The sequence below is a fragment of the Erinaceus europaeus genome, chromosome 8 (genome assembly GCF_950295315.1).
Source record: "Erinaceus europaeus chromosome 8, mEriEur2.1, whole genome shotgun sequence".
Taxonomy (NCBI): domain Eukaryota; kingdom Metazoa; phylum Chordata; class Mammalia; order Eulipotyphla; family Erinaceidae; genus Erinaceus; species Erinaceus europaeus.
Window position 1 is genome coordinate 121,354,591 of NC_080169.1, and position 114,464 is coordinate 121,469,054.

Below are 114,464 nucleotides of genomic sequence, written 5' to 3' on the forward strand. Positions count from 1 at the left end.
GTATACCTGTATATAGGTATACCTTCCCATATACCTGTATATAGGTCTTCCCATATACCTCTCTGTACCTGTCTGTCTCTTTCCTCCCCTTTTTAACAAAGAAGCGGGAGACACCACAGCACCGCCCCACCACCCCTGGAGCGCCACCTGCTGTCCATGTTCCTGCCATGTGGCTCTTGGTTTCAAACCCAGGGCCTCATGCACAGCAGTGCTTGTGCTCTACCAGGGGCGCTGTCTCCTGGTCTTGAATCAGTGCTCGTAAGAAAGACCACGTGTATGTGCTTCGGGAGGTGGTGCAATGGCTAAGGAACTAGACTCTCAACCGTGAGGTCCTGAGTTCAATCCCTGGCAGCACATATACCAGAGTGATGTCTGGCTCCTTCTCTCTTTCCTCCTATCTTTCTCATTAATAAATAAATAAAATCTTTAAAAAAAAAAAAAAGAAAGACCACGTGTGGTGGTAGCGCAGTGGATTAAGCGCAGGTGGCGCAAAGCATAAGGACCGGCTTAAGGATCCCGGTTCGAGCCCCCGGCTCCCCACCTGCAGGGGAGTTCTTTCACAGGTGGTGAAGCAGGTCTGCAGGTGTCTGTCTTTCTCTCCCCCTCTCTGTCTTCCCCTCCTCTCTCCATTTCTCTCTGTCCTATCCAACAACAACATCAACAACAACAATAATAACTACAACAACAATAAAAAACAACAAGGACTACAAAAGGGAAAATAAATAAATACAAAAAACATGAATGAATGAATGAATGAATGAAAGAAAGAAAGAAAGAAAGAAAGAAAGAAAGAGAGAGAGAGACCGTGTGTGTCCCACTCTGGGCAGAGACTGGGGCTTCAGCAGGGTTCCTTTCCCACACAAGCTCACCAGTGGAGCATTTTCTTTTTCTTTTTTTGCCCCCTCTTTTTTTTAATTTTTATTATTTACTTATAAAAAGGAAACACTGACAAAACCATAGGATAAGAGGGGTACAACTCCACACAAGTCTCACCACCAGAACTCCGTATCCCATCCCCTCCCCTGGTAGCTTTCCTATTCTTTTTTTTTTCCTCCTCCTCCAGGGTGATTGCTGGGCTGGGTGCCTGCACCATGAATCCACCGCTCCTGGAGGCCATTTTTCCCCCCTTTTGTTGCCCTTGTTGTAGCTTCGTTGTGGTTATTATTATTGCCCTTGTTGACGCAATTCATTGTTGGATAGGACAGAGAGAAATGGAGAGAGGAGGGGAAGACAGAGAAGGGGAGAGAAAGACAGACACCTGCAGACCTGCTTCACCGCCTGTGAAGCGACTCCCCTGCAGGTGGACAGCCGGGGGCTCGAACCGGGATTCTTACGCCGGTTCCTGCGCTTTGCGCCACATGCGCTTAACCCACTGCCCCACCGCCCGACCCCCAGCTTTCCTATTCTTTATCCCTCTGGGAGCATGGACCCAGGGTCATTGTGGGTTGCAGAAAGTGGAAGGTCTGGCTTCTGTAATTGCTTCCCCGCTCAACATGGGTGTTGACAGGTCAATCCATACTCCCAGCCTGCCTCTAGTGGGGTGGGGTTCTGGGGAATTGGAGCTCCAGGACACATTGATGGCATTGCAGTGGACCATTTTCATTAAGCGTGGCTCTCACACACGAGTCAGCCTGACCCAAACTTGGCTTGGCCGTGCCAGAAGCAGATGCCATCCAGTGCCCACTGGAGGTGACCTGAGGAAGGGGGCCCTAACAGCTGTGCCTACATGAGTGCTGACCGGGGTCACTGATGAGGGGAGAGGGACACACCCCTTCCTGATGAGAACACCTGCCCTGGATGCAGAGGTGACAGAGGACAGACATGCTCTGGTGCACTGGGCAGAGAGCAAAGGAGCCGTGAGACGTGTCACCAAACATGGACTTTGGAGACTGGGACGTGGCTCAGTGGTTGAACTCCAGATTCACAGGCATGAGGTTCTGAGTTTGATTCCCAGTAGTGCATGTACCAGAGTTGAGTTCTGGTATTCTCTCTATCCCTCTTTTATGACTTTATTAGTGATTTAATATTGAGTACAAGATTATAAGACAGTAGAGGTATAATTCCACACCATTGCCACCACCAGAGTTCTGTGTCTGCCTCTCCCTCCTCCACCGGAAACTGCAGAAGTTCTCCCAAGGTGACAGATATGGGTTGATTTTATATATATAAAATATCTTTTGCTATATATATGGTTTGTTGTTGGTTTTGGGGGGGCTCGTTTTTTCCCCTCCGGTCTTGCCTTCACTTCCTTTCTAAGTCACCCCTACACCTATTACTACTTCCAAGTGGCCTTCCTGCTCTCCTATTCTCTCTCTCAGGTAAGAGAAACAGTGCCTGGCTGCTGTTTCCCAGATTGACCTCCCTTTCATTGATTCCTGGTGACAAATGCTTTGTGTCTTGGTGGAATTGGGGTTCATCTTCCCCTATCAGTTACTCCTCTGGGAGTGTGGACCCAAATTCTTTATGGGTCGCAGAAGGTGAGAGTTCCGGCTTCTGTCATTGCTTCTCCACTGGACATGGGTGTTGGCAGGTGGATCCACACCCCCAGCCTGTTTCTGTCTTTCCCTGGTGGGGCAGGGCTCTGGAGTCAGTTTCTCTCTCTCTCTTTCTCTCATAATAAACAGAACTTTTAAAAAAAAAAAAAACTATATGGCGTGGTGGCAAGTGGTGCAGCAGGTAATGCTTTGAGCTGTCAAGCCTGAGGTTCTGAGTTCGAGCCCCAGTGTCATATGTGGCAGTAGGATGCTCTGGTTCCCTCTCCCCTCTCCTTTCTCTCACAAATAAATAAATTTCAAGTATGTAGATAACTGGGTTTGAGTGGGGCAGATTGAAGGGAGAGTAGGGCTTGGGACCCCTCTGAGCAGCCCCCAGCATGGGCCTTAACTGCTTCCCACTCTGACTCCCCTCCCTATGCCTCCAGCGACTTCACCGGCTTAGCTGTGGAAAATGGTTTTATTTGAATAAGGGATTCTGGGGCTGGAAACAAGCTTGTAAACACTGACTGCTGAAGCGCAGAGAAATTGGCAGATCCTTCCACATCTGACGATCGTGCTGTGGTCTGCATCTAAAAGAGGCTCTAAGAGATATTATTGTAGGGCCGGCCCAATAGCTGGCCGGGGTAGCGTGCTGTGTGGCCATGTGCATAGCCCAGGTTTGAGCCTGGGCCCCGCCACACTGGAGGGAGCTTTGGCGCTGTGGTCTCTCTTATTCTCTCTGTCTCTGCCTCTGACTTTATCTGGGAAAAAAACCAAAAACAGTGGCAAACACAGTTGAGTGCACATTGTACCATGTAGAAGGACTTAAGTTCAAGCCCCGGTACTTACTTGCAAGGGGGAAACTTAATAAGCGGTAAAGCGCTATGGCAGGAGTCTGTCTCTCTCTGTCTGTCTCCAGAGTTATCGCTGGGGCTCAGTGTCAGCACTACAAATCCACTGCTCCTGGTGGACATTGTTTTTCATTTTATTGTTCTATTGGATAAGACAGAAATTGAAAGGGAATATATATATGGAGAAAGAGAGAGAGACACCTGCAGACCTGCTTCACTACTTATGAAGTGACCCCCCACCCTCACAAGTAGGGTGCCGGGGGTCTGAATTGGGGTCTTTGCGTGGGTTCTTGCGCTGATCCTTACGCTTAGTACTATGTGTGCTTAACCAGGTATGACACCGCTCGACCTCTCTCTCTTCCTCTCAATTTCTCTCTGACTCTATCCAAAAATACATAATAAATTAAATGTTTAAAAAAGGCTATCCTGGAATAGTGAAGCCTCAGTGCTGACACAAAATAAATGTATGAGATATATTATAGTCGAGTTTGTTTCTACAGAGAGGGAATGAGCTCTCCCGAGAGATCACCCACGGACCCAGGGATGGTTGAGTGTGTTCCTACTGGGTTGTGAGCCAGGTGGGTCGTTTACGTGGTTGACTGCTTTATAACTGGAGCTCTGTTCAGCTCTGGCTTCTGGCAGTGCCGGGGGATTGAACCTGGGACCTTTGAAGTCTCAGGCACGAGAGTCTTTTTGCAGAACCATGATGCTGTCTCCCCCGACTCAGTTCTGTGACATTTACAGAAGTGTCCAGGCATCTTCTCTTTGCAAGAACCAAGGGGTCATTCAAGGCTCAGAAACCGTCATTACTGCAGGGAACTTGAAAATTCCTTTGGCCACCAGAAAGGGGTGGTGGTGGGGGCACAAAAAAGTCAGAAACAAACAAGCAAAACTGGTGTGTGCATCTTCAGGGAGGGGCCTGGAAGGAAGTCTGGAAATTCCGATGTACATTCTTTTGTCCCAGCAGGAGGGGACAGACACCCAGCTTTGGGTGCAGAAGCTTTATTCCAGGGAGTGGAAGAGCTGCCACTGAGCCAGCCAAGGAAACTGTGTGTTTCTTCTCCAGGCTTGGAGTAAACCAGAGTGGAGCACATTTGGGTCTGGGGTTAGGCAGGTCCTCTGAACAGTCTTCTGAAGCGTTTGGGGTTTACTTTTTTTTTTTTTCCTTCTCCCCTCAGGCTTATTGTGAAACATATCACAAAATTCAGCCTGCGAGGCACTAAGGAGACCAGCGGGTCCGAGTCGGGAAGGAATCGCGATAATAGTGGTAGCTGGGTGCTTTGTCATATGAGCCGAGAGGGTAAGGATGCAAACAAAGCCAGTGCCGGCCTTTACTTCTGGATGGAATCGAGGTGGTGATTTACACCGGTCACGGTCTGTGTGAGGGAGAGGATCCACACATCAGCACTATCTCTGAGACTTGGGAAGCTGCATGAAGGATCTTGCTGCAGAAAACTGGACTGTGGGGCCCTGTGGTCGGTCGGCCATACCTTCCATAAGACAAGGACAACTTTTTCCTGACTGGTTTAATGTTCACCACAGAGTTTAATTCAAAATCTTTTTTAAAAAAAATTTACGGGAGTCGGGCTGTAGCGCAGCGGGTTAAGCACAGATGTCGCAAAGCACAAGGACCGGCATAAGGATCCCAGTTCGAACCCCGGCTCCCCACCTGCAGGGGAGTCGCTTCACAGGCGGTGAAGCAGGTCTGCAGGTGTCTGTCTTTCTCTCCTCCTCTCTGTCTTCCCCTCCTCTCTCCATTTCTCTCTGTCCTATCCAACAACGACAACAACAATAATAACTACAACAATAAAACAACAAGGGCAACAAAAGGGAATAAACAAAATAAATATTTAAAAAAATATTACTGGATAGAGACCGAGAGAAGTTGAGAGGGGATAGGGGGATATAGAGGGAGAGAGAGAGAGAGAGAGAGAGAGAGAGAGAGAGAGACACCTGCATCCCTGCCTCACCACTCGTGAAGCTTCCCCGCTGCAGGTGGGGACCGGGGGTTGAACCTGGGTCCTTGTGCACTGCAGTGTGTGCTTAACCAGGTGAGCTGTCGCAGGGTTTAATCCAATCTCTTCCACTTCTTGGAGGACATGGCTTTAGTATGTCTGTGTCTTGTTAACAAATGACTAGATTTAGTTCTTTTGAAAGGTCTCCTGCCTCCTGGGTGGTGGTGCAATGGATAAAGCACTGGACTCTCAAGCATGAGGTCTGGAGTTCGGTCTCTGGCATTGCAAGTGTCAGAGCGATGCTCTGGAAGAGTGATGTTCTCCTCAATAAATAAGTGAAATATTTAAAAATGTTTTCTGACTCTGGGCTGGGGAGATGGTACATTGGAAGTGAATTAGATTGACATGCCTGAGATGCCAGAGGTCCCTAGGACCAGCACTTGTCAGAGGTGAGCTGTGATCTGGTTCTCTTTCTCTCTCTCATAAATAGTACAAAACCCAGAAAACCAGTGGTCTGGGAAGTGGTGGTGCAGTGGATAAGGCACTGGACTCTCCAGCATGAGGTCCCAGCAGTACATATGCCAGAGTGATGTCTGGTTCTTTCTCTTCTCTTCCTATCTTTTTCATTAACAATAGAATCTTGAAAAAAAAACAAAAACAATTATCCCAATATCCCAATTCTAAAAGAAAATTGTTGTCCAGGGGCCGGGTGGTGGCGCACCTGGTTGAGCACACAAGTTATAGAGCTCAAGGACCCAGGTTTGAGCCCCCGTCCCTACCTGCAGGGAGAAAGTTTTGCAAGTGGTGAAGCAGGGCTGCAGGTGTCTCTCTGTCTCTCTCCCTCTCTCACCCCCTTCCCTCTCAATTTCTGTCTCCTTCCAGTAAATGAATAAAGATAATGCAAAAAAAATAAATAAATAAAATTGTTGTCCTAATAACTTGGGTCCACCTGCATAGCAGAGGTCAGGCTCAGGAAAAAACTAGTGTAGTTATGGGCCCTTTGGAATATAACTAAAATAGGCCTACTAGCTATCTGCAAAACAGAGATCTCCAACTCTTCATCTGAACTGTTCCAGCCTTTAGGTTCATGATTAGTCAACAGTTTGTTTGGCTTTATATGTTAACTCTTTTTTCAGCCACCAGGCTCCAGATGCTACCATGATGCCAACTGGACTTCCTTGGACAGACAACCCCACCCTTGTGTCCTGGAGCTCTGCTTCCCCAGAGCCCTGCCCCACTAGGGAAAGAGAGAGACAGGCTGGGAGTATGGATCTACCTGTCAACGCCCATGTTCAGTGGGGAAGCAATAACAGAAGCCAGACCTTCCACCTTCTGTACCCCATAGTGACTCTGGGTCCATACTCCCAGAGGGATAAAGAATAGGAAAGCTATCAGGGGAGGGGAGGGGATACAGAGTTCTGGTGGTGGGAATTGTGTAGAGTTGTGCCCCTCTTATCCTATGGTTTTGTCAGTGTTTCCTTTTTATAAATAAAAATTTTTTTAAAAGAAAGAAAATTGTTATCCTGAGACCTGTTACTTAAACGAAACTAATAGTGAGGATAAACATCTTCATTGGTATTATTTTGGCATTAAAATTCAATTTCCCAAGGGGCCAGGTGATAGTGCGCCTGGCTAGCTCACACATCACAGTGCTCAAGGACCCAGGTTCAAGCCCACTCAAGCCTGGGTTCTAGCTTTCCCCTACCTACAGGGGTGGTGGGGGGGAATGCTTCACAAGCAGTGAGTTTGTGTTGCAAGTCTCTATGTGTCTCTGTCTCTCCCCCTTTCTTTTCCTCTCTATCTCCCCATCCCCTCTCAATTTCTCTCTGTCTCAAAATAAATAATTAAATAAATCACCTAAAAGCACAACAACTCAGTTTTCCAGTGGACTGAGGAAAGTGTCCAGCAATACAGAGAAGGGGACTGACACTTTGGAGATCCTGGGTTCTATTCCCGGCATTGCTTATGCTGGAGTGGAATTGTGCTCGAGTCTTTCTCATCTTTTTTTTTTTCTTTTAATAATTTTTTATTAGTGCTTTAACATCTCTTATCTTTAAAAAAAAAACTTGGCCTCACTCACCGTTACCAGAGTTTGCAGATGGCAGGGAAGCCGTTTTCGCAAACTGGGGTGGCTTGGACAATGCAGATATTACCTGAGCGGAGAAACAGTGCATTCTGGAGTCAGAGAGAGAGCCGAGAGGTAGCTCACTGACCAGAGTGAGTCTACTACTCTGCCTTGTGCATGGCCCACATTTGAGCCCACCTGGGAAGACTAGGTCGTTGGGGTGTCTCTCCCTTCTCTCTGTCTTTCCATCTGAATGAAAACCGTGACCCAGAACGGTGAATTCATGCATGCCTCAGGTCCAGGCTCCATCGCTAATAAACAAACAAGTAGGAAAAGAAACTGTGTGATTCCTTTGTGCAAGAGATGGAAGGGATGACAGGAACCCCAAGAGGCAGTGCAAGCTTGGAAGATTGGAGACAGACAGGGCTCTGTGTCTTCCTATCATGTCTGACTTTACCTCCCAAATCTCTTTCTGAAAGGGAGCTCCAAGTCCTGGCACAAAACCTCTTGTCCAAGCCCTTCAGGAAGGACTGGGGTTCAGTTCACACCTGGGCTGGCTTGAGGCTAAGGAGGTGACACCAGACTTGCACGCACACTGTCCTGAGCCCACCCCCCAGCATGCCTGTGCTGTGCTGTGCTCTGCTTCTCTCGTTTCTTGTTAAGAAATAAATCTCTAGGGAGTCGGGCGGTAGCGCAGCGGGTTAAGCGCATGTGGCGCAAAGCACGAGGACCGGCATAAGGATCCCGGTTCAGGGGGAGTCGGGCTGTAGCGCCGCGGGTTAAGCGCAGGTGGCGCAAAGCACAAGGACCGGCATAAGGATCCCGGTTCGAACCCCGGCTGCCCACCTGCAGGGGAGTCGCTTCACAGGCGGTGAAGCAGGTCTGCAGGTGTCTGTCTTTCTCTCCTCCTCTCTGTCTTCCCCTCCTCTCTCCATTTCTCTCTGTCCTATCCAACAACGACGACAACAACAATAATAACTACAACAATAAAACAACAAGGGCAACAAAAGGGAATAAATAAATAAAATAAAATATTTAAAAAAAAAGGATCCCGGTTCAAGCCCCTGGCTCCCCACCTGCAGGGGAGTCGCTTCACAGGCGGTGAAGCAGGTCTGCAGGTGTCTGTCTTTCTCTCTCCCTCTCTGTCTTCCCCTCCTCTCTCCATTTCTCTCTGTCCTATCCAACAATGATGACATCAATAGCAACAATAATAACTACAACAGTAAAACAACAGGGGCAACAAAAGGGAATAAATAAATAAAAATTTTTTTAAAAAAAGAAAGAAATCTCTTAAAAACAACAACAGGGGGCCAGGCAGTGGTGTACCTGGTTGAATGCACATAGTACAGTGCACAAGGATCTGGGTTCAAGCCCCAGCTCCCCACCTCTAGGAGGAGGGTTCATAAAAAGTGAAGCAGGCGGGAGTCAGGCAGCAGCGCAGCGGGTTAAGCGCAGGTGGCGCAAAGCGCAAGGACTGACGTAAGGATCCTGGTTCAAGCCCCCGGCTCCCCACCTGCAGGGGAGTCGCTTCACAGGCGGTGAAGCAGGTCTGCAGGTGTCTGTCTTTCTCTCCCCCCTGTCTTCCCCATCTCTATTTCTCTCTGTCCTATCCAACAACAATGGCATCAGTAATAACTACAACAATAAAACAACAAGGGCAACAAAAGGGAATAAATAAATATTAAAATAAAAAAATAAAAGAAGTGAAGCAGGGGGCGGGGGTAGATAGCATAATGGTTATGCAAAGAGATTCTCATGCCTGAGGCTCCGAAGTCCCAGGTTCAATCCCCCGCACCACCATATAAACCAGAGCTGAACAGTGCTCTGGTGTTTCCTCTGCGTCTGTGACTGTCTCTCTCTTCATCTCACTCAAAAATAAAATAAATAAATAAATAAAAAGTGAAGCAGGGCTTCAGATGTCTCTCGTCTCTATCTCCCCATCTCTCTCAATTTCTCTCTGTTCCTATTCCAAATAAGTAAGTAACTAAATAAATAAAATGTTAATATACCAACAAACATAATAAGGGGTCGGGGGCTAGGTTAGCACGCAGCCACCCAGAGACCTGGCAACATGTATTCTACCCAGGTCAGAAGAGCGGTGTGACTGTCCCAGTGTTCCAGGGGGCCGGACCACCCTGGTCAGCCAGCTGTCCATTTGGAGGCAGGTCTAGAATATCCATCCATCGTGCTCACAGGACCGTCAGGGCTGCCCACCAGAGTGAAGTCGTCCCATCCTTTCCTGCCTTCCCTTCAAGAAACACAGCAGAGGTCTGGATACATGAGCTCCAGCTAATGGCTCAACCTCCTTGGAGCTTCACCTGTGGAAGAGGAAGGTGGAGAGAGCCGTGTAGGTCGGCGTGTGACAAAATGACAAAGCACTTGTTCAGCACAGTGCCTGCTGGGGACGCCAGGAGGCCTGGTGATCACAGCGGCGACTTTATTCTTTTTTATTTATTTTTTTTATTCCTAATCAAGTCATATCATGGCCAAGGCCAGGCCTGATTTCTGAGCCGAAGCTTCCAGGTCAGAACCCAGTGCTTGGCCGATGCTTGGCTTCATCTGCCCCCTTTCTTTCTTCTTCCTTCCCTCCTTTCTTGGGAAACCATTTTGAGCCCTTTGTGGACGGTGAGAGGGCAAGAATGTACTATGTTTTCACTAAAAACACTCATTGGAAGAGCAGCGGAAGGGAATGCAGAATCGATTCCCAAACAATCCCACCATTTTGCTCTGCAAGACGGCTGGGGGAGAGGCCCGGCCAGCCTGCGTTGCCCTGGCAACAGGAGGGCCTGGAGGCCATGTCCCTGATCCCTTAATCTGAGGAGCCGCCACAACAGAGTCTCCAGAAAGGTCCCCACAGACACCTGCTGGCAGCTGGCCACCTCGGAGGGAGCAGGACTGGGAGGCAGGGAGCCTTAGGGGGGCTCTGAGAGGGGCCCCCGAGTTCAGTGTGGAGGATGGGGTGGACACTGGGCACTGCTGGGGCTTGATCCGGCTTCTCCAGGGAGTCCCTCGGGGAAGGGACACTGGGATCCTGCCCAGTCTGCTGCCCCATACATTATGAGGGAGCAGCTCAGACGGTCACAGGCGCTCCCCGCCTCCCGACACCCCATAACACATGGTCCTCTTTCTCTGTCCTAGAAACATAGGCCGGGCGGTGGTGCACCTATGTTACCAGGCGCAAGGACCCAGGTTCAAGTCCCTGGCCCCTACCTGCAGGGGGGAAAGCTCCACAAGCAGTGAAGAAGGGTTCTTCCTTCTCAGATTCTCTGTCCTGTCAACATAACAAATAATCATTAAAAAAAAAAAAAAACAGGGAGCTGGGCAGTGGCACATCTGGTTAAGCACAGATGTTACCATGACCAAGGACCTGGATTCCAGTCCTCGCTCCCCACCTGCAGGGGAGATGCTTCATGGGCGGTGAAACAAATAAAGCAGGTGACTCTCGCCTCCCAAACTACTCTCTCTCTCTCTCTTTCTTTCCGTGTTGCCACTGGGGCTCGGTGCCAACACTATAAATCCACTGCTCCTGGTATTTTTTCCATTTTTTGAATAGGACGGAGAGAAATGGAGAGAGGAGAGAAAGATAGAGAGGGAGAGAGAAAGACAGACACCTGAAGACCTGCTTCATTGCTCGTAAAGCTTCCTCCCTGCAGATGGGGAGTGGGGGGCTTGAACCTGGATCCTTGCACAGGTCCGTGAGCTTCATACTATGTGTACTGCACCTGGTGTGGCACTGCCTGACCCTCTTAAATTCTCTCTGTCCTATCAAAAAAAGTAAAGTAAATTAAAAGAGAAAAAATGGCCATCAGGAGCAGTAGAGCCCCAAGTGGAGCTCTGGAGCTCAGGGAGCCTGGCGGTAGCGCAGCGGGGTTAAGCGCAGGTGGCGCAAAGTGCAAGGACTGGTGTAAGGATCCCGGTTCGAGACCCCGGCTCCCCACCTGCAGGGGAGTCGTTTCACAGGCAGTGAAGCAGGGCTGCAGGTGTCTGTCTTTCTCTCCCCCTCTCTGTCTTCCCCTCTTCTCTCCATTTCTCTCTGTCCTACCCAACAATGACGACATCAGTAACAACAACATAATAACTACAACAATAAAACAACAAGGGCAACAAAAGAGAATAAAATAAAAAGATAAGCAAATAAACCAACCATAGGCTCCATTTATACTGAAGCCTTTTCTGGTGTGTGTGTGCATGTATGTGTGCGTGTGTGTGTGTGTGCGTGCATGTGTGTGCATGTGTGTGTGCGTGTGTGTGCATGTGTGTGCGTGTGTGTGCATGTGTGTGTGCATGTGTGTGTGCGTGCATGTGTGTGCGTGCATGTGTGTGTGTGAGTGTGTGTGCGTGCATGTGTGTGTGTGCATGTGTGTGTGTGTGAGTGTGTGTGTGACCAGCCTTGCACACATACTTCTTTTCTCCCCCATTCTTCTTCCACTCATTAATTTATTTGATAAGACAGAGAGAAATTGAGAGCGAGAGGAAGGCAGAGAAGGAGAAGGAAAGATAAGACACCTACAGGCCTGCTTCACTGCCTGCGAAGCTTCCCCTCTGCAGTTGGGGAGTGGGGCCTTGAACCTAGGTCCCTGTGCATGGTAATGTGTACAATTAACCAGGTGCACTACCACTGGGTCCCCCCTTATTTGTTTATTATTATTATTATCATTATTATTATTTGTGACCAAAGTTATCACTGGAGCCAGGTGCCAGCAGTAGGAATCCACTGCTCTTGGCAGACATTTTATTGGACAGGACAGAGAGAAATTGAGAGAGGAGGGGAGATAGAGAGGGAAAGACAAAGGTAGATACTTGCAGACTTGCTTCACCACTTGTGAAGCGGAAACCTTGCAGGTGGCAAATGGGGGCTTGAACCCGGGTCCTTGCACTTAACTAGGTGTGCCATTGCATGGCCCTTTTGTTGGTCTGCTTCTAAATTCTGCTTCTAAGACCTTCTGTTTTGATCATCACATTAGGTTTGCTTGTATTACTTAAGATGTGGTCTATTTACATAATCATTGTTTTGCCTGAGACCTGCCCTGCCTGCAGGGTATTGGTTTAATCCCCACTGGTTAAATGGAAGCTTTCTATGTTCTGTTTATGCTCTTTTTTTTGCTCTGCCCCCTCTCCTAGTCATTTTCTTTCCCTTGCCACTTCTGATGAAGAGATGCATAAAAGGCAATGTATCTGATTAATAAACGAGATACTGCTTCCCAGCTCAGCCATGAGTCCCTGGTCATCTCTCTACTGCCTGCAAAGCTAGACTGGCAACTGGCACCCGAACAGGGACTGGCACCCCTTATTTGTTGTTGTTGTTGTTGTTTTTTACTAATATGGGGAGGAGAGGGAAAGAGGGAGAGAGAGAGAGAAGCAGAGCGTCATTCAGGCACATGCAATGCCAGGGTTCAAACTCAGACCCTCATGCTTGAGAGTCCAATGCTTTGCCCACTGTGCCACCTCCCAGGTTCTAGGGGTCAGTTCTCCTCATTAAGACAGAGAGACTCCAGAGGAGACAGATGCCGCAGCACCACAGCCACCATGATCACAGAAGCTTCTCTGAGGTTCCGAGGCTCAGACCTGGGCCGTGAGCCCTGGCCCCCACGTCATCCCTGCAGACCTCAAACTATGCTTTTAATTTTCTCTCGCTGGGTCCACCATTTTGGAAAGCACACAGTGCAGATCACAGTCAGCTCCGTATAGCATTTCCCACAACTCTGCCTGAAATTTTAGACTGAGGACACAGTGGACTCATGTGAAGATAGTGCTAGCCTTCTTCCTTTGGAGAGAGAGAAAAAAATCAGGGCCTTTGCGGAAGTACACTGGCTTCAGCCACATAGTACAGAACACAAGAATCTCGGCTTGAGCCCCCAGCTCCCCACCTGCAGGAGGGAAGCTTCACAGGTGGTGAAGCAGGTCTGCAGGTGTCTTTTTCTCTTCCTCTGTATCTCCCCCTCCTCTATCAATTTCTCTCTGTCCTAGCTTATAAAGAAAAAAAAAGAAGGAAAAAAATGGCTGCCAGGAGCAGTGGATTCATAGTGTGACACCAAGTCCCAGCAATAACCATGGAGGAAAAGAAAGAAAGAAAGAAAGAAAGAAAGAAAGAAAGAAAGAAAGAAAGAAAGAAGAAAAAATCAGGTCTCAGGGCTAGGAGGTCACTCACTTGGTAGGTGAGAGTCTTTTTATGTGTGAAGTCCCAGGTTCATGCCTGGTACCACATGGGAACACCACAGTGCTAGGGGAAGCCCCATGAATGGTGAGGCTGTACTGTGATGTCTCTCTCTCTCTCTATATATATATATGTGTGTGTGTGTGTGTGTGTGTGTGTGTGTATATATATATATATATATATATATATATCTGAACTTAAAAAATTATTAAAAAAAACATGATGTAAGCCATTCATCACCCCCCCCCCAAAAAAAAAAAAAAGGGAAAAAAACAACCCTTGGAGTGAGTGGCGAAATTTCACATGTATAACACACACACACACACAGAAAAAGAGAGAGAGAGAAGGAAAAAATAAATCAGGGGCCCAGGTGGTGACACACCTGATTAAGCACACACATTACAGGGCACAAAGACACAGGTTCAAGCCCTTGGGCCCCAACTGCAGGGGGAAAGCTTCACGAGTGGTGAAGCAGGGCTGCAGGTGTCTCTCTGTCTCTCTCCTGCTCCTATCTGTCTCTCTGTCTCTCTCCTGCTCCTATCTCCTGCTCCCCTCTCAATTTCTCTCTGTCTCTATCCAATAATAAATAGATAAAAATAAGAAAAAATAAGTCATATCCCCAAAAAATAACTTTGGGGGCTGGGGAGACAGCATCATAGTTCTGCAAAACACTCTCCTGCCTGAGGCTCTGAGGTCCCAGGTTCAGTTCCCAGCACCACCATCAGCCAGAGCTGAGCAGGGGTCTCTCTCTGTATCTCTTTCTCTCATTAAAATAAAGTAAATAAAATATAGAAACAAACAAAAAAAGAACTTTGAAAGGCCAACCACATGGGCTTTGAAGTCAGAAAGACTCCAGTTCAAACCCCAGCCCCACCAGTGGACAGCTGTGTGATCTTGGCTTACTCCATGATCCACCAGTTCTGTCCTGTGAAACGGGTCTGAGGTGAGGGCGCCAGGGAGCCCTCTGCACACCAGGTCTCATGTCTTCTGAAACCAGAAGGCTCAGCTCACGGCAAGAATTCTTTCTGGTCCACGACTCCGCGAGGCCCATGGCAGGTGGCAGTTAATGAGTTTGCGAGTTTAGCTTTCTGAACACATTAACTGGATTGAATAAATTAATTGATTTTACAGTTGATCAGATTAATCCTGAGAGCGCTGTGAGAGCACAGGACCCCCAGTAATTGCTGGGGGTGGGGGAGGTGCTGCAAAGCCCCGGGAAGAGCCCCCTGCCAGCTCAGAGTTCAAGCCTGCCCCTGTTCCTGCCCCCCCCCACCTGCCCCCTAAGACTAAGGAGCAGGTTCCCGTGAGACCAGAGTTGGACTCTGGACCCAAGGGAAGCATTTGGCTTCTGCCTGTTGGGAGAAGCATTGTGGGGTACACTAGTCCGCCAGCCTCCCCAGCTGCAGCCCGGCTGGAAGCTGACAAGGCTGGGGGGCTGGGTCAGTGGGAGAGAGCTCAGGAGGTGAGTGCCTGAGGTCCTGGGTTTGATCCCCAGCACTTAGGCCAGAGCTGAGCTGTACTTAAAAATGAATACATCTGGGAGTCTGGCGGTAGCGCGGCGGGTTAAGCGCAGGTGGCGCAAAGCATAAGGACCGGCATAAGGATCCGAGTTCCAGCCCCCGGCTCCCCACCTGCAGGGGAGTCACTTCACAGGCGGTGAAGCAGGTCTGCAGGTGTCTGTCTTTCTCTCCCCCTCTCTGTCTTCCCCTCCTCTCTCCATTTCTCTCTGTCCTGTCCAACAACGATGACATCAATGACAACAACAATAATAACTACAGCATAAAAAACAACAAGGACAACAAAAGGGAAAATAAATAAATAAATAATTATAAAAAATGAATACAGGGGGCCAGGCGGTGGGGCACCTGGTTAAGCGCACACATTACAGTGCGCAAGGATCTGGGTTCAAGCTCCCTACCTGCAGGGGGAAAGCTTCATGACTGGTGAAGCAGGTCTGCAGGTGTCTCTCTGTTTCTTTCCCGCACTATTTCCTCTCCCCTCACAATTTCTCTCTGTCTCTATTCAAAATAAATAAATAAAGATAAAAAATGAATACATCTTCCAAAAGCATTTCCAAGTGCTCACAGTGAAATGAGAAAGGTTGAGTGAAAGCACATTTATTTATTCATTTATTTATTTATTCATTACTAGAACACTGTCCAGCTCTGTGCACAAGGATGCTGGGGTTTGAACCTGAGATTTCAGAGCCTCAGGCAGGAGGGCCTCTTTACATCATCAAGATGCTGTCTCCGCAGCCTGTGTTTATTATGTTGTGAGCCTGGCACTGTCATGCCCCCCCCCCACACACACACACCCGGCTGTAGGACTTCCACCCTTGTCTGGTCAGCCTAGGCTGTTGACACTTCGGGACCAGCCCTGTTTGGTGTGGACCTTGGATGGAAAGGGAGGTGCTGGAAGGGACATGAGGGGTACAAGATCTGGGTCCCTGGAGGGAAGAGGGGGTCAGGGACACAGAGGCCCCCTGGCAGCCCCGCTCCACTTCACAAGTACTGAGTTTGGATTCCGTTCAGACACCAGCCTTCAGGGCCAAGATGTGGTGTAGCAAGTCAAAAGCCAGATGCACAGGCATGAGGGCCAGAGTTCAAGACCTAGCACTTGCCCGAGCCATCTCTTTCTTGTCAATAAATAATTTTTAAAATTTATTTATTTTCCCTTTTGTTGCCCTTGTTATTTTCTATTGATATTGTAGTTATCATTATTGTTATTGATGCTGTCATTGTTAGATAGGACAGAGAGAAATGGAGAGAGGAGGGGAAGACAGAGAGGGGGAGAGAAAGACAGACACCTGCAGACCTGCTTCACCGCCTGTGAAGCGACTTCCCTGCAGGTGGAGAGCCGGGTGCTCGAACCGGGATCCTTAGGCCGGTCCTTGAGCTTTGCACCACGTGCGCTTAACCTTCTGTACTACCGCCTGACTCCCAAATAAATATTTTAAAAGTATTTTATTTATTTATTTATTTGCCACCAGAGTTATCTCTGGAGCTTGGTGCCTGCACCATGAATCCTCTGCTTCTGGTAGCCATTCCCCCCCCTTTTTTTATTTGATAGGACAGAGAGGAATTGAGAGGAGAGGGGGAGATAGAGAGGGAAAGAGAGAGGACCAGGGCTAGGGATAGATAGCATAATGGTTATGCAAAGAGACTCTCATGCCTGAGACTCCAAAGTCCCAGGTTCAATTCCCTGCACCACCATAAGCCAGAGCTGAGCAGTGCTCTGTTGTTTCTCTCTCTGCATCTCTCTCAAAAATAAAATATTAAAGAAAGAGAGGGGGGCAGGTGGTGGTGCACCTGGCTGAGCGCACATGTTTCAGTGCACAAGGACCTGGGTTTGAGCCCCTAGTCCCCACCTGCAGGGAGAAAGCTTCGCAAGTGGTGAAGCAGGGCTGCAGGTGTCTCTCTGTCTCTCTCCTCTATTACCTACTTCCCTCTCAATTTCTGGTTGTCTCTATCCAATTAATAAAGAAAGATAAGATAATTGAGAGAAACAGAGAGAGAGCTCTGCACTCAAACACTGAAATGAAAAGCTTCCACCTGCAGGAGGGAACCTGGGGCCTTGTTCATGGTAACGTGAACTTTACGGGACAGGTGCATTCCCATCACCCTTCCCCACCCCAAGTCTTTTTCTTTCTTCTTCTCCTTCTTCCCCTTCCCCTCCTCCTCCTCCTTCTTTTTAATGTCTCCAGTCGCTGAAGCTCGGTGTCAGCAGTACCAATCCCCTGCTTCTAGTGGCCCCCTTTCCCCCTTTTCATTTGGCAGGACAGAGAGAAATTGAGGAGAGAAGGGGAAGGGAAGATAGAGAGAAGGAGAGATAGATAGACACCTGCAGACCTGCTGCAGTACTCATAAGGCGTCTCCGTTTCAGGTGGGGAGCTGGGGCTCGAACTGGGGTCCTTGTGTGTATCCTTGCGCACAGTACTACGTGTACTTAACCGGGTACGCCGCCGGCCGCCCCAGCCCCACCTCTAGTCTTTATCAAACAGATGTCACAGGAATAAAGCTCACCCCCATCACTCCTGGAGCTCTCTGAGGAGGACTTGGTGGCACCAGCCCTTAAGGCCATTCTGAGTCTCTTCCCTGAGCTCCACCCCAACCACCACGGTCTTAGGTCTGAGCATCTCTGCCACACTGGGCACCGCCCCACCCCCCAGACGCCAGGGCCAACTACAGGCCCCCCTGTACCCAGTACCTCCCCCCTGCCTAAGTTTCTTTCAACGCCTCCCAGCAGGGGTGGCATGGGGCGAGCCTAGCCAGACCAAGGTGACGCGGAGATTCAGCACTTCTGAATATGGGCACTTTGGGAAGCAGGTGACTGTGGTTTCCCCCAAGCTGGAGGTGGGGGAAGGGTGGGAGGGAGTCCGTGCCTCCCTTCGCCATGGACCCCCCTACCCAGCCTGTCTGCCCTTCCCAACCAAGGACTGCCCCAGCACAGGGCACTCATGGGGTCTGTGGCAAGGAGCTGGGACCCCCTTCAGGTGGGTCAGTGTCTCTACCTCTTCCGTCCTTCCTTTCCTTCCCCAGGGCCTGTGGCCCCTGTACCTGGCCGCACAGAATCTGAAAGGCCTCCAGTGAGCTGGCCTGCTGACCACTGCTGTGGGCTGTCATCCCCAAGCCACTCTGTTGCTTGATTTTTGTTTTTCTCTCAGGAGTATAGCTTCTTCTTCTTCTTCTTCTTCTTCTTTTTGCCTCCAGGGTTATAGCTGGGGCTCAGTGCCAGAATGACAAATTCACTGTTCCTGGTGGCCATTTTTCTTTTTCTTTTTAATTGGACAGGACAGAGAGAAATTGAGAGGGGGAGAGGGAGACAGAGAGGGAGAGAGACACCTGCAGCCCTGCTTCACTGCTTGTGAAGCTTTCATCCTGCAGATGGGGAGCTGGGGGTTCGAACTGGGGTCCTTGCACTTTTGTTCCCATCCCCGTGTGCTGACCCCCCCCCCCCCAGTATAGCTTCTCAGCACTCCTGTCACCAAAGGTCTGTGTCCCCCCCCCCCCCCCCCAGATAACCACGAATTTCCCCAGCCTTAGATACAGGTCGGCATTTTGTGTTTTCACATTCGTGCGTTGTGCCCTGCATTCCCCATCTGAGTGAACCATCCGGCAGTGGTCCTTGCCCTCCTGGCTTGCTTCACTGGGCACAGCCTTCTCCAGTTCCATCCACTTTACCCCCAAAGGTCACAATATCATCTTTTTTTTTTTTTTAGTGCTGGGCAATACTCCATTGAGCAGATGTCCTATTATTGTTGAGAAAAGCCACTGTGAAAACATGGGGCTGCGTCTTATCCCTTTGAATTGGTGTGACGTCTTTTGGGTAAAAGCCCGGGATGGGAACCTCTAGGTCACAAGGTGTTTCCACAGGTATCCGCTTGGCTATTGTTTTCCCCACCGGAGCGCTGCTCAGCTCTGGATCAAACCTGGGGGCTTTTGGTACCCTTGGCATGAAAGGCTTTTTGCATCACCGTTATGCTGTCTCCCCCCACTCAACCACTCCACTGCATCTCTTTAATTCATTTCTTTATTTAGCAGGACGGAGAGATGTTGTGAGGGGCAGGAAAAACAGAGAGCTACTACAGCACTGCTTCATCTCTAGTGAAGCTGCTTCCCGGCACATGGGAAGGGGGCGGGGGCTCGAACCCGGGTCCTCGTGCACTGTAACACCTGCGCTCCGCCACCTGGCCCCATCAACCGCTGTCCTTATCCGCGCCTGACCGCGGCCTCCCAAGCGTCACCCTGCGGCCAGCCAGGCTCAGCGGCCCTGCACCCGCTACCTACCTACCCTCCACGCCCCAGCCGCCGCCGCCGCCGCCGCCGCGTGGCCCAATCACTGCCGCGGGGCCTGGCGACTGGTTTCATCCATTTTATTGTCACGAAAAAAAAAAACAAAAAAAAAAACCCAAAAAAACGAACAGCGCGCCAAGGGGGGCCCGGGCTCTCCCCACCCCGGGGCTGGGCCACAGGTGAACACGACAGCAAGCGGCCGGGGAGCGCCCCCCCTTCCCCAGGTCGGAGTCTGCGGGTGGAGGGGCCAGCAGAGCAGGGGAGCCGACGGCAGGGGGCTGGGGGGGGGAGGTGTGAGGCGCGGGTGGGGGCGCGGTGCGCGTGCTGGGGGCGCGGGCGCGCGGGCAGGGCAGGGCGGGGCAGGGCGGGGGCCGAGTCCCGGGCCTCACTCGCCCGTGTGGGTCCGCAGATGGTACTTGAGCGACTGCTTGTAGCGGAAGCACTTGGCGCAGTGCGTGCAGGGGTAGGGCCGCTCGCCCGTGTGCGCGCGCTGGTGCTCCAGCAGGTGGTGCTTCTGCGTGAAGCGCTTGCCGCACTCGGCGCAGTGGTAGGGCCGCTCGCCCGTGTGGATGCGCCGGTGCTCCAGCAGGTGGTGCTTGCGGATGAAGCTCTTGCCGCACTCGGGGCAGGCGTGCGGGCGCTCGCGGGAGTGCACGCGGCAGTGGTTGGTGAGCTTGGACTTCTCGCTGAAGCTCTTCTCGCACTCGGGGCACTTGAAGGGCCGCTCGCCCGTGTGAGTCCGCTGGTGGCGCAGCAGGTGCGACGGGCGGCTGAAGCTCTTGCCGCACAGGCTGCAGATGAACGACACCTCGTGCTTGCCGGCGTGCACGCGCTGGTGGATCACCAGGCTGATGTGCAGGCGGAAGCTCTTCTTGCACTCGGGGCAGGTGTAGGGCCGCTCGCCCGTGTGCGTGATCTGGTGCTTGGTCAGGCTGGACTTGTGGCTGAAGCTGCTGTCGCACTCGGGGCACTTGTAGGGCTTGGGGCCCCCGCCGCCGCTGCTGCCGCCGCCGCCCCCGCTGCCCCCCGCGCCGCCGCCCCCGCCGCCACCCCCGCTGCTGCCCGCACTGCCGCTCGGCGACTTGGGGCGCGGCTTGAGCCCCCCGTGCTTGGAGCCGCAGGGCGACGCGTGCTCCGGGGACGCGCAGGCCGAGCGCGTGCGGTGGCCGCGCTGGTGCAGGGACAGCTGCTGCTTGTGGCGGAAGGTGGCGTCGCAGTCGCCGCACTCGTACGGCCCCTCCTTGACGTGGTTGCGCTGGTGGATGATGAGGTTGATCTTGAGGCGGAAGCTCTTGCCGCACTCCACGCACGTGAAGGGCCGCTCCCCGCGCCGCTGGCGCTGCTGCTGGGCCGCCGCGTGGCGCTCGCCCGAGTGGTGCCCGTGCGGGTGTCCGTGCGGGGCGGGCGCCAGGCGCTTCGACGACGACGGGCCCCGCGCCAGGGGCAGCGGCAGGGGCGGGGGGCTGTCGTCGCCGCAGTCGGGGGACAGCTCGCCGGGCAGCGGGGCCGGGTACAGGCCCGCCTCGTAGCGCCCCAGGGCCTGCAGGTGCGGGGGCAGCTCGTCGTCGTCGTCCTCCTCCTCGTCGTCGTCGTCCTGCTCCTCGGTCTTGATCACGATCCCTTCTGCAGGGGGGCCGGGAGAGACGGACAGACAGACAGGCAGCCTGAGTGTCACACCTGCCCGGTCCCTCAATGTCGCCAGGGAGAAGCCCGGGAAAGCACCCTCCCCGCCCCGCCTGCCACCCTCTGGCTTGGGGACTCGGAGGAGGTGCTTGGCGATGGAGCTTCACCCCGAGGATGGGCCCAGACACTCAGGCCCCCAAGTGTCCCCAGGGAGGCGGCTTCTCGGGACCCACTTGCCCAGCAGCAAAGAGGGGCCCCAGACCAGGCCCCCACCCCGCTGAGGCCCCAGACCCAAGGAGGGGCCCCAGACCAAGCCCCCACCCCACTGAGGCCCCAGACCCAAGGAGGGGCCCCAGACCAGGCCTCCACCCCACTGAGGCCCCAGACCCAAGGAGGGGCCCCAGACCAGGCCTCCACCCCGCTGAGGCCCCAGACCCAAGGAGGGGCCCCAGACCAAGCCCCCAACGCACTGAGGCCCCAGACCCAAGAAGTCCAAAGCTAGCATCCCCAGCGCCTACCTACCAAGGATACAGTTCCCAACCCCCACCCCAAGCCACCCCCCCTTTCATGACTTCTGTCCTGGAGCCCCCCCCTGGGTGTCACCATGCTGTGCCACCCCCAGCTCCACCTCCCCCCCCCAAACCTCCCCTGAGGAGCCCACTGCCCCATCGGCAGTCTCAGGACGCCCGGCCTTGACCTTCCCAGCCTCTCTCCCACCTGGGGACCCACCCACCTGCCGGTCAGGCCCCTGCCACCAGCCCCAAGTTGGACTCTGGGGTCTCCATGCGGCTCCCACAAGTTCTAGTGCACACTCTGAGACAGGGCAGGGCCCACCCTCCCGCTCTCTCTGCCCGGCCTCCTTGGTCACAGCTTTAGTTCCTGGTGGCTGCTGAACGCTGTGAACGGGGAGCTGTTTCTCTCCCCGCCTGTGTGACAGAGAAGCTGCTCTCTCCTGAGCCCGCCTGGGAGTGGGGAGCTGCGTCTGCACGACACTTACGAGCAAACAAACCCGGGCTTGTGCACAGCACTTCACATCCGTTCTCTCTGCTCACTCACGACATCCCATTACAGGGGGACGTCAATCAAGAACCAGCCCCTTCCACAGGTGTGGTGGGGCGGCCGTGCCCACGGGTCTCAGGTGCTGGATCCGGACCTTGTCAGAACCTGGGGATCACCTAGCACTGTCCCTGAGCTGACGGAGTTCAGGGCTGGCCCGAGGTCTCGTCAGGTTGGCAGAGACCAGCTACTACTCCAAACCCAGTCAACCCCTCCTTTAGAACGTGGCTGCATGGGCTGGGGAGATGGCAAGGCGGTCCTGCAAAAAGACTTACTGCCTGAGGCTCTGGCGTGCCAGGTTCAATCCCCAGCACCACCATCAGCCAGAGCTGAGCAGAGCTCTGGTGGCTTCCCTCCCCCCTCCTTAATAAATAAGACAGTAATAATAATAACTTGGCTGTAGGAGGAGGGTGCGGATAGATAGTAGAATGGTTCTGCAAAAAGACTTTCATGCCTGAGGCCCCAAAGTCCCAGGTTCAATTCCAGGCACCACCGCAAGCCAGAGCTAAAGGGCTCTGGTCTTTCTCTCATTAAAAAAAAAAAAAAAAAGATTTTGCCTGTGCTGTGGCCCTCTGTACAGGCCTCAGGACTCAAGAAGAAGGTGACCCCAGCACAGACTCAACAAAGGGCTTCAGACCAGAAAGGAGGAAGTACCTCCAGTGGGGGGGGGGGGGGGGCAGTCCGAGTCAGCTGCCTTAGATCTTACCCTGAAGAGAAGCATTGCCCATGCAAGACAGACAGAAATGGGAGTGATGTCACGTCTCCGCGGGCATAAAAAAACTATATATATGTATATATATATTTGTCTCCAGAGTTATCGCTGGGGCTCATTGTCTGCACTATGAATCCACTGCTCTTGGAGGCCATTTTTTCCATTTTGTTGTTGTTGGTGTTGTTGGATAGGACAAAGAGAAATTGAGAGAGGAGGGAAGATAGAGGGGGAGAGAAAGACACCTGCAGACCTGCTTCACGGCCTGTGAAGCGACCATCCCACCCCCGCCCCCCCGCAGGTGGGGAGCCGGGGGCTCGAACCAGGATCCTTGCACTTCATATTATGTGTGCCCAGCCGGGTGTGCTACCCACCCTGCCCTTAAAAAAGTATTTTAAGTGGTCTGGGAGGTGGTGCAGTGGATAAAATGTTGGTCTCTCAGGCATGAGGTTCTGAGTTCAATCCCTGGCAGCACATGTACCAGAGTGATGTCTGGTTCTTTCTCTCTCTCTCCTATCCTTCTCATAAATAAATAAATAAAATATTTTTTAAAAAAGTATTTTAAAAATAAGAATGAGGTGACTGACTGCCCTAAACTTCACACAACAACCTCTAGACAATGACACTCAGCCCTTTTCTCAGCTTTGACTACAGCCAACAGGAAGACAGGGCAACAAGGTCTCTATTATCATGATTATTATTTAACCAGCGCACTGCTCAGTCCTGGTTTATGGTGGTGCTGGGGAATGAACCTGAAATTTTGGAGCCTCAGGCATGAGAGTCTCTTTACATAACCATCATGCTGTCTACCCGGGCCCCAGGTCTCTATTACGAAGCCCAACTTAGCCGACTCTCCCAGGGCGCCCTGGACGTGCCCTCTTCTGTGCAGTCCATGGCAGAGAGATTTCTGGGATAACGTGCAGTGATCTGAACACAAGGACTTGGGTCACTAAGAAGGCTGCCACGGATATCTCATTCTTAAATGCGAACAGGCAAATTGCTGGGGATTTTTTTTTTTAAAGCTACAGATAAAAATGAAAGGTAATCATTCTGTGTCGTGTCGAACTCCTGGCCAGAACTGCAGAAGCAGCAGGACACAGCGTTTCCAGAAACCCTCCACACCTGAGGCTCTCCTCAGGAAAGCAAGGGAGGCTCAGTGCCAGTGGGACCTACCGCAGTAGCTGTCCTGGGAGCCCACTTCCTTCCTGTCCTCGTAGTCACATGGAGTCACTGTGCAGATCGGAGACCCTGGGGTTTAACAAGGAGACGAAAACAGCGCTGAAATCCTCCCAGAAAAAGATAGCGTGTGTGGTGTTTATCACGAAAAGCAACACACACACACACACACACACTCTCTCTGACAACGACAAGGCCCACTTCGGGAAGGCATCTGCTTAGCCAAGTGTATTACCCAGGTTCGAGCCCCTGGGATACACCACATGGGAGCACAGGGTGGGGCCGGGGAAGCTTTGGTGCTGTGGTGTGTCTCCCGGTCTGTCTGTCTCTGCCTCAGAACGTTGACCCGGGGCAGTGAAGGCCCGACGACAATAGCATCCGATCCAGATCCCGCTCGGATGGTCTGAATCACCGGAGACCATGGAGGCGTCCTGTGTGATGTCAGAGCACCAGAGGTGGCAGATCAGGAGGCGTGACTTCTGGCTCTGCCACTGTCACGTGACCTCGGGCCATTAGTGGAGCTTTCTCTGTCTGGGGGCAGGGGGGGAGGGGAGGGGGGGCTGAAGAGAGGGTTGCTAAGATCCCTCTGTAATGCTTTCTCCCCTGGCCAGGAAAGAGTCCCCCCACCCCCAACTGTTTATTTGTGATTTAATAGTGGCTTACAAGATTATAAGGTAAAAGGGGTGTAATTCCACACTACTCCCACTGTGAGAGTTCTGTGCCCCCCTCCTCCAATGATAAAGCCCAGGCTGTAGATACCGGTAGACTCTATCAATCAATCTATCTATCTAATTATTTTAAATGAAGCTGTAAAAAATGACATATTTTAGGCAGGGGTTATGCAAAGAGACTCTTATGCCTGAGGCTCTAAAGTCCCAAGTTCAATCCCCCACACTTTAATCATAAACCAGAGCTGAGCAGTGCTCTGGTTTAAAAAAAAATTAAATTAAAAAAAAATATATATATATAACTTGTAAGAGACAGAGGAATTGAGAAAGAAGGAGGGGGATAGAGAGGAAGAGAGAAAGAGAGACATCCGCAGCCCTGCTTCACTGCTTGTGAAGCGACCCCACTTCAGGTGGGGACGAGGGGCTTGAACCCGGGTCCTTGTGCACTGTAGTATTTGTGCTACCACTCAGCCCCTTCTATGCTATTTTTATCCAACCCTAGGGCCCTGCTTCCTTCCTTCCTTCCTTCCTTCCTTTCCCACCAGGGTTATCACTGGGGCTTGGTGTCTGCACTGCAGATTCACTGCTCCAGGTGACCATTTTGTCTATCTTGTTGCTGCTGCTGCTGTCGTTGGATAGGACAGAGAGAAATTGAGAGAGGAGGGGAGAGAAAGACAGACACCTGCAGACCTACTTCACCGCTTGTGAAGCGACTCCCCTGCAGGTGGGGAGCCGGGGTCCTTGCGCCCGGGCCCCCCTGCTCTTCCTTCCTAAACCACACCCACACCTACACCTATTACAGCTCCCAGGTGTCCTTCCTTTTCCCCTTCCCTCTCAGATAGGAGAAGCAGCGCCCGGCTACCTCCGGTGTTCTCCGCATTCTCTTCCCTGTCAGTGAGGGGGCAAAGACAAAGGTGGGGAGAACCTGCCCGCACAGGCACCCACCCCCCTCAGCCGCCCTCGCCCGGGGCCCCGGCTGACCTGCGCAGTTCCGCTGCTGCACCAGCATCTGCTTGAGCTCCCCGAACTCGCTGGAGCCCTCGGTGGACTCCTCCAGCGTGGCCTCCTGCTCCTGCATGTCCAGGTCGGGCTGCTCCCCGCACGGGTCCCCCAGCTCCGAGTCCTGGAAGCCGTGCTCCTCCACCTGCCCCATCAGGGGCTCCGGCGCCTCCAGGCTCTCCGAGCCCTCGTCATTGGTCTGCACCTCGATCTTAATCACGATCCCGTCGTGGGCTGGTGAGGGGGCGGGGAGGGGAGGGAAACAAGGGGACCCAGACGCTGTGCTCAGTGCGCCTGCACAAGGACCGGTGGAAGGATTCCGGTTCGAGCCCCCAGCTCCCCACCTGCAGGGAGGTCGCTTCACAGGTGGTGATGCAGGTCTGCAGGTGTCTGTCTTTCTCTCCCCCTCTCTGTCTTCCCCTCCTCTCTCCATTTCTCTCTGTGCTATCCAACAACAACGACATCAATAACAACAAATAATAACTACAACAATAAAACAACAAGGGCAAAAAAAAAAAGGGAATCAATAAATTAAAAAGCAGCAGCCAGGCTTGCTTTGTATGACCCCTGACTTTTAAAAAAATTACTTAGTTTTATTTTTAAAGCTTGATTTATTTTATAGGACAGAGAGAAATTGGGGGGGAGGCAGAGAGGAGGAGAGACAGAGACACCTGCAACATGGCTTCACGGCTTGTGACACTTTTCCCCTGCAGGTGGGGACCAGGGGCTTGAACCTGGGACCTCAAGCACTGCGATGTGTGCGCTCAACCAGGGGTGCCGCCGCCCAGCCCCACCTTATTTACTTATATGAGAAAGACAGAGAGCCCAGGCCACCACTCAGCTCTGGCTCATCAGGGTGGTGCCAGGGATCGAACCTCGGGCCTCTGGGGTGTCAACTATGCCTATCTTGTGCTGTCACACACTGAATGTTTCCAGCCTGAGCTGCCTGACTGGTAAAATTGTATCATCTGGGCTTATTTTAACAGGAGACTCCAGGGGCAGGTGAGACCAAAGGCAACAACAGGCAGCCCCCACTCCCCCCCACCCAAGTTAGAGAAAAGCTGGTCATTGCCTCACCCACACGCCCGTTCTGCCCACCCGCACCGAGTCTCACACCAACAGACCGGAGGCACCCCGGGCCCCTCCGGCAAACGCTCACAGTAGAGGTGTGTGTGTGTGTGTGGCGGGGGGCTGACTGGACTGTCCTGCTGAGTTTCCACTTGTCGACACGTCCAGTGAGAGCGTACACAGGCAGCCTTGCGTTCCAGTGTGGTGCTTCATTTCATAACTTCCCTCCTACTTCCAGTTGCCACAGATGAGTGTGGCTGGGCTGCCCCCCACCCCTGCTCGCCCGCCCGCGGCCCCCAGCCCTCCCATAAGTTAACTACTGTTTCCTTCTATGCCCCGGGGAGGAATTCGTTACAACAGGCTATCTGCTTTTCTTTATTTATTTGGCCAGCAGCACATGTACCACAGTGATGTGATGTTTGGTTCTTTCTCTCCCCCTCTCTCTTTCACTCCTCCGGTCTTTCTCATGAATAAGTAAATAAAATCTAAAAAAAAAAAAGGTTTTAAGAGAAAGACAGGGAGAGAGACGCCTGCAGCACTACTCCTCTGTTCATGAAGCCTTCCCACCAAGGCGGTGGGAACTAGGGGCTTGAACTAGGGTCCTCTGGCATGGGAACACGCGCACTCGGCAGACTGAGCTGCTGTCCTGCCCCCAGTAATCAGGTTCCCACCAGCACTGCAAATACTCCACCCCCCTCCAATCTGTGATTTCTCGGTTGATTTTGCGAACTTTTATCAGATGACCTTACAAAGTTCTCATTTCAGGGGACACTTGGTGGCATGCCTGATTGAGTGCACATGCTACAGTGTGCAAGGACCTGGGTTCAAGCCCATGGAGGGTGGGCAGGGCTGTGGGGTCTCTCCTCTCTCAGCACCAGGCACAGCACCCAGGGAGCCCATGGAGGGTGGGCAGGGCTGTGGGGTCTCTCCTCTCTCAGCACCAGGCACAGCACCCAGGGAGCCCATGGAGGGTGGGCAGGGCTGTGGGGTCTCTCCTCTCTGTCTCCCTATCCTCTCGCAATCTCTTCCTAGCCCATCTAATAAAGTTAGAAAGAAAATAATTAAGAACGTATCTCTAAAATAATTAATAATGTATCAGAAAAGAATCGTGGGGGGCCTGGAGCTGGCCGACCGGTAGGGTGCATGTCTGGCCTGCCATGAAGACCCAGTTTCCAAGCCCCCTCACCACACGGCAGTGCCATGCACCAGTGGGTGCTCCGTGAGCGTCGGGACGGGGTCTCTCCTCTCCCTCTCTCCGAGACTAAAAGAGAACAAGCCAGTGTCTGCCTGTAATGCCGGAGTTATGCGGGCATAAAGTCCTGGTGGCAACAGAGAGAATTTCTGGTGTCACTCATGGAAGTCTGAGAACGTCGGCAGCTGAAACCTGCCACTGTGCCCTTAAAAACTCCCAAGTTCTTCTTTGATAGTCGGGGTTCATATGATTCCTTCTCCTCTTCAACTGCTATCTCCACTCTTACCAGGCCCACTGAACAGTGCCCTCACAGGGCATGTTTTTATGCTCAGAAGCCTTTCCCTGAACACCTCGCCCACTACCCTGCCGCCAGACTCTACGTGCCAATCGCAGATGACTGTCGCTTTCATTTCTGATAAGCGCAGGTGTTTATGCTCTAAGTGTTCCTTTTAACCAACCGTCAGCTGACACAGTACAGCTGTGGACGGATACACAGTCACTCAAGACAGTAAACCATGTCCAGGGCTCGGGGTCTGAGCCCACAGTCCTCCGTGTTTCTGCCTGGACAGCATTCAGCAGTAAGAAGCAATCTGTGGCAGTTGATTATTTCTGGGATCGCATTTCTTTGTGAGGAATCCTGTGAGTTGGGAGGAGACGGTCCTACGAAATGTTTTCAAATGTGTTCAGTGTGTGTGAACGCTCAATGTGAGGATTAATGAAGCGGACGGTATGTTATACTTGCAGAGACGTCAACGTTTAATTATTTACATTCTGTAGTTTTCTTTTTGTTGTCTGGAGCGAGGATCATTTCATTTCAGGTTCTGGATTATTTGCATAGGTTTTTGAAAGGGTAAGAAGCCCAAGGCCTGTGATTGTGATGTTTACTGGATAAGATGAGGCTGAGGAAATACTTCTACACTTGACAGAAAACCCAGACGTCATAAATAAAATCACTGGAAATATGAGTGCACAAAAATAAATTTTTCAAAAAAATTGTGAAATGGTTAAGATTTCAATAGTGTATGTGTGTGTGTGTGTGTGTGTGTGTGTGTGTGTTTAAGCAGCATCTCACACTGTGATTTCACTGCTCTGGGCCATTTTTTTTCCATTCACATAGATAGAGAGAGAGAGAGACACCTCAGGTAGGAGCTTCCTCCATTGCTAAGGTACTTCCCATGTGGAGCCAGGACTCAAACTCAATCACAGACATGGCAAAATAGGTACCCTAGTCAGTGAGCTATCTCTCTGGTCCCTGAACACAAACTTAAGAGTGACGCATCTGAGATAGGAACATTTGAAACGATCACATATACAAACGCAGAGGCAAAAACCACATGTCGGGAAATACGCTCACACAGATGAGAGCCAGTATATCCTGCCTACTTAAAAAGCTTTTCCTGATCAATATTGAAATAAAGCAGCCGGAAGAAAGATGCGGTACAGATGACCCGTCAAGACCAGGCCTGCTCGAGACCAGTGCAGGTGAGAAGAAAATGCTCTGCATCACCGTTAGGTGAGTTGAGCAGGGACGGAAGGATGTTCTTTCCTTAGCTGTGGCTTTGGCAAATGATGGAAGCATGAACAGCACCTCCTGCCAGCTGAGTGTGGGGAGATCATCTTAAGCAAACAGAAACTGGTAGAGCTGTTTTGAGGGACATTACTTGATAAATAAATTTATTCAATTTTTTTTTAAAGCAAGTAGACACTTTAAACCCCCAAAGATGTACTTCTGGGTAAGTTTCACAGAAGTACACACAGATATTTTTCTCTCTTTCTTTTCTTTCTCTCTTTCTTTTTGCCACCAGGGTTATCGCTGGGGCTTAGTTTTGGCACCATGAACCCCCCTGCTCTTGGTGGTCATCATTATTATTGCTTTGACAATTTTTTAATTATCTGTTTATTTATTGGATAGAGACAGTCAGAAATTGAGAGGGTAGGAGAGACGGAGAGACACCCGCAGCACTGCTTAAACACTTGCGAAGTTTTCCCCTTGCCAGTAGGGACGGGGGCTCCAAGCTGGGTTCTTGTGCATTGTCCATGTGCACTCAACCAGGTGTGCCACCACTTGGCCCCTTGGTGACCATTTTATTCTCCTTTTTTCTTTTCTCCTATTTTTCATTTGATAGGACAGAGAGAAAGTGAGAGGGGAGGGGGAGATAGAGAGGGAGACAGACAAGACACCTGCAGCCCTGCTTCACCACTCATGAAGCTTTCCCCATGGAGACAGAGGTTGGGGCTTGAACCTTGGTCTTTGAACATAATAATGTGTGTGCTAACCAGGGCTTCACAGAGACTGGCACACACATATCCCCCCGCCCCCGCCCCCCGCTCTGTGCTGGGGAATGACCTGGACCCTATGGGAGTTTGTTTAAACACGTTACGGTATCAGTGCACAGATGACCACAGGCTGCTATTATAAACGGAGGGGGCGGCTTTGTGTGTTCCGACACGTAAAGACATCAGAGATCTAATATTGACGACGGCCACTTGTCAAAGCACTTCTTTATGGCTTAGATATTTTTATGGTGAAAACGGATTACTTACAGGATTGTCTCGGTGGGACTATCTGTGCATAAACTGGAAGGAATCTGAGGCTGGCTCTAGAGAGAGGATCACAGAGGACTCTTCCTTCTCTTGGCATTTTTGCTTTTTGAGTTATGCTGATGAAATGCTAGTTTTCTTAGAGGGTGGAGCCTCCTCTCTCTCTCCTTCTCCCTCTCTCTCTCCCTCTCGCCTCCAGGGTTATCCCCGGGGCTTGGTGCCGGCACTATGAATCCACTGCACCTGGTGGCAACTTTTTCTATTGGACAGAATGGAGAGAAATTGAGAGGAGGGGGAGATAGAGAGGGAGAGAAACTTGCAGCCCTGTTTCACCACTTGTGAAGTGTCCCCCCTACAGGTTGGGAATGGGGGGACTCGAACCCAGGTCCTTGCGTGGGTTCTTATTTATTTATTTATCTTGTGTGGGTTCTTGAGCTTTGTCCTATGTGTGCTTAACTGGGTGTGCTACCGCCCGGGCCCGGGCATGGAGCTTCCTCTACCACCCCGAAGCAAAGAAATGACTGACTTCCCATTTTAATAAGCCTCATGGTCTCATGTTCTTCTCTCTCTCTCTCTCTCTCTCTAGAATGTGGATACTCTCTATCTTTATGCCTTTCTGTCCCTAAGTAATCTCTGAGTCCTCAAAAAAAATTTTTATTTTTTATTTTATTTATTCTCTTTCAATGCCCTTGTTCTTTATTGCTGTAGTAGTTGTTGTTATTGATGTCATCATTGTTGGATAGGACAGAGAGAAATGGAGGCAGGAGGGGAAGACAGAGAGGGGGAGAGAAAGACAGACACCTGCAGACCTGCTTCACCGCCTGTGAAGCGACCCCCCTGCAGGTGGGGAGCCGGGGGCTTGAACCGGGGTCCTTGCGCTTTGCACCACCTGCACTTAACCCGCTGCACTACCGTCTGACTTCCTAAATTTTTTTTTTTTTGTCTGCTTTGGCTGCCTTCAGCCTCTGTAACATCAGAAGCTGTTTCTGGGGCTCTCGACTCTCCATTTACATTTATAGGCAGGACACCCAGAAAGCAGAGAGCTAAGGGTGGTGGGCGTCATTCAGCCGGGTCTCCCTGGATGGCTGTCAGAGGAGGGGGACCCAGTGGCCCGCAAGGCTCCTGGGCGGTTCCCCCAATCTCCACACAAGCTCCTTCTATCATCCTGCCCTGAGGGCTGAAATGTGGGAGGTCTGGGAGGCGGCTCAGGGAGGAAGGTTCAAGAGTTCGTGCTGGGATGTGGGCTGTGCCCTGTCACCAGGGTCCCTCACCAGCCTCACACCCCAGGCCACTGACCAGGTGGTGCAAGGACCTGGGTTCAACACCACCCCCAACCTTCATGAGTGGTGAAGCAGTGCTGCAGGTGTCTTTCTCCCTATCTTCTCTCAATATCTCTCTATCCAATAAAACAAACAAACAAAAACAAAAATATATATATATATAAGTTTGAAATGACTTTTAAAATCCCTTCTGTTGGGAGTCGGGCGGTAGCGCAGTGGGTTAAGCACACGTGGCGCAAAGCGCAAGGACCGGCGTAAGGACCCCGGTTCGAGCCCCTGGCTCCCCACCTGCAGGGGAGTCGCATCACAGGTGGTGAAGCAGGTCTGCAAGTGTCTGTCTTTTTCTCCCCCTCTCTGTCTTGCCCTCCTCTCTCCACTTCTCTCTGTCCTATCCAACAATGATGACATCAATAACAACAACAATAACTACGACAATAAAACAAGGGCAACAAAAGGGAATAATAAATAAATAAAATATTTTTTAAAAATCCCTTCTGCTAAATGTATGCTCGTATCTAAAAATCCTACAACGCCTGGAGACACGTGAGATTCTCGTGTGGTTCCACCGTTTTTTCCCATGTCTTCTGGTTACGTAGTCAACTTTACAATGTCACCCCTCAAGGCTGGCTTTGCCACTCAGACAGACAGAGAGATACCTCAGCACCAGAGATCCCCCCCCTCGGTGAGCTCTGCGCTCTCACACCCACACTTCAGGTTTCAGCAGCCCCCTTAGAGCCCACGGCAAACTGTCCCTCCCCCATCTGCCTCTCCCGGCTCTGTGGTGCAGCCTCCCCTCTGCCAGCCACCACTACGATTGCCAAGGCCACCAACGGGCAAACCCGATGCTCCTGTGTCACCAGGCCACACTGCAGAGTCCAGCACCCTGGCCTCGGGGCCCCCTGCTACCCAGCCAGGCGTCACCTGGCTTCCGGGGACCTTTCTGGACACTCCTGTCCCCCGAGTCCTGGGCTCCTCCTCCTCTTTGCCAAGTCCTATGGCGGTGGCAGGACCGCAACCTCGTCTACACACAGAAATCCCCTCAGGAGCCTGAGGGGGGCCCAGGCAGGGGCACACCTGGTTGAGCACACACATTACCAAGCACAAGAACCTGGGTTTGAGCCCCGGCTCCCCACCTGCAAGAAGAAAGCTTCACGAGCAGGTCTGCAGGTGTTTCTCTCTCTCTCTGTCCCCTGCCCCTCTCAATTTCTCTGGCCCATCAAATTAAATACTTAGAAAAAAAAGAGAAAAAAGCCAGAGTCGGGCGGTAGCACAGCAAGTTAAGCGCACATGGCTCCAAGCACAAGGACCGGCATTAAGGATCCCGGTTCAAAACCCCGGCTCCCCACCTGCAGGGGAGTCGCTTCACAGGCGATGAAGCAGGTCTGCAGGTGTCTATCTTTCTCTCCCCTTCTCTGTCTTCCCCTCCTCTCTCCATTTCTCTCTGTCCTATCCAACGACGACGACATCAATAATAATAACCACAACAATGATAAAAAACAACAAGGGCAACAAATGGGGAAAAAATGGCCTCCAGGAGCAGTGGATTCGTGGTGCAGGCACCAAACCCCGGCAATAACCCTGGAGGCAAAAAAAAAAAAAAAAAAAAGCAGCAGCAGCCTAAGGCCCAGCCCCCCAAGGCCTGCCTGTGCATTCTGGCTCTCCTGAAGTTGGGGCTCCCTCCCTGAGGCCCCTGTCTGGCCCAGGCCGGTCGCTGGGAGTCCGCCCCAGGCTCGAGTCTCTCTGAGCCCCTGCTGCTTGTCGTCACCTCCACCCCCAGACTCGGGGCTCTCAGGCCCGGCAAGGTCTTGGGGGGACGCTCCCCAGGCCTGAGCATCCTGTGGACCCTTGACACCTCCTCCTTCCTATCACACAGTGTCCAGCAGGCCGCAATGTCCCTCCCAGCTGGCCTCCTGCTGGCCGCCAGTTCTCACACACGTGAGTAGCCCAGCCGCGGTCACCTGGCACCGAGACAAAACACGGTTCAGCGAGCCAGAGAAGGCGACGAGACGCACGGCATGCCCTTGGCTCACGATCTCAGTGGCAAGAAACTTAGCTATCTTCCTCTCTTACTCCAGACGGAGAGAAAGGGACCACGGCCCTGAAACTCCCTTTAATGCGCTGGGGCCAGGGCTCGAACCTGGGTCGCGCGCATGGCAAAGCCCAGGGGAGCTATTTCACCCGCTCAGTATCTTCACATCTGAATTATTATTATTATTATTATTTTTTTTTTTTTTTTTCAAGCTCAGATGACCTTTTTAACTGGCTCTCAAAAGGGAACTTATCAGTTCAAGTACAGAAATGTTTTAAAGGTTTAAGACACATTCTGAGGCTGGAAGATGTCGTGCTATTCTGTTGAGACGGAAAACAAACCGGGGAGATGGCTCAGCATGTTGAGAGAGAGGGAGAGAGAGAGGGGGAGAGGGAGAAGGAAAGCACATGGACACAGGACTTGTAGGCCCACGACCCCAGCTCTGCATATGCCGGAGCTGAGCAGTGCTCTGGTCCCCCTCACAAAACTAAGTAAATCTTAAAAGAAAGATTGTGGGAATTGGGCGGTAGTGCAGTGGGATAAGTGCACGTAGCGCAAAGCGCAAGGACTGGCGTAAGGATCCCGGTTCGAGCCCCCAGCTCCCCACCTGCAGGGGAGTTGCTTCACAGGTGGTGAAGCAGGTCTGCAGGTGTCTGTCTTTCTCTCCCCCTCCTCTCTCCATTTCTCTCTGTCCTATCCAACGACAGCAATAACATCAGCAGCAGCAACAATAACCACAACAAACAATAAAACAATAAGGGCAACAAAAGGGAATAAATAAATAAATAAGGCTGAACCTAGTGACAACGCCTACTAGCCTGTTTGGGGACTGGCCGTGGCCCCCCGCCCACCCCCACTATGAGGACAGAAGCAGGAGCAGGGGCGGGCGGGGTGAAGAAAAGCACTATCCTGGGGACCTTTTTGGTGGGGTCGGTTTCTGACACTGACTCCCAGGACCGACGGCAAACAGCCCGTTGTAACTCGGCGAGATGCTTGTATAGCTCTCTCATTTCTCAGGGAGACAGATAACTAGATGAGGAAAGAGACCACGACCCCAGAGCTTCCTTCAACTTGGTAGGGGCCGGGCTCGAACCTGGGTCGACCCCAACCAGTATGGCTAGGTCACGCCCTCTTCTCCAGCAGATCCGAGCACTGGGCATGTCCTGCTCCGGACGGGGACCCACGTCTGCTGAAGACCCGCCTGGCCAGTGAGGCGAGTCCACGGGCTACACCCACCACGCACCGCAGAGGACCACGCAGAGGGAGGGACGAGGCCTGGGCTGTGGCCACAGACCAGTCACCACGCCGGGGCTGGGGACCGAGGCCAGTGCCCCGGAGAGGGGGGCACGAGCAGGCCCCCCCTACAGGGCCCAGGAGCACACTGCCAGCAGGCAGCCCGGTGCTGGCACCCACCGTGGGCCCCACACCCGTCCGAGGCCTGTCCTCCAGCCTGGCTGCGACGCCATCCTGTACGCCCATCACGCGGTGTCTCGGGGAGGACGGATGGACAGGTCTGTCCATTCTCCCACTGGCCAGGCTGGGGCCCTTCTCTGGCCCCCCCTCCAGCACCCCGGCAAGGGACTGTCTTTCTCTGGCTGTTTTGTTTCCTCTGGAGAGTGACCCTCAGGCACCCGCACTCCATCCCAAGACTGTGCCCCCCGGGGGGGGGGGGGGGCTGCGGCCAGTGTGAGACTTCTGGGATGGCTACCAGTCTCCCGGTTAGCAGTGAGGGAAATAGTCCACATGGCAGAGCACAGGACACGCGGTCCTGAGATTCTTCTGGTTCCCGGCATTGTGTGAATCAGAGTGGTGCTCTTGTCTCCCTCGCCGTGTGTCATAAATAAAATCAAGAGACTTACTTAGGAGAGAGACACACATACAGACCAGAGCCCTGCTCAGCTCTGGCATATGGCCGTGCTGGGAACTGAACCTGGGGCCCTTGCTGCTCTCACGAGTGAGCACCCTGTGCTCTAAGGATGAGTGGCCTCCCAGGCCCAGCCGGTGTAGCCTCTTGGGCAGAATTCTGGTGAGCGAGGGGGCTCCAGCAGGTCCCTGTCACCCCGCGGGGCATGCTGGGCCGCGATGCCCAGGACCGGGAGCACCTTGGGGGGCCCAGGGGGGGTGGGGGGGATGACACTCACTGGCGCTGGGGTCCGTGGGTGCCTCGCCCTCCTCCAAGTCCTCCTGCTCCTGCGTGGCCGGCCGCTCACTGCGCTCCATCTGCGACATCAGGTCTGGCTTGGAGATGGCGTAGTCTGCGTGGGAAGAAAGGGGGAGACCGTCCGTGGGCTGAGGGTGCTCCAAACATCCACGTGTGAGAGGCCAGGACACACGTAAAGCCCAAGCACGTGTCCCCAGGTCTTCAGGCACAAACACTCTCAGTAAAGAAACGGGGGGTGGGGGCAGTGCATCTGGCTGAGTGCCCCTGTTGGCCCACACAAAGACCTGGTTCAAATCCCCAGCCCCCACCTGCAGGGGGAGATGGTCCATGACGGGTGAAGTGTGGCTGCAGGTCTCTTTCTCTCCCTGTTTCTCCCTCCCCTCGCATTTTCTCTCTGTCTCTATCCAATAAATAAATAAAAGTATATTAAAGAAATAGGTAGGAGGAAGTCGGGTAGTAGCGCAATGGTTTAAGCACCGGTGGCGCAAAACACAAAGACCAGCGTAAGGATCCCGGTTCGAGCCCCCGGCTCCCCACCTGCAGGGGAGTCGCTTCACAGGCGGTGAAGCAGGTCTGCAGGTGTCTGTCTTTCTCTCCCCCTCTCTGTCTTCCCCTCCTCTCTCCATTTCTCTCTGTCCTATCCAACAACGACGACATCAACAGCAATTATAATTACAACAACAATAAAAACAAGGGCAACAAAAAGAAAATAAATAAATATTTTAAAAAATCATAAAAAAAAAAAAAAAAACAGCCTGGGTCAGGGAGGCTGCCTAGTGGTGCTGTGATGCAGGTGGGGGTCCTGGGTTCACACCTGGCGGCACATTAAACAACAGAAACGGTGACTCTGGGCCGGACAGACTCATTCAGACACGCATAGACGAGGGCCGGCTAGATGACGGCCCGGACACCGAGCCTGCTCTGTGGCTGTCAGCCTGGGCCTGAAACCACCTACCACGTTGGAGGGGGCTACGGTGCTATGGCCTCTCTCCCACCCGTAGCCTGGAAAAGTCAGCCCAGAGTGGGGAAGCCCTGGCCACACACACACACACACACACACACACACACACACACACAGACACACACACACAGACACACACAGACACAGATACACAAACACACACAGACACACACACACACATCAGACACACACACAGACACACACACACACACAGACACAGATACACAGACACACACACAGATACACAGACACACACACACACAGAGACACACACAGACACAGATACACAGACACACACACAGATACACAGACACACACACACAGAGACACACACACGCCACTGAGGCCCTGCTGGCTTCTCCGTCGTGGGGTCTCGCTCTCCAGCTGCCTGACTCACGGGGCAGAGCTCTAGCTTGCTGACCCTCTGCTCTCCCTCTGCCTTCCCCCAACAGTCTCAGCCCTGTGCCCACGGACAGGCGACTGGGTAAAGACGCCGTGCGAAGCTGCTCCACGGAACAGACCCACAGTCGAGAGCCGTGACCAAACGGGCACGTGGACGGGAGGGGTGGGGAGAGGAAGTGGGGAGCTGGGGTGGGGGTGGAGGGTGGCGTGCTCACCTTGCCCGTGGGGTGATGGTTCCCGACTCTGTGGTGTGGGCGTGGCAGGCCTCACACACTTACAGGCATCCCATGCACGCACGGATATTCACTCAGTGAGAAAGGACGTGAGGCCAGGGAATGCCACTCACTCAGCTGTCCCCAATCAGAGGGAGAGCTCCATGGACGGGGTGTGTGTGTGTGTGTGTGTGTGTGTGTGTGTGTGTGTGTGTGTGTGTTCTGTGTGCTGCCCAGGTTCGAGCCCCGGGAACACCCACATGCTGGTGGTCCACGTCTCAATAACCAACGGTGGCCTGGGAGGGGTCCCAGCTCTGCCAATTAAGGTAATAATAACCCAGGGCGGGTGGTAGTGTGGCCCATACAGCAAACACTTTCCCACGTGCCAGGACCCGGGTTCAAGTCCCAGGTCCTCAGCTGCAGGCAGGAAGCTTCAGGATGGGTGAAGCAGGGCCACAGGTGTCTCTCTCCCTCTCTATCTCCCCCTCCCCCTTTCATCTCTTGCTGCCTCTATCCAAAGTAAGCCAATAATGAAACATTTAATAACAAGCAGAGAGAGAGCTAACAGCTATGCATTGCCTTCAGCGCGCCTGCGCACTGGAGCAGGAGTTCACCGGGGGCATTGCCTGCCCTTCCCAGAGCCCCAAGGGGCCCTCTCCTCACCCCTGGACCCCAGGGACTCTAGCTTGGGGTGGCGCCTGCCCCTCCCAGCACCGGGGCGGGGGCCCTCTCCTCACCCATGGACACCAGAGACTCATAGTTGCCTCGGATCACATTCTTGTACAGTTCCTTCTGCCACTCGGACAGGTTGCTCCACTCCTGCTCCGAGAAGTGGACAGCCACGTCGTCAAAGGTGACAGGGACCTGTGACCAACCACGCGACAGGATCAGTTCTGGCAGACAGATGGGGAGGCCGCCGGGGACCCGGGCTGCCCACCTCCCCTCGGGACCAGACAGGACGGCCCGACCCTCCAGCCTGGCGGTCAGACCCAAAAGTGTGTCCCCAGGAAGAGCCAGGCCTCGGCCACTGTCCCGGCCCCAGGAAGGACAGTGACTCTACCACTCTGGTCTCTAGACTGGAATGGCATCCCCCCCACCCCCAGACCCCCAGACGACACTCGGGCTGCCCTCTCCTCCCCAGACCCAGAAAATCAGACTCTGCATTTAGCAAGACTTCCGGGCTGACCGCACACACAAGAACATCTGCGCGGGGCTGGCCTGGGGACACAGTCCGGCTTTCCTCCCCACCCAGGCGGTGAAAGGAAATTGTTCACCAGGCAGGGGGCACGCCTTGGGCCCTGGCACCGCATGGGAAGTGCCAAGGTGCTGGGAGGAAGCTCCAGTGATGCGACATCTCTCCCTCCTTTCTTGGTCTCTCTACATAAACGAGAAAGCAGACTGGGAGAGAGAGGTGAGGCTGTGCACGCCTGAGACTTCAGCTCCGTGACAGAATACTGGGAGGAGGAGGGGGAGGAGGGGAAAGGAGAGGAGGAAGAGGGGGAAGAGGGAGAGAGCCGGCCCACTTTCAAATCTGACCCACTGCTCCCAGGAAACAGTGTACTAAAGCCCAAGTGTCAGGAGGCCAGCCGGTGGCGCACCTGGCTGAGCGCTCACATCACAGTGCGCAAGGACCCGGGCTCGAGCCTCTGGTCCCCACCTACAGGGGGGAAGCTTCACCAGTGGTGGAGCAGGGCTGCAGGTGTCTGTCTCTCCCTGTCCTCTTGGTTTCTGTGTCTGAAGTAAATAAATATTTAAAAAAAAAAAAAAAAAGACCTGTGAATCAAACGCGAGAAGCCCGGAGCTTCCCCTGGTTCTGTGCTGTCTAAGAGTCCGCCCTCTACCCCATGCCAACCTCTCAACCTCTCTACCTCTCTCTCTCTTTCTCTCTCTCTCGGCCCTCTCTACCTTCCCACCCCCACAGGCACCAGAGTGGATGCCCTTCCAGAAGGACCATGCCTGCCCCTGTGGTCATTTCTGGCACTGGCAGGAGGCGGGTGGACCGCGGGCCGACACCGTGGCTCCGTCCTGCCCTGCCCTACGCCGCCCATCGTCCCGCCTGCCTGTCTCTCTGGCCCTCGCGGCCTTGCCAGCCTCACCTTGGGCACTTCCCCGTTGCTGCCGGGAGGCAGCCGCAGGATCCAGAAGTTTCTGTTCTTGAGCAGGTTCTCCATGTTCTCCAGGCGCCGCTGCAGCAGCCCGTACTCCTGCAGCAGGGTGCCCAGCACCACCCACTTGCTCTCCAGGTGGTTGGCGAACTCCACGGCCGTCTTCTCGCAGTCGGCCAGCTTCTTCTCCGCCGTGCCCGTGCGGCCCTCCAGGCTGAGCAGCCGCAGCGCCTGGGCCTCCAGCTTCCGCTCCACGGCCTGCACGGCGGCCCACACGGCCAGGCGGGTGATCTCGGCCGTGGGCAGCGGTGGTGGAGGCGCGTCCTTCGGGGGGGCCGGGCTCTGGAGCAGGGGGTCCATGTCCGTCTCGGGGACCGTGGGGGAGAGGGTCAGGGGGTCTTTGTCGGGGACCTCGGGGGAGTGGAGCGGGGCCTCGTGGTGGGAGAGGAGTGGGAGCTCTGGCTCAGGAGCGGCAGCGGCGGGGGGAGGGCAGCGGCTCTCTCCCTGGGGTGTCAGCGGGCGCTGCAGAGGGGGCTGGAGAGGGGGGGCGTCGTGCTCCAGGGGGGCGGCAGCGGCGGGGTGCAGGAGGGAGGGTGCCTTGGGCAGCAGGCGGGGCATCCGGCTCAGAGTGTCTCTCCGGGGGGCACTGGGGATCTGGGGCAGGGAGCTGTGGCGGGCCGTGGTGGGGCACAGAGGGGGGGTTTCCTTGGGGGGGTGGGCGCGGGGCTGGAAGGCAGCTTCCCGGGAGAGTCCAGCGGGGGCTTGGCGTGGGCCCTCCTCCTGCAGGATGCCGGGCAGCGAGAGAGGCGAGGAGCGTTGGGGCTCCATGTCTGGCTGCTGGACCTGTGATCCCGGGAGACAGGGGTGGGGGACGGGGGTCAGGGCCTGGCAGGGTCCCCCAGACCACACACCCACCGGCCAGAGCCAAGAGACTCTGGCCCGGCTTCATGAGTCCAGTGTTCCTGAGCAGAGGTGTGGGTAGCAGAGCTGCGAATGGCCTGGAGCTAGTTTTCTTAATAACAATCAAAAAAAAAATTTTTTTTTAATTTGATTTAATGAGAGAGATACAAAGAGAAAGAGATATAGAGACCAGAGCCCTGCTCAGCTCTGGCTTCTGGTGGTGCTGGGGATTGAACCTGGTGCCTCAGGCATGAAGTCATTTGCATAACCACTGTGCTATCTCAGGCCAGCAGCAGTCTCACACTTTTGCTCTGGGGGGGGGGGGGCAGCCTGGTCTGTAAGTTAGGGGCCCCCTCTTGTTTCCAAGTCCTCACTGGACACTGCTTCTGCTTGAGGTTCCCAGACTGTGGTGAAAGCTGACTTGTCAAGAACCTTTTCTCCAGGGATTCTGAGAGGACCTTGGGATCTTGGCGCGTGCTGGTGGCATGGGAAAGGGCCTGGGCTGGGGGGGTGAGTGCTTGGCACCCCATGTCAGCAACCGTAAACCGGTATCCCCCCCTTTCCAAAAAAAAAAAAAGATTTAAACAGAGAGGAGGGAGAGAGATAGAGAGAGATATGGAGCGGGCCTTTCTGTGATGGAGGCTGGGGTAGGGTGAGCAGTGGTAGAGCGCTGGGCTTGCCCCATGAGCCCAAGACTTGAGCCCTCTTACTTGGGGAACAGCAGTGCTTCTGCAGAACTCTCCTACCTGTGGCTGGAGCTCCCAGATTCAATCTCCACTACCATCAGAATCCAGAGCTCAGCAGTGCTCAGGTGTCTGTCTGTCTGTCTCTCTCTCTCTCAGAAAAGTAAATAAAAACAGAGGGTGGTAGAGATAGCGTAATGCTTATGCAAATGACTTCCATACACGAGGCTCTAAATTCCCAGGTTCAATCCCTCTACACCACCAGAAACCAGAGAGGTGCTCTGGGGGGGGGGGGGGGATGAATTAAATAGATTAAATAAAATAAAGAATTGGGAACTGAGGGAGACAGCATGATGGTTCTGCAAGGAGACTTTCATGCTTGAGGCACCAAAGGACCCAGGTTCAATCCCTAGCACCACCACAAGCCAGAGCTGAGCAGTGATTTTAAAAAAGCAGTCCTTGGGCGGTGGGGTAGATAGCATAATGGTTATGCAAACAGACTCCCATGCCTGAGGCTTCAGAGTCCCAGGTTCAATCCCCCCGTACCACCATAAGCCGGAACTGAACAGTGCTCCGGTTTACAAAAAATATATATATATATATTTTTTAAAAAGCAGTCCTTAAAAAATAAATAATTTGGTATTCAGCATCACATGACAGGTCCCATCTATTTTATTAAACAAATCAAGACTTGAAAACCAAATCCGACAGGTTTGACTTCGATGTGCTATGTGGAGAGAGAGAAGAGGGTGGCACACCCGGCAGAGCACTCCAGCTACAGTGCACAAGGACCCGGGTTCAAGACCCCAGTCCCCACCTGCAAGGGGGAAGCTTGGCAAGCGGTGAAGCAGGGATGCAGGTGTCTCTCTCCCTCGATATTTCCCCCTTCCCTCTCTGCTTCTCTCTCTTATTTTTTAAAAGGAGGAGAGACACGGAGGCAAGAGGAGCCTCCGCCCCCTTCCCCCACAACAGGGCCAAGGTGGGGGGGTGTGGCTTGCTGCAGGGGGTCTGGGGTCTCCTCTCCATCAGGAGGAAAATGGGGAGCAGAGGGGGGCTGGAGGCAGAGGCAGAGGGAGCAGGTTCTGTGTCAAGACTGAGCTAGAACCCAGATAAAGAGCCTGACAGCTGTGGGGGCTTCTTTCTTCATCCCCCCACTCCCCTGCCTTCCACCACGTCCAGATTCAAGGAATTTGGGGGTGGGTGGGGAGGTCACCAGGGAGGTCAAGCCAAGGTCCCGAGTGACCCGCTCATACTTAGCCCTCCACGTCTTAGGGCACTGAAGCCTTTCTGTCTCCACAAAATCTCCCCTCTTCGAGTCTGCCACCCGGCCAGCTGCTACGTGCGACACAGGGGCTGCTTCTCAGAGGGCAGAACCCCCAGTGTCTGCCCGGTATCCGCAGCACACCCCAGCTGTCCCCTGGCGCAGGGCAGGCAAGCTCGGGGCACATTTGTGTGCGCTTTCTCCAGGTAACAGGGATGAGACCGAGGAGGGCTTCCCAGGCCGAGCATGACATATATATATATATCTGGGTGACAAAAGTCATTACAGGGCCGGGGAGACAGCATAATGGTTCTGCAAAAGACCTCCGTGCCTGAAGCTCAGAGGCCTCAGGTTCAGTCCCCAGCACCACCCTCAGCCAGAGCTGAGCAGTGCTCTGGGAAAATAGATAAATAAAATGTTTGTTTGTTTATTTATTTAAAAAATCATTACAGTCTACAGCGAAGTTCTTGCAGTTGCCAGAGACCGCCTCAACTTATTCTTGTCTCTTTGCTGCTCAGCTGGTTTAAGGGGTGGTGCCATGCTTTGAAGACCAGGCCTGGGGACTGGAGGGGTGTGGGCAGGACCCTAACCAGGTGTGATGGCCAGGCCGCAGTTCTGCGTGGGAGGGCCACCTCTCCACACTTGGTTGGGGAAGGCCAGGTAACTCCCCGCCTGGGGGGGGGGGGGGGGTCCTCTGTGGCTGGGGCTGCTTGTGCCCTGGACCGATTTCACCCCTGAGATTCAGAGGCTTGGTGATGACAGGACCCGGGAAGGAGGGAGGTTCTGACCTGGGGAAGGCTTCCAGGGGTAAAAAGACACGGCCACCCCCAAACTGGGGCCTGTGGCTGAGAGGGAGCCCTGGGCTCCCAAGCATGGGGTCCCAGAGTTCCATCCCCCTGGCATCACATGTGCCAGAGTCCGCTCTGCGCCTCTGCAAGAGTCATAGATAAATATCAGAACAGAAACTGGCGCCGGAGGGCCCCCCCACCTGCAAGCCTGCAATGACAGTTATGAATCCTCCTCTCCCCAAAATCATTTCCAAGGGGCCACAGACTCCCCCCCCCAACAATAACAACAACAGCCAAGTCCCCGCCCCCGCCCCCCCTCCCACTCACCTCTCCGCAGGAGCGGGCAGGCTGGACAGCCCCCACTCCGCCCTCCCTCCCTCCGCCTCCCCGCCCCCCACCTCCAGCCCTGACGCAGAGAAAGTGGTGTAGACAGCAGGCACTGAGGGCCCCAGTCCTGGAAGGGGATTAAGGTATTCTTAAGGTCTACAACTAGCAGGAAGAGGTGGGAAAAAAAAAAATCCCACTCGCCCCCCATCCACGGAGGGGGGCAAGTCATCCTCCCCCCCCCAGTAATGCGGGGAGGTGGGAGGGGCTCACCCACGCAGTGTAGACAGCTCCAGCCCTGGATAAATAAAGCCAGGCACCCCCCCCCCAACCCCCAGTCTAACCCGAGCGGGCCAGCCAGCCAGCGCAGGAGAAAAATGCCCCCTCCCGGCTGTCAGTAGTCTGTCTCTCTCCATTTCCGGATCGGGGGGTCTAGAAGGATGCAGGGGGGCACCCACAAGGCAACCCCCCCTCAATTTAATCCACCCCAGCCGACCTGTGGCTCGGTGTCCCCCCTGAGCCGAAGGACCTGGTCCCTCACGTCACCTCCAAACTGTGGGCGCAACTGCTCACAGCCGCATCGCACAGGGCTGAGCCCCCCACACCCCGCCGCACCCCCGGACCCTCCGAGGAGGAGAAGGAGGGGGGGTCCCCGAGAGTCTTACCGTGCGGACCACCAAGCCCAGCGCGCGGTCACACGCCGCTCACTGCCCGGCAGAGAGCCCAGCCCCTGCGGGGTGCGTGCGGGGTCCCCCGGCTCGCCCCCCAATGACACCCCATCCCGGAGCGGGCACGGCGAGCCCGTCTCTCCCTGGGTTGAGTTCCGAGAGCGCAGGGGGAAAAGAAGATCTCTGCGTGACTTACAGAACAGAGAGGAGGAGAGAGAGAGCCTGCTGCCCCGACGATCCCCTACGTGTCAGCGGCAGGAGAGCGAGGCTCCCGCAGGCAGACACCCCGCCCCCGCAGCCCGCACCCCGCCCCCCGCAGCAGCCTCCTGACCCCACGTCTGCGGCACCGCCGCCGGCCGGGCTGCGGGGGCCTTTGCAGGCCGCCCGGAGAGAGGCGGGTCCGCGGCGGCCGGAGGGACGCCCCCCCCTTCCGTCTGGAGAGCCGAGGTTGGCCCGCGGGGGACTCCGGCCGCGCAGGCCCCGGGCCCCCGCGCCCCCCGCCGCCACCCACCCCCGACGGGCCCGGGCCCCTCCCCGTCCAGGCCCGCGGCCCCCGGCCCCGCCCGCCCGCCCGCCCGCCGCGTGACCTTGGGGGGCGCCGATCGCCGGCCCCGGGGAGCGCCGCGTCGGCGCCGCGCAACGGCCGCGGGAGGGAGGCCCGGCGGGACCCGGCTCCGCGCACCCGGCCGCCGCCGCCGCGGGCCACCCCGACGCACCGACGGCCGCCGCGCCGCAGCCGCCGCGTGCGCGCCCGCCCCGCCCCCGCGCCGCCCCCGCCCGGACGGCGCCCCCGCCCGCGCCCGCGCCCGCCGCCCCTTACCGAGCCCCCGCGCCGGGCCGCCGCGGCCGCGAACGCGCCGCGCAGGCCGTCCCCGGGGCCCCGAGGCCGCGCGTCCGGGCGCGCGCGGGCCGCTTCAGCCATGCCCCGCGCCGGCCGCCGGGCCCCGGAGCCTCCGCCGCCGCCGCCGCGCGGCCCCGCGCAGGCCCGGCCCCGGCCTCCCCCTCCCGGCGGGCGGCGCCCGGCCCGGCCTTCCCCTCCCGGCGGTGGCGGCGGCGGCGCGGCCGTCGGGCCCGGCCTGCTCGCGGCGCGCGGGCGGCGGCGGGCGGGCGGCGGCGGCGGCCGAGGCGGCGGAGGCGGCGGCGTCGGAGCGGGCCGCGCGGCCCCGGCCCTCGGCGGCGTCCCGGGAGGCGAGCTGCGCGGCCGTCCCGCCGCCCCTTCAGCAGGGGAGCCGCGCCGCCGCTGCCATGTTGCTCCAAACTGCATCCTGGGAGGCATGTCCCTCGCAGGCCGCTTCAAGAGCAGCGCCGCGAGGCTCGTCGGAGGCGCCCGGAACCCAGACAGCTCCATCTACAGCCGGCTGCGCGAACAGTGGCGCGGCGGGGCGGACACGCCCTGGGCCCGCCCGCCGCCCGCCCGCCCGCCCGCCCGTCGTGCCGCCCGCCCGGCCCGGCCCGGCCCGGCCCGGCCTCACCTGCTCCGGCCCGGCGGCGGCGGCGGCGGCCCCGCGCCCGAGGCGGCGGGCGAGCGGCGGGAGGCGGGAGGCGGGAGGCGGGCGGTGGCGGGCGGCGGGCGGGCGCGGGCGGCGGGGGCGCGCGGCCCGGCGACGTGCCGGCGGCTCGGGCGGCTTGATTGGCTCCGACAGCCCGTCCCCCGCCGGCCGCCCTCGCGCCCCGGGCCCCGGCCCCCGCGCGCACAAAGGGCTCGGCGCGGCGGCCGCACACCGGGACGGCCCCGAGCGAGCGCCTGGGGCCCGCCGCGCCGCCGGGGACGCGGGGGACGCGGGCGGGCGGCGGCGGCGGCGGGGGGGCGCCGGCCTTTGTGCGCGCCCGCGGGGAGCGGCGCCCCGGGACCCGAGGGCCGCGGCGGGCGGGGGCGGGCGGCCGGCTTACCCTGCGGCGGCACCGTGGGGTCCCCCGGTGGTCGAGCGCTCCGTCCCCGGCGCCGATCTGCCCCAAGGGGCCGCGCGAGCCCCCCTTTTCCTGGACGGGGTCCCCAAGACGCGCGGCCGGGTCACCTGCCACAATACCCACGGGCTGGCCGGAGCCGGGCAGGGAAGGGAAGGGAAAAATAAAGAGAGGGTGGCGGTGAAGGTGGGGGGGGGGGGAGAGACGTAGGCCGCCCCCCCTTTCCTCGCCGGCCAGGGATGAAACCCAACCAGAGCCAAGGGCGGGGGTGGGGGGCGACCACAGAGCAGACTCGCCGCCTTCCCCTTGCGGGGGGGACCCCAGGGAGGCCCGGGGTGCAGCTGTCCACGAAAAGGCGGCGGGCCAGTAGGCTGCCAGCTCGGATCAGCCTTGAAACACGCAGACTCCGGTCGGTCGGCAGGCAAGGCCACCACCCTCCCGTCCCCCCCCCCCCCAGCTCCCGGGGGGCAGGATGCCCACGGGGTCTTGGAGCATTTCCGGGCCTGGCTCTCAGCGGCCAAGGCAGAGCCCCCCACCCCCCACCCCTCTGCTGTGTGCAGTATTGCCGGGTGACACCCGGAGGGGGGCATCCCCCCTCCCCCCAGCTTGCCACCGATTGCCTGCGGCAGTTCAGTCCACCCTGCACCTTCCTGTCCTGGAGATCTGGACCCGCACCTGCAAGCCTGCGGGTCCTTCCTTTTAGCCCCTGTATAGTATTTTAGCGAAGACACTCTCTCCAAGTCCCCTCTCACCCCTCAAGGGAAGGAGAAAGCACAGCACAGCTGTTCCCAGGAAGACCTGCCCCTGCTGCTGCTGCTGCTGCTGCTGCTGCTGGTGCTGGTGGTGTGTGTGTGGGGGTTTCCCTGGGCTCTGGGCTGCTCAGCTGTCACCAGAGAGAAGGCACAGGTGACATTCCCCCCCAAAAAAACAAAAAAAAAACAGCAGTGCTCATGTACCCCCACGGCAGTCCCAGATTTCAGGACTCAGAGCCTCTAAGTGCAAAGTACCCCCTCCTTACTGTGCGCTCGTGTGCGCGCGTGTATTTGCCTGCCGAGCGTGCCCCACTCACCAGACACGTGATTTCTTCCTCTATTATCATTCTGTAAAAGATTTTATTTATCTATTAATGAGGAAGCTAGAAGGAGAGAGAATGAACCAGACATCACTCTGGCACCTGTGCTGCTGGGGATTGAACTCAGGACCTCAAGCTTGAGAGTCCAAAGCTTTCATCACTGTGCCACTTCCCGGACCACTCTGTTATCATTTCTACTCATTGGCTTAGAGTTGTGCTTTTTATTTTATTTTATTTTATTTTATTTTATTTTATTTTATTTTTGAGAGGGGGTGGGTAGAGAGAGAAAGAGACAGAGCTTGAGAGGGGGTGGAGGTGGGAGTAGAGAGAGCGAGAGAGACATCTACAGCGCAGTGAAAACGTGCCCCCTGCATGTGGGGACCGCGGTCCTCTCGAATGGTAACCTGTGCCTTCTACCGGGTGTACCATCGCCCAGGCCCTGCTCTGCTTTTTCAAAGTTCAGTTTAGTTTTGTTTTTAACTTTCTGGACATGAAGCTGTTCGTCAAGCAACGTGATTACTGATAAGATCGCACTTTTTAAACTAATGCATTCATCTTGGATAGAGACGGAAATCAAGAAGGAAGGAAAGGAGATAGAGGGCTGGGGAGACACGCTTCCAGCACTGTTTCCATGTTCATGAAGCTTCCCCAGTGCATGTGGGGACCTGGGGGCTTGAAACCAGATCCTTGTTTGCCAGAATATGTGCACTCTACCAGGTGTGCCACCACCTGGCCCTATTGCATTTCATTTAATTTTTTTAAAATTAATGATTTCCTAGTGGTTCACATGGTTATCAGATTACAGGGATGCAGCCCAGGGATGCATGCACCACCAATGTTCTGTACCCCGTCCACATCCGAGACCACCATCATAGTTCTTACAAAGACTTAACCATCATAGTTCTTACAAAGACTTAACAGGCCTATTGGCCTGCTTCTGCTACTTTTTACAAAATACATTTATTCCTTATTTATGCCTTTTTTTTTTATTGTTGTAGTTATCGATGTCGTCATTGTTGGATAGGACAGAGAGAAATGGAGAGAGGAGGGGAAGACGGAGAGGGGGAGAGAAAGACAGACACCTGCAGACCTGCTTCACCGCCTGTGAAGCGACTCGCCTGCAGGTGGGGAGTCGGGGGCTGGAACCGGGATCCTTATGCTGGTCCTTCTGCTTTGCGTCACGTGCGCTTAACCCGCTGCGCTACCACCCGACTCCCTACTTTTTTTTTCTTCTTCTTCTTCCAAGTTCACATGTTTCAGTTCAGTTCTCTGTGTTCCACATCTGGGCAAGACCAGCCAGTAGTTGGCCTTCACCTTCTCTCTTACTTCCCCAAGCCTATCCTCCAGTTCCATCCATTTTGTCCTGAAGAACACGATATATGATTGCATTTAATTCTGATGTCTTACGAGTCCTTTCCTATGTCTTCCAGGTGTGTGATATTATCTTGTTCTCCTTTTATTGATTTATACAGATTTTTTAGTAGTATCTTCTTTCTATTCTGCTTTTTCACTCTTCACTTACTAGATATGCTTTTTTTTTTTTGCTTGCCTAATGTATTTTTATTTTTAAGTTGTTAATGATGGTTTATGGATTTAGAAGGGTCTAGTTTTACCCTGCACTCACCATTCAAGTTCTGTGCCCCCCAATACCTCCCATACTTCCACTGTTTTCAGATTTCACAAAGTATGAGAGAGAGTTTGGTTACTTTGTTTTTATTTTCTTTTTCTTTCAAGTTCATGTGTTTCAAATTTTTTTTAAACATTTAAAAAATGTTTTATTATCTTTATTTATTGGATGGAGATAGCCAGAAATTGAAAGGGGGGGGGCACAGAGAGGCAAAGAGACAGACAGACCCCTGCAGCCCTGCTTCACCACTTGTGAAGCTTTCCCCCTGCAGGTGGGGACCGGGGCCTCAAACCCGGGTTTGGGTCCTTGCACATTGTAATGTGTATGCTCAACCAGGTGCGCCACCATCACCCGCCCCCTTGTGTTTCAATTCTCTGTATTCTTTTTTCTTTTTCTAGATTTTATTTATTTATTCATGAAAATAGAAGGAGAGAAGAAGAACCAGACATCACTCAGGTACATGTGCTGCCAGGAATTGAACTCTGGACCTCATGCTTGAGAGTCCAACGCCTTATCCACTGCGCCACCTCCCGGACCACCCAGTTCTCTATATTCCACATATGAACAAAACCACTGGGCATTCTTTTTCGCCTCCTTTCTTACTTCACTCCGCGTCATCACCTCCAGTTCCATCTGTCTCGTCCCACAGGACACAGTATCATCGGGTCCAATTCAGAATAGTTTCACACTGAATATATATACCTTCTGGCTTCTCTATCCAGTGATCCAGTGGCTGCCCTTAGATTCTACAGTCCTTTTCTTTAATCTTTCCCTACCAGCCTAGTTGACATAAATTGTAGCACTTCAAGGAGGAAGCAACCCTGGAACAGGCTACCGGCCACTCTTGGTGCTCTGGTTTGTATACATTTTATGTTTGTAAATGTTATAATCTGTGTCTTAACACATGGTAACTATCTTCTCCCAGCCCGTCTCCTAACATTTCCTTCCTTGCTTGCTAGGGATCCCACTCTGCCTTTGTCCCCAGGATATCCCTTAGAGAACTATCCTCAAGTGTTGGTAGTTCAGCCTTTTCACAGTTCAGTCTGGAGTGATTCTTTTCTTTCAGCTTTTAATATAATTTCATCTTTACTGATCAAATTCACAGAGCAGAAAAGCCGTCCACTGGGAAAGTACGACTCAGCATTTGGACTGTGTCCCTGGAGTTGTGTAACCACCACCCTGACCTGGCCTAACGCAGTCTCACTGCCCCCCAGAAGAGACCCTGTACTAGCCAGCGGCCTCTGCCTCACCACCCCACTCAGTCCCAGGCAGTGATGTCGCTCCTGTCTGTAGAAACGTGCCTGCTCTGGGCCCTGCTAGTCTGTCGGCTCCGTGGCTCTGGAGATGGTGCAATGGTCAGAGGAAAGAACCTGGAACCACGAGGCCCCAGGTTTAGTCCCTGGTATAGCATGTGCCGGCGTCATGCAAGTCCTGCGCTCTGCTACTGTGGATCTCCCTGGCCTCAAAAAGACCAGGCTCGCTTCACTGAGTTGTCTGGCAGCCTGGTCAAAAATCCTGATATCATGAGTGTGAGACTTAGTTTTAACCCCATCCCACTATTCCCAAAGCCATGCTGCTCTAAGTGATTTGCCTTGTCGTGATTTTTGAAATTAAGAAGTCTTCCAACTTTGCTTTCCCCGCATTAACTAACCTGTGATGGGGGCCAGGCGATGGTGCGACTGGCTAAGGCTCACATTACGGTGCTTAAGGACCCAGGTCCAAGCTCCTGGTCCGCACTAGCAGGGGAAAGCTTCACGAGTGGTGAAGTGGGGCTGCAGGTGTCTCTCTGTCTCCCCTTCCCCTCTCAATTTCTCTCTGTTTCTACCCAGTAATAAATGAACATTTCAAAAATGCTTGAAAAAAAAACTAACCTGTGATGATATTTTAGATGAATGTGTTATGAGAAATTAAGTATTCATTTGAAAGCTTCTCTTAACTTTTTTTTTTTTTAGGTCAGAGGCAGAGGCCACAGCACTGAAGTGGGATGGGGGCCAGAATTGAACCTGGGTTATGCACCTGACAAAGCAGCCCAAGTGAACAATTTTTTTCTGGGTCTTGAGTTTTCTTATTACCAGAATAAAATAAAAGACGTCAACCGGAGGTTGGGCAGTAGCTCAGCAGGTTAAGTGCATATGGTGTGAAGCGCAAGGACCTGGGTAAGGATCCTGGTTAGAGCCCCTGACTCCCCCCACCTGCAGGGGAGTCGCTTCACAGGCGGTGAAGCAGGTCAGCAGGTGTCTGTCTTTCTCTCCCCCTCTCTGTCTTCCCCTCCTCTCTCCATTTCTCTCTGTCCTATCCAACAACGACGACATCAATAACAACAACAATAATAACTACAACAATAAAACAACAAGGAAAACAAAAGGGAAAATAAATATTAAAAAATATTACAAAAAAGAGAAAGCTTTAAAAGACCTCAACCATTGGGATAAGTAACAGGTGGTCTGGGAGGTGGCGCAGTGGATTAGGCATTGGATGCTCAAGCATGAGGTCCTGAGTTCAATCCCTGGCAGCACATGTACCAGAGTGATGTCTGGTTCTTTCTGTTTCTCCTCCTATCTTTCTCATGAATAAATAAATAAAACCTTAAATAAAAAAAAATAAGTAACTGATCTGAATCTTTGCCTTGTATTACAGATGACGTCAAAAGTGGAAAATAAATGTACCTCCGACTTGATATCTGTACTATGAATTCACATTGACAATGATATATTTCCCTGGCATAGTGACTGCCTCACAATTACTAGCTGTATGTGTGACACGTCAGGGTAAAACAGACAGGCTGCTATCAGCTGAAAAGTTCTGGTGGGAGTTGATTGTAATGGGAATTATCCCTGGGGACGGAGACTGAGGAAATCATTTCTGGAGCATAGCATCACGTTTCCTTAAGAAGCCACAGATAGGGGCCAGTCGGTGGCGCACCTGGTTAAACACACACATTACAGTGCACAAGGACCTGGGTTCAAACCCCTGGTCTGCTTCCTCAGGAGGAAACTTCATGAGTGATGAAGCAAGGCTGCAGGGTCTCTCTTGTCTCTCGATCCCCCTTCCATTTCAGTTCCTCTCTCACTACCAAATAAAAAATACTACCAAAAACTTTTTTGGAAGAAGCCAAAGATGGAGGGATTGGGCGGTAGCGGAGCGGGTTAAGCGCACATGGCGCAAAAGGGTAAGGACCGGTGTAAGGATCCCGGTTCCCGGTTCAAGCCCCTGGCTCCCCACATGCAAAGGAGTCACTTCACAAGCAGTGAAGCAGGTCTGCAGGTGTCTATTTTTCTCTCCCCCTCTCTGTCTTCCCCTCCTCTCTCCATTTCTGTCTGTCCTCTCCAACAACAACAACCGCAACAAAATGGGAAAAATAGCTCCCTCCCAGGAGCAGTGGATTTGTAGTGCTGGCCTGGAGGCAAAAAAGAAAGAAAGAAAGAAAGAAAGAAAGAAAGAAAGGAAGGGAGAGAAAGAAGCAGGTAAAGATAGAGCTCCTTGCTGTGCTCCAGACCCGAGGTTCAAGTCTACAGACAGCACCAGAGATGCTCCATGAAGAGTAGGCTAGTGTGCTGTGATATCTCTCCTATCTCTCTCTCTCTCTCTCCCCATCTTCCTTACCTCAAAAAAGAGAAAAAAATAGCCTGAAGAGGCCATTCAGCGGTATCAGGCACCGCAGAGGCCACGGGTTCACTCCCTGGCAACACATGTAAAAGGAAAGGAAGGGATGAAAACTAGCAAAGGACCGAGCGGCCATCTGGCCCGGCCACCCCGCTCAGGGGCAGTGATCTGGAGAACACTAACGAGTTAACTCCACAAAGCTCGCCTGGAAGGGCAGGGCACCTGCTTTCCCATCCGTGCCCTCGACCCGCGTTCCAGTTCCCGGTACACCATGTAGGAATCTGAGGACATGGGGTGAGAGAGAGACCGCTCAGTAGCTGGGGAGTGCGCGTTCCCCTTCAGTCACACAGCCCAGGGCCAAGCCCCGGCTCTAACAGGAGGTGCTACGGCCCTGGGTGAGGCTCCTGTGCTCTGATGCTTCTCCCTCTCTCGTCTCTCTGAAGGAAAACGTGGTCCCAGCTGGTGAAATCACGTGTGTGCCAAGTCCTAGCTCCCCCAAAGAATATTTTATTATTTATAATTAATAAATAGAATACTAAGCAGTAGTATTTCCCTTAAGTAAGTTGGGGAGTGGCTTGGGAGATGGCGCTAGTGATTAAAGGATTGCACGCTCAAGCGTGGGTTCCTGAGTTCGATCCCCAGTCATGCATGCTTTGCCAAAATGATGCTTTTTTTTTTGGTCTGTTTTTCCTCATCAACAAAGAAATTTTTAAACAAAAATAAAATGGCTGGGGGCAAGCAGCTGTGCTGGTCAGGCCCCAGACCCCGCCCCTTAGCAAATCAAGATCCACCCAGATTCTCAACTGAAGCCAGGAGAGTCCACCAATCACCGCTCGAGGATTGTCCACCAATCAGAGCCACACTGACCAATGCCTCATTTGCATACAGCAGACATGAAAGGGGCCTGGTCCTGCCTGGTGCCCCTGCAGAGGTTTCTGTCCACTGCCAAGCATCTTCCAGGTGGTAAGTTCCCACTACAACAAACAAACAAACAAACCCCACATTTATTTATTTAAATGTAGTGCCTAGGCCTCATGTATAGATGATAACGCTGGGGGGTGATCTTCCTGGAGTCAGTCTTCTCATTCTTTGAGAGAGAGAGAGAGAGAGAGGAAGAGAGAGAGAGGGAGAGAGACAGACACCACATCACCGCTCCACCATCCAAGGAGCTTCCCCCAGTGTTGTCCATGGCTCTTCTTCCTAGGGCTGGGGTTTGAACCCACAGCCGCCTCCTCACTCGGTAGCACACACACTCTACTCTCCTACTGCCCCCACATAGTTCTTTTTAATTTTATTTTGACAGTGATGAGAGAGACACCACGGAGCTGCCTGTACTGTCTGTCCCTGGGCCTCCCGTGCGTGGTGCTGGGCTCAACTCCTGGGGATCACCCACAGCTAAATGAGCTGTCTCCCAGTCCCCCCACTGCAGGTCTGAGCCCTTAGAAATCGCTGTGAAATGTGAACCGTAGTAACACGTAAGGGTTCTAACGTGGTGCTTGGAACTGAGCCACAGGGCAGAGCTCTGTCCACACCTGCCCCCCTCCCCACTTCTGTGGCATAGTGGGTGGCAGAAGACCCAGGGCTTAAAAGCATCACAAGGAAAAAGTGGGGAACAAACTTGCTGTCACTCCTTCCAGCCCCTCCGCAAACTCATGGTGTGACACCACCTCAGGGGCTCACAGAGCAGTGCAGCCTAAGAGAATGGTGTGGGGGCTCAGGCCACTGATGGTGCCTACCCCCTGCCCGCCCCGCCCCCAGGGAAGACTTGGGGAACAGCATTTCCCTCGCTCCCTGCCTTCTCTCTCTCCCCCTCCCTCCCTTCTCTCCCCCTTTGTCTCTCCATTCCTTCCCCCTCCCCACTCTCTCTCCCTTCTGTCCTTCCTCCCTCCCTCCCTTCCTTTCTTTCTCACCAGAAAACTGTTCAGCTCTGGCTTATGGGGGGGCTGGGGATTGAACCTAAGTTCCTCAGGCATGAAAGTCTTTTGAGAAGCATTATGCTATCTCCCCAGCCTTCAAGTTTTCTTTCTTCTTAAACATATATTGCTCTTTTCTCTTTTTATTTATTATTGGATAGAACAGATAAATTGAGAGGGAAGGGGGAAATAAAGGGAAAGAGACAGACACCTGTAGCCCTACTTGCTTCACCACTTGTGAAGCTTTCCTCCTGCAGGTAGGGACCAGGGGTTTGAACCCAGGTCCTTGGGCACGGTACTGTGAGTGCTTAATCAGGTGCGCCACTGCCTGGCCCTTCAAGTTTTCTTTATTGACCTTTTCTCCTTCTGCTAGGTGACTCTGATTTTTTTAAAAAAATATTTTTTATATTTATTTATTCCCTTTTGTTGACCTTGTTTTATTGTTGTAGTTATTATTGATGTCGTCGTTGGATAGGACAGAGAGAAATGGAGAGAGGAGGGGAAGACACAGAGGGGGAGAGGACAGACACCTGCAGACCTGCTTCACCGGCTGTGAAGCGACTCCCCTGCAGGTGGGGAACCAGGGGGCTGGAACTGGGATCCTTACGCTGGTCCTTGCGCTTTTGCGCCATGTGCACTTAACCTGCTGCGCTACTGCCTGATTCCCAACTCTTTGATCTTTTGGTGGTTAGGATGAACATTTAAAACTTGACTGAGATAAGAGAATGTGACTGATGACCCTGCCTCTCTGCTTTGAATATATTTGTCCTTTGACTAGAATCACTAGGACCAGGGGATCCTTTCTGTGCAGTTACACTCTGTCCTTCTGGCCTGTTATGCTACCTAGTGTTTTATTTTATTTATTTATTTATTTTGCCTTCCAGTTTTTTTTCCCTTTATTGGGGATTAATGGTTTAAAGTCAACAGTAAAATACAGTAATTTGTACATGTGTAATGTTTCACAGTTTTATTTTAAAAATATTTATATTTACTTATTTGCTAGAGAAAGAGATAAATTGAGAGAGGAGGCAAGATAGAAAGGGAAAGAGACAGAGAGACACCTGCAGCCCTGCTTCACCACTTGTGAGGCTTTCCCCCTGCAGGTGGGGGCCAGGGACTTGAACCTGGGTCCTTGTGCACTGTGATGTGTGTGCTTAACCCAGTGTGTCACCATCTGGCACCTCCCCTCAGTTTTCCACATAACAATTCAACCCTCTATAGGTCCTCCTCTGCCATCATGTTCCATCCAGGACCTGAACTCTCCCCCGCCACCACCCCAGAGTCTTTTACTTTGGTGCAATACGCCAAACCCAGTCCAAGTTCTGCTTTGTGTTTTCTTATTTTTCAACTTCTTTTATTATTATTAATGATACAATAATGATTGACAAGGTTGTAGTACAATTCATACAATTCCCACCACCAGAGTGCCATGTCCCATCCCCTCCATTGGAAGCTTCCCTATTCTCTATCCCTCTGGGAGTCTGGACCAAAATTCTTTATGGGGAGCAGAAGGTGAGAGGTCTGACTTCTGTAATTGCCTTTCCGCTGGACATGGGCATTGACAGGTTAACAAATTATGATTAGATGATTGTAGACTAAGAATTGGCAAAGGAAAGAAAAACGATAGGGGCCAGGTGGTAGCGCACCTGGTTAAGCACACACGTTACAATGTTACAGGTTCCAGTCCCTGGTCCCCACCTGCAGGGGGAAAGCTTCACAAGTGGTGAAGCAGGGCTGCAGGTGTTTATCTCTTTCCCTCTCCTCTCTCAATTTCTGTCTCTATCCAATAATAAGTAAATTAAAAGATTTTTAAAAGTTATTTTTTAAAAGAAAAAGGTCAAACTAAATATAAAAATACAAATTCATTTGAAAATATATTTTGTGGGCAGGGCTAGATAGCATAATGGTTCTGCAAAGAGGCTCTCATGCCTGAGGCTCTAAAGTCCCAGGTTTAATCCCCTGCATCACCATAAGCCAGAACTGAGCTGAGCAGTGCTCTGGTTCAAAAAAAAAAAAAAAAAAATATATATATGGTTTTATTTTATATGAGAGAGACACCTCCAAACTACAGCACTGCTCAGTTCTAGCTGATGGTGGTGCTGGGGATTGAACCCGGGACTTGGGAGCCTCAGGCATGAAAGTCTTCTTGCAGAACCATTATGCTGTCTCCCCCATCACTCTGCCTAGTATTTTGGTTCCATTCTGTTTCCTAACCTCCCAAATTGTCCTTGTTCTATTGAGTCAACATGTGTTCAGATTCCCCCATATTTCCTAAATTTGCTTTGCACAATCTTTTTCCTGCCTCTTCTTTCAGGGTTCCAGTTTCTTTCTCCCAGGGTTATTGCTCAGTAGTTTTTCAGGAAGAGGCTGTAAATGGTACATTCTAAGTTTTTATTTTATGGAAATGTCTTTCTTTGGGGGTGGGCGTCGTCGTCTGTGTGTGGAGTGGGTCACTGTATCAAATGGAGCCTCGACTCTACCTCCAGTCACCGTGTCCTGGGTGTTAGTTAATTCACTGCCTTTCAACGTCTATTTTTATCCCAGAAGAGCTTTTATCTGTTTTCAGTCGAACAGTCCTTCCTTTCATGTCAATCTGCCTTTTCCTCTGATGGCCTTAGGATTTCTTTTTTTTTTTTTTTTTGATGTTGTTGTTGCCGTTACACATCTCCCGCATTATTATTTTTACTTAAGGGTTTCCCTCTGTGCCTCTTGAAGATCTTTGTCTTTTGTCAATTATTATTATTTTTTTTTCATCCTTGGTCTATTGTCTTTCTTCTAATGCTAACTTGAGTGTTTCATCAAGCCTTAAACATTGCCAGCTATTCTCAAGAGAGAGAACAGTTATTCCTAGCGACCTTCTAGAGGACAAACTTGAAGTAGGTGACTGTGTAGCAGGTGTACCTAGTCTGTGCTCACAGCAGAGTGTACGTTTCAGTCCATCATGTTCTCTTGGCTTCATTCTGCTGACTTTCCTCAACTGTCACTTAATTTATTCTTTTCAGCTGTGCCCGAGATCTGTTGATTAATATTCATTCATGTTTTAGGTTTCTCACTGCGTGTGTGAGCAACTATCACTTCCTCTTTCACGTACCACTTACTTTTCAGGAGTGTCTTGATTTTCCTGAAAACTTGGTGATTTGCTTCCTAAACCTCTTCCACGTTCTGCCCTCGGACAGTATCTTACATTGTAATAACGATTCATGTTCTGATCTCGTTTATTTACTTTTATTTATTTTTTTTAAAGCAGAGCCCTGCTCAGCTCTGGCTTCTGGTGGTGCTGGAGATTGAACCTGGGACCTTTGTGTGCCTCACGCAGGAGAATCCATCCTTTGGCATAACCACCATGATATCTCCCCAGCCCTAATTTGGATTATCTTTAAGTGAATTCAAGCCCTTGAGTTTCTACTTTCTTTTCTGAGATGGAGAAAGAAGAGACACCCGCAGCACTGCTCTGCTGCTCAGGAAGCCTCCCCCCACCCCATGCAGGTGGGGGCTGGGGGCTTGAACCAGGGTCCTTGCACAGGACAACGTGTGCCCTCCACAGGGCTCCCAAGCCTCTGACCCTGTTCTACCAATGAACTATCTCCCTGTGGGCATTGCAGTCTGTGAGTGTGAGCTCAGAGGAAATCAGCTGATGGGCCTGGCGTGGGCATAGGTTCTCCTGTTTTTGAGACCAGAAAAGGGGGGGCGGTCCCCATTTCAGCTGCAGAGACTGGGGAAGGCTGGGGGGAGGTACTGAGCCCACACCTGCGGGGTAAGAAGCAGCAGGCCAGGTGGACACTGTGTGAAGTGGGACAGCACCGTGCTCGGGGAGAGGCAGATTCCTCTCAGGGGTCAGAATCGGGAGGGCAGGGGGCGAGGACTGCAGCTGAGCCGCCCCACTTGGGGTCAGGTGCCCTCCAGTTTGGATCCAGCCAGTGGGTGATGGGGGGGGGGGGCGACACCAGCCGGGGCTCTACATCAAGGAGCTGGCAGTCAGCCTTGTGCTGGGCAGGTCACCTGAGGCCGGTGGGCAGTGCAGAAGCTCGGGCTGGGCACAGGCCCAGGTCTTCTGGCCTTCAGTCACATGGCGGGATGATTGACAAGCCACGGCAGCAGGTGGCAGGGACCGCAGAGGAGGGCGTTTCTTCCAGCAAGGACACGTGTCTCGGGGAGTCGCTGAGACGGCCAGTGTGATCCTGTTGGCTTCAGTGTAGGGATGACCCGTCCTGCCATCAGTCGGCCTGAGGGTGACCTTTGGGTGGCCCTGCCCTGCAGCACTGACTGGGCAGGGTCGGCAGGCACAGGGACTCTTGAATGAGAAGAGGAGGAGGAGAGAAGAGAGATGGAGAAGGAGAAGAAAGGAAAAGCAGGAGGAGGAGGGAAAGAAGAGAAGAAGGCAGAGGAGGGTGAGGAGGAGGATCGTAGGTGAGATGCAGGGGAAAGAGAAGATGGCTGGGCAGTGGTGCACATGTGATTATACACAAGGACCAGGGTTCAAGCCCCCGGGGCCCACCTGCAGAAGGAGACCTTCATGAGTGGTGAAGGTCTGCGGGTGTCTCTTCCTCTACCTCCCCACGCCCTCTGGATCTCTGACTGCCTCTAGGAAATAAACCAAGAGGAGGAAGAGGAGAAGGTGGAGGGGAGGTATCCAGAGATCTTACTGGGTGAGAGGCTTGAGTTCCGGTCCTGGCACCACATGAGGGCACCCTGATGGCACTGAGGGAGCTCCATGGATCAGTGCTTTGGTGTCTGTCTCTCTCTCGCTCTCAACAAAAATGACAAAAAAAAAAAAAAAAAAAAAAGAAAAAATGAATGAAAGAAAAAAAACACCAAATCAAACCGAACCAAAACCAAAAACCCAAAACTGTACTAGGGCAGCTCCCTCAGTGATACTGTGCAGGCCTGAGGTCTGGGGTCTCCCTGGTTTGCATAAAGAAGGCACCCAGGAGGTGGTGACGGGTGCAGGGCGTGGCCAGATAAAGGGTGGCTGGGCAGGATGCAGGCTGAGGGTTCATTCTGGCATGAGCCACCTGGATGCAGGTGAGGCTGCAGGGTCGGTGAACAGTGAGTGCCCCCCCTTCCCCCATATGTGACAAAGTGACTGTAGCACAGTCACCAAGGGCCTTCTGAGGGGCTTGTTCTGAAGCAGCCAACATCTCTGTTACGGGAAACCCAGGGGCCGTGCTCTGTCTCAGAGCCCCACTCCCCCCCAATAACACACACCCTGCGGACGCCTGGGCTTCTCAGCTCCGGATCATTTGGGATGCTCCAGGGTCCTTGACCTGTGCTTCTTGACATGAGCCACAGGGCTGCCGGGGACCTTTCACACACCCAGGAGGAGAAACACGCCAGGAGGGACGGCCACACTCTTTCAGGGTGGCAGAGAAAGCGTTCCCTGGACGTTGGGTGTAGGGTAGGGGAACCCTCATACCACAACTGCTTGTCTGTTCTGAGTTTGGGGGTGGGTGTTGGAAGCCTCACGTGCAGGCCATTTCACTGCGCCTAGGCCACATTGCTATTGGGATAGAGAGACACTGAGACACAAAGGGAGAGACAGTACAACACTGGGACCTCCTCTGCTACCACTGAGCATCCCATGTAGTATCAGGGCTCAATTCCGGGGGGACACATTGGGCTGGGACACACACTAGCTGGCAAGCTCTTTCTCCAGCCCTCCCTGACTTAGACACATAGCCTCTTAGGTTCTGTGTTGGAGCGTGAGCCTGAACCAGGTCCTTAGCGGTCACATACGTGCGTGTGTCTGTCTGGGGTGTGGGCTGAGACGTGTGCAAAATGCTGATTCCGGGGGAGAGTGTCCCTACATAGATCTGCTCTCTTCCAGAACCAGGTCCCACTCCCATACTCTCAAGGCCAACTCAACTGGACTTTTTTTTTTCCCCCGTCTCCAGGGTTATCACTGGGGTTCCGTGTCTGTACTACATATCCACCACTCCAAACAGCCATTTTTTTCGTTTCTTAAAGTTTTTTTTTTTTTTAATTTTGATAGGATAGAGAAATTGAGAAGGGAGGGGAAGATAGAGAGGGAAAGACAGACACCTGCAGACCTGCTTCACCCATTGTAAAGTGTCCTCTCTGCAGGTGGGCAGCAGGGGCTTGAACCCAGGTCCTTGCGCACGGTAATGTGTCTGCTCAACTGGGTGCACCACTACTTGGCCCCCAAGGATTTTATTTCACAAGTCCATTCATTTTCTTGATGACAAAGAGGGCTGGAGAGACAGCATAGTAGTTCTGCAAACAACTTTCAAACCTGAGGCTCTGGGGTCCCAGGTTCGATCCCCAGCACCACTGTCAGCCAGAGCTGAGCAGGGCTATGGTCTCTCTCATTAAGATAATGATCAAGATAAGAGAACTGAAATCATGACTCACACATTCATAGTCGCCATCTCTGGTGGGTGGGGAGGTGGGGGCTGGCCTGGTTCAGACACCACTGTGGGACATGGGGCTCCTCCTTGGCCTGACTGAACCAGGAGCCTCACACACGACAGGCAGACCTTCACAAGGGAGGCCCCTGCCCGCCCCCAACAGCCACACGTGGAGTCTGCATTTCCTCCTGGACCCCCAGCTCCATATAAAAGCATGACCACGGGGACTGGGCGGTAGCTTTTTCTCTCCCTATCTCCCCCTCTTATCCATTTCTCTCTGTCCTATCAAGAAACACAACAAAATAAAGGAACACAACAACAACAGACAGCCATGGGAAGTGGTGGATTCATAGGACTGGTACAGAGCCCCAGCGATAACCCTGGTGGCAAAACAAAACTAGGACTGTACGGCCAGGCGGTGGCGCACCTGGTTAAGCACTCACATTATAGTGTGCAAGGACCCAGGTTTGAGGCCCTAGTCTGTACCTGCAGGGGGAGAGCTTCATGAGCAGTGAAGCAGGTGTCTGTCTCTCTTTCTCTCTCTCTTGATCTCCCCCACCCCTCTCAGTCTCTAGCTAACTCTATTTAATAAAGATAACTAAAAAAAAAAATTTAAAATAAAGTTAAAAAAAAAAAAAGACTGTGGAGACAGCATAACGGTGATGCAAAAAGACTCTCCTGCCTGAGACTCTGAGGTCCCAGGTTCAATCCCCAGCACCACCGTCAGCCAGAGCTGAGCAGGGCTCTGGTCTCTCTCTCAAAATAAAATAAAATAAAATAAAAATAAACCAGAATCACAGAAACCATGTGTTGTAAATGTCTAACAAACTGTTTCCATCGGCAGTGAAGTGTCCAGACACGTTCTGATTGTCTTCCTGGATACTGGCTTCCCTCCTAAACCCCCCCCCTCCCCACTCAGTGCTCAGGGACAGTGCCTGACACCAGCGCTCTCTGGTGCCCAGGTGTCCGGGCCCAGAAGTGAGTGCCAGTATCCTGTGGGGGAGGGTGGCGGCCTGGTTTGAAGTCTCAGCGCCAAAGCTGTGGCGGCTCTAAGAATGGAATCCACCAACCGCCTTTGGTGCTGGTTAGATTTTATTTTAACAGGATATCTCCTCTTCTGTTTTTTTTTTCTCTCTTTTTTTTTTTTTCCAAAATATCAGTTATATCAATATTAGAAGTGTAAACAGGTACAAAATATACAGTACATAGAAACAATCTTCTTAACTAGTCTATTGCCTAAGAAAAGTACACGGGGGGGGGGGGGGGTGGGTGGGTGGGTGGTGATGGTGGTGGTGGTGGGGTGGGCAGGAAGGGTGGGGCCAGGGCCATCCTCTCAGCAGGGGACACCAGCCACCAATCTGGGGGACACAACTCTGGCTGAACCAACAGAATGAGATCCAGGGGTCTGTGTGGAATCAGGGGCCTCTCCCCGCTCCACTGCACCCCAATGTCCACCAGGGCACGAGGCCACTCACCCAGCCTCTCAGACCTGACCCCTAAGGGAGGGGGCCACCACTCCAGGGAGGCTGGATAATCCTAAGAGGACAGGAAAGGAAAAGCTGTCCTCTGCCCAAACTGATTTTTTGGGGGGGCAGGGCTGGCTGCATCTTGCCGCCAGGTAGCTCCCCACACCTCTTCCAGCTGCTCCTGGAGGCTGGGGTGTAGGCCCCATGAGTCATTTCTTTCTAACCAGAAACAAAGTTGGGCCTGAACACTGCACAGGGGCATAGAACACGGCACAGTGAGAAGGACCCCCAGCAGCTGGCTGGGGGTGGGGGGCTCCTAGGCCAGGTGGGGCTCCCTGCTCTGTGGCCTGCCATGCAGCAGGGGCCACCGTCCAGTCAGCCCTGTGCACCCCGACACTGTTCTCAGGGGCTCTCTTTTTACCAGAGTCAGAAGGACGCCCTGACAGGAGCTGCGGATGGGGGGTGGGGAGGCTGGCGCAGCACTGTGGGGGTGGGGTGGTGACCTCAGTAATGGAACCAGTTGCCTTTGGACAGTCTGTCCCTGCTGAGGTGAGGCTGGGGCCCCCAGCTCTCCCCCTCCCACTCCTGGGGGGCCTCTTTTGAGGGAAGGGGGCACACAGGGCATAGTTGGGGGGAGGGGTGTCACAGCCAAGAAACATGCTGAGAAACCAAACCTCCCCCCACCACCAAAAAACAAAAACAAAACTCTGCTCTAAAGTTTCAACTGCTACTTATTCTTTTCCAGCTCCCCCCCCAGGCTAAAAACAAACAAAAACCAAAAAAAAAAAAAAACAAACAAAAAACCCCAAAACAAAAACCAAAAAAACCCCATCATTAAATTACTTAAAAGTCTAGGTGCTCAGTTTCACAATCAGCCAAGCCACCACCTGTGTGCCTGGTTGCTGGGAGGGTGGCCGTCCTTCCACTGGCCACTGCCGGCCACAGGGTCCCCGACTTTTGCCCTCACCTGGGTAGGGACCAACGGCAGCCCTCCCAGCCATGCAGGGGTTTGGGTGGCCGGCTCACAGCTCCCCGCCGCTGTCGGTGGGTGCCAGCACTCCCAGGCCGCAAGTCCAGTCGGTGACCAGGTCCGTGGCGGCCAAGGGTGCCTTGGCGGCGGCCGGGGCCTTGAAAGGGTCGGGGGGCGCAGGGGGCAGCGGCGGCGGGGGTGGCGGGGCGCGGGGCCCGCCCTTGGCGCCCGCTGCGTGGTTGCGCTGGTGCTTGCGCAGGTGGTCTTTGCGGATGAAGCTCTTGCCGCAGACGGTGCAGGTGAAGGGCCGCACGCCCGTGTGCGTCCGGTAGTGGTCGATGAGCTTGGAGCGCTCGGTGAAGCGCTTCTCGCATTCGGTGCAGGGGAAGGGCCGCTCACCGGTGTGCAGCATGCGGTGACGGATCAGGTGCGCGGGCCTGGTGAAGCAGCGCCCGCATTCTCCGCAGCGCAGGGCGCTGCCATCCCGGGCAGCTCCGCCGCCCCCGGGGGCCGCCCCTGCCGCCGCCCCCGCCGCACCTGCCGCCCCCGCCGCCCCGTCGGCGCCCGCGCTGCCGCCTCCCCCGCAGGTGCGCTGGTGCGCGCTCAGGCTCACCTGCAGCTGGAAGCTCTTCCCGCAGGTGGGGCAGCCGAACGGTCGGCCCCCGGGGGGCGCGGCCTGGTGCTTCTTCAGGCCCGGCTTGTGGCCGAAGCCCTTGGTCCTTCCTGGGTACTTGCAGGGGTCGTGGAAGGGCCTGGCCCCCGCGGCCTGGCTGGGGTCCAGCACCGCCTCTCCGCTGTCAGCCGCGGGGTAGGGCAGCCCTTCCGGCCCAGTCCTGGGGTTCAGGCCCACCGGGGGTTTGCAGCGGAAGTTCCAGCCCCAGCGGACCCCCCCAAAGAGCCAGTCTCCCGGCGGGGTCTCCTCCTGGGCCACGGCGGGGCTCAGCTCCCCCATGTCCCTCTCGGGCCGGGCCGGCTCCCGGAGCCCCAGCACAGGGTCCTGGGCGGGGAACGAGCCGGCCGCGCTGTCCCAGGCGCCCTCCTGGACCGGGCTGGGAAAGAACCTCGCGGGCTGGCCGGGCCCGAACAGGGTCCCGTGGGCTTCCAGGTCTGTGGGGTGTACCGGCGTGGCCACCACCTCCTCCTCCTGCACTTCGGTTTTGATCACGATTTTTACATCTGCTGAGAAAGACAGAGGGGTTAGACATCATTATTTGACCTAGTTATTTTTTCCTTCTCTTTTGGTGCCCCTGTTGTTTTATTGTTGTAGTTATTGGTGTTGTCGTTGTTGGATAGGACAGAGAGAGATGGAGAGAGGAGGGGAAGACAGAGAGGGAGAGAGAAAGACAGACACCTGCAGACCTGCTTCCCCGCCTGTGAAGGTCCTTGTGCTTTGTGCCACCTGCGCTTAACCCACCGTGCTACCGCCCACCGCCCAACTCCCTTCTTTGAATTAAAAAAAAAACCTTTATTTATTTATTGGAAAGAGACAGCCAGAAAATCGAGAGGGAAGGGGGAGATAGGGAGGAAGAAAGAGACACCTGCAGCCCTGCTTCACCACTGGCAAAGCTTTACCCCTGCAGGTGGGGATGGGGACCTGGACCCAGGTCCTTGGGCATGATGACGTGACTCATTCCTCCTCCTCATCATAATTATACCAAGGGCCTCCTGCACATGTGATGACCTGTGAGTGAACTTCCTGGTCTGATTAAAAAAGAAATACTTTATTTATTGGGGCCAGGCGGTGGCCCACCTAGTTGAGCGCACACATTACGCTGTGCAAGGTCCCACGTTCAAGCCCCCAGTCTCCACCTGCAGGGGCGAAGCTTCATAAATGGTGCAACAGTGCTGCAGGTGTCTCTCTCCCTATCTCCCCCTTTCCCCGCAACAACCACATCAATCTGACTCAAGGCACGTAGATATTTCTCTTTCCCACGGGAGCCTGTGGAACCTCAGAGTTCCTGTCAGGCTCGAGTCCCTCGAGTGGCACAGTAGGCTCACCCAGCCTCCCTGCAGAGACTGGGGCCGCCCCTCCCACTGCTAGCTCGCGGTCAGGGCACGGTCCTGGAAAGGTCCTCAAAAAGGCCTACGACAACGACGTTCCTGATGTGCTTTGTAAAAGCCGTCCTGAGGGAGCCTGGCGGTAGCACAGTGGGTTAAGCGCACATGGCGCAAAGCGCAAGGACCGGCACAAGGATCCTGGTTCGAGCCGCTGGCTCCCCACCTGCAGGGGAGTCGCTTCACAGGCGGTGAAGCAGGTCTGCAGGTGTCTATCTTTCTCTCCCCCTCTTTGTCTTCCCCTCCTCTCTCCATTTCTCTCTGTCCTATCCAGCGACAACAATAATAAAATAACTACAACAATAAAAACAAGGGCAACAAAATGGAATATATATATGACAAAGCTGTCCTGAATTGAGCCTAACGGACCACTGGTCAGGACCCAACACCCGAAAGCACAAGGGTGGCGCCGAGGTGACACAAACACTCCACACAGCCCCCCCCCACCACCACCTCCTTCTCCCCACTCAATTTCTGTCTCTATCCACTAATCAGCCTCCCCAGGGGCTGTAGGCCAGTGTCCTAAGCAACATGTTTTTTCTCAGGGTGGGGTGAGGATTCTAGCAGAGAACAGCTCGGGCCCGCAGCCTCTCCGGAGGGAGTTTCTCAGAACCACCCAGGGAATGTCACCTGCAAAGGACAGGGAGGGGCCCCAGAGCCTGAGAATCTGGGAGGCCCCACAGACACATAAAATCTGTGGCTGACAGGCCAGTGAAGCTCCCCCTAGAAACTGGGGTGGGGAGCAGGGCTGCTTGCAACCCCCCGCCTCTGTGCCCCCACCCTGCCTGTACCTTCTGTTGAAGTAGCAGCTGTGCTGAGCTTCAATGCCCCGTCAGAGCACGCTGAGGACGGGTGGTGGGGGGGCAGGTCGGCCTGCCAGGAGGTGGGCGGGATGGTGGTCGAGAAGCTGGAGTGGACGCCTGCAAGGAGAGAGAAAGAGAGGGAGAGAAAGGGAGAGAGAGAGAAAGGGAGAGAGAGAAAGCAAGAAAGGGAGAGAGAGAGAGAGCGAAAAAGGGAGAGAATGGAGAGAAAAAGAGAAAGGGAGAGAGACAGAGAGAGAGAGAAAGGGAGAGAAAGAGAAAGGGAGAGACAGAGAGAAAGAAAGGGAGAGAAAGAGAGAGAAAGGGAGAGAGAGACAGAAAGAAAGGGAGAGAAGGAGAGAGAAAGGGAGAGACAGGGAGAGAAAGAAAGGGAGAGAGAAAGCGAGAGAGAGAAAAAGACAGAGAAAGAGAGAAAGGGAGAGAGAGAAAGAGAGAGAGACAGAACGGGAGAGAGAGAGAGAAAGAGAGAGGGAGAGAGAAAGGGAGAGAGACAGAACGGGAGAGAGAGAGAGAGAGAAAGAGAGGGGGGGGGAGGTAGGTCAGGGTGGGGGACAGGGAGGCTGGGGGAAGCCTGGTAGGAGAAGATGAACAGCAAACCACCCCCGGGAGACCCCAGTTGGGGCTGCTCAGAGCAGGTGTGCCAGAAAGTATCCCGTGGTCAAACTGGTTTCAAAAGTGTATAGTTATGAGGGGCGGGCGGGGGCGCACCTGGTTGAGTTCACACATTACAGTGCACAGGGACCCGAGTTCAAGTCCCCAGTCCCCACCCTGCAGGAAAAGGGAAGCTTCACACGTGGTTAAACTAATCTGCAGGCGTTATTTCTCAATCTTCCCCTTCCTTCTCAATTTCTCTGACTCTATCCAAAATAAATACATTAATAGGTGGCTGGGTGATGGCACACCCGGTTAGGCACACACATTACCATGTGCAAGGACCTGGTTCAAGCCCCTGGTCCCCACCTGAGTGGTGAAGCAAGTCTGTAGGTGTCTCTCTCCTTCTCTAGCTCCCCCTTCCACCTCAATTTCTTTGTCTCTATCCAATAAATGAGTGAATAAATAAAAAAATAATAAAAATGCTTCTTAAAAAAAATAAAATTACGTGGTGGTCTGGGAGGTGGCACAGTGGATAAGGTTTTGGACTCTCAAGCATGAGGTCCCAAGTTCAATGCCCGGCAGCACATGTACCAGAGTGATGTGATGTCTGGTTCTCTCTCTCTCTCTCCTATTATTTATCATGAATAAATAAACAAAATCTTTAAAAAATAATAAAACTACATAGATTTAGAAGAAGAATGACAGGGCCAGGTGACAGCACATCTGGTTGAGAACCCATGCTATCATGTGCAAAGACTTGGGTTCAAGTCCCTGACTCCCACTTGCAGGGGAGAAGCTTCATAAGTGGTGTGGCAGTGATGCAGGTCCCTCTCTCTCTCTCCTCTCTCAATTTCTGTCTCTATCCAATAAAGGTATATAAATAAATTTAAGAGTATGGCTGGGGAGACAGTATAATGGTTCTGCAAAAAGACTTTTCATGCTTGGAGCACCAAAGGTCCATAGCGTTACCATCACCCAGAGCTGAGCAGTGCTCTAGTCTCTTTCCCTCTTTCTCTCTCACTAAAAATGAATAAAAATGTTTAAAAAAGGGAGTCGGGCAGTTAAGTGCAGGTGGCACAAAGCCCAAGGACCAGCGTAAAGGACCCCGGTTCGAGCCCCCGGCTCCCCACCTGCAGGGGAGTCACTTCACAGGCGGTGAAGCAGGTCTGCAGGTGTCTGTCTTTCTCTCCCCTCTCTGTCTTCCCCTCCTCTCTCCATTTCTTTCTGTCCTATCCAACAATGACGACATCAATAACAACAGCAAGGGCAACAAAAAGGAATAAATAAATGAATATTAAAAAAAAAAAAAGAAAAAAAATCCAAAAAAAGAGGGCAGAATGATTTGAGGGACAAAAGCCTCCATTTTCATGCTATACAGTATTTTAAAATAAAGCTTTAAAAAATGTTTTTCTTTAAATATTTATTTATTCCCTTTTTGTTGTCCTTGTTTTTTGTTGTTGTTGTTGTTGTAGTTATTATTGTTGTCATTGTTGGATAGGACAGAGAGCAATGGAGAGAGGAGGGGAAGACAGAGAGGGGGAGAGACAGACAGACACCTGCAGACCTGCTTCACCGCCTGGGAAGCGACTCCCTGCAGGTGGAGAGCCGGGGCTCGAACCGGGATCCTTACGCCGGTCCCTGCGCTTTGCACCACCTGCACTTAACCGGCTGCGCTACAGCCCGACTCCCTTTGTTTTTGTTTTGTTTTTTTAAAGAAAAACAACAGGGGAGCTGGGCAGTAGTGCACCTGGTTAAGTGCACATGTCATCGTGTGCAAGAACCCTGGCTCGAGCCGCTGCTCCCACCTGCAGGGAGGACGGGGAAGCAGGCCTGCAGGTGTACGACAATAATAAATATGAGACTGAAAAAGAACGAGGCCAATGTCCTCTCCTTCTCACCCCAGCCTGCTCCAGCCCCCTAGTCCTCCCCCAGGGGCCCCGGAAGCTCTAATGTCACCCACTTATTTTACTTATTTTACCTGGACAGTTGGGTCAGTGCCCGAGAGCAGCAGGGAGGCCACCAGGATGGGGACAGAGGAGCCCCGAGGGCCCACTATGGTCTGGAAGCGTCCAGGCAGATGTTGGGGAGCCCAGGGCTGTCCGCAGAGCACCCCCTGCCCACCCGAGGTCCCCCATCTCCGCTGCAGGTCACTCACCAGGGGCGGCGTCGGTGGAGACGTCGGCCGCCCCCGCGTCCAGCTGGCCGAGGCCCCAAGGCTCCTCCCCGACGTCGGGCTGCCCAGCCGCGGCCCAGGCCTCCACGCCCAGGGCCTGCTGCTCCTGCAGCTGTAACTCGCCCTCCTGCTTGATCTGCATCAGGAGGTCGGGGGCGGGCACGGGGGGCCCCGAGCCTGGGGTTGGAGTGGGGAGACAGTGTGTGAGCCCGGGACAGGCAGCAGAAGGGCCTGGAGGGGAGGGCAGGGGAGGTCAGATGCACAGGGGTCATGAGTGAGGGGTCAGGACTGAGCTGCAAACAGAATTGACTAAAGTCCTGGAACACATCTAAAATAGACTTGCTCACTGCTCTCCACCTTAAGACTCCTCATCTGCTCTGTGCCTATTCTCTGCTTGCCGTTTATTAGACACTTTGTCCTGCTTTATATTTCTTACCACCTTTCAGCCACCAAGTGGTAGCCGCTACTGTGACGCCATCCTGACTTCCCTGGGCAGACGACCTCACCCATGTGTCCTGGAAACCCACCTCCCTCCCCAGAGCCCTGCCCCACTAGGAAAAGATAGAAATAGGCTGGGGGGTGTGGATCCACCTGCCAACACCCATGTCCATCGGAGAAGCAATGACAGAAGCCACAACTCCCACCTTCTGCACTCCAAAAAGAATTTTGTTTCATTCTCCCAGAGGGGGAGAAATGATAGGGGAAGATGACCAGAGGGCTCTGAACTCCAATTCCAACAGGACCTGGAGAGAGGAGAGGAAAAAAGCAAGGACATTTGGAAGTAGTAATAGGTGTAGATGTGACTTAGAAAGGGAGGCAGAACCATGAGGAACAAAAGAGAAAATGTATATAAATATAGGTAGATAGATAGATACAGAAATAATATTCAACCTTATCAGTGACCTTGGGAGAACCGCTGCAGTTTCCAGCAGAGGAGATGGGGACACAGAACTCTGGTGGTGGGAATGGTGTGGAGTTATACTCCTGTAATCTCATAATTTTTCTAAATCAATATTAAGTTACTAACAATATAACATTTAAAAAAAGGATAGAGGGTGGTGGTGTACCCGATTGAGCGCACACATTATAGCGCACAAGGGCTCAGGTTCAAGCCCCTGGTCCCCACCTGCAGGGGGGAAAGCTTTGCGAGTGGTGAAGTAGTGTTGCAGGTGTCTTTCTCCCTCTCTCACTATCACCCTATTCCCTCTTGATTTCTGGCTGCCTCTATCCAATAAATAAATAAATAATGATAATTAAAAAAAAAAAGGAACCAAGAGACCCCTCACAGAATGGGAGAAGATCTTTACATGCCATACATCAGATAAGAGTTTAATAACCAACATTTAATAACCAAAGAGCTTGCCAGACTCAACAACAAGACAACAAATAACCCCATCCAAAAATGGGGGGAAGACTTGGACAGAATATTCACCACAGAAGAGATCCAAAAGGCCGAGAAACACATGAAAAAATGCTCTAAGTCTCTTATTGTCAGAGAAATGCAAATCAAGACAACAATGAGATATCACTTCACTCCTGTGAGAATGTCATACATCAGAAAAGGGAACAGCAGCAAATGCTGGAGAGGGTGTGGGGTCAAAGGAACCCTCCTGCACTGCTGGTGGGAACGTAAATTGGTCCAACCTCTGTGGAGAACAGTCTGGAGAACTCTCAGAAGGCTAGAAATGGACCTACCCTATGACCCTGCAATTCCTCTCCTGGGGATATATCCTAAGGAACCCAACACATCCATCCAAAATGATCTGTGTACACATATGTTCTTGGCAGCACAATTTGTAATAGCCAAAACCTGGAAGCAACCCAGGTGTCCAACAACAGATGAGTGGCTGAGCAAGTTGTGGTCTATATACACAACGGAATACTACTCAGCTGTAAAAAATGGTGACTTCACCGTTTTCAGCCGATCTTGGATGGACCTTGAAAAAATCATGTTGAGTGAAATAAGTCAGAAACAGAAGGATGAATATGGGATGATTTCACTCTCAGGCCGAAGTTGAAAAACAAGATCAGAAGAGAAAACACAAGTAGAACCTGAAATGGAATTGGCATATGGCACCCAAGTAAAAGACCCTGGGGTGGGTGGGTGGGTGGGGAGAATCCAGGTCCATGAAAGATGATGAATGACATAGTGGGGGTTGTATTGTTAAATGGGAATCTGGGGAATGTTATGCATGTACAAACTATTGTATTTACTGTTGAATGTAAAGCATTAATTCCCCAATAAAGAAATAAATTATTAAAAAAAAAAAAAGGAAGGAAGGGAGGGAAGAAGGAAAAAAAAGGAAGCCATGTGACATAGTCTCAATGGAGTACTACTCAGCAATTAAAAAGACTTTTTTGTGTCCTTTGGAGCAAAAAAAAAAGGATGGAGCTGGGGTGGGGGGGTAAGCACCGCTGATGCACTGGACAACTGGTGTCCAGGAGACCGGGGGGGAGGCTGCTCTCTTTGATTCATTAGAATTCTTTGTAAAGACTGACTTATTATATGTATTATTCCTTAAAAAATATTTATCTAGGGGAGTCCAGCGGTAGCACAGCAGGTTAAGCGCACATGGTGTGAAGCGCAAGGACCGGCATAAGGATCGTGGTTTGAGCCCCGGGCTCCCCACCTGTAGGGGAGTCGCTTCACAGGCGGTGAAGCAGGTCTGCAGGTGTCTGTCTTTCTTTCCCCCTCTCTGTCTTCCCCTCCTCTCTCCATTTCTCTCTGTCTTATCCAACAACGACATCATCAATAACAACAATAACTACAACAATAAAAAAACAAGGGCAACAAAAGGGAAAGTAAATAAATAAATATATAAAAAAAAACTTTAGAAAAAATATTTATTTGTGGGGGCCAAGTGGTGGCATAGCGGTTGAGCACACATGTTACCATGGGCAAGGAGCTGAGTTTAAGCCCCGATTCCCACCTGCAAGGAGAGGGGGTAAACTTCCCCAGTGAGTGCCAAAGCAGGTCTGCAGGTGTCTATCTATCTCTCTCTCCTTCTCTGCCTCTCCCTCTCCCTCTTGATTTCTCTCTGTCCCAAAATAGGAAGAAAAAAGTTGATAGGACAGAGAGAAACAGAAGGAGAAAGGGGAGATAGAGAGGGAGAGAGACACCTGCAGATATGCTTTGCTGCCTGTGAAGCTTCCCCCCTGCAGGTGGTGGGTGAGGGGCTCGAACCTGGGTCCTTGCTCATGGCAACCAGGTGTGCTGCCACCCAGCACCCTATCATCACTTAAAAAAACCCAAAGATTTATCAATGAGAGAGAAAGACATAAACAAGACAGAAAGAGCATCACTGTGGCACATACGATGCCAGAGACTAAACTCAGGACCTCAGGCTCCAACTCTTTTTTTTTTAAAGTCTTCTTTTTTTTTTTTTTTTTATTGTTGTTGTAGTTACTATTGTTGTTATTGTTGCTTCACCGCCTGGGAAGCGACTCCCCTGCAGGTGGGGAGCCGGGGGCTCGAACTGGGATCCTTAAGCCGGTCCTTGCACTTTGTGTCACGTGTGCTTAACCCGCTGCGCTACCACCTGACTCCCCAATGCCCCGATTCTTAACACTGCATTCATTGCTCCTGCTCCTGCGTCTTTATTTCTTGGCTGTTTATTGGGCGAGAAGATAATCAGAGCATCGCTTTGACAAAGGAGATGCCAGGGATAAAACCCGGGACCTCCAGCTTGAGAGCCTAATGCCTTACCCACTGTGCCACCTCATGGGCTACCATCATTAATTGATTAATTATGTTTACCAGAGTCCTGCGGGGGATTGAACCTGAGACTTTGGAGTCTCAGTCATGAGAGTCTGTTTGCATAGCCACTATGCTGTCTTCCCCCACATCGTCATCGTCACCACTTGCACACAACTCCTGTGAGCTACTGCTACTCTATCATGCCAGCATCTCCTTCCTTCTCTTTCTCTTTCTAGAAAAAGATTTATTTATTTATTATTATTTATTTATAAAAAGGAAACATTGACAAAACCATAGGATAAGAGGGGTACAACTCCATACAATTCCCATCACCAGAACTCCCTATCCCATCCCCTCCCCTGATAGCTTTCCTATTCTTTATCCCTCTGGGAGGATGGAGCCAAGATTTATCAGTACAAGGGGGCCTATGGAATAGAACTAAAATAGGCCTGCTAGCTCTCTATAACGGAGACCCCCAAACTCTTCATCTGCACTATTCCATCCTTAAGGTTCATCATTAGTCAACAACTTGTTTGGCTTTGTATGTTAACTCTCTCTCTCTCTCTCTTTTTATAAAAAAGATTTTATTTACTTATGAGAAAGATAGGAGAGAGAGAACCAGACACCACTCTGGCACATGTGCTGCCGGGGATCGAACTCGGGATCTCATGCTTGAGAGCCCAAAGCTTAATCACTGTGCCACCTCCTGGACCACGTATGTTAACTCTCTTTTCAGCCAAGTTCCAGATGCTACCATGATGCCAACCAGACTTCCCAGGACAGACAACCCCACCAATGTGTCCTGGAGCTCCGATTCCCCAGACCCTACCCCACTAGGGAAAGAGAGAGACAGGCTGGGAGTATGGATCGACCTGTCAACACCCATGTTCAGCGGGGCAGCAATTACAGAAGCCAGACCTTCCACCTTCTGCCTCCCACAATGACCCTGGGTCCATACTCCCAGAGGGATAAAGAATAGGAAAGCTATCAGGGGAGGGGATGGGATATGGAGTTCTGGTGGTGGGAATTGTGTGGAGTTGTACCCCTCTTATCCTATGGTTTTGTCAGTGTTTCCTCTTTATAAAAAAATAAATAATAAAAAACATACAGAGGAGGCCAGCGATCGATCTGGCATGTGAGGTACCAGGGATTGAACTTGAACTCGCGACCTCACACTTATAAGCCCTCCACAATCACTGCGCTGTCTCCTCAGCTGCCCTGGGCCCCCTTTAAACACAGATGAACTTGACAAATAAGATAAAACCTCTCTCCCAGCTCTTATGTCCACATTCACATTTTAATGAGAGCAAAACACACCTCTGGGTTCAATACCCAGCACCAGCAGAAGCCAGGACTGAGCAGTGCCTTGGGCCCAGAACAATCCACCCCTTCACATCCAGGCGAGAACACTAAGGAGGTTGGGTGGGGGAGAAGCTTCAGTGAGCAAGCGAAGATGGAATCGAAAAGGGCAGGGGAGATAGCAGAGTGGTTATGCAAAGAGACTCTCAAGCCTGGGACACCAGTATCCTAGGTTCAATCCCCACACCCCTTCACCCTCACGGCAGAGCGGAGCAGTGTTCTGGTAAAAAAGAAAACGTCGTGGGGGAGAGAGCATCATGGTTCTGCAAAAAACGACTTCCATTCTCAAGGCTCTGAGGTCCCAGGTTCAATTCCCAGAAGAACCACAAGCCAGTGCTCTGGTTAAAAAAAATAAAAGCAAAGGGAACTGGGCAGTGGTACACCAGGTTAAACATATGTTACCAAGCTTGAAGGACTCTGGTTTGGGCTCCTGTTCCCCACCTGCAGGGGGGAAGCTTCACGAGCGGTGAAGCAGGTCTGTAGGTGCCTCTCTTTCTCTCTCCCTTTCTGTTTCCTTTTCCCCTCTCAATTTCTCTCTGTCTCTATATCAGATAAGTAAATAAATAAAATATTTTTTAAATGTTAGAGTTGGGCCAAGGAACTGCAGGAAGAGGGTTCAGGCTAGATGGCTAGGATCTGACATCTGAGTGAGGCTCAGGGCTGAGGCGGAAACCAGGACGGTGAGCTTCTGCCCCACCCCAAACATGGGGGGTGAGGAGTTAGAAAACCCTCAGCAGTCCTGGGGAACTGTCAGGAAACTGCTTACTTACCCGTAAGCATGTGTGTGTGTGTGTGTGTGTGTGTGTGTGTGCACGTGTGTGCTGTCACCTGAACTGAAAACCCCCATGACATATGTGGCTGGGAGCAGGTGTTCTGGATGTTTACAAGGTAAAGTGCTCAGATTACGAGAGAAGAAACCCAGCTACATGGTGTCTAAATAAACACCCAGGGCTGGGCTGTGGCGCACCTGGTTGAATACACATTACAATGCGCAAGGATCTGGGTTCAAGGCCCCAGTCCCCACTTACAGGGGAGAAGCTTCACAAGTGGTGAATGCAGGATCTGCAGACGTCTTAAAGAATGGGAGCAGTGGGAGCCGGGTGGTGGCACACCTGGTTGAGCACACAGGTTATAGTGCGCTAGGACCTGGGTTTGAGCCCCCAGTCCCCACCTACAGGGGGAAAGCTTCACAAGTGGTGAAGCAGTGTTGCAGGTGTCTGTCTGTCTCCTTTCTCTATCTCCCCCTTCTTCTCAATTTCTGGCTGTCTCTATCCAATAAATAAAGATAAAAAAAAAAAAGAATGGGAGCAGTGGATGGTAAGATGGCCATTACATACAACGGTGGGAGTCTCCTCTCTGGGCCGGGTTCATCTCTGCCCACAGCTGTCCCTTGCCGCCTTTTTTGTGCTAAATTATGTGTTGTCAGAGAAGTCACGATGCATTTTTGCAAAGAAAAATAAATACGCTGTGACTTTCCTAACAACCCCGTGCACAGGCTTGCTTGTCGAGGGGGAGGGGAGCAACAGACACAGTGAGCAGAGTGGCGGCTTCTGAGAACCGGGCTGGCTGGGCCTGGCCCGCCAGCTCTCTGCACGTAGACCAGGTGGGAAGCAGGGGCTCTCGGTGACCTACGGCATGCTGCCCACAGACAGAGACAGACAGACATCTGCAGGTGGGGAGCGGGAGCTTGAGCCCAGGTCCTTGCACATGGTGACTGTGAGTTCTTTTTTTATTTTTTTGCCACAAGAACATCACTGGGGCTCATTGTTTACACAGCAAATCTACTGCTCCTGGTGGCTACTCCCCTGTCCCTCTTTTTTTTCCTTTGACAGAACAGAGAAACTGAGAGAGGAGGAGGGAGACACCTGCAGCCCTGCTTCACAGCTTGTGATGTTTCCCCCTGCAGGTGGGGAGCAAGGGCTTAAACCAGGTCCTTGAACATGGTAACATGTTTGCTCAACCAGGTGCACCCCCCAACACCACATATTTCTAAAGATATATATGTGGGGGAGGGGAGAGAGGGAGAGAGAGAAGGAGAGAGAGACAGACAGACAGAGAGAAGTACAGTATTTGCTCTATTGACCTACTGCCCCAGCCCAGAATTAACAATATTTTAAGGATGCAACTCTCCCATCTCAGACGAAAGAGACTCTAGAAAAAGATCAATGTACAATGCTAAATTGACCAGGCTTAAAATTTTAACTTAGTAACAAATCTACTATTAGTTACCAGAGCACACCTCAGCTGGATTTTACAGTGGTGTTGGGGATTGAACCCGGGACCTGTGGGGGCTCAGTTTGCTGCAGACTACTGTCAGTGCTATTTCCCTGGCCCTAATCTAGTAACAGGGCTTCCAACTGCTGAACCTGGACTGGCAGAACTTCAGGGGAAGTGGACAAGTCCCTAGGGGCGAATCTGACATGCCTCTTTTCATAATTGATAAACCCAGCCAGCCAGAGTTTAGAGAAAATTTGAACACTCCTTGTGAACTAAAGACCAAGGAAACAAAAGCTTTCCAAGTCTCTCAGAACATTAAGAAAAACACTGTCTAGGGGGGTCGGGCAGTAGCGTAGCGGGTTAAGCAGATGTGGCATGAAGCGCAAGGACCGGCTTAAGGATCCCAGTTCAAGCCCCCGGCTCCCCACTTGTAGGGGAGTCACTTTACAGGTGGTGAAGCAGGTCTGCGGGTGTCTATCTTTCTCTCTCTCTCTCTCTCTGTCTTCCCCTCCTCTCTCCATTTCTCTCTATCCTAGCCAACAACAATGATGACATCAATGACCATTACAATAAAACAACAAGGGCAACAAAAGGGAAAATAAATAAATAAATGTTAAAAAAAAAAGAAAGAAAAACACTGTCTAGATCATAAAGCAAATTTCACATGATTTTCAGAAGATTAGGTGCTTCCATATGCCCATTTACAACTATTTACTTATAAGAAAGATATGAAGACAGAGCCAGGGCATCACTCTGGCATTGGTGTCGCTGGGAATCGAACTCCGGACCTCATGCTCCAGAGTCTAATACCTGAAGTCACACATCACCACATATATGCACACAGGCACACCTATATTTAGTTGTTTTTTTTTTTTTTCTTGGCCTCCAGGGTTCTCTCTGGGGCATGGTGCTGGCATTACGAATCCACTGCTCCTGGAGGCCATTCCCCCCATTTTTATTGCATAGGACACAAAGAAACTGAGGTGAGGAGGGGGAGACAGAGAGGGAGAGAGAAAGACAGTCACCTGCAGACCTGCTTCACCGCTGGTCAAGTGTCCTCCCTGCAGGTGGGGAGCTGGGGGCTCAAACCAGATCCTTGCACGGGTCCTTAAGCTTAGTACCATGTACGCTTAACCAGCTGCGCCCCGCCCTGCCCCCTACTTATCTGTTTCATGAGGGAGAAAGACACCAGCACACTGTTCCCAGAAATGTGGGTGGAGGGGCTCAGACTCTAGGCCTCAGGCATGAAGTTCGGTGCCCTAACCATGGAGCCCACTCCCTGACAGTTTTCTGACACCATTAAGTTAGAAATCAGTAACAGGGTCTGGGAGATAGCATAATGGTTTTGCAAAGAGACTCTCATGCCTAAGGCTTTGAGGTCCCAGGTTCAATTCCCCAGACCTGAGCAGTGCTCTGGTAAAAAAAAAAAAAGAGTAATAATAGAATAATATCCTCTAGATCGCCACATGTGTTACAATCTGAAAATTGCTATTTCTGCTTTCCAAACAACCCAGAGATCTAAGGACAAAACAAAATAAAAACGGGAAGATATCTGTAAACCAGCGTTAACATCAGTTATCTGGGCTGGGTACCCAGCGTCATGGTTCTGCAAGACTCTCCTGTCCAAGGCTCTGGGGTCTCAGATTCAATCCCCCACATCACCATCAGCCAGAACCAACAGGACTTTCATAAAAACAGACAAGCAAACCCTTCTCCAAATTACTCATCAAACATCAACAATGGTGCTTACAACGCATGTTTATCATATAGTAAGAGAGAAGCCAGATAGGAAAATGGGTTAAGCCATCAACACAAGCTGTTAGAAAAGCACATTGATAATAAAATCCTTTAAAAAGTCGAAGGAAGAGGGGCCAGGCTTTAGCGCACCGGGTTAAGCGCACACACTACAGTGAGCCAGGGCCTGGGTTCAAGCCCCCGGCCCCCAACTGCAGGGGGGAAGCTTCACGAGTGGTGAAGCAGGGCTGCAGGTGTCTCTCTGTCTCTCTCCCTCTCTATCTCCTCCTTCCTCTCAATTTCTGGCTGTCTCTATCTAGTAAATAAATAAAGATAACAAAAAAAGTTCAAAAAAAGTAGAAGAAAGGAAATACTAAGAATGTAAATTAACAAAAGAGAAAAAAATATAGAATGCTGAGGTCAAAAAAAATTTTTTTGAGAGAATATTAAAGCTATATATCTCTAGCACCAGTATGCTGTTTTCACAATAAGGAATGATAAAGGGATATAATTATAGGCACAACAGAGATTTAAGAGATCCAGTGTTATTACAAGCCACCAGGAACCTCCAGGGATACGGTCGATTCCTTAGAAAAACTGACTCTTGCCAAAAGTGACTAAGAAGGACCACAAAACCTGGATAGCCCTGGAACTCCAGAAGATTTAGATCAAGAGACAAATAGTGTCTCCCCCCACCAATGAGAAATGGAGGCTCAGATGGTCTCACTGGTGTTTGCTACGAAATAGTGACTTGCTAATTTCAAACCAACACACATTCTCTGAGCAAAGGGACTATGGAGTAGCTCGGACCTTTAATGATAGCTGGACCAAAGAAAGGCCAAAAGGGGGAAAAGTTTAGGCCAGTTTCAACTCTTGAACAAAGAATAAAAACTGGACAAAATAGCCATATATATATATATATATATATATATATATATATATATATATATATATATATGATTTAAAAGGAGCCACCTGGTTAAGCTCACACATTAATCAGTGCAAGGACCTGCTCCCCACCTACAGGGGGGAAGCTTCAGGAGTGGTGAGGCAGGGCTGCAGGCGTCTCTCTGTCACTCTCCCTCTCTATCTCCCTCTCCCTTCTCAATTTCTCTGTTTCCATTCAATCATAAATAAATATTTATTTTTAAAAAAGATTTAAAATAGCTCTCACTAAACCCAGCAATGTCCACTCAGGGCTATGACTACTTGAGTTTTATTCTTTTTAAAAAATTTTAATATTTATTATAATTTCTATATTATAAATATTATAATTTAATATTTATTTTCCCTTTTGTTGCCCTTGTTTTTTATTGTTGTTGTAGTTATTGTTGTTATTGAAGTCGTCGTTGTTGGCTAGGACAGAGAGAAATGGAGAGAGGAGGGGAAGACAGAGAGGGGGAGAGAAAGACAGACACCTGCAGACCTGCTTCACCACCTGGGAAGCGACTCCCCTGCAGGTGGGGAGCCGGGGGCTCGAACTGGGACCCCTATGTTGGTCCCTGCACTTTGCGCCAAGTGCGCTTAACCCGCTGCGCTACCGCCCTGAATCCCCCCCTCATCTTAATAAATAGAGAAATAAGAGGAAGGGGAGCCGGGTGGTGGTACACTGGTTAAGTGCAGATGCTACAATGCACAAGGATCCAGGTTCAAGGACATGGCCCCCACCTGCAGGGGGAAGCAGGGCTGCAGGTATCTCTCTCTCTCTCCCTCTCTATTCGCCCTGCTCTCTTCTTGATTTCTCTCTGTCTCTACCCAAATAAATAAATAAATACAATATAAAGAAAAAAGAGAGGAAGGTAGCTAAAGCTAGAACTGATTTTATTACTGTTCACCAAGGGTGCGGCGTTTCACATTTATGTATAAATATAATGTTTTTTACTTTTTAAAAATTTATTTATTATTAGCTAAAGAGAAGTTGAGAGGGGGTATAGAGAGGGAAAGAGACAAGACACACCTGCAGCCCTGCTTCACCACTCGTGAAGCTTTCCCCCTGCAGGTGGGGACCAGGGCCTTGAACCTGGGTCCTTGCGCACTGTAGTGTGTGTGTGTGTAACTGGGTACGTGAGCGCCTGGTCCCTCTAAATCTTTTTTTTTTAAACTTTTAAAAATTAATTAATTAATTTTCCCTTTTTGTTGTTCTTATTGTTTTTCATTGTTGTAGTTATTATGGTTGTTGTTGATGTTGTTGTTGTTGGATAGGACAGAGAGAAATGGAGAGAAGAGGGGAAGACAGAGAGGGGGAGAGAAAGACAGACACCTGCAGACCTGCTTCACCGCCTGTGAAGGGACTCCCCTGCAGGTGGGGAGCTGGGGGCTTGAACCAGGATCCTTCCGCAGGTCCTTGCGCTTTGCGCCACGTGCGCTTAACCCGCTGCGCTACCACCCGACTCCCTTTTTTTTTTAAAGTTAGATTTTGGTGCTGGGCTCACCCATTGAGTGCACACATTACCATGCACAAAGACCCAGGTTCAAGCCCCTGGTCTCCACCTACAGGGAGGACACTTCATGAGCAGTGAAGCAGTGCTGTAGATGTCTCTCTCTCTCTCTGCAGTGAACAAAACATCAGTTTTTATTGTCTTCACAGCAAAGCAAAGATGAAGTTAGACGCAGATTACTCGGCCCATTCTTTTCTTAACTCCCCAAAGTTCAGAACGTGTATGCACCTCTTAATAGTCAACTTTCCCTTAGCTCAGCTGTTAGGCTCAGTGCGTTCAAGCCTCAGCACAATCTCCCGTGTCCTTTTAGCCTTCTTCCTGAACACTGGCTCCGTCTGTCCAGAACAGCCACCCTGCTTCCTGTCATAATGCCCTTCTCCCTGGGTACACAGAGAATCCTGGCCCTGCTTAGACCGTGTCACTTTGTGATGTGTTTCTCACAGAAAGTCCGCTGGGTGTAAGGGATGTTCACTGCGTTAGCAGCAAGCGCTATCCACACGCAAAGAAGAAGCTTTTCCCCTCTCTTTATCTTTCCCATGCCTCTCAATTTCTCTTTGAAAAAGCCAAACCAAACCAAAAACAAGAACCTGGACTCAAAAGATTAAAACTTTCCAAAAACAATGCTCTGGGAGGTGGTGCAGTAGATAAAGCAGTGGGCTTTCAAAACACGAGGTCCTAAGTTCAATCCCCCCACAGCACATGTACCAGAGTGATGTCTGGTTCTTTTTCTCTCCTCCTATCCCTCTAATTAATAAATAAATAACATATTAAAAGAAACATTCTGAAAATGGGGGGTTGGGGTGTTAGGGCCTTGAGCTAGGGAAACCATCCTTCCTTCCTTCCTAGATTTGATTTATAATGAGAGAGATTACAGAGAGATGTGTGTGTGTGTGTGTGTGTGTGTGCGAGAGAGAGAGAGAGAGAGGGGGGGGGGGCAGAGGGTGAGGAGGAGGGGGAAAGAGAGAGGGAGAGAAAGAGAAGTCCAGGGCGTCACTCTGGTGTATGCGTTGCTGGGGATCAAACTCAGAACCTCTCGCTTGAGAGTCCATCCATGCACCACCTCCTGAACTACAGGGGGAAACTCTCTTTTCTTCTTCTTTTTTTTTTAAATATTTATTTTATTTATTTATTTATTCCCTTTTGTTGCCCTTGTTGTTTTATTGTTGTAGTTATTATTGTTGTCGTCGTTGTTGGCTAGGACAGAGAGAAATGGAGAGAGGTGGGGAAGAAAGAGAGGGGGAGAGAAAGACAGACACCTGCAGACCTGCTTCACCGCCTGTGAAGCGACTCCCCTGCAGGTGGGGAGCCGGGGTTCGAACCGGGATCCTCATGCCGGCCCGACTCTCTCTTCTTCTTTTTTTAAACCAGAGCATTGCTCAGCTCTGGCTTATGGTGGTGTGGGGGGAAATGAACCTGGGATTTAAGAGCCTTGGGCTAAGAGTCTCTTTGCATAACCATTATGCTATCTAGCCCCACCCAGGAAACTTTCTTAATTCAGACAGAAAAAGAACATAATGTGAAGGCAGAAAGTAGCAGACCCAAGTTCAAGACAATGAAAAGCCTGTGCTCTTTAGAATATATCATACATGAAGATGATATCCACTACATACACGCCCAACAAAAAGATTAATCTTCCGATTACATAAAGAAATCTGCATAAAAAAAAACCCAGGAGACTCTAACTTGAAAACCGCATTCATAATAGAAACAAAACACTTGGAAGACCATAAAATCACATTCAAGTCTTTGATAAATAATTATTCCCGTGATAGAGCAGCTCAATGTTGTAAGAAGAAGCAGTCTGGAGAACTGAAGGTTATACAGCAAATGCAATTCCAACCAACATCTTCACAGTGGATTCTGAGAAGGTTTTGAGTTTTATTCAGAAGAAGAAAGGGTCAGAGAAGATGGGGAGAGCGAGGGTGGGAAGGCAGAGTTGATAAAAACAGTAAGACTTCTTATGAATGGGCGGGGTAGACAGCATAACAGTTGTTTAAAGAGACTCTCCTGCCTGAGGCTCCAAAGCCCCAGGTTCAATCCCCACCAAAATCCAGAGCCAAGTAGTGCTCTGGTACAAAAAAATAAAATAAAATAAAATAAGAAAAGGAAGTCTTGCTATGAAGCTAAAGCCCTGTGTGTTGATACAGAAAGACTCAGAAAGCAAAGATACATAATAAAGAGCCTGGAAATGTTTGAGGACCTGGTATCTGACTAAACTAGCATTACAAATTATCGAAGAAAAGGACAGGACGGACAGACAGACACTTTGCTGGATAATCTGACAACCTTTGGGGGGGGGGGTCAAATCTTTCACGTAACAAATATGACCTCTCGGTGGAAGAAAAACTTAAATGCAAGAACCTTCAGTCTTAGAAGAGGGCTGGGAGACAACATAATGATAATGCAGGTGACCTTCATGCCCGAGCCTCCAAAGTCCCAGGTTCAATCCCCTGCACCAACATCAACCAGAGCTGACCAGGGGTCTGGTGAAAAACAAAATTAAAATTTTACACAAATATCTTTCTGACCTTGGGTGAGGCAGAGAAGGAAGACCTTAAGATAGGAAAAAGACGGAGATGCCTGACTGCCAAAGTTCCAACTTCTCCTAAAAGGACTATCACATGCATCTGTCATGGTGGCAAAGAGCTGATCTCTAAAAAGAAGTCCCACACCAACTGAATAAATATAAAAACAACTCAAGGCACAGGCAGGCGGAAAAAAAAAAAAAAAAAAGGGCAATTCACTGGAGAAGAAACCAAACACAGGATTCTAGCCACATGTCTCAGCCCCATGAGATCTGTGAGGGAGACGGTTCTTCCTTACTGCTAGTGGGGGTGTGATGGGATGAACCAGAGTCCTTGGTCTTGCGGAGAAAGATGGCGTCGAAGAGGGACCACCGTGCCTTGCACCGGACCCTCACTGGCTGGTTTATCCCTAAACTCAACACACTGACACAGAAAGCTCTGTTCCAGAATGCTCCATGTGGCCCCGCTTGTGACAGTGGGGAATCAGAAATAGCTTGAGGCTACTCCACGGAGAAATGAACAATACATCGTGAGGCGGCTGACTTCCAGGGCCTGATGTGCGGGCCTTGGCAGAGGCCTGAAACGCGGGATTCTGCCAGACAGACAGACACAGTGACATCCCCAGAAGTTTCCAGACTGATCGCTACCTAGCACATCGATGGCCGAGGGATGGTTACGTGTGTGCATGACGCAAGTCTGGAAAACGTGGCTGGGAAAGAGAGTATCAAACTCAGGAAAACTGCTCACTCTTGGGGAGGGATGGGACTGGAAGAATGCAACAGGGATTTTAGCCGTGTCAGAAAATACGGCTTTCTACACACCTTTAGCTTAATGACACCCAGCAGCTCCTCGACAAGTAACTACCAAACTCCTTCTCTCTGCTAGGCAGTATTCTAGCTGTGTCCAGAGTGACTACATAAGCAAAACAGAGCAAAGTTCTTGCCTTCTTCAAATAGATGTTCTTTTATTATTATTATTTATTTTTAATATGTATTTACTTATTTTCCCTTTTGTTGCCCTTGTTTTATTGTTGTAGTTATTATCGTTGTTGTTATTGATGTCGTTGTTGTTGATAGGCCAGAGAGAGATGGAGAGAGGAGGGGAAGACAGAGAGGGGGAGAGAAAGACAGACACCTGCAGACCTGCTTCACCGCCTGTGAAACGACATCCCTGCAGGTGGGGAGCCGGGGACTCGAACCGGGATCCTTCTGTCAGTCCTTGCACTTTGCGCCAAGTGCGCTTAACCCACTGCACTACCACCTGACTCCCCAGATAGGTGCTCCTTTTGTTTGTTTATTTATTTAATGTGGCCCCAGGCCCCTGACCAGCTTTTTGACTTTATGAAATAAAATGAAAAGAGAGGAGAAGAGGAGAAACGAAGACGCCACAGCGGCACCCCACTATCCTTGGTGCTGTGTCCATGGTGCTCCCACATGGTGCTGGGACTTGAACCCAGGGCCTCAGGCCTGTTAAGGATGAGCTCTCTCACCTGGTCCCTGAAATAGAGCTTCTAATGGAGGAGTGATCAGAAACACGTAAACCTACAGGTGAGTGATGACGGATTCACTCCCTGTGGGTAGCAGTTGGCATGGAAGAGACCCAAGAGGACAGGGAGGCTGGGGAAAAATAATTTTTTTTTTTTTGGTGTGGCTATCACTTTAAGGGGGTGATTAGAAAAAGTCTTATTTACCTGGGGGGCTCGATGGGGGGGTGCAGGCGCAGTCTGTGCTCAGGACCCCTCTATAGGGCATTTCCAGTGGCCTGGGAGGCAGCACAGTACGTAAAGTGCTGGCCTCCCAAGCATGAGGTCCCAAGTTCGATGTCTAGCTGTACTGGTTCTCTCTCTCTCTCATTAATTCATAAATGTAATATGTCGCTGTTGTTTTAAGAGAGTATCCAGCCCAGGGCCTTACAAGTGCAAAGTCTGAGTCAGGCCACAGGCTTGTAAAGGGTTCAGCAGCAAAGACAGGGTAGAGGAGATAACACAGTGGTTCTGCAAAGACTTTCCTGCCTAAAGCTCTAAGGTCCTGGGTTCAAGCCCCAGCACCACCATAAGCCAGAGCTGAGCAGTGCTGGTTAATAATAATAATAATAATAACAACAACAACAACAATACAAAGCAGTCTGGGGGAGAGGTCTGGGAGACATAGGTCCTGGTGGCAGGCTGCAGAGTGGAGGCTGAAACGCGTCATTCGAGAAACTTCTGGAAGGGGTCTCTAGAGGGTCTTTTGGGGAGGGGGGGGCATGCATGGCTGGGGAAGGGAGAAAGGGACAGTCCAAAGCAGAGTGTCCCTGGCTGAGTGACAGGCTATGATTTAGACTGGCCATCACTCGGGCTGGTCACGTGGCCTTCCTCCCTCCCCACCTGTCCTTCCCGTCACTTTCAAAGGTGCTGACTGGCACGGGGACATCTCGACAGTGGAATTGGGTATTTCTGCCCCTGACACAAATCCGGGTTCTCATCCGACTCAGACACGTGGCGAACCAGCGGTTCCGGTTCTACAACTCCAGCTAGATTTAACTGGACTTTGGCTCTGGGGAGGAGGCAAGGCGGGCTTCTGGGTCCAGCCATTAACTGACTCTGTGACCGTCCCAGATCAGTGTCCCCCTCCCACCCCCACCTGTGCCTCCTCTCTGACCCCCAATTCTCTGGCTCTTTCCCCAAAGGCTGGGCTTACTGCCGCCTGTTCTATCTGGGGAGCATTTCACTTGTGGATCCCCCCCCCCCCCCGAACGCGGCCACGGAAACACTCCACTGGAGAACATTCCAGTGACACATTTCTCTGCGGCTCTCCCCGGAAGGAGGGGCTGCCCCCACTCCCCGGCCCCTGCCCTTTTCGGGCTCTGTCCCCCTCACCTGGACTCGGGTCCACAGGAACGTCTGGAACTTTGGGGCCGGGGCGACGCCAGCTACAAGGCTCCTTGCCCTGCTCAATTTGGGACAGGACCTCAGGCTTGGAGATGGCGTAGTCTGTGGGGAGACAGGATGGTCAGCTCTGGCCACCTTCTGCTGGGAGCAGGGGACAGGCAGCCTGGGGCACCAGGAATGACCAAGACACTGCGTCTCCTCAGTGGTGCTCAAGAGACGTGACTCAGTGGCAGGCTCCTTTGTCCCTCACAGTGTTTTTTTGTTGTTATCTGGGACTTCTCTGTTCAAGGATGACTTTTTTCAGATAGAGAGGAGGAAAGAAACAGACAGAAAGGTAGAGGTGGGCAATGGATCACCCGGTGGAGTGTACATGTTTGACCATGTGCAAGGACCCAGGTTCAAGCCCCTGCTCCGATCTGCAGGGGGGGGGGAATGCTTCACAGGTAGTGAAGCAGATATGCAGGTGTCTTGTTTTCTCCCTATCTTCTCCTCTCAAATAATAGAGGGGGGGGGGGGGGTAAAGAAAAAAATGGCTACCAGGAGCAGTGGGTTCCAGTGCTCAAACTCCAGCAATAACCCTGGTGTCAATTTTTTTAAAAAAATGACAGAAAGTAGGGTGAGGTGGAAGAGCCCCCAGCCCCAAAGCTTCCTTCAGTGAGGGGGAGCTCAGGCTTGGACCTGGGTCACTGTGTATGGCAAAGTAACGCACTGTCCAGTAAGCTATTCTGCCAGCTCACCTTAAGGGCCTTTTGACAAGTGTGTCTTTCCTTCTTAAGATGATGATGATGACTATTATTATTATTATTCTTTCTTTCTTTCTTTTTTTTTGCCCCAGGGTTATTGCTGAAGTTCAGTGCCTGCACTACAAAACAAATCCACTGTTCCTGCCCATATTTCCCCCTTTTTTTCTTCTTCCTTCTTTGATAGAGAAATTGGGAGGGGAGAGGGAGGGAGAGGGGGAGGGAGGAAGGGAGAGAGAGAGAGAGAGATACCTGCAGTATTTGCTTTACTGTTTGTGAAGTTCCCCCCTGCAGGTGGGGATCAGGGGCTTGAACCCAGATCCTTGCACATGGTAATGTGTGTGCTTAATGAGGTGCACCACCACCTGGCCCACAAGATTAATTTAAAAAATTTTTTAAATTATCTTTATTTATTGGATAGAGACAGTCAGAAATCAAGAAGGAAGGGGGAGGTAGAGAGGAAGAGAGACACCTGCAGCCCTGCTTCGTCACCTGCAAAGCTTTCCCCCTATAGGTGGGGACTGGGAGCTTGAACCCGGGTCCTTGTGTACTGTAACATGTACGCTCAACCAAGTGTGCCACTATCCAGCCCCTCAAGATTAATTTTGATGACAGAGCTCTGAGCACCTTTTAGTTTGAGCAAATCCAGGGCCAGGGGCTGAACCCAGGGACTCAGGGGCTGAGGCATGCAAGTCCTGTGACCTGCCATGGAGCCGCCTCCCCAGTTCCCAGCTCAATTTTCATTCCATGTTTTTCCAGACACAGAGAGAGGAGGAAAGAGAGAAGCATCATGGCTCCACTCCACCATCCATGGAACCCCCATGTGGTGCCAGGGGTCAAACCCAGGGCCACACATCTGGGAGGTGGGGGTTCTAGTTCTATTGCGGAGCCCATTCCCCGCCCTGGAGACACTGGATTGTCAGGCCTGGGGGCTGGGGCATCTGGTGGGTAGAGATCTGGGCCATTGCTAACCAGCCTACGATGCACAGAGCAGCGCTCTCAGCTAAGACCCATCTGGCCTCAAGTCACAATGGCGCTGAGGTCCAGAGACTCTAGGGCTGGGGGAGATGGCTCAGTGCCTGAGCACAGGAAAGCAGCTTGAGGTCACAGGTTCAATTCCTAGCACTGTCGTATCCTCTGATTCCTGATAAATATGAAGTGGGGGTGCAGGGAAGGCAATGGTGTGCCAGGCTGAGCATGCTTGTTGCCATGTGCAAGGACAGGGTTCAAGGCCCTGGTCCCTGCCTGTGTGTGTGTGTGGGGGGAAGACTCATGAGTGGTGAAGCAGGACTGCAGGTGTCTCTTTCTATCTCCTCACCCCTCTCAACTTCTCTCTGTTCTATCAAGGGAAAAAAAAAAAAAAAAAATATATATATATATATATACATGATGACCCACTAGGGTTATTTATCACTGGGGCTTGGTGCTAGTACTACGGATCCACCACTCCTGGTGACCTTTTGACAGGATGGAGAGAAACTAACAGGGGAGGAGAGATAGGGAGAAAGAAAAAAGGAGACACCTGCAGACTTGCCTCACCACTTACGAAGTGTCTCCCCTGCAGGTGGGGAGTGGGGACTCGAACCCAGATCCTTGTGCATGGTGATAATGATAATTGGGTGTGTTACTGCCCAGCCCTCAGGTAAAATAACTATTTAGAACAATAAGTATTACAACAAAACAAAACAAAAACACCTCATGCACAGTTAACCTGCCCCTGGGCTCCCCCCCCCCAACTCAGCACCCCCACTATCTGTAGAGCTGGGGTGACACAGCAGCTGTCAGCAAAACCGAACAGTTCAGGAAGAAAGAGACCCCGTTCAATCGAGTGGTGCTGGACAAGGCAGGGGGCAGCCTTGCGGCGTAACAAAAAAGTTCTTGGTTTCTGGGGCTGGGAGATAGCTCACCCAGGAGAGATACAAGCTTTGCCAGGGAAAAAGACTTCCGAGTTAGAAGTCCAAGCGCCACATGGGCACACCACACTTAGCAGCAGGGCAGGCCAGGTAAACAGTGGAGTGGTCCTGTAGTCTCTCTCTCTTTCTCTGCCTGGCCCCTCTCTGTATCTATTTGAAATTCAAATGAAAAAAGGAAAAACAAAACAAACAAATAAACAAACAAGTCTCAAGGCTAGGTGGTGGCTCGCTGGGCCAAGCACACACATTGCCATGTGCCAAGGACCTGGGTTCAAGGCCCCCTGTCCCCACCTGCAAGGGGGGAGCTTCAGGAACACTGGGTCAGTGCTGCAGGTCTCTCTCTAGTTTATCTCTTTTTCCATCTTTTTTTCTAAAAAAGAGAAAAATAAGTGAAGTTGTATGGGGAACCAGATGGTGGCACACTGGGTTAAGCGCACATAGCACAAGGTTCAAGGACCCCAGTTCGAGCTCTCGGCTCCCCACCTGTAGGGGGGCCACTTCACAAGCGCTGAAGCAGGTCTACAGATATCTCTCTATCTTTCCCTCATCTCAATTTCTCTGTCTTATCTTTAAAATTGCAGAAAAAAAAAAAAGAAAAGAAAAACAAGTGTGGAGTTGTACGAATACCCAGCCCCAGCAATAGCCCTGGTGGCATAATATTAAGCACAGCTGGGTGAGGACAAATTAAAGCATAATATTAAGCACAGCTGGGTGGGGGCAAAGGTCCCAACAGGGAGGTGGCACCGTGGATCCAGTATTGGACACTCCGGCTTGAGATCCTGAGTTCCATCCCTGGTACAGCATGTGCCAGAGTGATGCTCTGGTTCTCTCTCTCCCATTAATACGCAAATAAATAAAACCTTTAAAAATTTTGAGACAACACTAGGGAAAGATAGAAACAGGCTGGGGGCATGGATCCACCTGCCAACACCCATGTCCTGTGGAGAAGCAGTTACAGAAGCCAGACCTTCCACCTTCTACTCCCCAGAAAGAATTTTGGTCCATCCTCCCAGAGGGGGAGAAATATTAGGAGAAGATGACCAGAAGGCTCTGAACACCCATTCCATCAGGACCCAGAGAGAGAAGAGGAAAAAAGGGAGGACACTTGGAATTACTAGTAGGTATAGGTGTGACTTAGACAGGAAGAGAAGGCAGGACCACAGGAAAATAGGCAAATATATATAAGTATAGATAGTTATAGAAATAGTCAACCCGGGAGTCGGGCGGTAGCGCAACAGGTTAAGCGCAGGTGGTGCAAAGTGCAAGGACCAGCAGAAGGATCCTGGTTCGAGCCCCTGGCTCCCCACCTGCAGGGGAGTTGCTTCACAGGCAGTGAAGCAGGCCTGCAGGTGTCTCTGTTTCTCTCCCCTGTCTTCCCCTCCTCTCTCCATTTCTCTGTCCTATCCAACAACGATGACATCAATAACAACAACCATAAAAAACAAGGGCAACAAAAAGGGAAAAAAAAATAAATAGAAAGAAATAGTTAACCCATCTTTGTGACCTTGGGAGAACCACTGCTGTTTCCAATGGAGGGAATGGGGACACAGAACCCTGGCGGTGGGAATGGTGTGAGATTGAACCCGTTATTTTATTATTTTGTAAATCACTGATAACACAAACGCAGCCTCTTCCGCATCAAGAAGCCCCAGACGCCTGCCCATCTTGTCACCTGGCTCCGGGAAGGGGGAAGAGGTCTGAGGTTTGGGCCACAGAACAGCAGTGGGGAGAAGACAGAGAGGAAGAGCCATTCTCGCTGCAGGAGGATTTGAGAGGGGCCCCTTCCCTTTCTGACCTGGCACCCCAGAAGGTCACCTCCTCCACAGAAGGCAGCTCTGGGCTCTTCCTCTGGAAGAGAAGGAGCAGATACCCCAGAAGGCCCAAGCTCTAGCAGTTTGCACACCCCAGCTTGGAACTGGGGCTCCCCAGCAAAGGAGCCCCCTTGGCCTAAGAGGTCCCTCCGGACAGAGAGGTTGGGGTCTCGCCTCACCCAGGGACACCAGCGTCTCGTAGTTGCCGCGCATCACGTGCTTGTACAGCTCCTTCTGCCCCTCGTCCAGTTTGCCCCACTCCTGCTCGGAGAAATACACGGCCACGTCATCGAAGGTCACGGGCACCTGGAACCACAAGGGTCACGCGTACTCACCCCCGCCCCCATCCCCGGGCGGCCTCCCCCCCCCCCCCCCCCCCCCCGCCCACCCCCACCCTCCCGGGCTACCTTGGGGGCCTCGCCCTTGCTGCCGGGGGGCAGCCGCAGGACCCAGAAGTTCCTGTTGCGGAGCAGGTTCTCCATGTTCTCCAGGCGCCGCTGCAGCAGCCCGTACTCCTGCAGCAGGGTGCCCAGCACGGCCCACTTGCCCTCCAGCTGCTGCCCCAGGTCCACGGCCGTCTTCTCGCAGTCGGCCAGCTTCTTCTCCGCCATGCCCGTGCGGCCCTCCAGGCTGAGCAGCCGGGCGGCCTGTGATTCGATCTTCCTCTCCATGGCCTGGATCGTGGCGGCCATGGTCCACGGGGAAATCTGCAGAGAGAGGAGACCGGCCTCATTCACCCCACCTGCTGGCTTCCAAGGGCCCTGGCAGGTGGCGGCGGTGGGTGGGTGGGTGGGCATAGGCAGAAAGCGGGTGCTTGTCTGCTGGCCTTTCTCCGTCTGGCTAACCTGGGGGCTCTTAGATGCCATCTGCATCCCAGAGGGATCTGTCCCTCCAGCGCATGGGGAGGATCCCAGGGTGGCCGCCCCCCTAAAACTGCACATCTTGTCACCGAGCGTGGCCCAGGGACTGAGCTTTTTCTTCTGCTCTCTGTGGAGAAGCAGCAGACTGCAGATTTGTCAAAGCTAGGGGACTGACTCCCGGTGATGACCGAGCAAAAAAAAAAAAAAAAACAGCTGGCTTGCTGGAGAGCGCCACAAACAAGTAAGTGCATTGCTCAACTGCCTTCTCCGCCAAGCGCCTCAGCTCTCTCTAAATAAACAGGAAAAAAGCGCAGGGGGGGGAGATACCTGGATAGAGGAGCCCTGTATTCCTGTATTCCTGGGACGCCCCTCCCATTCTTTTTCTTGTTGTCTCCCTCCCCCAGGGGAGAACTGGGTCTCAGACATGTCTGCAGCCACCCAGGATTGTCGGAACACCTCCCACAGGTGAGGAGGGCAAGACACGGACATGAGCACACCTGGTAGAGTGCACACGATACGATACACAAGAGCATGGGTTCAGGTGGGGGGGAAACTCATGACGGAGAAGATCATTAATACAGACAGACAGAAATTGAGGGGGGGTGGGGAGGAGTCAGGAGGAGGAAGGAGGGGGATGAGAGATCTCCAGACAGATTCAAGATTATTCTCTGTGCAGTCAGACCTGAACACGAAGGCAGACACCGTGTACAGCCCTGCCAAGCTGTGACTTCCCTGCCACTGAGACGTTTGCTCACACGGTGGTTCAAGGGCACAGCAGTTGGGGACAGGAGCAGAGGGACATTTCACTTTTGGGAAGAGGAGGTGGGGCTGGATCACCTGACCCAGCCCTCGGGCACCCAAAGGTGGGCCCTGGGAGACGCCCTCACACTGGTAGCTGGTGATTACAGGCAGAAGAAAGAGGTGGCCAAAGACTGGACACCCGGGGCATTCACTCAGAGTCACCGGGGGCAAGGACATATGGACCTCCTTGGGATATAAAGTCAGACTGAAGGAGAGTTGAAGAGGAGGAGAAAGGATGGTCAGTGATGGAGGCCAAGGGATTCTGGGAGGCTGGACCTGATGACCTCTGACCTCACAAAGTAAGGGCTCTAGGAGGGCCTTGGAGGATGGGGAGAGCTGTCCAAGGGGTACCCACTGGATGTGGGTGGGGAGGACAGCCTCTGCTCTCAGAGGGGTATGCTTCTGGTAGCTTGCTGGCTGGGCCACCCCCTCCCCTGTCCTAGTGCCCGCATTCTGCTCAGTCCCTGCCAGGGGACCCAAGGCCCAAATCTGCAGAAGGACCCTCTGGCTTCACCACCCATGTGCCCTAGCCCCCTGGACACCCACCCAGCCTCAAGGGCTGCTATGGCCCGTGTCACCTGCAGAGGCAGGGCTATTAAGAGGTGCAGGTGGGGCTGTTTTATGGGCCACAAGGCCTTCACATGGGACCTCCTCTCTGCTCAAGCCCAGCCCCTTGGGGAAACGGGGTTGTGTGTGGACAGGCCCGGCCTGCAAAAGGGGGGGGGTGAGGGTGGGGCTCCACTTGAAACAGACCCTGAATCCTTCAGCAGCAAATCCCCCCTCCATGAAGTCCAGGCTACTCACAGCCTCTGGGCATCCTAGGAATGCCCTCACCCCCTAGGCTGTCGCCCCAAGCCCGTAGTGACACTCCCCCCCCCCATGTCCTCCCCACCTGAGAAGCCTCGGGCCTGGCTCCTAAAAGCCCAGCTCAAATCACAGACTCGCAGGCCTGGTGGTGGTGACGGGGTGGGGAGATGGGTGCAGCCTACCTCCCTGCAGGGTGTGCTGCCCTTATGTCCGGCAAAGACAGCGGGCACCTGGGTGCCCCCCCCACGTCCCCCTCCCAGCCAGGGCGTCCCCGCGGAGCGCACACTAGGAGCCCCAGCGTCCCGGGCGGGCAAGTAACTTCAGGCCTCGAGGTGTCCTTTGTATGACAGCGCCGCCGGGACCCCCCACCCGGGTCGGGGTGCTACCGGGCAGCCTGCGCTTCTCCCCCGGGCGCCTGTCCACCGCCCTGGGCCGCGCGGACTGGGCACCCGGGGTCCACGGAAGCCGGGCCGGACACCTTCCAGGTGCCACCAGGCTGCCGTGGGGGGGGGGTGCAGGGGCGGAGAAAGGGGGCGCGGAGCCCCGGGCCGGGAGGGAGGGGCAGGAAGCCGCCGGGGGCTGCAGGAACTCGGCGCGGGGCGGCCGGGCGGTGCAGGGGGCCCGTAGGCCCCGCGTCCCGGGCGCCCCGAGCTCCTCCCCGGCCGGCAGCGCCGCGCCCGGCCCGGCCCTGTGCACCCCCAGCCTCGAGCCCCGAGCCTCCACCCCTGGCCCCGGCCCTGCACCCCCGGCCTCAAGCCCCGCGCCTGCACTCCGGGCCCTGCACCCCCAGCCTCGAGCCCCCAGCCCTGGCCCTGCACCCCCAGCCCCGCGCCCGAGCCCCGAGCCCGAGCCTCGAGCCCCGCGCCTGAACCCCCGCCCCGGCCCTGATCTCCGGCCCTGAACCCCCGCCCCGGCCCTGATCTCCGGCCCTGCACCCCCAGCCTCCAGCCCCCAGTCCCGACCCTGCACCGCCAGCCTCGAGTCCCGCGCCTGCACCCCCAGCCCCGCGCCCGCGTCGCAAGCCCCCCAAACCCCGAGCTCTGAGTCCCAGCCCGGCACCCCCAACCCCGGCCCTGCACCCCGAGCCCCAGCCTGGCCCCGAGCCCGCGCCCCGCGCCCTTACCGGAGCCGCGGCCGCCTCGGCCATGGCCCTGCGCCGCCGCCGCCCGCAGGAAGTCCCGCCGCGCTCCGCAGCCCGGCCTCTCTCGTCTCCGCAGGCGCCGCCCGGCCCGCCCTCCGCTCCCCGGCCGCTCCGCCCGCCCGCCGCCCGCAGACGCCGCCGTCAGCGCCCGGCCGGTCCACACTGCATCCTGGGAGCCGGCGCAGGCCCGTGAGGCTTCCTGGAGGCAGTGCGGCCGCACAGCCCCCCCTGCAGCCCGGAGACGAGAACTGCAGGCGCCCGCTCCCCGCCCACCCGCGCTCGGACCCGGGACCCACACTGTGCGGCCGGCGGACCTGTGGCTCCTCCGACCCACCCACTCATTGATGGAGATCCCTCTATCTCCCGACCCACGGACCCCCTGACCGACACCTCTAGTAGGCCCCCATCCACCGATCCCGCCAGATCTCGGGGTCCCCAGCCTCACCGATTCCCTGACCCACAGACCTTGGATCCTGACCCACCGACCCACCTGATCTACGGACCCGTCCATCCTGACCCCCGACTCCTCTTGGATCCCGATCCACCCACCGTCAGGTCCACGGATTCCTGACCCACAGACATATCGATCCCGATGCTCCTCCGATAGTCAGATCCAGTTGATCCCAAGATTCACCGACCCATCGATCTCCAGATCCACCTATCACTAGATCCTGCTAGTTCCCAAACTCACCCAAATTCCTATTCACTGACTTCCCCGTTCACTACCCTGTCCGGTCCAACCCGACCTCCAAGGACCCCCCTCAAGACCCCACCTCTGGGTGCCCACTGCGCCAAGAACCCACCTGCTATGGGTCCAGCCTCCCGAGCAGCCCCCCCACCCCCCGCTTTGGACCCCTGGCCCCTGGTTATAGGGGAGTCTTCCCCGCTCGGGGGAGCTGCCTGGAGACGGCGCCCCCAGACCCACAGCGCCTCCAGACCCACGGCGCCCACAGACCCAAGGCACCCCAATCCAAGGCGCCCACAGACCCACGGCACTCCAGACCCACAGCACCTCCAGACCCACGGCGCCCTAGACCCACAGCACTCCAGACCCACGGCACCCCCAGACCCACGGCGCCCCCAGACCCACAGCACCCCCGGCGCCCCAGACCCAAGGCACTCCAGACCCACGGCACCCCCAGACCCACGTTGCCCCAGACCCACGGCACCCCAGACCCACGGCACCCCAGAACCACGGCGCCCCCAGACCCACGGCGCCTCCAGACCCAAGGCGCCCCTTACCCACGGCGCCCCAGACCGACGGCGCCCCCCGACCCACAGCACCCCAGACCCACGGCACCCCAGACCCACGGTGCCTCCAGACCCACTGCACCCTAGACCCACGGCACCCTAGAACCACGGCACCCCAGACCCACGGCACCCCCAGACCCACGGCATCCCAGACCCACGGCACCCCCAGACCCACAGCGCCCCCAGACCCACTGCACCCTAGACCCACGGCACCCTAGAACCACGGCACCCCAGACCCATGGCACCCCAGACCCACTGCACCCCCAGACCCACGGCACCCTAAACCAACGGCACCCTAGACCCACGGCACCCCAGACCCACGGCGCCCCCAGACCCATGGCACCCCAGACCCACAGCGCCCCCAGACCCACTGCACCCCCAGACCCATGGCACCCTAGACCCATGGCACCCCAGACCCACTGCACCCCCAGACCCATGGCACCCTAAACCAACGGCACCCTAGACCCACGGCACCCCAGACCCACGGCTCCCCAGACCCACGGCACCCCAGACCCATGGCACCCCCAGACCCACAGTGCCCCCAGACCCACGGCACCCTAAACCCACGGCACCCTAGACCCACGGCACCCCCAGACCTCAGGAAGCCCGGGAAGCCACTTGGGGGAGCTTGGGGGAGGGCGGGTGAACCTGACCCGGTGTGGAGTGCACCCCCACCCCCAAAACAAGGGTCACAAGGACCCCCGCGACCCCGCAGGTGTCAGCGCCCTGGGGTTTGTGGGGGGGTGACGTTCAGGGTCTTTGCAGAGAAGCCGGTCCGGAGCGGCCCAGTTTTGTCCGAGACACGTGGAGCCGCGTATACCATGGCATGGGGCCTGCGTCTAGCAACAGCCCTGGCTCTCTTGTGGCAGGGCACCCACAGGCGTTTGGGGGGCATTTAGGACACTTTTGAACATTCTAGAACTTAACACACGCCCCCCTCACATTCTGCAGTAGCCAGAAAGGGCATTTTTTAAACCAGGAGCAAAACATTAAATAAACAAACGGGAAGTACCCGAGAGGCCACCGGAGCCGGCGGTGGGGCCCCCGTGTGGTCACAAACACGCAGTGACTGTCGCCCGCAGTCTCCGCCACCCAGGAGCCCGGACACGTGGCCCCTGTGGCTCGCAGGCCGGTGCTCACGTGCCCAGCCCTGCTGGGTGCCAGCCAGGGCCACCCCGTGCCCTGTCCTCAGTGGGTGAAAGGGGACTGTCCCCCGGGGACGCCCTGGGAGGGGAGGACACCGTCTTCACTGTTCATCCCTTGGACGGACTTTTCTCTCTTTCCTTCCTCCCTCCTCTCTCTCTCTCCTTCCTTCCTCAAAATGTTTACTTATGAAAGAGAATAAGGGGGGTGACGAGGGAGAGAGAGCAAGAAAGAGAGAGGGAGAGAGGAAGAGAGGGAGAGGAGAGGAGAGGGAGGGAGGGGAAGAGAGAGAAAGAGAGAAGAAGAGGAGGAGGAGGAGGAGAGGAGAGGAGAGAGAGAGAGAGAGAGAGAGAGAGAGAGAGAGAGGGAGTGGCCAGAATACAGTTCAGTTCTGGCATGAGTTGGTACCAGGAATCGAACTCAGGACCTCAGAGCTAGTTCCTCTGCCTGAGTCTCTTCCTCATAGATCTTGATCCTACCCTCTCACAAATGTTTAGGGGTTGGCCCTTAAATATGGGGAGGGGTGAGGCACAGGGATTTCCAGTTTGGAGTCCCTGCTACCCTTCTGGCTTTTGGAATAAACCCCGTGGGTAGCCAGGACCCCGCCCCAGAAGAGAACGCTCTTATATTTCTCCTGGGATCTTTCTCCTACCCGCCCCGCTTCCAGCCCTTCTTCCTCCTGACTCCTACCCCCCCTCCTCAAGTTCTCTCCGTCTCTGTCGGTGAGCTTCACTGCTCCTGTGAGGCTTCCTCTGGGTCCTTGTGCATTGCAGCACATGCACTGTACAGGGTGTGCCATGGCCCGGCCCTACATTGAGTGCCTTTTCCTGGTAGAATTTAGGCATCATTTTTGATTCCTTGGTAGTCCTGGGCACCATCAGTCTGCACCCCTGGTCCGTGAGATAATAAGAACTTGTAAGTGGGGTTAAACACAGGTGGCGCAAACCACAAGAACCGGCATAAGGATCCGGGTTCGAGCCTCCTGCTTCCCATCTGCAGGGGAGTCGCTTCACAGGCGGTGAAGCAGGTTAGCAGGTTGTCTGTCTTTCTTTCCCCCTCTCTGTCTTCCCCTCCTCTCTCCATTTCTCTCTGTCCTATCCAACAATGACGACACCAATAACAACAACAACAATAAAAACAATAAGGGCAACAAAAAGGAATAAATAAATATTTAAAAATCTTTTAAAAAATAAGAACTTGTAAGTGAAATCATGTGTAACTGAGCTTGCGCAAGAGCTAGTCTTCAGGAATACGATTTTAACGATTTATCTGTGGAGAGAGAGAGAGAGAGAGAGAGAGGCTGAGACCAGAGTACCCCTTTGACATCTGTGGTGCCCAGAATTGAACTGGAGCCTCATGTAAGCAGAGTCCTTTACTTTGGTGCAAATACATAAATTTTTTTCCCCCTGCAAGTTCATATGTATTAGATCTCTAGATTTCACATGTGAGTGAGACCATCTGGTAGGTGTCTTTCATCTCTTATTTCACTAAGCCTCATCACCTCCAGTTCCATCCATTTTATCCCAAAGGACATAATACCATCTTTTTGATGGCAGAGTAGTATTCCATGGAGTATACAGAATATACTCCATAACTCCATTAGCCGGTCATCTATTGATGGTGTCAATCCAACTTTTATAAAAAAGGAAAAACATTTTTTAAAAAATTTACATTCAGATAAGCAAGGAGGCTGGAGCAATGGTCAAATTAAGCTCCTCATTGCTTTGAGGGGCTGGAGCCTTCTATCTGGTCTGACAAATAAGAAGCAGATGTTTAGACCAAGAGGACCTCACCTTGAAACCTTGAGTAGGTCTTCAGCCGTTGTCTATCCCAAGGGCATATAGCCTGCTGGAGCGAGGGGCTGGGGTTGGAGTCCCACGTTGTCATGTTATATTTCCTGGGTCAGGGTAGGTTTTCCTTGATTTCTGCAAAAGCAGTTACTGCCTCTTTTTTCTTTTCTTTTTTTTTTTTTTTTTGCCTCTAAGGTTATTACTGGGGCTTGGTGCCAGCACTATGAATACAGTGCTCCTGGTGGCCATTTTTTTCTATTTTATTGAATAGGACAGAAAGAAATTGAGAGAGGAGAGGGAGGGAGGGAGAGAGAGAGAGAGAGAGAGAGATGGAGAGAGACCTGCAGATCTGCTTTGCTTCTTGTGAAGCGTCCCCCCTGCAGGAAGGGAGCTAGGGGGCTCAAACACACAGATCCTTGTGCTTAGTACTAAGTGTACTTAACTGGATGCACTCCACCCGCACCCCTCCCAAAAGCTAGGTGGACCTGACCCTTGAGGACACTGTCACAGGCACTAGCTTACTTCCCAGAGGCCTCTGGGAGTACCAGAGGGTGGGAGCTGGTCTTCGGGGTCTGGGCTCCAAGGAGCTGCCTCTTGTCCAGAGGGGAGATTCTGCCAATCTCCAGGGCCAGAGGCTGTGGACAAGAACCCCTCTGTGAATCTGTGGGCTGGGCCCTGCCCAGAACAACCATACTGTGTTGTCATACTGGAACTGGAGTCCCAGAAGGACAGGGCTGCCTAATGTGGAGCCCGGGACCTGGATCTGTAAGGTCAGGTAGCTTGATGGTTCTAGGATTCCTATACTTGTTCCTGGTGGTTCCAGCCTTTAGGCAAACAGTATCCGAATGTGGTTAACCCCAAACCCATCCCCAGCTCCTTCTCCTGGCTGCATCCATAGTTCTCCACAGTGGTGGTGGTGGTGGAGGGGGGGATCGAGGGTGTGATTGGAGCCAGGCTGCGTCCTCCCAGCCCCTGTCAGCAGGAGTGAAGCCAAGGCTGGTGAGCTAGTGTGCTTGGACCCTGCATGGCTTGGCCATGCACACAGCCCTGGTTAGAGCCTGGGCCCACAACGCTGAAGGAAACTCCAATGCTGCCCTCCCTCCCTCTCTCTCTCTCTCCGCACCCCCCCATCTAAACAAAGAAAGAAAAGGAGAAAGAAATGAGACAGACTTCCTTTGTACAAAAGTTGTGAGGCAGTCAGTATTACACTTTCTGTCGGGGTGGGTGTTCTGATTCAGCTAAAATGCTTGAATAGTGTGTGTAAAATCTCATAGTTACATTATGCACATACACACGTGTGCGCACGTGAACATGTTAGTGACTTATGAGATTATGAGGTAACAGGTACAATTCCACACAACTTCCACCACCAGAGTTCTGTGTCCCCACGCCCCCTCCAGCGATAACCTCCAGAGTGCTCCCAAGGTCATATGTATGGGATGATTCTTTCTCTCTGTGTGTATATATATGTATACAAATAATTTTTAACCCATCTCATTCACTTCTAGGACATTGCCTTTCTTTCTTTCTTTCTTTCTTTCTTTCTTTCTTTCTTTCTTTCTTTCTTTCTTAAAGATTTTATTTATTTTTTCATGAGAAATGATAGGAGAGAGAAAAAGAACCAGACATCACTCTCATACATGTGCTGCCAGAGATTGAACTCAGGACCTCATGCTTGAGAGTCCAATGCCTTATCCACCGTGCCAACTCCTGGACCACACCTTTCTTCTTCTTCTTCTCCTTCTCCTCCTCCTCCTTCTTCTTCTTCTTCTTTTAATAGTAGGTCCATTTATTTTATTTTATTTTTTTAAATTTCTTTTTGGTGGATTAATGTTTTATAGTCGATAGTAAATACGATAGTTTATACATGTATAACGCTTCTCAATTTTCAAAATAACAATACAACCCCACTAGGTCCTCTGCCATCCTGGTTTAGGATCTGAGCTCTCCCCCATCCACCCCAGGTCCTTGCTTTTCTTTCTATTTATTTATTTACTCCCCTTGTTGTTTTATTGTTGCTGTTTTTGATGTCATTGCTGTTGGACAGGACAGAGAGAAATGGAGAGAGGAGGGGAAGACAGAGAGGGGGAGAGAAAGACAGACACCTGCAGACCTGCTTCACCGCCTGGGAAGCGACTCCCCTGCAGGTGGGGAGCCGGGGGCTCGAACTGGGATCCTTATGCCGGTCCTTGTGCTTTGTGCCACCTGCGCTTAACCTGCTGCGCTACCACCAGACGCCCGGACCTTTTCTTTCTAAGTCATACCTACACCTATTACAACTTCCGGTGTGCCCTTCATTTTTCTGTTTCCCTCTCAGATAAGAGAAATAGCTCCTGACTGCCTCAGGTGTTCTCCAGATTCTGTTCCCTCTCAGTGGTGGTATAAAAACAATGGTTCCGGGGCTAAATAGGAGCACCCCTGGTTGAGCACACATATTACAGGGCACAAGGAGTCGGGTTTGAGCCCCAGGTCCCCACCTGCAGGGAGAAAGCTTTGTGAGTGGTGAAGCAGGTCTCTGTCTCTATCTCTCTCTCTCTTTCCTCCTCCTCTCAACTTCTGGCTGTCTCTATCCAATAAATAAATTAAGTTAATTCAAAAAAAGAAACTAAAAAAAAAAAAAAGAAATGCTTAAAAAAAAATAAAGGTTCCTGTTCACAAGCATTCCAGGTCCCAGTGAAGCTGGGGTTGAGAATTCTCTGGTCATCTTCCTTTAACATGCCCCCCTCCCCCAGGAGTATGGACCAAAACTCATTTTGGTTGCAGAAGGTGGGAGTTCTGGCTTCTGTCATTGCTTCTCTACTGGACATGGGTGTTGGCAGGTGGATCCACACCCCCAGCCTGTTTTTATCTTTCCCCAGTGGGGCAGGGCTCTGGAAAGGGGAGGTTTCACGACACACAGGTGAGGTTGTCTGCCCAGGGAAGTCAGGATGAAATCATAGCAGCATCTGCAACTTGGTGTCTGAAAGGCAGTAAGATATAAAGCAGGACAAATGGTTTAATAAGCAGGAAACAGAAAGTAGGAGTAGAGCCAATCACTGTCACACTGTAACATCTCCACTCCAGTGTGAATACTAGAAGGTAGCACTGACTCATTGGCTTTTGGGGAAAGTGGGTGACTCAGTGCTTCAAGAGATCTTTCATTATTCGTTTGTCTCAACAAAACATAAAGGTTTATTTCCTGGGGAGAGAGAAGCAGAGCATGGCTCTGGCTCATGTGATGCTTAAGATTGAACTTGGGACCTTATGCTTGAGAATCCAAACTCTTATTTACTGTGCCACCTCTTGGACCATCTCTCTCTTAAAAGATTTATTTTAATTAATACATATAAGAGACAGAGTTTCATGAGAGAGAGAGAAAGAGAGAGAGAGAGAGAGAGATGCCAGAGCACCACTCCAGTATATGCAGCACCAGGGATTAAGCCAGGAGCCTCAATCATGTAAGTTCTGTGATCCACCAACTAAGATCTCTCCCTCTCCCTCTCCCTCTCCCTCTCCCTCTCCCTCTCCCTCTCCCTCTCCCTCTCCCTCTCCCTCTCCCTCTCCCTCTCCTTCTCCCTCTCCCTCTCTCTCAAAATGATTTATTTAGAGATCAGGTAGTGGCACACTTGGCTGAGTACACATGTTGTCACATGCAAGGACCCAGATTTGAGCCTCTGGTCCCCATCTGCAGGGGGGAAGCTTCATGAGTGGTGAAACAGGATGGCAGGTGGCATTCTCTATTTCTCTCCTTCCTCTCTCAGTTTTTTCTCTGTCCTATCAAATTTAAGAAAAATAAATATTTAAAATAAAATAAAGTATATTTATTAATAAGAGAATAAGAGTATCACTCTGGCATTGAACTCAGGACCTTGCTCTTTCAAGTCCTGCACTGGAACCACAGCACCAACTCCTGTGGTGCAATACACCATCTTTTTTGCAAGTTGTGTGGATCAGTTACATGGATTCCACATGTGGGTGAAGCCATCTGGTAGTTGTCTTTCATCTCTTTACTTAGTTCACTAAGTATCACCACTTCCAGTTCCATCTACTTTGTCTCCAAGGATATAATACCATCTTTTTGATGGCAGAGTAGTATTCCATGGAGCATATATTCCATCACTTCCTTAGCCAGTCATCTATCAATGGTATCAAGCCAGCTTTTACAAAAAAAGGGTAAAAGGTTTTTTTTTGGATTGATATTCAGATAAGCAAGGAGGCTGGGCTATCCTGGTCCTCTCATCACTGTGGGCCTTGTCCTAAGAGGAGTCCCACTCTGAGCTCTGTGAGGTGACTCAGCTGTGGTGACCAAGGACATAAGAAGTGATTGACATGACTTCAGAGGGCCAGGGGAAAGGTGATCCCATGACAGAGGGGGAGATAAAGATGCAGTGCCTGACACTGACATCCAGAAACATGTCTCTCTCTCTCTCTCTCTCTCTCTCTCTCTCTTGCTCATTGACTGATGAGAAAGATAGGAAGAGAAAGAATCAGACATCAGTCTGGTACATGTGCTGCCAGGGATCAAACTCAAGACCTCATGCTTGAGATTCCAGTGCTTTATATAAATAGAGATAGATAGTTATAGAAGTTAAGAGTCGACCCCTAATAGACAAACACAAAAGACGAGTGGGCTTGCTTTAAGCAAACCCCAAACATGGAGAAAAAGTATCCAGGTGTAGGAAACACAAATCAGACTGGCCTTTAGATATTTTGATAACAACAGTCATTGAATTCCCCATCATTTTCTTTCTTTCTTTTTTATTTTTTAACAGTATCTCGGTAACCAAAATGAGATTCCTCTCTGTGGATGCTCAGGGGCACTCACCGCCCCCTCCACAGAGACACCACGAACTCTAACAGAATCGAGCTCATCACACTGTCTCTGACTCACGTTCACAAGTGCTGCTGCAGGTTTCTGAGGCTGACCCTTGAGTCACCACCGATTTCCGATGACCTTGGGATGAAAACAGCGCTGCCCTGCGGAGGTGGCCAGATCTAGGGCTAGTCAGAGATGCTAAGAGAGGCTTCAGAGGAACACCGAGTCCTTTCAGCACAGCCGGGGCCAGATCATGATGCTCAGCAGATGTGAGTCACCAGGCTCTCAGCCCCTCATAGCCCCCTTGGCTTGGTGGGGAGAATGCAATACGCTTGGTAAAGTGGTCCAGGTTTCCTTTCCTTTCCTTTCCTTTCCTTTCCTTTCCTTTCCTTTCCTTTCCTTTCCTTTCCTTTCCTTTCCTTTCCTTTCCTTTCCTTTCCTTTCCTTTCCTTCCCTTCCCTTCCCTTCCCTCCCCTCCCCTCCCCTCCCATCCCCCCCCCTCCCCTCCCTCCCTTCCCATCCCTTCCCTTCCCTTCCCTTCCCTTCCCTTCCCTCCCCTCCCCTCCCCTCCCCTCCCCTCCCCTCCCCTTCCCTTCCCTCCCTTCCCTTCCCTTCCCATCCCTTCCCTTCCCTTCCCTTCCCTTCCCTTCCCTTCCCTTCCCTTCCCTTCCCTTCCCTCCCCTCCCCTCCCCTCCCCTCCCCTCCCCTCCCCTCCCCTCCCCTCCCCTTCCCATCCCTTCCCTTCCCTTCCCTTCCCTTCCCTTCCCTTCCCTTCCCTTCCCTTCCCTTCCCTTCCCTTCCCTTCCCTTCCCTTCCCTCCCTTCCCTTCCCTCCCCTCCCCTCCCCTCCCCTCCCTCCCTCCCTTCCCTTCCCTTCCCTTCCCTCCCCTCCCCTCCCCTCCCCTCCCCTCCCCTCCCTCTCTTCCCTTCCCTTCCCTTCCCTTCCCTTCCCTCCCCTCCCCTCCCCTCCCCCCTCCCCTCCCTTCCCTTCCCTCCCTTCCCTTCCCTTCCCTCCCTTCCCTTCCCTTCCCTTCCCTTCCCTCCCCTCCCCTCCCCTCCCTCCCTTCCCTTCCCTTCCCTTCCCTTCCCTCCCTTCCCTTCCCTTCCCTTCCCTTCCCTTCCCTTCCCTTCCCTTCCCTTCCCTTCCCTTCCCTTCCCTTCCCTCCCCTTCCCTCCCTTCCCCTCCCTTCCCTTTCCCTCTCCTCCCCTCCCCTCCCCTCCCCTTTTCCTTTCTTCCTTTCTTTCTTCCTTTCCCTCCCTTGCTTCCTTCCTTCTTTCTTTTTAATTTTGCTTTGTTCATGACTTGATTTACACTATGTGATGACAGGGGTATAGTTCTGCACCATTCCCACCACCAGAGTTCTGTGTTCTCATTCCATCCACTGGAAACTACAGTGGTTCTCCCAAGGCCACAGATAGCATAGATAGGGGTTGACTCTTACTTATTATTTTTTTCATATTTATTTATTTTCCCTTTTGTTGCCTTTGCTGTTTTTCATTGTTGTTGTAGTTATTATTGTTGATGTTATTGATGTCGTTGGTTGTTGGATAGGACAGAGAGAAATGGAGAGAGGAGGGGAAGACAGAGAAGGGGAGAGAAAGACAGACACCTGCAGACCTGCTTCACCGCCTGTAAAGCGACTCCCCTGCAGGTGGGGAGCCGGGGGCTCGAACTGGGATTTTTAAGCCAGTCCTTGAGCTTCGCAACACCTGCGCTTAACCCGCTACACTACCGCCCGAATCCCTGACTCTTACTTCTATAACTATCTATCTGTATTTATATATGTTTGCCGCCCCCCTTTTTCTGTGACCCTGCCTTCTCTTCCTTTCTAAGTCACACCTACACCTGTTACTACTTCTGGATAGCTTTTCTTTTATTCCTCTCCTTTCCAGGTCCTGACAGAATTGGATTCCAAAATGCTCTGGTCATCTTTCCCTAATATTGTTCTCCCTCTGGGAGTATGGACCAAACCTCTTTGTGGAGTGCAGAAGGTGGGAATTCTGGCTTCTGTCATTGCTTCTCTGCTGGACATGGATGTTGGCAGGTGGATCCATACACCCCCCCCCCCCACCAGCCTGTTTCTGTCTTCCCCTAATGGTTTAGGGATCTGGAGAGGTGAGGTTCCAGGACATATTGGTGAGGTTGTCAGCCCAGGGAGGTCAGGATGGAATCATAGTAGTGTCTGCAACGTAGTGTCCGAAAGGCAGTAAGATATAAAGCAAGACAAAGTGTTTAATAAACAGGAAACAAAAGGTAGAACTAGATCAGACGAGAATAGAGATCTTAGGGTAAAAGTAAGCTAAGAAGTCTATTGTAGGTCTGTTCCTAGGGGCCATGACTCCAGGTACTTTTGCTTGAGCTTGATAGCTAACATGCAGGTAGAGTAAAAATATTGTCTGGGAAAATGTTTTCAGAGTTGATACTAGCATTAGAAAGTTGGATTAGGGCAGAGAGTAGCTCCCAAACTTGAAGAAAATATATGAATAAAATGAACTATTTAACCCACCCACCTGACCCAGGGCCCGTGTCTATTCACAGGAGCCTCTGTGACCTCTGAGTCCCTGTCAGTCTGAGCTCGCAGTCCATGGTCACAGCTGGGAGTGGTCCAGATTTTCTGAACAGAACCCCTCACCATCCTTCACGTGACCGAGGAACTTTCTGCTACTTTCTGGTGCTCAGAGGTAATGTGAGAGATGCGATGTGACAGAAGAAATAGAACAATCTGGAACCATGTATAGAGGTCTCCTGGGAAGCAGGGACGCACAGGCATTGTGGTCAAGGCTGCAGAGTGAAGAAAGATGTGGCCGTGGCCTTGGGCAGCCCAGTGGCCCATGGGTGATTGACCACAAACCGACTACGATGTCAGGGGAAAACAAACTCAACAGAACCAGGAAAGGCAGGGTGTGGCTGGTGACGCATCTGGTAAAGGGCCCATGTTACAGTGTGCTAGCACCTGTGTTCGAGCCCCCAGTTCTCACTTGCAGGGGGAGAGCTTCACAAATGTCGAAGCTCCTCTTGGGTGTCTTTCTGTTTCTCTCCTTCCCTATATCCCTCTTTCCTCTAAATTTATTTCTGTCCTATTAAATAAAATACATAAAATTAAAAATAAAATAATAACCAAAATACATAAAGAGCTCACCAAACTCAGCAACAAGAAAACAAAATGACCTCATTCAAAAATGGGGAGGGGGGGAGTCGGGCGGTAGCGCAGTGGGTTAAGCGCAGGTGGCACAAGACGCAAGGACCGGCGTAAGGATCCCGGTTCGAGCCCCCGGCTCCCCACCTGCAGGGGAGTCGCTTCACAGGCGGTAAAGCAGGTCTGCAGGTGTCTGTCTTTCTCTCCCCCTCTCTGTCTTCCCCTCCTCTCTCCATTTCTCTCTGTCTTATCCAACAACAAGGATATCAATAACAACAACAATAACTCCAACAACAATGAAAAACAACAAGGGCAACAAAAGGGAAAATAAATAAATAAATAAATATAAAAAATTAAAAAAATATGTGGAGATCGAATCAATGGGAAATCCTTCCGGGGGACATGAAGTTTTCACAAGTCTCCAGCCTCACACTCCTGGTGGCCACTTTTCCCTTTTCTTCTAGTTGATAGGGCAGAGAGAACTTGAGAGGGGAGAGGGATGCAGAGAGGGAGAGAGAGAAAGATACCTGCAGCCCTACTTCACTGCTTGTGAAGCTTTCCCCCTGCAGGTGTGAACAGGTTTTTTTTTTTTTTTACTTTTAAAAAATATATTTTATTTTTATCAACAGAGAAAGATGGGATGCTTGGGATCAATCGTCAAACCTCAAGACTATGGCCACTGTAGTCCCTGCCACTTTTCCTTGTCTCTGCTTGGTTCCTTCTGATGCAGAGTACATCCCAGGAGCAGATAAAGATCACTTACTGGTAACAGATCTTTCTAAAAAGCAAAACTCTAGCGATTAGTCTGTCACAATCTTCAGTATTGACACTGCCAGGAAACCAAGTCCCAAGACAGCTGGGAACAGGGGTTTTGAACCTGGGTCCTGGTGCTCTACTGAGTGTGCCACCAGCTGACCCTGTCAAAGCATTCCTATGTAGAGATTTAAATTTGTAAATTCACCTATTAGGGAAGGAAAACAGACTGAAAAAATGGATGTCATAACTCTTCAGACAATTAGAGAGAGGACAATAAATGATGTCCAGAGAAAGAAGAAATATTAAACATCAGGTACAATATTCACAGAGAAGATAAGAAGAGATGGTTCCACACAATTCCCACCACCAGAGCTCCATATCCCCGCCCCCCCCCCCCCCCCACTGGAAGCTTCCTTATTCTTTATCCCTCTGGGAGCATGGACACAGGATCCATGGAGTGCAGAAGGTGGGAGTTCTGGCTTCTGTAATTGCTTCTCCACTGGACATGGATGTTGGCTGGTGGATCCACACCCCCAGCCTGTCTCTCTCTTTCAAGTACATTTGAGATTCAGATGGCTCCACTGGTGAATTCTTTCAACTTCTTAAGGAAGAAGTATTACTATTGCTAATATGTGACAATCATTCAGAGAATTCAGAAATTAGATAATGATTCCCAACAGGTTTATGAGGTCAATGTAATCTTGCTATTAAAACCTAAAAAGACAAGAGAAGAAAATTAGAGGGCAATCTCTCTTGTGAACTAGAGAGAAAAAATACTCCAAACAAAAGATGATAGAGGAATCCAACAATATCTGAAAGGAATGCACACTGTGACTAGTTGTATTTATTCCAGGGACTCAAGGTCGACTTAACATTTGAAAATCAATTAGAATCCACCACATTACTAGACTAAAGGAGGAGAATCATGCAGTCACTCAGACAGATGAAAAAAAAAAACATTTGAAAAGTGCAATTTTGGGAGCTGGGTGGGTTAAACGCGTTTGGCAGAAAGTGCACAGACAGGCATCAGGAAACCGGTTTGAGCCCCCGGGTCCCCACCTGCAGGGGAGAACACTTCACAAGCGGTGAAGCAGGTCTGCAGGTGTCTGTCTTTCTCTCCCCCTCTCTGTCTTCCCCTCCTCTCTCCATTTCTCTCTGTCCTAGCCAACAGCAATGAAAGCAATAACAACAATAATAATAATGACGACGATAAAGGCAACAACAAAAGGGGGGAAAAAAAAGAAAAGTGCAATTTTCACTCAGGATTAAAAACAAAGTTTCTAGGGGCTGAGTGTTGGTGCACGTGGTGGAATGCACACATTACTACGTCGTGCAAGGACCCAAGTTCAAGACCCTGGTTCCCACCTGCAGAGGGGAAACTTCACAGATGGTGAGACAGTGCTGCAGGTCTCTCTATTTCCATGTCTCCTTCACCTCTCAATCTCTGTGTGCTATTAAAAGAAAAATGAAAAGAGACAGAAAGAACACAAAGAAACCCAATGATCTCAGGGCTGGTGAAATAGCTCACTGGGGTAATGTGCTGTTTTGTCATGTGTGCGTCACAGGTTCAAGTCCGGACTCTACTGTATTGAAAGAAGCTTTGGCGCTTTGATTTATTTTCACTGTCTCTGTGTCTCTTCATGTCTCTTTCTCTCTATCTGAAAAATTCATCCCAGAACAGTGCAGTCTCAGTGATGGAAAACACACACACACACACACACACACACACACACACACACACACACACCAGATTTGTTTAAAAATGATCATTTATTTATTTTTTTTTAATTTGGGGGCCAGGTGGTGGTGTACCCAGTTAAGTGTACATACAACAAAGTGCAAGGATCCGGGTTCAAGTCCCCACTCCCCACCCTGCAGGGGGGGGGGATGCTTCACAGGTGGTGAAGCAGGTCTGCAGGTGTCCATCTTTCTCTGTCCCCCTCTGTCTTCCCCTCCTGTCTCAATCCTATCCAATAAAATGGAAAAAATGGTTGCCGGGAGCAGTGGATTTGTAGTGCCAGCACCAAGCCCCAGCAATAACTCTGGAGGCAATAAAAAAATAAAGACAAATATTAATTTTATTTATTTAATTTGATAGACCAGAGAGAAATCAAGAGGAAAGGCGAATAGAGGAGGCAGCGAGACATCTGCAGCACTGCTTCACCGCTTGTGAAGTTTTTAAATTTAATTAAATTAATTAATTTATTTATAAAGAGGAAACATTGACAAAACCATAGGATAAGAGGAATACACCTGTTCTCTGAGACCCTATAGCTCAAGAATGAGAACTTGGAGAGCTACTAAAATGATTAAAGCTTTACAAAATGAATCCTAGGAGGACAGACTGAAAAGAACTAGAAGTAGGAGTAGTTCATAGTTATAGTCTTTTGGCACTGTGTGTTTATTCAATTATTCATCCACAAATATTTATTGGCCACCTATAATGTACAAGGCATCCTAGTGCGTCCTTTGAGATTTCTGGGCATGATGCAGTCACGGATCGTGACCCAAAGGAACTTGTATTTAGAAGGAAGACAAATCACATGAACACTACTGGAGATGTGGAGCTGATGTGCTAGAAGAAGAAAATGGTATTCCAACTGAGAACATCCGGGAGCTTCATAGAATAATCAGCACAGACCTGATTTAAAAACAGTAAGACAGTGGTCTGAGAGGTGGTGCAGTACATAAAGCACTGAACTCTCAAGCATGAGGTCCTGAATTCAACCCCTCGGCAGCACATGTACCAGAGTAATGTCTGGTTCTTTCTCTCCTCCTTTCTCATTAATAGATAAAATATTTTAAAGAAAATATTAAGACATATCTTATGACTAGTAAATTGGCTTTGTTTATTAAAAAAAAAAAAGAAGAAGAATACAACTCCACACAATTCCCACCACCAGAACTCCATATCTCATCCCCTCCCCTGATAGCTTTCCTATTCTTTATCCCTCTGGGAATATGGACCCAAGGTCATTGTGGGGTGCAGGAAGTGGAAGGTCTGGCTTCTGTAATTGCTTCCCCACTGATTATGGGCGTTGACAGGTCGATCCTTACCCCAAGCCTGCCCCTCTCTTTCCCTAGTGGGGAAGGGCTCTGGGGAATTGGAGCTCCAGGACACATTGGTAGGACTGTCTGTCCAGGGAAGTCTGGTTGGCATCCTGTTAGCATCTGGAACCTGGTGGCTGAAAAGAGAGTTAACATACAAAGCCAAAAAAAATGTTGATCAGTCATGAACTTAAAGGCTGGAATAGTGCAGATGAAGAGTTGAGGGGTCCTCTATTTTGTAGATAGCTAGTAGCATATTTTAGTTATATTCCAAAGGGCCTGTGGCTATACTAGTTTTTTTTCCCCCTTGAGCCTGAAATCTGATATACTAAGGAAAGACAGAAATAGTCTAGAAGTATGGATCCACCCGCCAATGTTCATGTTCATATCCAGAGGAGAAGCAATTACAGACGTCAGAACTCTCACCTTCTGCACCTCATAAAGAATTTGGGTCCATACTCTCAGAGGGATAAAGAATATGGGAGCTTCCAATGGAGGGGATGGGACAGGGAACTCTGGTGGTGGTAACTATGAAGAATTGTACCCCTTGTTATCTTATAATCTCATTAATCATTATTAAATCACTAACAAGATAAAAATTTTTAAAAAGTACATTCTAATTTTTGATATATAAAACATTTAAATATTTCTAAAGTGGAGGTTATACAAGAATACATATCAGAAGGCGGGGGAGATATCATAGTGGTTCTGTAAAAACACTTTCATGCCTGAGGCACCAAAGGTCCCAGGTTCAATCCCCAGCACCGCCATAGGCACAGCTGGGCAGTGCTCTGGTAAACAACACTTCTTCTTCTAGCATTTGCCGTAAACAAGACTGAAAGACAGGAAAGAAGGAAGGGAGGAAGGGCGGGCACCAGAGAAGCCCACTCCCCCCCCATGAGTCATCTCCTTTCCTTCCACCGCTGAGGAATCTCCTTCTCCTTCTGTCTGTGTCAGCACACAGTATGTCTGCTTGCTTTCATCACTCACAAGGCTGCGTGCTCGGGATCTGCGTCTTTTCGTGTGTTTCCTAACTGAGCAAGAGTTCAGGTAAAACCGACCCATGTGCTATGCCAGCACCCAGGCAGAGTGGCAAACGTTGTGATGGAGGCTTTGTGTGATCACAGGATGAACCAGAACGGCCCAGAAGAGGGAGCCAGAGGATCAAAGAACAACGGAAAGCAGCCTGCCTAGGGTTCTGGGGGAAGAGGAGGCGAGGAAGGGAGAGGAGGAGGAGGGGGAGGAGGAGATGGGGGAGGCTGCAGGGTGGATCTGGGGAGCCAAGTGGCTCAGGGAGTGACTTAGTGGTAGAGCACAGGCCTTGCATGTGTGAGGCTCTGGTTTTGATCCCTGGCACTGCATACAGGCAGAAAAGGAGGGGCCAGGTGGTGGTGCATTTGGTGGGGTGAACATGTCACAAGGTGCATGGGCCAGGGTTCAAGTCCCTGGCCCCCGCTGCAGGGGAGAAGCTTCATCGAGGGTAAAGCAGGGCTGCAGGTCTCTCTCTTCCTCTCCATCTTCCCTCATTCCTATGGATCTCTCTCCGTAGTTAATAAGCAAACAAACACGAAAATACAAGAAAGCAAGTAGAACATCTTGGTGGGATGTGGGCTGGGCAGTGGCACACCCAACTGAGCACACACATTATCATGAGTGAGGACCTGGGTTCAAGCCCCCACTCCCCACCTGCAGGGGAGACGCTTCCTGAATGGTGAAGCAAACCTGTAGGTGCCTATTTTTCTCTCCCTCTCTATCTCCCCTTCGTTTCTCAAATTTTGCCTGTCTTATCAAATAAAATAGAAGGAGGAGGAGAAGGAGAAGAAAAAGGAGAAGTGGAAGAGGGGGAGGAAGAAGAAGAGAAGAGAAGAAAAAGGAGAAGTGGAAGAGGAGGAGGAGGAGGAAGAAGGAGAAGGAGAAGAGTCTTCAAGAGTGTAGATCTGGACAAGACCTCTAAGGGCCTCAGGATGGAGGCAAGGGATTGGGGCAGGGATCCAGCTACTCACTGGGAGATCTGGGGAAGTTTCAGACGCTCACATCTTCACGGGAGGGACATTGCTGGAGGTGACAGGGTGGCATCAGGTAGGCACCGACTGGGAAGGTGGTCCCTGCCAGAAGGCTACTTGCCCAACCACAGGCTTCCACCGGGCAAGGCTGACCCAGAACCCTCTTCCGACTCTTCTGTGGGGGGCTTCTCTTTGTCGAGATCCTAAGTCTCTCTAGTTTGAAAGTTCTTCTCTGTGAATACTTGGAGGTGAAAGTGGGGAAAGAGGGCTCAAACTCTGTCCTTGAGTTAGTATTATGTGTGCTTTACTGTATGTCACCTCCCAGCCACTTATGAGAGGGTTTAGCATGAAACAGAGAGAGGAAGAAACTGGAAAGACTTTCCTCTTCTCTCTTTCTTTCTTTCTGTCTGTCTGTCTGTCTATCTTTCCTTTCTTCCTCCCTCCCTCCCTCCCTCCCTTCCTTCTTCCTTCCTTTCTTTCTCTCTCTCTCTCTCTTTTTCTCTGCCTCTAGGGTTATCAGTGGGGCTCAGTTCCTACACTACAAATCCACTGGAGAATATCTTCCTTCCATTGTTGTTGTTCCTGTGCTTGGATAGAACTGAAAGAAATTGAGAGAAGAGGGGAAGATAGTGGGAATTCGGGCTAACGTGGGGGAGCCTCTTCCCCAGGCACGTGCTCTCTGGGTTGGAGAGAACTCCACCGAACTCAGCCTGGGCTGCTACTCACTCAGCGAAGCAGGAGATAGATGACTCAGGAACTCGTGGCAGCATGATAATGCAAAAAGATCTATTGATCAGAGAGCCAGTGCTTTTATAGGATAAAACCGGAAGTGGCACACCGGAAATGGAAATGGCCAGGAAAGGGGGTGAAGGCAAAAACACCTGGGAAACTTCCTTAGCAACTGTTGCGAGGGTTTTGACCAGTGGGATTAATGTTACCCTGCAGGCAGGGCGGGTCTCTTAGAAAGAAGATAGATCAATGGGATGGGTGGGGATCTTTCAGGCAAAACATTATGTAAACAGGCCATAGTATCAGCCATGCAGGATGGAGCAGGGAGAGTCTGGCTTAATGCCCGACTGTGGGAGAGAAAGACAGATACTTGCAGATCCTCTTTACTACTTGTGAAGAGACCCCCTTGCATGTGGGAAGCTGGGGCTCCAACTGGTATCTTTGAGATGGTCCTTGTGCTTTGTGCTTTGTGTGTACTTAGCCCTTTAACCTTCTGCACTACTGTCCAGCACCCACAAAAGACTTTCTGTCCCTAATAACCCAATTGCCCTTGCAAATGTGCATGGGATGGCCATTTTGGAAACTATGAAGCTCCCACAAAAGTGAAAGTCTGACATGTGGCTGATAGACCAACACTGCTGGGTGTTGGTCCAAAGAATGTGAGAGCACGGCACCCCATCTATTTTAAAAATTTGCTGCCAGGGTTAACACTGGGGCTTGGTGCCTGCACTATGAGTCCATCACTCCCTGCAGCCATTAATTCCTTTTTCCTTTCCTTTTTTTTTTAATTTGATAGGACAGAGAGAAATTGAGACAGAAGGAGGAGATAGAGAAGGAGAAAGAGACACCTGAAGACCAGCTTCACCACTTATGAAGCTTCCCCCCTGCAGGGGGGACTGGGGTCTCGAACCTAGATCCTTGCACGTGATGACACCACCCAGCCCCCACTCTACTGTTAACGGCAGTGCTATTTGTTAATAGTTAAGACACGAAACCAATGAGGTGCCTGCTGCCAGGTGACTAGATAAAGAAGGTGGGGTTTATTTATACCACGGAACATTACACCACTATGAGGGTGGGGGGAAGACATTTTTCCATTCCCAGCAAAAGGAAAGGAGCTCAGAAGACTCAGGGCAAATAAAATAAGTAAGAAGGGAAAGGACAACGATTAGATGATTTCGTGCTTGTGTCCAAATAAGGATATAAAGTGGATGAACAGATATATAGATATATATTTAGAATTTCTTTTTTTTCTTTTTTCTTTTATTATTTATTCCCTTTTGTTGCCCTTGTTTTTTATTGATGTAGTTATTATTATTGTTGTCGTCATTGTTGGATAGGACAGAGAGAAATGGAGAGAGATGGGGGAAGACAGAGAGAGGGAGAGAAAGACAGACACCTGCAGACCTGCTTCACCGCCTGTGAAGAGACCCCCCCTGCAGGTGGGGAGCCAGGGTTCGAACCCGGATCCTTACGCTGGTCCTTGTGCTTAGCGCCACCTGTGCTTAACCCGCTGCGCTACAGCCCAACTCCCAAGAATTTCTTTTTCTTAACATCTTTATTTATTTATTCCCTTTGTTGCCCTTGTTGTAGTGATTATTGTTGTCGTTGTTGTTGGATAGGACAGAGAAATGGAGAGAGGAGGGGAAGACAGAGAGCGGGAGAGAAAGACAGACACCTGCAGACCTGCTTCACCGCCTGTGAAGTGACTCCCCTGCAGGTGGGGAGCCGGGGGCTTCAACCGGGATCCTGACGCCGGTCCTTGCGCTTTGCTCCACCTGCGCTTAACCTGCTGCGCTACCGCCTGACTCCCGGATGAACAGATATTAAAAGAAATTGAAAAGAAAGACCGGACACTGGCACATCTCTTTGAGCACACACATTACCACGCGTAAGGACCTGAGTTTGAGGCCCCACTTCCCACCTGCGGGGGGGGGGGGGCACTTCATAAGCAGCGAAGCAGGTCTGCACCATGTCTTTCTTTCTCTCCCTTTATATCTCCTGCGCCCCCCCATCAATTTCTCTTCATCCTATCAATAGAAAGAAAGAAAGAAAAAAGGTCACTGGGAGTAGTGGATTCATAGTGCTGACACCAAGACCTAGTGAAAACCATACTGGCAATAACAAAGTAATAATGATAAAAAATTAAAAGGCAAACCAGCGAACATTGAGACCAGAAATGAGGTGAAATGAGGGTTGAGGGGAGGGGAACAGGATAGAGCATATATATATAATATTAT

The 114,464-nt window shown here is 52.1% G+C and overlaps 2 protein-coding genes and 1 pseudogene across 8 annotated transcripts; all 3 read right to left on the reverse strand.

Annotated features, from left to right (window-relative positions):
- Positions 1 to 19,014: 19,014 nt before the first annotated feature.
- Positions 19,015 to 47,947, reverse strand: ZNF777 (zinc finger protein 777). Its single transcript, XM_060195677.1, has 11 exons — positions 47,921 to 47,947; positions 47,501 to 47,570; positions 45,670 to 46,112; positions 44,918 to 45,445; positions 39,465 to 40,316; positions 38,983 to 39,102; positions 38,106 to 38,232; positions 35,774 to 35,887; positions 25,505 to 25,756; positions 23,853 to 23,927; positions 19,015 to 20,914 (listed from the first exon to the last, which is right to left on the reverse strand). Exons 1-11 carry the CDS (start codon positions 47,945 to 47,947, stop codon positions 19,677 to 19,679), a joined length of 3,846 nt encoding a protein of 1,281 aa, XP_060051660.1. The 3' UTR covers positions 19,015 to 19,676.
- Positions 47,948 to 61,697: 13,750 nt separating this feature from the next.
- Positions 61,698 to 93,741, reverse strand: ZNF746 (zinc finger protein 746). Of its 7 annotated transcripts, none has more exons than XM_060196789.1 (8): positions 93,556 to 93,741; positions 90,372 to 90,671; positions 90,144 to 90,225; positions 85,489 to 85,602; positions 68,644 to 68,892; positions 65,865 to 65,993; positions 62,054 to 64,197; positions 61,698 to 62,007 (listed from the first exon to the last, which is right to left on the reverse strand). In XM_060196789.1, exons 1-7 carry the CDS (start codon positions 93,577 to 93,579, stop codon positions 63,071 to 63,073), a joined length of 2,025 nt encoding a protein of 674 aa, XP_060052772.1. In that variant the 5' UTR covers positions 93,580 to 93,741; the 3' UTR covers positions 61,698 to 62,007; positions 62,054 to 63,070. The 7 variants fall into 7 exon arrangements, with proteins under 7 accessions (XP_060052772.1, XP_060052771.1, XP_060052770.1 ...); XM_060196788.1 differs by having other exon boundaries at positions 62,054 to 64,194; positions 90,144 to 90,270; XM_060196787.1 differs by having other exon boundaries at positions 90,144 to 90,270.
- Positions 79,720 to 81,424, reverse strand: LOC132539955 (large ribosomal subunit protein eL42-like; annotated as a pseudogene).
- Positions 93,742 to 114,464: the final 20,723 nt, after the last annotated feature.

Coding starts and splice junctions, on each gene's coding strand:
- ZNF777 (XM_060195677.1), bottom strand. CDS start 47,947: ATGATGGTGGTCTCGGATGTGGACGGG. Junction 46,113..47,500: donor AGAGCAGGGCCTGGGCGATG/GTACACCCGGTA, acceptor GTATTGTGGCAG/GTGACCCGGCCGCGCGTCTT. Junction 38,233..38,982: donor GGGTCCTTGCGCACTGTGAT/GTGAGCGCTCAG, acceptor GGTTGGTCACAG/GTCCCTGTCACCTTTGACGA.
- ZNF746 (XM_060196787.1), bottom strand. CDS start 93,579: ATGGCCGAGGCGGCCGCGGCTCCG. Junction 85,603..90,143: donor CGAGACGCTGGTGTCCCTGG/GTGAGGCGAGAC, acceptor GTCTCCCCACAG/ACTACGCCATCTCCAAGCCT. Junction 64,198..65,864: donor AGCTGCTACTTCAACAGAAG/GTACAGGCAGGG, acceptor TGTCTTTCTCAG/CAGATGTAAAAATCGTGATC.